The sequence below is a fragment of the Drosophila mojavensis genome, unplaced genomic scaffold (assembly GCF_018153725.1).
Source record: "Drosophila mojavensis isolate 15081-1352.22 unplaced genomic scaffold, ASM1815372v1 contig_136, whole genome shotgun sequence".
NCBI classification, from domain to species: domain Eukaryota; kingdom Metazoa; phylum Arthropoda; class Insecta; order Diptera; family Drosophilidae; genus Drosophila; species Drosophila mojavensis.
In genome coordinates, this window is record NW_025318667.1 from 28,603,133 (window position 1) to 28,711,427 (window position 108,295).

A 108,295-nucleotide genomic window follows, 5' to 3' on the forward strand; every position below is an offset into this window, starting at 1 on the left:
TTTAAATGCATTTTGGTATTCATTCCCCAAGTGAAGCAAAGGTTGCAGCCGTTTATATCTAGCTTCGAAATCCAATAATTAAATTGATTTCCTTTATACATAACTTAAAAAATTGTATGTCACCTTTGGTAGTTGCATATGAGAGATATCCTGTCATTTTCAAAGTTTTTCTTTGTGTTTTATTTTTGAAATATAAGTATAACATATTTTTGTATTCAAACATTTGCATTAGGAGGCTGCATGAGTGTGAAAAAAGCGTATCCGTATTAACTATGTGCATATTTAGACGTGTAGCGCCGAGGCCAAATCGAAAATTGTATGGTTGAATAAGTGCGCTCGTATATAACCCAGAGGCACAATATTCTATTGCTTCGCTGTGTGCAAAGAAAAAACTTTAAGTACAAAACGAAGGGCAATGTAATTGTGTATGTGCAGACCAGGCGGCCGATCAACGGCAAATTTCCCGTTATAACGAACAAACGAAATGCAATTTAATTTTGTTATACAATATACATATGTACATGTATGTACACGGGTCGGCATAATTATTTGGACGAACAATTTTTTTTTTTTTCAATTTTAATCATGACTTTTTAACAGCTTTATTCAGAATATGATTTTATTTTCTTATTTTACATATTCCTAATGTATACTTAAAAATAAGAAAAGCAATTCTATTTCATAGAAACACAAAAAGTAAGAATTATTTACAGAATTCAGTATACGGCATAAGTATTTTGTCCAGACTGTAATATTGAAAATAACATAGTTTTTTCTTAAGAAATGTAGAAGATTCATTTAATATATATATATATATAATATATAATATAATATATATATATAATATATATATATATAATATATTTCCTCCTTTGCAGGAGTCGTCGTAGTATTGAATCCACTCAGCTTTGCAGTATTTTTGGAGATATCCCTTCTCAAAGGGAAGTGAGCTCAGAAACCATGTCGTGTCCGACATGGTCCCTATGCATACATATATGTATATATGTGTCTGCATATATGTATATAATCAGTATGGTGAAATCCAGAATTATAATTTACATTGTTTTAATGAACACTAACAACACACAAATATTTACAATTGTATACCTGTCCATCATTTATACATTCATATAATTTTCTATAGGATATTTGTCTCAAAAAACTTTTGGCAAACCCCGAGTATGTATCTGCAATCAAAAATTCCAAATGATCTGGGAAACTTTTGTTGCAGGAGTGGTTTCTTGCCAATTGAATAGAATGGCAAACACACTTAATTAATATCAAGGAAGGTACACACTTTTTTCATTCAGTTTACACGATCTTTTTGGCCCCTGTCATGACGCTTGTGTTGTCGGTGCCAATTCCTATCATATTGGAAATATTGAGATTGAAATTATGCAGCTTACGCTTTATCGCTTCTGCGATAGTGATCACGTCTCCGGGAATTAGACTTTATGCTGTAGTAATTAATTGAGACACCTAAAGATTTATAATATAAATACTGCTCTCACAATGTATATAACTTTATATATTTACCAAGTAATTTTGTTACACTTATATCCGTGGATTCATCCAGCATTAGGCTAAATTTCATTAAAGTGAAGTGCCAAACCGTTGTTAATAATTTGAATGCATATACATACATACATAGTTCCCTTTAACTTTATGTTGACTGCGGCTTTGCAGTCGTTAAATTGTTTCACACACATACATATGTATGTATTTATTGGAGCAATGGCCGAGTGCTCGGCAATATATGTATAGGCATAATGCGGCTTCCTGCTCCTCACTTCTGTGATTTTTTTAATAAACTTGATTTTATTTTTTTGAGCAATTCCTCCAATTGTTGACAAGTGCTTTTTTGTTGTTGCATGTTGTCGAATATCATAGAGTTTGGCCGTAACTGTGCATTTGCAAAAGCTCAGCCGGTTCTTTTACCAGCCACTCCTTGAACTCGTCCCATTCGGTCCAGGCGTCCCGAAAACTTTGTTTATAACTGGTTTATGGCATTTTTGCTAATTCACAATGTCACAATTTCACAACTTTGAGCGCGATCGACGGAACAAATTGCTAAAGTGTGACCAAAATTTGTCAACAAAAATATACCACAATACCAAATACGAATCATGGTATTTTAGTATTAATTTATGGTATTTAGCATGGTATATAATGGCACTAACCAGAGAACACATAGACTAGACATGTAGAACAAACTTTTTCAACACCGAAAAAATGCGCTGAGGAAACTACACAACTTCGTATTTGCTCGGCTCTGTCTCTTGAGGCTCAAGCAGTGAAAATATTGTGTTCTCTGGTTAGTGATAATGGTAAATACCATGTGAAACAAAAAGGTCCACCAAAAAGCTTAGTTTTGTTCGATTTGATTGTATAGATAACCAAATAATATAAAATGGCAAAAATAACAAAATCAAAATATAAATAGGCTAGACTTATGGCTATAGGCATTTCCCTGCCAAATAGGCTAGATCTAGCCATAAATAGGCTAAAATGGAAACCTGCACTGATCTTGGCGGGAGATTTTTTTATTCGTCGAGCCTCAAGCTTTCGAAATATGAGCTTTCGTAGTCTTATTCTTATTCTCGTCCTTTACGTACTTCTTCTGTTCTTGTCAGCGAGCGTGGCTGAAAATATAAAACGACGCGTGAATAAATGAAATCATAATTTGCAAAGAAACTAAACTAAACTATTAATTGTAATTATTTCAACTCGGGTTAAGCACGGGTTATTACACTATGCTATGAGTGAGGCCATGCAGCTCTCTATTTTTTTATTCAAGCTGGAGCAGAAAATACGAATATCGATACTTAGCGAAAATTGAAGAATTATAAGCTTGTACTGCATATCCTAGACAAGAATATACACTTTAACTGTCACGTCTTTGGCTTTAATAGGATGCGCTCAGATGGACGGATGAGGCTAGATCGACTTGGCTTGTTTCTCTTTCTGCCTCCTTTTGTATGTTACATACATACGTTTCAGCCAAGTCAATACACCCTGAAATCCCATTTAGTGTAGGTTCAGTGTGACAGAAGTACAGAGTTGCATCTGAGAATAAATGTTGTGGCTTTTGATTCAATTAAAGTTTGTCGAGTTATTTTTTCCATTTCTGTGCGAGCATATTAATAAGTTTCATTAAAATGAATGCTTGGACAATTGAAGGGGCAAACAAGTAAAACAAGAGTTATTCAAATTTCATACAAATATATTTCAATGCATGAATTAGAAATAAGAACAAGTAAGAAGACTCTAGTCGAGACTTCTCGACTAGGAGATACCCTGAACCCTCTAATCTGATATTCTAATCACTCTGCATATCTTTTCGGCATACATACATGCACACGAACGTATTAGAACGCGATCTGCTAACTGCGCATTAAGCAGCGACTGCGCTTGGGCTGCGCTGCAGTGTGGGCAACATTATAAGAATTTATTTGTTGAATAATTTAATTTCTAGACGTACAATCTTAATGAAATTTTCAGAACAAAATCATAATGTTCAAATGTGTGTACCTTCCAAAGCACAAGCCTCTAGTACTTAAAATACGCATTTTACAAAGGTGAGGGGGTCGATATAAGGGTGGGGGGTAAATTACAACAGAAACCGAAATTATACAAAATACATATAAGTCTACATTTAAAATTTGGAAGCTCTAGCTCTAAAGGTGTAGGAGATAAAATTAAATAACTAGCTTTCGATAATGTTTTTAATCGATAATAAAATATCGGAAGTAGTTATCGATATATAGAGAAAAACTCGATATGCGCGGACCTAGGAAAAAAAATTCAAGTCTCTAGCTCTTATATCTTCTGAGATCGACGCGTTCAAACATACGGACAGACGGACGGACGGACAGAAGGACAGAGCTAAATTGAGTCAGCTCGTCGCCCTGATCAAGAATATATATACTTTATGGGGTCTGCCACGTCTCCTTCTGCCTGTTACATACATTTAACAAAACTATTATACTCTGATTTTCCATTGAAAATGGGTTCAGGGTATAAAAACATTTTGGGAAGGGGAGTTGAATAAAGCGCACTCTTGATAAACAACATTTAAAGTGGAGTTGCGTTTAATAAGAAGCAGGCTCGCTGGATGATTAGTTTGTTAGTTAAACATTAGTAGGAAAAGGAAACGAGCAACCGTGGCAAATATTTGTGTAAAGTGTGGAGTAAAAGAGCGAAACTCGCATTAATGCGAGCTTTTATTTGTTTTCGTTCTTGTCGCACTGCCTTTGGATAATTTTAAAGGCAAGCGTGACTTCTCAGGCTGCCTGATATGTTTCTTTCGATTTTTTCTCGCTTCTTGCTACGGCAGCAGCACCGTCTGTGCTCCTTGCCTGGCCCTAATGTGAGCGGCAGACGGCGTCATCTGGTGCCTTATGATTTAATAAAGTTGCAAGTGTGCACAACCGCCGCCACGTGGGACACACACACACACACACACACACACACACACATATATATATGTGTATGTATATATATACTACTTGGCAGCAGGAGGCGCCGTTCACATTATCAACGACACCAGCTAGTAGCTCCGCCGTGCTGGCCTTTTTCCCGGCTGCTTTTCAGCCAGCCATATTATCTGGCTGCGGCGCATGTCGTCGCAGAAAGCTGTCTATGCTCTGACGATGTCGTCATCGTCGGCGGGATATATTAAATTGTGTTAAAACACTTGCGCTTTACATGTCCCCAGCTCTCCAATTCTGCATGTCTGCATGTCTGCCTGTCTGCCTGTCTCGATGTCCCGATGTCCCGATGTCGCCCCATGTGCCCGTCTCGACTGTCGTCATTTTCCGCCTCCATATCGAGAGCGCATCTCTGGCTGGCTCTGTGCAATGACGCGTGCTTTGCCAAGAAACTGACTTTCATCAGCAGCTCCAATGCATTTCCATTCGCTCTCTTGTATTTCTTGTATCTCTATATCTTGCGTTTAATTTCCGTCAAATTAAAACATATGTCACACCTTTCTGAGCATCGCCAGCCTATCGCACTTAACTTATTGTCGAGCAGCAACGACTATAGCAACTAGAAGAGACATCGTTATTTCATTTCTCGGGGGAGACATATTTTCGACCACGGTTTTAGTTGCCAAATAGCTGCGCCAGCCTCACTCTCTCTTTTTTCCACTTTTTTTATTTTTTTTGTAACGGTAGACAACTGTAAATAAATGCATTAATCCATTTCGGTCCACGGCTTGTGGCTCCCGCCGGAGCAGCAGTAGCAGGAGACGGCGCAGCAGCCAGAGTGTGGACTTCGGAGCGCGCTACACCTCGCTTCATAATTAAAAGCTGCACTCCGAAATTTTTCAATAACAGCTATAAATCAGGCATATGGATGCCAAGGGAGGTGGCTACACATAAATAACTTCACATACACACACACGAGCACACACACACACACGAGCGCACACACACACATACACATACTCATGCACTTGTACAAGCACGAACACACAAGCTAATAGCAATAGCTTTCACATAACAGACTCAGGTTTGGCACGTATCGCGGGGCCAGTGGCTCCATCGATGGCCCAGCGAAGCGTGAAACGCTCCAATTGGCTCCTCATTAGTTACGCCACTGATATTTTGAGCATTAAAAGTTGTTTTAGATTAACTCTGGCACAACAAGTGCAAGTCCTCCACATACATACACATATATCTATATATACATATAGACATTTATTCTGCTCTTGTTTTGATGGGCTACAAAAGAGTAGCAAAAATAGGGTATATCAGGAAGATGACACTGGTAGAAGTGTTGTATAGGCAATATACTCTATACTTTTAAAGGATAAGTTGCAGACTCTTTCAGCGATTGAGTCAATCAGAGCTAAAAAGTTAAAGACAGAAACAGGATATATCAAGAGAATGCAAGATTTGAAGATGAGACTAGTAGAGCTGTTGCTTAGGCAATATAGTCTATACCCATTAATATGTAAGTGAGTAACTTTATAGGTATTAACTAAATATTAAATATGAACTAACTTAGTGGATCAATCACAGCTTAAAGTTAAGCTAAAGTCAACATAAATGACATATGTAATTTATAAAAAAAAAAACAATTTTAATAATAATAAACAATAATCTGAACTAGAAATAGGAAACTGAAAATTGGGTAGCAAATAAAATTCTGATATAAATATTGAAAGTGAAAGTCAAAGAAAAGCAAGGCTGAATGATGCTACTTCAAATGGATAATTGATCTCTTACTCGCTAATGAACTGATAGGAAATGTGGCTGAAAGAAGTATTATAGATCAGCTGTATACTACATACATGGGGTATATACATATCTCGTAAGAGTCCAAGGCAGGCATGACTGCAGTGTAAACACTTGTGATCAGTGAACAAACGTGGATTGATCATGATCATGTTGATCCCCACAATAAAAAGAAATATTTCAAAAGCCTATCAAAAGAATAGCAAGTGCCCAAAGCCCATATACTCGTATCAGTTCATCTACGAGTTAACTGTGATAGAAGTGTGTCATTTAAGACATTCGATCGCATTTTAGCCTTTTCTCTCTTCACTCTCATTGCTATTGCTCTCGGCCACATTATTGATTTCTATCAGATTGCCAAATGACATGGAGGTAAATGGAAAAGTTTCGGTTGAATTTGTATGGCCTTTCGAGTGGAGAGTGCTGCACGAGAATTAAATAGTTTGCCACGTCCTGGTGCGCACGGTTTGTGTTTTACATTTTCATTGTTGGCGAGGACTGCGAAGCGTTGGCTTCTTTTGCATACAAACTTTTTGGAGAGCCACGCACACTTGCACACGTTAGAATATGCAATAGCATTTATGAGCTCGTGTGTCAATGTTTTTGTTCATGATTCCTTGACTGTCTATCCAGGCGAGAGTGCCTCGGGCTGTGGCACCTGTCGCACAAAAAACACGCCATGAAAATACTTTGTATGTGCACATATCGATTCGGTGTCTCTTTGTATTTTAAACAATTTCGCTGAATTCACGAACTGCAACAATTTAAGTGTTCAGCTGGATCACTGGATCGCCATCTCTGGCTGCTATGGCTACCTGGCTATGGCAAGGCCAAGAGTTTAAGATACTTACTTAAGCTACATACATATGTACTAGCGGTAACAAAAATAGTAGTAGTAATACTGTCGGAAGGAAAAATTCAGTGATAAACTCCATATATCAAAAACATTTTGAAACTAATATTAAGATTAACATATAATGTTATTAATTTAGATATATTGAGTTACCTGGTCTCTATATTTTGTATCCAACATAGAGTATTACTATAAAATCACATATTTTAAGTATGCAGTTAGCTATAAAGTGAAATAGAACTAGTTTCATTTGAATCGGTGTCTAATAAGTTTCTGCTTTTGATGAAGAGAATTTGAAAATCATGTCAAATGAGGTGAGAATTGAAGTGTTTAAAGATAAACATATAAGATACATCCCATTATATTTTGTGATAAAGTTTTGACCATAAATGAGTGCTATCAAGGAGGTCGCGGTATTAATATGATTTCACAAGAAGCACTGACGTTGTTCTACCTACCCATTATGGCGTGGGAAGAAGCACGATTATAGGGGAAAGTGCAGATGGACTTCAGATCTAGCTTTAGTCTGGTCTCGTCTTGTTGTTCATAATTGCGTTTTGCTTTTTTCTGCCGTCGATGTACTTAGATATCAACTGTTAGCTTTGCCAGTGTCAACAGTTTTGCGGCTCGCCGCACTTCAAATATGCCACAAGCCGCAGCAAAGGTGGCAGCTGCAGTGGCATAGACGGCGGCGTCGGCGTTGGCGGCGTTGGTGGCGTTGGCGGCAGCAGCATGTCAATAGAGAGGCAATACATAATGACACGAGCATATTCCATCCACACATATGACCCGTGTGTGCAGAAGGCCTAATTGTGTTTGTCCGAATAGCCGTGTGGATGTGTCTTAATTTTTAACCAACCTCTGGGCCGCACAGCCTGCCAGCCCAGTTCGCTCGGCTAGTTTCCAGTGGCGCAGCCTGTGTCTTTGGTTGCCGAAATGAACTTAATGAGTCACACATGCAGAGTGGGGCCTGTAGTGGGAGTAGCAGCTGCGGCAACTTTAGCTGCAGCTGCAGCTGGAGCTGGAGCTGGAGCTGGAGCTCAACCTAGAGCTGGTGCAAAAGCAAACACATTTTTCGGCCTTTCTGCCTTACCAGCAGCCAGCCAAGCCAGACAGTTGAATTCTCGTATTTTTTCAAGCATACTCAATTTGTACACATATCTGAGAGTACACACTCTCACACATACACTTAAACATACACACACACAGACACATGCATTAATATTTATGCATATTTGCAAACTGAAAATGTACAACTATATTTCTGGCAACAATTATTCTACAAAAGAGAGACAGAAAGAGAGAGAGAGAGAGAGAGAGAAAGAGTGAGAAAGAGCTGCCTCAACACCATTTGTATGTTGATAGTTTCCACTAGTTTTCAACTTAAAATAATAAAATTTAAACACAACGATCATTCCATAATTTATATTGTAATCTAAAAATAAAATATTTTTGTCCACTACGGCTGGTATTTATGTACATAAATATTTATATGCATATACATATATATATATAGTATATGTATATGCGTGTTAATATCCTAAGCCCATTAGAAACTTGGGGTATAAGAGTTTAATCCATGGGTATGTGACAGTCAGAAGGAAGCATAACAAATCTCTTATATACATATATGTATATACACTATATATATTTTACATCAGGGAGAGCTAGGTGAATAACCGCTGTTTATTTGTCAACCCGATTATCCGCCTAATCGTTCCTATAAATGCTACAAAATATTGATTAGTCTATACTATACTTGCACGTATATTCTTCTCTGCGATATTCATCACTGCGATAACTCAGTTCTTTTTAGTAAAACATATACTGTATATTGTATTGTATATTGTATATTCAATTCTTCAAAAAATGTAAAACTAAATCTTTTCATTTCGCTAAGTTATCAGAGCATAGAATGGTTAGGAGATCAGCCTTGCGCTACGGGCTCGGTATCTCAGGGTCACACAGGGTATCTCCAAGTCGGACATTTCCATCGACTACCGCCTTACGTGTTTAATTGAAAAATTGTAAAACTATTGCAGGCAGTGTAAGCTATAAATGTTACAGCTAACTAAATAGATATTCCATTTGCATTTAAATATTTACACATCCATTTAAATTGTTAATTATTTAAACGCTGCGGGACTTGCCTAAGGGAGATAATATGTATTTAATTGGTGATTACAAAACTAGATGACAATATTTAATTTGGCCGTCATTTAAAGGCTTCTCGAGTTATTTTTTTAGGTCAGGTCTGGTCAGATCTAACATATTCTGAGTAACTGATTTTGTGATTAGTTGCTTGACTAGATTGCTGAGGGATTGTCTGGGATTGAATAGAGACATATTATTTCAGTGATGGCACGGATTTAGAGGTAACTTTGAACATTTAATGTTAGCTTCGAGCTGGGCTATTAAACCTGTCAATAATCGATGAGAGATCTCATCACGAGATGGCAGAGCCGTTCAATTTCTCCTTCACATTTCAGAAATTTTGTCATATTGTTTATTTAATATCATATATGTATGTATATGATATATGACGCATAGCTATCGGTAATAGCTTTGATGCTGAAGACTTGGCCTCTTAAATTAGATAATAGTATTCGTTGACATTCTCGTCTTATAAGGCATTCATAGTTGCCCAATGAGTATGTCTATGGGCTATTCGGGAAATGGTATATGTGGTATAACAGAGACACTTTTATTTAAGGCGTACTTGAGGCTTTGAATATGGCCTCCTTAGGCTGCTCTAAATATATAGTGGTAGTAGTATATTTACGCCAATGGGGGCAATATCAAATCGGCTACAGCAGTATCTACCACAGAAATTTAAAGTGCGATACCTGACTGAAAAATATATCAAATTGAAAGAAATAACAAATATCTTTAAATTTTGTATGGATGGAGATTGATCAAAAATCGTTCAACTGTTATGCGCTCTGCATTGGTCGACTGCAACATTCATAAATATTTCTTTTCTTACTTACAGCGCATTCAAGGAATAACGGTACACACGAGTACCTGTAATTCCAGTTCACACGGACGCTCTCCGGCCCAACTGCTGCACAAAGGCCAAATTCTGTTTTCACGCCGTGAATGAGTAAGCTCAACGCTGCGAAGGATATATAGCCTACAGGACGATAAGGATAGCCCCTATTTTCTGTGTTTTTTCTTCTTTTTTTCTGTGGGGAGAGAGGTGTGGGGGGGGGGTTGGTTTAGCTTGTTGTGTCTGGGCAAGTGAGGGTCCGAGAGAACTTTATGGCTTGCTGAATGAATGTGAAAGCTGCACTGCTGCCGCTGGCACGAAGTAATCAAAAAAGTTTCGCTTATATATTGCAGCAGTCATAATTATCAGCTGCGAGGCATCTTCGAAGCCCTAATAGTGTTAGCGAGGAGGAGGCAGAGGCATGTGAAGTGCACTCGGCGACAAGTCAAATAGTGAAACATGAGAGGAGCAGGAGACAAGCAGCTGTACGGGCGGACCTTAAGCAGATGCTTGTTATCGCATTTGATGCGGATAATCATTGTTGTTGCACTCGGTTATGTGTCACTTGGATCAAAACAAAGCCAAACAATACCCAACTCGAACAACTCCTGCCAATCGAACAACACTTGTCAAGCATTAGCTAATATCCTTGAGCAAACACGGAGCCACGGAGCCAAGCAAACAACAACAGTGAACTCGAGCCGCTCTGCTGGGATTAGCCAGCCTGCGATTAGGACTGGCCAAGGTTACGCTCCAGCAATGGCCTCAATGACCTCACTCGCCCTCTTGGTAGTCGATCGAAAAACAACATTGGGCAAATCATAAAATACTCGAAATGAAAGCAATCGCCCAGCGCCGCACAGGCGATTTAATTTTGCATATTTCACATGCGGATAACAGCAACAGCCAGCTACAAATGTGTGCAATTCAGATAACATTCCAAATAGCTGAAAACAATGTGCAATATGCAATTACTCCGACTCCTGCCCGCTGGCCATGCGCACAGTCTCGTGCAATTCATTTTTAAGCTGGGTTAATTATTTGTAATTGTAACCTCGTTTCGGCTACGTAAACAACCGAAATCGGGCAGCACGCCGAGGCTCAGATACTCTAGCGAAAAACACTGCAGGTGGAAGGAATAATGGGGGTGGCCTCTCTATGATAATGAGGGGGCAAATACAGTTTAGATAATCTGGCGCAATATTTGTTTACATGTGAGGAGAAGAACAACTTGATAGGGATTAGCTGATATATAGGTAGGGTGTTGAGCGGGTCGAGTGCGTTGCCCTGATGCGTGCCGCCAAAAAGTTCAGTGGGCTGCATAATTTAACTGGCAATTCATATACATGCAAATATATCGAAGTCAAAAGTCAATTGCCATTGGCAGTGCATTAAATTTCAGCAATTAGATATTAAAATCGATATTTGTATAAATTTATAATCGAAATCAGCTTAGGCAGTCGGCAATGTTCTGTACATCCGACACCTGACGGTGGTGCAATGCACTCTCTCCCTCACGGCCACGCCCACGCCCACGCCGACACCCACGCCTCAGCCCCTAGTTTGCCTCTTGAAAGCTTGTCACGCTTTTCAGCTGCGCAGCGATTTCGATTTGATTGTAATTCCAATTTTAATTGAGAGAGCTCGGCATCAAATTAATTAAAATAACTCACCGGCTTGTATTAAATCAGCAAAACCATCGACATTCTATGCACCTGTTGTTTGTGCAACTCTTGGCGCATACTCGATTCGTTCCATTTAATGCTACCACAAAAAGATATGCTAACAATTTAATTAAAATTGCGTTGGACAAACAGCAGCGCAAACACTCATACGCTGCCTAACAAACACGCCCACAACTAGCGATATGCCATATGCAATATGCCCTATGCCGTGCCACTTGGCCATAAAAACTCCCCTATTCAATCACGTCTTGGGATAGCGTCAATACAAAAAAAAAAAAAAAAAAAAAAAATTGCGCGATTTTCAAATGAGCGTTTTCTGGCTATTAGGTAAATCATCCAGTTCGTACAGTTGGAAAGGGCTGAATAGGGTATATGTATTATTTTGAGGCATATGTCACAGGCTGGAAAAACATAAGACGGTCAAATGAACTGACTTTAGCTGGAAACTTTAACATGAATATTTCTGTTAATAAAAAATACAAATAAGATGGAATCCGATTACAAACTCTCTACAGAAGTTTTAACACGATCTTTGAGATTTCGAGCACAAATTATAGCGAGCTAATTAGATATTTTCCAATTGGAGCAGTGTCCTAATTCAGTTTATTTCTTCCACTGCATTCTTTCGCCGATAAATAAATAATCAAATAAATAAATACAAGGATCCGCGACTGTATGTAACACACATAAATTGTATATATATAATATCACGTATATTCCAATCATTGAATATTTGAATTAATTTGCTAAGCGAGATAAGCCATGAAGTTTATACATATTGGCATATATGGAAATCTCCTCATGCTCCACTCCTGATAAACCTTTAATAAGACAATTAGTATATTGATGTAATCTCTTTTATGTGCCCGCAACGTTTTGTTTCGAGTAATTTAAGTGGCTTTACTAACCAAAAGAGCGGCCTTTTACAGCTAACAGAGTATTCTTATCTCTCTGTAAAGATGACTATTTAGGAGAGCATACAGATTACTTGATGTCAATGACTTTACACATTTATTATTATTATTACATTTAAAATCAGAGCAAAAGAAACGATTCTTCTTGCTTTCACTGGCATTTGTTTTCCGAGCTGCATCGATGCCGGTGCGAATTGGGCACCGCGTGGCGTGCTTCCAGCGTGTTTGTGCGTGTGTGAGTAGAGCTGCATGGGCGACTGGAAGGTAAACAGAAAATGTAAACAAAACGTGCGCCACGTTTGGCCGGCTTCCGTGCGAAACTCACCACGAGTTGAAGAGCATTGGGAGCGAGGTGGAAGTTCGGCGGCTCAGCTTCGGCGGCTTTGGCTGCTTTGGCTGCGTGAAGAGCACAAAACTGTTGCATAGAAACAGGCGCCGATGGCAACTTTCCGAAGCCGGAAGCATAGCCAATGGTCGCAATAATTGGCACACAGCCAACGGGAGCTAGTCATGGACCACGGCGACGGGCCGAGCGAGGCACAAGCACTCGTTCGCCTGACAGCAGGACTCGCGAGCAGGCACGAAGCGCACGCAGCACACGAGCCGCACGATTAGCGAGGACTCGGCCCCGAGTCGCCTCCGTGGCCAAATCAAGCAACAGTTTTGCTCGAAACGTCAACACAGGCGGTCGCCATGGCCCAGCGCGCTCCTCTTCCGTCGCGGCAAACTTTACGTCGCGTGTGAATTTCTACGTGAGTTTCGCTGCGGCTCCTGTTGCAAGTGAAGTGTGTGTGCAGTTCGCGCTCTGACGTTGCCGGCAACAAAATAGAATAGAAAAGGAGTTCCTTTTTTTTCCAGTGATTTATAATTGCAACTGAAAAGGCAAATGAAACTGCATAGACATCACCGAAATTAAGACGCTCAGCAGATGACGAGAGGCTCGACTCGACCAAAATATAGGCTTAGTTCAGCTGATGATATTCGGTATGTGAAACGAAGACATGGGGCCAAGCGAAATGTGTCTCGGAATTAGCGAAAAATCAAAAGCTAATTTATACTAATTTGCATTCATTACACAGACATACACACACACACACATACACATGAGTGCTTCAATGGCAGCTGGCATTGTTATGGCAAGGAGGAGCCTTAACAAGTTAGAAAAAAGCACAGGACAAAAGGCAAACTGAGAAATATTTGACTAATCGCTGGCCGCTCGAATGAGGCAGGCGGAAGTGCAATGCAAAGCAATTCAGATTCAAATGAATGAAAATTGAATGAAATTAAAACATTTTCATTTCGAACAGAAACATATTGCGAGTGAATTGATTTTCAAGTGTTTACCAAATGGAACTAGGCCAATTTCCCATTCACTAAAATTTGATGGAAAACATTTTCTGAGAATGAAAAACAAAATAAGTTCTGGCTTGAGGGGAAACCAGCTCAGAGCTGTTACAAATCAGGAGTTAACCTAGATTTGAACGTTCTCCATAACGAGCCGATCCTTAAAGGACACTTTTGAGTAAGCCTCGATTTTAGCCTATTTTATGAGGCGGGCAAACTTGATTAGGTACATTTTTATTTTTTTATTTTTAAGGAAATCAAGTTGAGTGAGAAATGTGATTTTCCAGCTGCAGCAAAATAAACCTACGATTTACCAAGCTCAATTTAATAAGAAATTTAATTTAATTGAAGGAATTCTTTCATACAACTGAGGTGAAGATGACTTACACAGTGTAGGCGAAAGAAGTTAAATTTTATAACGAAATGCAAATCAAATCATAAAGAAAATGTACGAATTTTTAAAATGAAATATAATTAAATTTGAAATCTAAAATAAATTAAATTAAAATATATTGAAACTAATATATTTTGATCTGTCATATTTAGTTTTTGTTTTATATCATATAATTTGATGAATCGCATGAAATTTAAAATGAAATGAGAATTAATTAAATGAATATTAAATTATTTGCATATTATATAAATAGTTTGTATTTGATACAAAGTTAAGTTAAATTATATTAAATTATAAATCTATTATTTTGATCTGTTATATTTTAGTTTTAATCTAATTTTATTATTTTATTTGATTTACAAGAGCTTCATGTTTAATTTAATCAAATGAAAATAAAAAATTAGAAGCATATTTAAATATTACTTTTAATGTAATTTATTTTATTGTATTTTATTTTTTTCTTAAGAGTTGTTTTCTTTAAAAATATTTTAATTAATTTAATATCAATAAAAATTAAATAGTGTGATCTTTCATATTTAGTTTTTCATTGAATTTTATTTCATTTTCATTTACCTTCTACACTGACGCAGCGAAGCAAATATATTAAAATTATTACCATAAAAACTAGAACTCAAATAAAATCCCGAATAATTGCTCTAATGTGAGTTGAAGTCAAAAGAATTTCATTTTGAGCTGTGATGACTGAGATATATGTATGTATGTACTTATATATGTCGTATCGGTGTGATATTATGACGTTCTACCAGCTAGTGATTGTCTGTTGCAGAAACATTCAGCTCGCACTATGTGAGTGAGTTAGCATTCTAGTGACAATTAAAGCATGTATTCTCACTACCACAGAAACAACTAAATCTGTTGCTAAACGTTGTTCCGGGTGTTAAGTTGAATGAGAGCATAGGGTTGCAGTGATTTCAATAATCAAGAAAATTAAACCAAAAATAAGGAGATAAAATGTCAGAAAAGTATCAAGACTGTTGGATGAGACATCGGGAGCTCGATATTGTGCATAGCTATAGAGGAGGCCACGAATAATATTAACGATACGACATATCTTGTAGCGCCGAAGAACGAAGCTCTTTACTTAAGTATAGTGAAAAAGAGGTTTTCGTATGTCCTAATAGTCGATCGGTTTGTAGGAATTTTCCTAAATTCCTTAATTGGCGGTGCCAATGCCAAAATCCTTGAACAATTGATCGATGCGCCGCTTTAAATTTACTATTTATTTTACTGCAGAATCGATATCTTATTTACATTTGAAATTTAAAGTGGAATGTGATATATGAATACCATTTAGTGACACCAACGGCCTTTGCTGCAAAGTCATCAAATGCATCCAACTTATACGGACAAGTTGAACGCGGTTAGATATGTGGGTTTAATTTTGCTTGATCACCGATCAATCAATCAATCAATTCAGTTCATAAATGTTTTGTTGATAGATATAAATATTGTTTGCTTAATTGCTAAACCTTCGTAATTTATTGTATTAGTGCAATGATATCAACTTTGAATGTGGAGTACGTGTCTAGCTTGTACATTTGGCAGTTTTCTTTTTTTAGTATTTGATGTTAGCTACAATTGAGGCATTTGTATGTTAGTAAAATATTTAGTGTTATGTGGCGTATATATCTTTATACTATGAAACCACTTTGTTTGATTTAAAGTTCTGAATCCAAGGAAAAGGGTAGAGGATAACATACATATGTATCTATATACATATATACATATTCCCAATACAACACAGGCTATGAGCTGAAAGGACATTGCACGTGAAACTGTTTTCTAATTTTTTTCTGTTTTTGCCCAGAGCTAGGAGAGGGAAGGAAAAGTAAAACAAAACTGACATTTCGCTCGGCAGACTCTTGGCGCTGGCTATTTATCGAAATGTGTTTAGCCGAGCGTTGAGTAAACAGAACTAGCAAAGCTTTACATTTGTTTTTTCTAAAATGGAACGTATATATGTACATATATATGTGTGTGTCTGGTTGTGTGTGCATTTTATGTAATCTCCAGTTTAGGCGAACATCGAGAAAGTGCGCCTCGCCGCACCGAGAACAATTTTCAATTTTATAACTTATTGTGGCAATGGGTAGAGCGCAATTTGGAAATGTAGCGACGGCTGCCGCACGAACACCGTGCTCCGCTCTCTCTTATATTATTTGTAGTCCCCGGCTTGCGTGTTCTTGACGCAACATTTGCGGTTGTTTATGTTTTTGAGGTCTCATATCGTGGTAAGCCAATTGTTATGCCCATTTTGTTTTATTGCACACATGCACCCGCACACGCACACACACACATCCAGCCCGGACGAGATATCGGGGCCGTGTTTGTTAGTTGCGGCGACATTTTGCGTTTGGGTCACCTTCGTTATGGCCATCGCTTACAGGTGTTAATATTTCAATTAGTAGTCGTTTATGTAGCGAAAAAACCCTCATGTAATGCTTCACGCAACTGTTACTCGCAGCCAAGGCATAATGGCTATGCGTGAATGTGAGTGTGAGTGTGAGTGTTCGAGTGTTGGAGTGTTCAGCACTCACTCAATGCGCGCTGGCTCGCAGGGTGGCTGGTGTGTGGCAAATACTAAATGATTCTTCCGGCGGGTAAATAAATAATTTTAATTGTTGCCTTGAACGAACAAATTATATTTAAAAGCTGAAAAAAAAGAAGAACTAAATAAAATAAAATACAAGCAAGAAATCTCTTGTCGGGGGTAACCGACTAGGAGATATCCTGAGCCCCGACTGATCTGCGTTTTTAAGTATACTCAACAAAATTAGATTTTCAAACGACATTTTTGTCAAATATAAATAAGTAATGAAATGAAATAAAATAAATGAGGTAAAAACACAAATGAACAAAATGAAAAATCACCGCACCTCTACTCGAACCAAAGTCTATGTGCTCACTAAAACCCCAAACCTCTATTAACGACATTCCTTCATATTAAAACTACTTACCTGGCGCAGAGGTTAGCCGTGATCACGAAGACGGTTCCTCCGGAGTGAGGCTTGGTCATTGCATATTCGGGTGAGTTGACCTCTGCGATTATTCCTAATGTAAATAACTCGTGCGTGTAATTTTTGTTGAACAAAAATATATATACATGCATACATATATTGCATTGTAAATATTATGTACATATATACATATTTACTTGCCTCAGTTTGGTATCGAGCCCGGGACTATCTCTGTGCCGCGCTTCGCTTTTACTAATTGAGCTACTCCACTCCAATAATACATTAGCTGAGAGTTCTAGCACACTTCAATCTCAATTGTAATTCTCAGAATACGCTCTCGAATGTATGAGGGCACATATTTGAAAAGCATAGCTCTTTGGGCTGCTGTCGCTTGCATTTGTCGATTGCCAACACATTTTGTTTCATAAATTGTGATTGACTTAAGAGAAATTAATGGTGTCGGTATCCAAAAAATATCAATATTTTGGGAAATATGTACCTAGCCCAAGGTTTCGGTACACTATGAGATATATAAATTTGTAACTGATCTTCGAAATAGATATCGTATTTTATATCAACTTGAAAGTACAACAAGAAATCGTGCTTCCAGTGCTTTTAGGAGCTGAAATCGACGTGTTCACATTTACGGACAGACAAAAGGATGGTGTTAAATCGACTTAGCTGCGATAACGCGCAGTCTATATACACATTACATTGGATCTGCCACGCCTCCTTCTGCCTGTTACATACGTTTTAAGACAAACATTATTACCATTTTATATTTCCTATTTTCATGGGTTCAGGGTATATGAAAAACAAAAGCAAAAGAGAATAAAACTCTATTGATTGATTAATAATACTTTAATTTTAGTTTGTTGAATTTGGTATATAAGTTACTAAATAGGAAAAACAATCAGAGAGAATTTTGGTAAATTTTCAAGCCTATGACTTGACAGAGTCACAGTCATAAGATACAGTTCTTGAAGAAATCCCATAGCGCATCACCTGAAAGTATTTATTTATTATAGAGTAGAGTTCGTAAGTCGTAAGTGTTGAAAAATAAATATATACATATATTAATATACATCGCGCTAAAACTAAATTTAAATTATTAAAAAGTGATTAAAAAAATAATAAATTAACTTGGGGAGCAATCTCTGTGCCAATTGTTTTTACATTCCAACTCAATCGAACAATGTTATAAAAGTTGAAGTACAAAAAGACATTTGTGCTTATGCATTGATGCAGTTCCGCTCAACTGAATTGGATTGTTTATCCAGCTTCTATTTTTGTTTCCCTGCTCGATTCTGTTGCAAAAAGTAGATGTTCTTTGTTTGCATTGTGCCTTCGTTTGTTTATTCGTAAGATGGTACATAACAGAATGAGAATTTCGGTTTAATAATGATATTTTATGGAACCCTCCTGGATGAATTTGAGAACATAAACTCAGGGCTGAGATCGATAATTTTAGAGAACTCAACTATTTGGGGCTTTAAAATCTGTGCTTGAATCTTCAAATGTTGCCAATAGAAGGAGGGTAAGAATTAAAATTAATTTATGCCACATTTAAATATTTAGCAAATTAATATGGAAAACAAAAAATTGTTATTTATTCTTAATACATATTTTGCTGAAATATATAATGGAAGTCTGGTTGTCTTACATAGAACATTTTATGTTTTCTTTGGAGGAGGCTTTATTTAGTTATATAATTCCATCATTTTCGGAGCTCTGCTTCTTCGCTTTCTACTTACAAATTACGCTCTCCTTCTTCTTCTTTAGCTTAAGCAATTCACGATCGACAAGCCATTGATATGGCTAAGTATCGATATATGTATATCTATTGATAGTTGACCATAGTGCTTTTCTCTCTAATCTCTTATTGGGCTACTACATCTTCTTAGACGTATGGTATACGTAAAAGAGAAATTGACTTGCAAGAAAATTAGCATGAACATGCGTCCAAGAATGCGTCACATTCCTGAATTGTTTAGAAATTACTACCTTAAAACGAAGCTTTTATCCATTGTGAGCTGCATTAAATATTTTGTCATTTGCACAGACATCTATGTATAATAGATTTACTCATAAAGCTAGTTCAGCTTAGCCAGCGTGGATTAAATATAATTTGCAAAATTTTGTTTGGCATTATCTGAATACTATGCATTTTACATTTGCAACATAAATAAAATATTTTGTACTAATAAATTGATCATAGTAAATACATTTTATTTCTATGCTGAGTCGAGAATTTCTATTTACAAATATAGCCCAGCCCGAATTAATATATATATATATATATATATATATATATATATATATATATATATATATATATATATATATTGTGTGTGTGTTATCTGAAAAGCTAACTCTTCTATGTAAAATTATTCTTGCCCTATCTGAAATATTCGATTTCGCGGAATCATCAACGTAAAGCACAACAGCTCGCCTTTGGATTTAATTTAACAATGCATTTTTTTTTATTTGCTTAGCTGCACAGAGGACAAATGACGGAGAGAGAGGGTGAAAAAGAGGAGAGAGAAAGCATAAACAGAGAAAGCGAAAGAGGCAGAGGGAAGGCATACAGAGAGAAAGAGAGAGAGAGAGAAATAAAGAGGAAGATAGAGAGCATACAAAGAAAGAGGAGGTATAGAGAAAGGGACAGCGAGCGAGGGAGAAAGAAAGAGAGAGATAACGATATTTCGACTCTTACAAATTCACTTCAATTTCTTATTATTAAACAATACTTTTAAGTAATTTAATTATAAATAATTGAGGTGTATTTTTGGTATTGATCAAATCAACTGAAAATACTTGAGATTTCGATCAATAGAGTGTGAACAATCGTGTTTCTGCGTGACTATAATCACATAATATAATACAATTAAAATAAGCTGCTCATTTCATATGAATATACATTAACTTGAATTATATATTCATCATTTATATACATGTGTATATGTATGCATACATAAAACTTCCTGTGAAGGTGTCTACTTAATTGCAGTTCACATTTCGTTCACACAATTATACATTTTTGTTGTTGTTGCGGTATTTCAATGATTAATATTGTTTCGCTTGATTGCGAGAACGCTATAACGCTATAAAGTGGCCTAAAGTGTTGTCAGTGTCAGTGAGCGGATGGATGTACAACGGGTATTTCAACTTGATTGTTAGGTCCTGGCTTTGCCTCATGCCTCCTGCCCGGTGCTTGCTGCAGTGAAAGGCAAAACAATCAAGAAAGCCCAATTGGCCGTCGTTTTCATAATTTGTTTTAAATAAATATTGTTTGTTTGCAGCTGTACGTTGGCAAACTAAATGACATTTATTGTCAGTTTTTGGATCAGGACGATGCGGATGCAGCTACAGCTGCAAAAATCTGTCTCTGGCCAAATGTCTTTCCATATTTTTCATGCACAATTTCAGGAAGGGGTTCGCAGCGGCCAATGGAAATGGAAGTTCGTCTCCATCCTTTGCCTCAGTCACGGTCTCGCTTCTCGTTTCAGACATACACCCGTATATACGTACATACATATATACACAAACACATATATATGTATGTGTATGTATTTATATATACATATTTGTATATGCATTTTACTTGTGTGCATTTATTTATTTACGTGGCCATAGCCAGCCGATGGGCCAGGTCCAGTTGGTTACAGCTCGTCGTCAGGGAAAAGAAGAATATTGCAATGGCTGACAAAATTTATTTCGTTCCCGTTAGCGGTTTTTTCTTTTTGGTCGGCTTTTTCTCTTTTTCGTTATTTTTTCACTTTTTTTTTTTTTTTTTTTTTTTGCATATGTCAGCCCTGCCATGCATATTAAAATGTTAAAAAACACACATTTACTTTTGCATATTCATTATTAAATACTTTTTGGATACAATATATACATATATAGATCTATATATATAAATAATATGAGCAGATATAAATAAAATTAATTCTTTTGCAGCTGCTTAAATCATCAGTTTCTGCTTAACTGGTCGATTCAGCAATTATCTATTGTTTGTCGTCTATTGTATGCTCTATAAGTATCGAGCAGAAAAACGTATTCAAAAAAGTTCATATCGGATGAATACTGTACACGGTGCAGCAGTTGTTGCATCTGTACGAACTTCTTAAATATTCAAGAAAACTGTAGACAGCTTCTTTCCGTTAGTTTATTGTATAAATACTCATTCAAAAGCGCATGTGTATTATTAAGAAGAAGAGTCTCTCGGAATGATATCTATCTATCGATAACGAATGCCATTATTAACAAGTAAGAAGACTCTAGTCGAGACTGCTCGACTAGGAGATACCCTGAACCCTCCAATCTGATATTCTAATCACTGTGCACTTCTTTTCGGCACTCATACGTACACACGCACGTATTAGAACGCGCTCTGCTAACTGTGCAATAAGCAGCGACTGCGCTTGGGCTGCGCTGCAGTGTGAGCAACATTATAAGAATTTATTTGTTGAATAATTTAAATGAAACTTTCAGAACATAATCATAATGTTCAAATGCATGTATATTCCAAAGCACAAGTCTCTAGTATTTGAAATACGCATTTTACAAAGGTGAGGGTGAGGAGGTGGATATAAGGGTGGGGGGTAAATTACAACAAAAATCGAAATTATATTAAATACATATAAGTCTATATTTAAAATTTGGAAGCTCTAGCTCTAAAGGTGTAAGAGACATAATTAAATAACTAGCTTTCGATAAGGTTTTTGATCGATAATAAAATATCGGGAGTAGTTATTGATATTTAGAGGAAAACTTGATCTGCGCGTGATATACACGGACCTTAGAATTTCAAAAATTTCAAGTCTCTAGCTCTTATATTTTCTGAGATCGACGCGTTCATACATACGGACGGACAGACAGACGGACAGGGCCAAATCGACTCAGCTCGTCGCCCTGATCAAGAATATATATACTTTGTGGGGTCTGCCACGCCTCCTCCTGCCTGTTACATACTTTTAACAAAACCATTATACCCTGATTTCCCATTTTCAATGGGTTCAGGGTATAAAGTGTCATTCCGGACGTTCTATATTGAAAGTAAATTGGATCATAAAAGGCATTTGTGTGAATTGTGAATAGTCAGAGTGGACACAGAGTCTACTCTCCTTATGCCCTCTCCATTAATATCTCAACTCAATAGAATTAGATAACTTTGGTAATGCAAACCAAGGGCAATCCAGAGAGAAGAAGCCATAGAGTATTATTAGTATTGTAAAAGAAAATATAAATATTCTGGAAAATTCATATAATGCAATAAAGTATACTTGATTGTCCCTTGTAGCTCAGTACTTACTCATTAAATGTATATATATTTGATTCTTGAAATGTACCACAAGCATCCTGCAAGTACATGGCTCAATAGTTTGACTATCAATAATTTGCACATGTTTTTTCCGATTTCTTCTCCATCTATGTCAATGCTGTAAAGGTTCAGTTGCAAAAATTATAAATAAATATTCAACTATATTGGCTAGCAAAAAACTTTTTGAGAGTATAAAAAAGGGGAGCAATAATAATGCGAATTGCATAGAGTAAAACTAGGTATATTATATATGTACATATATTTAACATACTTAAATTTCTGCTGCAAAGAAAACAGAAGTACTCCCTACTAGGGGAAAAGTTAGGACGTTAAGAGCATTGTACAATATTTGTGTCCAAGCAAGAGCGTTAAAATTTTTTATAATTATCTCTCGATAAGACATTAACCTCATTTAACTGCTACAATATTTAATATGATTTGCCTTTCAATTGTGAGCCATTTTACATCGGTTAAGAATATAAAGAAATCTCAGCAAACTAATCGCACAGCACTTAGATTCATATCTAACTAACAAATGTTGATTTGGAGAGTCAGCTAAGTTGGAGCTACTTGGTCTATAGAATAGGAAGTCAGGGGGGATAGAAAGCGGAGTAGAAGATGACAGCTGTACCATGTCTATAAAGTTCTCGAAAACGTTGCTACTTTTGCCGCATTTTAACAAATACTTTCTGCAAGAACATTTAAAGTTCTATTTTGCTATGCAAATGAAGCGAGAGAAGTGGCAAGTGACAAAGTAAGTAAACTCATTGTCAAGCGGAAAAGTTTTCGCCTAAATATTGGACGCATAGCAAAGTTTGATCAAGATATCCCGAGAAAATGAAAATATATTGTTTCAGAAATCTGAATTATTTATTCGACTCTGTATGCTCGGGCCGTAGTCTAATTTGTTGACTGCTGGATGCAGCATGGAAGCGGACGGATGGAGCATTAATATGCATGGGTTACTCAAACGTAGAAGACGAGTGTTTGCTGGGCTGTGTGTGGCACATCTTGCTGGATTTTCGTGCAGCTCGGCCATTGCAGTTTTGTGGTCTCGTTATTTGGGCGAACATAAAGTTAACACATTGTGCTCAGAATGGATGAAAAAGCCATTGCGACAATTTGTAAACTAAAGATGAATAAAACATGAAGTGAAAAACACTTTGGCGCTGATAAAAAGGCCGCGCAGCAACAAACTGTCAGCGAAGACATGTGTCCGCGCGTGTGTCCTTTAACAACTGCACAGTTACATAAACAGGATAATAAGGCACTTAACATGCACTCTTCGCCATCACCGTTGCCGTTGCCGTTGCCGTTGCCGTTGCTACCGATGCCCCACTGCTCCATCTGACGGCCAACACAATGGGACGAGGCCAGCAAAATACAAAAATACAAAGCTGCAAATGCCGTTGTTGGTTGTTGACTGTTGGCTCGTGGGTGTAGTGGGTGCGGCGGGTGGTGGGGGACGGCGGGCAGGCAGGACATGATGAGGACGGTGACGTAACAAGGACGACGGCCACAGGAAAACAAAGCTGCGTAAAGTCGCCGCCACTTATGTCAGGCCAAATCAAGCGTTACTCTTGACATCAGCCCGCCGTTCAGAGTTCACAACTCCGTGCAAAGTCGGAGTAGTCGGAGTAGACGGAGCAGTCTGAGGAGTCGGAGGAGTAGTCGCAGTAGTAGTCGTTCGGTTCCAAGGTGCGGTCGGCCTGCGGCCTCCAGGCATCCGCCATACGCTTAGACATTTGCCTCAAATTATGCTTTACGCCCTGCCATAAGCGTAATTGAAAATTTAAAGGCTTTCTTCTCTTAAGCCTACAAAAGCTGCCATCAACAGTTGCTCCTGAGCCCCGGAATATTTCGATTTTTTATATGATAGCGTTTGGTGTATTAACAGCGATATATATTTAGGCCCAGCATAGAGGCACTGAACTCATTTTAGCATCTGGAATGCAAATTGTTGAGACATCATTAAACTTGGATCATATAAAACTAGTTAGGGTAATAAAGTTTCTAAATAGGGTATTTGTTAGATGATATAGTGATACGTAAAGACGGGCTTAAGTTAAGCCTCGTTACAACTTAGAGTTGTTGAGGGCTCAGGGCTATGCAGCGACTCACATGCACAAGGATACAAGGAGACTGATTATAGTGGAAGTTACACAAAGCCTTCTAGATACTGTTGAGCTAATTCATAACTTGTTGTATCCTGAACGCATTGAAAATTGGAATTTAGGGCATATTAGCTATATGAAAATGTATGTAACACGTAGAAGGCGGATTGGAAGACCACATCAAGTATATATATTCTTGATCAAGATGACTAGCCGAGTCCTTTTTGTCCGGAAAAATGGTCTGTCTGACCGTTAATCTTTCTGTCTTTTTGTCCGTCCTTATGTCGGTCCCTCTGTCAATCCTTCTATTCTTCCGTGCATCTGCTTATCCGACTTACTATCCTTCCATCTAATCGCCTACCGTCCGTCTGTCTGTCCATTTATCTTTTGTCTGTCCTTCTATTTGTCCGTCCATCTTTCTGCCCATCTGCCTATCCTTTTCCGTCCGTCCGCCAAAGCCGTAGAGTGATTGAAATATCATCTCCTCTCAGCATTCAGGATATTTCCTAGTCCTCAAATTCGATTATTGGCTGAAATCTTAAATTTAAGTAAATAACTACAGTAAATCGATTAATGAATTCGATTTGGCTACCAATTGGTAAATTAAATTCACTCCTTCGACTGCTGTGGCTGACAAGGGCCTTCGCCTGGGGCGCCGAAGTTAGATTTTTATATTCATGGCTTCTGTATGGGTGCAAATGGTTCTCTGCGTGTGTGGGTATTAACATCAAAGCTGCGTGCTTATATTTAAAATGTTGCACCCACACAGACAAACTAAAAATTAATTTATAAACACAAAGCGAGTTAGGTGGAAGACAGTTGTAGCCAGAGGGACGCTATACATACCGGCAAGCTTATGCTGCTCATACATATACAATAGTAAATTAGCTCTCTTAATTTAGCTTTTCTTGTACGTGTACTTGCTCATGATTTAATCGTGCTCACTTTTTTGCTACTGTGGAAGACAAAATACTATCTCATAGCCATAAACACGCCAAGTCGCCATCCGTTCGGGTCCAGCTTTAGCGCTGGGAATTGCAGCCAAGCTAATTACAATAAGTTAGAGTGCGCTTTTTGGGAGTACACGACTGGCAGTTGCCCTGTACAAAATACAAAATTCACAATTCCCTGTTTATAGCTTCCTCGATTTGAAAGCTAAGTCAGGAGTAGCAAAGTTGCTTGCTTCTATGATATGCCGTATACCTTTGCCCACACTCAATATACCCTCTCTGTGTGTGCTCAGTGTCTACGTGGTGTAAAAAGTAAAAGCATAACTCATTTTGCTTGCTTTTAGCGTTTTCTTACCCACCCGAAGTGGATAGAGACCAGCTCCTGCTCCCAGTGGGAGGACTTGCAGGATTGTAAAAATGCTTGTGGCTGACCACCATGGCGAATGCAATCGAATGAAGGTCATCATTGCATAGGTGGACGATCTCATACTGTCGCGAGGTCTTCTACTCGTTCAGCGTGTAAATCGACTAAATGAGTTTAGCTTCATGTTAATTCTGATTTGAGTTATACAGTGGAGGTCACTTGAGTTGACCTCTGTGACATTTCAACTTTGGATTTTGACTAATTAGCTTTTGCATTCTATGTTATGTCTTTATAGTACTTCGAGCCCAGTTGCGCCGGAATTTTGTTAATCATTAAGTTCATGGGTCGCATTGTAGCTGTTTCTGCCCCGAAGTCTTAGAGAACGAGCCGGTTAAAGTCACAATATTCGTCGCATACCACAAGCTAATGAAAGATGGAGCTGCTGCAGTTGCTGTGCTACACATTCCTGCTGCTACTGTCGAGGATGCTGGGTGAGTACATCTGGAGCCGAGAACACGTCTCCCCTTTTCAGAGCTGAATAATTCGTTGAGCGCTGGAATTGGACAAGCTCGGGGTCAGTGCCAGCCGTGTAAACGATATGCAAAGTGGAAATTATGAGCACCAGCTGACGAGCGCCTGCATAACTAGGCAATAACAAAAAGAGGTCATGTTCCAAGCCACGTTCTCTACAGCAAATTGTTGCTGTTGCTCGACTACACCAGCGTCATAGATTTGGCACGCTCTGAGCTGAAAATGTTGCAAGCATTCTCTGCAAATAACATTGTAAACAAATAAAGGAGCTTGGCGCAAAGACCAGACTGGGTGCTCTACTCCATCCCTCTCTCAATTGTGTATCATCAAATTGAGTTTATATAGGGAAAACTTACTTTCGAGAGAAAACACAAAAAGGGAATAGATAATAAGTATATAGTATATATTGAACTATGTAGAGGTGGAGACTTAGTGCCAAGGGCAGATTGATATAGGAAATAAATACATGCAAAATAAGAGAGATAGAGAGAGAGAGAGAGAAAGAAAGAGACTGAGAGAGATCACCAGATAAGGGTATGTTTTAGTGTGAGAAAGCTTGAGATAAATGAGGAAATGATGTGTGAGAGAGAGAAAGAGAACGAGAGTAAATATGAGTTACCACATAAATGTAAGATAAATGTACGTGGGTCTGAAAAATGCATGCATGCCGACTAGTAAGAAGAAGAAGAAAAGTAAAAGAAAGGACGGAAGTGAGAGAATATGATGATGTCAGATATGAAGAGTAACAATGGAGACAGATAGCAAAAGTGAAAGAAACGGAGGAATACTTGAAATTTAGAACTGGAAAAAAACTTTGAAATATAACGAGTGAGGGACAGAGGGAGAAAAAGAAACAGAAAGAAAGAGAGAGAAAGGAAGGGAGAGAAATAGGGAGACAAAGAGACATAGAAAGATTAGTTGTTAAAGAGATCGAAGTATATACATAAGTAGGTAGGTAACAAATGGGTAATAAAAGTAAATGCAAGAGAGAGGAGGAGATTTAGAGCATAAAGAGAACGCGAGATGAAGTCATGTAGCCTCAAATGAACTCGAGCTCAATTCAAGTTACATTTCAAAACTTTGCATTTAACTTAAGTAAACATTCTTTTCTAGATCAATGAAATAGTTCAGGAACAAAGTCAGCCAAAGACATGAATAAGTATAAATAATGGATGGGAATTGAAAGTTGTCTGCTAGATCCAAAAATAGAAGTAGAAGTTACGGCTGGAAGACAAATGGCCCAGTACCGCTGTGCCATGACCTTAGCCATTAGGCATTCGTTAGTGGGAGGCTAGGAGCTAGCGCAACAGTACCAGCAACCGCGACACCATCGACCAAATAACATCTCAAGGGCTGCCTCGCACCGCCCCCCGTATCGGTTGCCCAGTGCAGCCCGCACTCCAGCCCTACGAACGCCATGTAAGAGTTCAGTGTCGCACTTTGTGGGCGAGAGCAATATACATTTTAAACAGTTGGTCACTCGAGCGACGACTGTAACGTGTGGGAGATATAAATATGTTATTTGTGGTGTGCCCAACAGGAGTGGGCATGGTATAAGAAAGACCCATATATATATATATATATATATATATCCTGTGGCCAACTTTAATTAGATCTTTAAGTCTTTAAATTGAAATACAAATTATATATACATATATATTTATTTTGAAATACCTTTAACAAAAGCGGTCTTACTTCTGTAATTTTTATTTCAATTCGAAGAGGAAAGTAAATGCAATAAATTCACGTTAAAATTGCGCAATAGTCGGCGTCTGGGATCCGATTTGACGTCGCAAAAGCATTTCGGAATAAAACAGGTAACATCGCCTGAGTTAGCTCGGCACGCTAAATGCCCGCCTAACTCTTAGTTTTCGTACTAGTGCAAGGCTTGACAGCAAAAGAGAGAGAGAGAGAGAGAGAGATAGAGGAAGAGAGAGAAAGAGAGAGCGAGCGCATTATAAAGAAAATCGCCAGACGTAGACGACGCGTCGACGGCGTGCCAAACCCTCTAGTCTGGCCGATAAGCACGCCACGCTCTTGTTTGTGCCCCATTTTAAGTGCGCCTCCCGATTAAACAAAACATAAATTTTACAGACGATAAATCAGCTGAGAGCGTTGAGAGCTGAACAACAGCAGGTGCAACCTCCAAACTCCAAGCTCACATCTCCAACATCTCCATCTGCATCCCCATCCCCATCCCCATCCACATCCTCATCCACATCTATATGCATCCAGCTAGAAGCAGCGCATCCACGCAACTGGCAAACAATACTAAAACCAATGTCAACAAGATGGAATGCTTTTTTGTTGTCGTCGCGCCAAATATTTAATACCCTTGGGCATGTACAACTTAATTTAATTTAATTTTTTTTTATTTACATATAAGCAATGCATATCATAAAGAGTGTTTGCATAAAGAAAACTTAACGTATAATCCATTAATTGCTCGAGCTGCACATACAATATATTTTTTATAGATTAAGCGCAATTTTATGGAATCTATAAAGTTAGAATAATTAAGTTTAAATTGTTAACATTAACATAAATCTTTGATTCTACTTATTTAATACGAGTGAAGGAAAGTTAGAGGCGGGCATAGATAGAAGCTGTGGAGCTTGAAAGATCTGTTAGAATTAAGGGTAACTCACTTACACACTTGCTTACTTGTTCGGATGAATATAAACTTTGACTCATTTATAAATAGAAAACATCAAAAATAAATAAACAACATTAACTTTTCAGTTTAGGCTGTATATATTTTGACAGTCTTTGCAACTTATTTTCTGAAGTCAGCCATATACATATATTGCTCCCTCTATTCTATTCAACAATATTTGAAGTTAATTAGATTTCCCAATTTCCGATGTTGAAATTTGTCAGCTTTTGTCTGTTGTTAATGCTAGCCAGATTTATATGCGAGATAGCCTATCTGTGCTGTGTTTATCGGAGTTGATTGATTTATGTACTAGCAATGTGACGTTGTCATTGATGAAAAATGTTTCTAATGTATAGTGTAGTAAAAACGGTTCCGGGCTTAGATCAACCCAAATCCAGGATGGTTAACTTCCGTAGATCAAGAGCAGCTATTCGACCCAAAGAGCAAGCAAATGAAGCGAGATCATAGGCAAAGCGAGAGTGAGATTGGCTCACATCTCAAGCTTCGAGTGCTGTTATTTTGAGGGAGAAGCGCTTAGAAACTAAATTACAATTTCACTTTGACTTAACAGATTTCAATTTGTAATCGCCATTGTTTTCAAATTCCATTTTTCTATTATTCACTCGAATAAAAATCCCTCTCTTATTATTCTTAATAATAGTTGACTCAAATTTTTGTTGACTAAAATTAATTAATTGATTATTTTGATTTTTTTTGTGGATGAATGACGTTAAAGCTTGCATGATCTAAAATTCAACTCCGGAATCTTAGGGAGGCTTCTTGGCAATCTTTTATAATATTATATATATTTTTCCAAGTTTCAGAGTCTTCCAATACTTAACATATATTTATATACTTTATTTTATACTTTCATTTTTAATTTTTCAATATACATATATATTTTTAATTTAATTTGTTTTAAATTATCATTTTACTGTAAATCAAATGTGTCGCCCATTATTCTGCACTCTCGCTGATTTGAGCCTCGGCTAGCGCACTTTGATCGGATGCAAATCGAAATGGCGAAACTCGTGAAGAGACATATAATGAGAATAACTGCTCAACATTTAACATTTGCAAATTGTGAAGTCGCAGCAAAAAGCTGCAGAGCTCGAATCGCTGTCCAGTGCAATACGGCGGAGTCGCTGCTCCCGCCGTAGTTGGGCGCGTCTGCATATCTAAGTCCGCGGCGTTCCATTTGGATGGTGGCTGCATTTTTATGCTTCGCTTGTTTTCAAACTGATTTTACTCTGTTTTTTCTGTCCTCTCATTCTGTCGCAACCTTCGGTTACTTGACTTTTGTGTCATTGTTGCCAAAAGTCTGCGTTATTGTTCCATCTGCTCGTGCCATTCCCGTTTTTGTCGCTTACCCTACCGGTCATCATCATTATTGGCATTTTGCCATTAATTTGCGACCGAGAATTCACAAAAAAATATGTAAAACTACAGCCGAAAAGTTCTCGACTGTCGTATACCCTACAAATGTATGAAACGAGAAAAGAGTTAAGGGAAGTCACCGAGTACTTAGCTTACTTGAATGATATGCAAATAATAATAATAATATTAATAATAATAATAATAATGATAATAATTTGCTGCTAAGATATTTGCCTTATCCTGTTATTTGCATTAGCTAATAATCATTATACCACTTTAAAAATTAGTTACTGCGTATCACTATACTTATGCCTTATATTAAACGGCATGTCCTGAAATCAGATTTATTTTCAAACAATTTCGAGTGTAAGTGAAATGCTAAGTATACTACATATGCCCTCGTCGTGTAACCCATTCAAATGCTCATGAATTCGGATTGGTACCGGATTTTTATTTATTTCTATATGTAGCTATATATGTATATGTGAGTTACATCCATATATATGGACATTTTTATATTGATTAAACCATTATTATATCTTATATCATATGTAATGAGCTGCTCGTTCAATGAACCAATTATTATAATTATATCCCAATATACCACATATGTTTATATGTATCCAATGTATATAAATGTCTACTAAAGTTTGTTTTCAACTCGAAACTACCTCTGCAATTTATTTGCTTTCATTGAATTCGCTTTTCATAATCAGGTAACATGGAAATATCAAATATAAAAGGAAATGATTCAAACGCAATTGCGTATTTTTTCCTTCTATGATAATGAAGTGTGGCAGAGACTTCATTTGCTTATGACACTGAGCCATAATCCAATTTCAATTCGACTTTATTTTTGCATTATTTGAAACATTTAAAATTTCAATTGTTGCATTTCTCATTTGCGAATAAAAAATGCATCAGAGATAACTGAACAGACTTTTTATGCGGCCCGGAACCGTATTCATAGAACAATATTTTGGCATTTCTATATGTGACTACATATACACACACATATATACATACATATATATAGTGATAGGCTATATACAAACAAGTAAGAGGACTCTAGTCGAGACTGCTCGACTAGGAGATACCCTAAACCCTCTAATCTGATATTCACTCTGCACTTCTTTTCGGCACACATACATACACACGCACGTATTAGAACGCGCTCTGCTAACTGCGCAGTAAGCAGCGACTGCGCTTGGGCTGCGCTGTAGTGTGGGCAACATTATAAGAATTTCTTTGTTGAATAATTTAATTTCTAGACGTACAATCTTAATGAAACTTTCAGAACATAATCATAATGTTCAAATGCATGTATATTCCAAAGCACAAGTCTCTAGTACTTGAAATACGTCTTTTACAAAGGTGAGGGTGAGGGGGTGGATATAAGGGTGGGGGGAAAATTACAACAAAAATCGAAATTATATAAAATATATATAAGTCTACATTTAAAATTTGGAAGCTCTAGCTCTAAAGGTGTAGGAGATATAATTAAATAACTAGCATTCGATAAGGTTTTTGATCGATAATAAAATATCGGGAGTAGTTATCGATATTTAAAGAAAAACTTGATATGCGCGTGATATACACGGACCTAGGAAAAAAAATTTCAAGTCTCTAGCTCTTATATCTTCTGAAATCGACGCGTTCATACATACGGACGGACGGACGGACGGACGGACGGACGGACGGACGGACGGACGGACGGACGGACAGACAGACGGACAGGGCCAAATCGACTTAGCTCGTCGCCCTGATCAAGAATATATATACTTTGTGGGGTCTGCCACGCCTCCTTCTGCCTGTTACATACTTTTAACAAAACCATTATACCCTGATTTCCCATTTTCAATGGGTTCAGGGTATAAAAAATAAACTTTGCAATTTGTATATTAAAAGAGATTGTCCTGACTGATTGACAATATAAGCTGCTTTTCGGTTGGGGTTGCTGAAATATTTGAATCGTTATTTGAATGTGATAAATATGCCAGAGGCTGACATAATATTTGGATAATATAAAATAAAAAAAAGTAAAGAAATAAAATAATATATATATATATATATATATATATATATATATATATATATATATATATATATATATATAGTTTTTGCTTAGAAATTAATAGTTACATAACTAGAATCTCAACTGATGCGAAGGGGATGCATTGCCATGAATAGTTAGAAGATATACAGCTTTGATTTATAGATATAGTTATATGTGCTGCCACGCCTACTAGCCGATGATCAACTGCGATTGACCATGCCAGGAAAATAGATTCATTTAGCTCTTTCCAGAACCCGTAATTGGTATCAGAGTTAGCTTAGAGCTTTCGTTATTTTCCAAACTTTTGTTTTCGATTAGGCTCAGAGTATTTGGCAGTCGGTTGCACCTGTCATAAAACTTTCTTAATTCTTGTTCTTTTTTGTTCATTTTTGTTGTTTCTGGGCTCGCGGAGAACAATGATAATTAGCAGCTCAAATAATCAAGTGCAGCTTTCATTTTCACAATGCTATCAGCGAAAAATTGAAAACAAAGAGGAGTACGGACAAAGTCTCGCTGGGGTGTCCCAGTCGCAGCCCCCACTCCTGCTCCTGCTCCTGCTTCTGGTCCTGCGCTTGCCTTGTGTTTTGTGGACTATTCTTTTGGCGCTGGCTCTCGTTGTGGTTACAAATATTTGGCCGGGTGTTCGAGGCTAAAATTTTATTGAATGGTAACGCCGATTGGCAGTTCAGTTCAATTTTAATCTGTCTTAATTGTCGGCTTCGAGCTGAAAACAATGGCTGAAAGGCCGGTCAACCGGCCGCTGAATGCCATGAAAAGAACAGAACTAGGAACAATTAACAATGCGTGGCACACAATTAAATACCCTTTTTCGATGGATACAAAAAATAAATATATATATATATATATATATATATTTTATTTTTTTTATAATGGTTTTGTGAAAAAGTATGTAACGGGCAGAAGGAAGCGTGGTAGACTCAAAGTATATATATTCTTGATCAGCGCGACGAGCTGAGTCGATATAGCCCTGTCCGTCTGTATGAGTGCGTCGATCTCAGAAGTTATAAGAGCTAGAAAGCTGAAATTAGCAGCAGAGCGCGTTGTTATACGTGCGCCTGGATGCATGTGTATGTATGTGTACATAAATGAAATGCAGAATGATTAGAACATCAGCATAGAGGGTTCAGGGTATCTCCTTGTCGAGCAGTCTCGACTGGAGCCTTCTTACTTGTTTTTTTTTTTTTTTTTTTTTTTGTTTTTTAAGTAAACAACTAAATTGTTTTCAATTCATCTAATCTAGTTTCCGGAACACACTTCAATTGAAGCCAAATTAGATACTGGAAGGTAAATTTTTGAGTTTAGAGAAGAACTCAGGGCAGCTATGAATATTTTTTGTCACCATTAGCTGAATCTAGATCCTTATGATTATTGTTAGTCAATCAATAATGATTGAGACTATTAAATTATAATATAAAGGAGTGACTAGAAGTAATCGATTACCTTTGCTTATCTTATAACAATTCAGTTCTCGGATACCGTTCAGCCACTTGTATATAGCTATGAAGAGTTACACAGTATCTCTTTGTCTTAAGTAGTCTGATGCTTAAGTATTTAGCATTACAGAGTATCTTTTAGTCGATCGATTCAAAGTGGATACCTGATACAGTAGAATCAGGCTTTAACGATTCGGCTTATACCGCCCGTATGGTTATTGCGACGGGAATTCTAGTCCCCAGACAAACTTATATGAGTAAACTCATATGGTTATAGCGTCTTCCGGTCTTCCCTTGAGCGCCATCATAGCCAGATTCAAGTGATAAAGCGTTACAGAGTATCTCTTAGTCTGTCAAGTTAAAGTGGATAACTAATGCTTACCTTAAGGTTTTCGTAGAAGTGAGTAGTCTTACAGAGCCTTATAAGATCGTGTTGAGTTCAATCATAGAATTTGACCGCCATTCATCGACATGAGCGCGTGTCACGTAGTCAGCTACAGCCCAGTTTTTACATTCCCTAATTCGTTGTTGTACTAAGTATAATTTCAAATTTGTTACTTGAGTCAAAATCAAAGTTAGGGGTCATCGTCATGTGCGCATTATTTCCGGATCATTTGTGGCAGACCATGAACAACGACAACAAAAGCAACAACAACAACAACAACAGCAACAGCAAGAGCGAAATAAAAGCAAAAAGTGCCTTTAAAGCGTGGCTGAATTTTACGCTTAATTTAGCAGTGGCAACATTATGCATACGCAACCAATTCAGAATCGATTGCGATGCCTATATCACTGTCAATGCGTACGCTTCAAATATCAACAGCAGCACCAACATCTGGCCAGCATTATGTGGCCCTTGCCTAAAAGAGGGCAATGCTTTTTTTTTTTTCTTTTTTTATCTGACAATACAGCACTAAGCACTTCAGGCACACCCAACAACAACAACAACAACAATAACACGAATATAAATAATCATAACAAAATGTGAACGTCAAAAGGTGAGGCAGCCCCTAAAATGGCTCAAGAAGCCATTGAGGTTGAAAGAACTGGGAGGCACAGTGGGACAAACAGCAGAGAGTGCAGACAAAATAGACGGACAAATAAGCGGCTGTTCCTATATACCAGTATATCGCTTGATCTAAATTATATATCTTCAGTCAAAAATATATTTAAATTTTTTAAATTGCCTACTCAATCGAAGGGCAAGTGGAATTGAGTTCGCGATCTAACCACTGTGCTGGCAAGATCCTAAGATCCAGAGCGATGCGTGCTGCTAAAATGTTATGGCCATGAGCTCCAGCATCCATTTGCTTGCATCGCTGAATGTGCCGCACAGGTGATGGCAAATTGATGCTGTTATTGTCAGGCGCCTCCGTTTGCGCCTCACGGCGTGTAGGTGTCCTGCTTTGTTTCTGACATTGCTACTGCTGCTGCTATTGTTGTTCTTGTTGTTGCTGTTGCTGTTGTTGTTGTGGCTTTGGTGCCAAAAAGCCAAGCCCTGTCAAATGTCATCGCTTGACTTCTGCCACCTAAAAGCCCCATGTCCACCCCCAACCGCCGAGTTCTCACGTCCTCTCATGTCAGACGGCCATAATCATTGCCGTTCATACATAATGGACTCATTGATATTCGCAGAAAGCAACAAAGGCAGTTACAAAACAACAAAGGCCAAGTGGCTCTGACTTTTACATCGGCTGCCGTTCTCACAGTCGACAGTCCGCAGCCCGCAGCCCGCAGCCCACAGCCCGCAGCCCACAGCTCGCAGCTCCCAGCTGACCCACAGCCTAAACTGGCCCGTTTGTTGGCCTTGTCGTAACGGTAATTGCCAACAAAACGAGTGATTAACCTGACAATACACGCCAGTTCATACACACACACACACACACATATATATGTATATACACACATGTTAGTTGCAAGCTGTGACTGTAACTTGAACTTTAGTTCTGACTGTGATTGTCACTGCGACTGTCACTGTCCCTGTCACTGTGACTGGGACTGCGACTGCGACTGCAAGTGCGAATGAGACTGCAAGTGCCACAACGCCCACATTCCATTCCTGCTGCGACCTTGCCCTGTGGCCGACATGGCGTATACTCGACGCTTGTCACTCCGCATACGGGTTGACATTCCTGCAGCTAATGTTTAGCATGGCTAAACTACTTGCCCCGTGATCCCCACAGGCAGAGAGCGTTTGCCATTAGTGTTACACAGAGCCGGCAATGACAAAACTGCAACTGTAAAGTTGGCCCCACGTGAAAAAGTCAACCGAAAACTAAAATAACGAGAGATTTTTGGTCATCTGTCGTGATAGCTAATACATATTTAAATGTTTGTTAGAAAAGCAGATCAATATTATATAAGCTTAGTTAATTAATTTATTGTTTGATAACTTATATTTGGACTATAGTGCAGGATAAACACAGCCTAGATTAAATGTAGCTGAGGAATGAATCAGATAATATTTAATTTAGAACAAATTTTTGAAGGTGTATTTGGTTGTGAAATTATAAAGATTAATAATTTGATTTTAGCTCTAAAATATGTACACATCGCCCGTCGCTCTTATTATTAAGTCGTAACGTAGTAGATGTACTGGAAAGTGTATCTAGAATGACAATTTAAAGCTTATTTAGTAAAGCATTTCATTTACATTGAAAAGATGTTTGTGCAAATCAATATAAATTGATTTATAATTTAATGCATATTGTAAATACTTTAGCAACAATTGAGATTGCGTTCTGTTTGCTTGCAGTGTAATTTCCTATTTTAAATAGTTGCCAAGGTCTCTTTGCATAATTTATATGATTCAAAAACTGCGATGGGCTCTGCTCTTGCTCTAAAAGGTGGGAAAGGAAATGAAGGTAGTATTTTTGATCTGTCCTTGCGGATGGCAGCTGTGGTCTGTTTGATAGGCGAGCTGTGAGTGGGTGGACTTATACATGTATGGCGTATTGCCTATCAAATTTGATTTACTATTGCGGTATTAATAGCGGAGTCTAACTTTTCAGTAGTATTAGTGTGAGCGTAAGAGATTCTTGTTGTTGCTGTAAAATATTATCTGAGTTAGTTTGCTACGATACACGATTCTTATTTTTGGGTTCTATCCGTGAGAGACAGAGAGAAAGGGAAAGATAATTGTTTTCTGCTGCGCTTATTGATTGACCAAGAGAAGGCGACTAGAAATTCGTATTCTGGAAAAGAACACTGTGAATTCTAAAATCCAAACGAATGTTGTACATAATATATGTATGTTTTGCCTTATTTAATATGAAAAAGCTAGTTCTAGTTCCAGTTCTGATTCAAAATAACTTAATATGACAGACTATAAACTTATTGGCGCTGCCTCAAAAACAAAAAACAAAAAACAAAAAAAAACAAGTAAGAAGGCTCCAGTCGAGACTGCTCGACGAGTATGCATGCCAAATTTCAGCTCTCTAGCTCTTGTATCTTCTGAGATCCTTTTGCTCATACGGACGGACGCACGGACGGACGGACGGACAGGGCTATACCGACTCAGCTCGTCGTCCTGATCAAGAATATATATACTTTATGGGGTCTGCGATGATTCCTTTTGCCTGTTACATACTTTTCACAAAACCATTATACCCTGATTTCCCATTTTCAATGGGTTCAGGGTATAAAAAGGTTAGTTGCCGTCTAAAGAGATGAACCGCCTCTCTATAGACTCATTGTCATTGACAATCATTTAAAATAGATTTGAGTTGGTTTTGGCTTCAGCTTCGAATTGTATAGCCAACCGCACAATTTGATGTGTTTATATATAGATTTTTCATAAAAAAGGTTTCTGCATATTGTGACATTTCGTGTTTGGATGTTGATTAGTTAAACTCGATCTTCCCAATTACGTTTAGTCCACACCCTAAACGGAGTAGAGTTCTCATACTGTTCAGTTGGGACATAAGCCCATGTATATGGGATATTTAAAAGCTCGGGCAGAAAAAAAAGCAGAATTTCTCAAAGACAAACGCAATTTGCACATAAGCTCTTTTCATACGCTTTTCGAAGCACTGTAGAAAAATCTGCATATTGTGCCGCTTAGAGCCGCCTTTACATATATTTTCATTTGATTTAGTTTGCTCTTGTTGCTGACACTAGAATCTGCCTGGGAAAACTTGCCAATGATTTAATTTGATTGGCGGCGCCAGATATTTGTGTTTCCGTATTGTCAATTTGCAACGAATTGATTTACATATGCAAATACGGCAACACCTTAAATTGTTGTAGCAAAAACAAAATCAAAATCCAAAAAAAAAATAGACAGAACAAAATCAGTTGATTGTGAAATGAAATGTTAAAATGAATTTCAAATTTGTCACCTAACGGAATTTATAGCCAGCAAGCAGCAAAATATCTGCTGCACACAAATTTATGTAAACGCAAAAACAATAATATTTAAATGAATGCATCTATCAGAATATGTTTACAACTGGTCGAGTGCTTAGCCGGATCCCATAACGAGCTGTTTACTCCTTGGGAGTTGTTTACACCGGTATTTTGGGGACTTTGAGTCCCATAAGGGAAATTAAGCCTGCCGGAAAATGGGAATTGGAGAACTATGAAGGGATAGCTGCTTAACTCTACTACGCTCTACAAGAATACAATTTCATAGCGAAATAGTCATAATGATAAGAAAGACAGGAACTGAAAGTATCCCATAATACGAAACAGAGGTACTTTAGGTAGTCGATTTGGGAAGGAAGAAAACTGGACTAGTAATACTCTCAACTCTACTTGAAATAATTAAGCCATTCGACTTTAGATGGTCCTCTACGTACTGCCATGAACTACCTCAATACGGTTTCAGTTGCAATAAGAATAGATGTCATACAAGGAAGTGTTATCTGGTCAATAGTTGACACTTTAAGTAATTGAATTCGGAAGGAATATGTAGGCGTGTCTAAAAACAATTTAGGAATAGAACTAGGTGATGGATCAACTCTTTACAAACTATTTTAAGCGTTCAGTTACAAAACTGTTGAATGATTTTGAAGCCGTTGGCAAATATATATTTCAATCACTAGACTTACATGTTCATATAGAGAACACACTTAAGAAAAACATAAGAAGCTTTTGCAGCTACTCCACTCAATGATTTAGCTGTGATGGGTATGCGTATAAGTCGGATGGATGAACAGAGAACTGGATAAGCTCAAGAAAATACAATATATACTTTTAGCGCGTTGGCGTGCTGTTTCGTTTTAGTTGTATAAATTTGCTAGATAGAGTCTACTAAATACCTCATAATTAATACCACTGGAAATCATTTGACTGTAATGTAGCCGATTATGAAAACTAATTATGTATTTTCCTTGTCTGCCACGAACTCCTCTTAAATTAGGTAAATCAACTATTCCGAGATTCAGTTGAAACGTTCAGCACATCAAGGGGTCCGTGCGTAACCAGAAATAAAGCAGGAAGTTTCCACGTGTCAGGATTGTCCTTTACCCAGTCCAGGGCTGTTCTCAGTCCGCCCTCTCGGTTTCATCTGCATTTTGTCGGGAGCACGTGCAACAATTTGTGCATTGGGCTATTCCTTTGAACTTGCATAACTTTTGCGGCTTTTTAACGGCCCGGCTCGGCTCGCCTCGGCAGTAGCTTTATCTAAACTTTGCAATGCAGTTAGGAGCTAAATTAAAATTGCAAGTTTTGACTCTACAGCCCTACGATGCTGCAGTTGCTGCAGTTGTTGTGGAGCTGCCGGGTTGCCGAGTTGCTTTGCGTGCGACCCGAAAAGCCGGCTCCAGTTTCCATCTTGGCTTCTGCCTTTTGATTTTGCTAATAAAATTGTCAAGTACGTTTTGTCAAAATGCCAAAAATGTTGTTTGAGAAAACGTTCAACTTCTGGTACGAGCTAACCGAGCTGAGCGACCGACGCGGCGTTCGTGTTTTTATACCCTGCCCGATTAAGCCTCGGCAGGAAACGGGCAGCTGAAGTCAACAGTTAAGTTCACTTGTTCGGAACAAACACTCATTCAGTTTTTCGATATATCGAAACGTTGATCGGAATGTTGAACACAATGTATTCTATATATGAATTGATTTTTAAATAGTGCGAAAAAGTTCAGCCTTCTCGGTTTATTCATGGCATAGACATTCGAGAGTACTACCTTATGAATGAGCTCTAATAACTCTGCAAGCAATCCAGTTTGCAGGGTATCTCCTAGTCGGTCAATTGGGGTCTAGAGACCTTCTTCTAGTTGCTCTTATGTTTGTTTGACTGAGGTAAGTTTTGCATGCAAAACATGTGTAAAATTGGAGAAACGCTATCAACTGGCCAAAAGCGTTCGATTTTATTTCTTATTATGCCTTAAGGAAGAGCAGAACGTGCCTTCGTTTGCTCTGGCTAAACTAGCCAGCTGCCCAGCTGGACAACAGGCAAGCCGGTCAACGGGTCAGCTGGGCAGCTGGGAAGCTGGGGGCCTGGATAGTTATGCTTCGTTGCTCAAATTAAATAACACAAGGACCGTTGGTCTTTGCGTTCACGAGAGCGAGAGAGACATCTGAGAAAGTGCTGGAGCGGCAAGTGATATACCTGGAAATGACTAAAGCTATTTATGTTGGCTATATAAGAGCCGATTAGAGCGAGGCTCGTATAGTTAGAGGCTAGTAAATTTCTTTGCTATTAGCAAGAGACCTGGAGTATACCTAGACTGCTGGCATCTCTTGCCGGCATAGAAGAGTACAAATTGTTCAGTTAGGGCACTTGGAGCACTAGAGATTGTTTTACATTCCCCTTGGCTTGAAAGCCTTGTCACATTGCACTTTTGCCGCTGCAGCCGTTAAGTGTTCCCATTTGGATGCCTGGCCTGTTCTAGGGCGTACTTAACTTTGGACTGAACGAATGCAGAGCTGCAGGAGCACGCTCAATGCGCATTTTAAATAGCCAGAGCATGGGAGCTTCAGGTATCGGGATAGGCGGCCAGGTCCTTCAAAAATTTCAAAAGGCACACCGAAAAGAAGAGCGAGTGAAAGTGCAGTATCAGAGAAGGCAACAATGTGCAGCATGCTTAAAGTTTGTGCCCCATTTCCACTTAGACTAATTAACTCCGCCGTCACTTGACTCTGTTATCCATGTCGTGGACGCCCAGGAGCTGCAGTTGGGCCGAGCAGCTGAGTGCAGCAAAGCCGTTAGTGGATTGTTGCAGTGGTTCTTGGCTGTTGTTGTTGTGGCCATACGGTCATCCGGTCATCCGGTCACTCGCCGACAGAAGCAAGACCGCAGACAGTCGAGCAGCATCATTAAAACTCTTTGCTGACTTGTGGAGAACGAGCTCTGGAGCGGGAATGCGAACGGGAGCGGGACGGAGTATGGAAACAGCCACGAAGTGGGCGAGTGGGTGGGGGGCACTATAAAGCAATATCATCCCCGAAATATTCTCGCTTAACTTTTCACTGATTGCACCGCTGGTCACTTGGCATCCACAGCAACAGCCCGAACAATCAACAAGAAGTTGCTGCAGCATTTCAGAGTGATGCGAAATTAACTAGTTGCGAATGCAGCTATGCAGCCAGCTAAAGAGCGAGCTAGCCAACGTCCATTACTTGTCAAGCCGCACTAAAACATGCAGCATTTGCTGTCGTTGCTGCTGCTGCTGCTGCTGCTGTTTAGGGCCTTTTCTTTGTTAGGGGAAGTGGGGTGATCTTAAGATGCCTTCATTAATAGCTTGACTGGACTGCGGACTTTTATACGAATGATTGTGAATATACACATACATATATGTATATGTATGTACTACTATTAGGCCATCTGTTTTCCATCTAGCTTCCAAGTCTTCGGCTAAGCTTTAGCTAAAACAGAGTCTCTTGACGGGCAACGCCGGGTGTTTTGTTTGGCATTACAAACTTTTCTGCCAGTTGGCATACAAAAAATCCAATACTGAAATTTAGTGGATCTAGCTCAGTATGCACAATAGTGTTGGAAAACCAGTTGCTACATGCAAACAGTTCTGTTACATACGCATGCAAAGTTTTCAATTACGCAGTTTTTTAATATGATGGGTACATGGCATATGCCTTGCATATAAAGAGCAGAAAACAAAAAATAGTTGAGAAGGAGCACACCCATTCTCTCTCTCATTCTCTGCCTCTGTCTCTGTCTCTCTTCTCGCACACATGCTCACATAAAGATTATACATTCCGTTAAAGTTGCTTGAATTCGCACCAACTTCGCCAGAGTCCAGCCCGGTCCGGAGAGTGTTTGCATTGTTGCTGGCACATTTTTAGCCATTTTCCAAATGCACTTAAAGCGCAAATGGAAATCGAAAAGCAAAAAATGGCGACAGGCCGCATAAAATGTTAGTACTGTGTACGTAATTGAAATGGCATTTACCATTAGTCAGCCGGGGGCTGGGTCTTGGCCTGGCCGCGGGCATGGGGTTGACTGGAGGAGCCGAGGGCTGCAGGGGCTGGGGGTGGTCCCGGGGCTCCGCACATGAACTGCGCGCTGAACTGAATAGCTTGCTGAGTAGGATGTGATGGCTGCTAAACAAAGGCGTGGCCCAGGCATCCAACCATACGAAACAGAAACTCAATAAAAATCAAAGAGCAAGGTGTGGCAATGTCGCGGGGCAGCCAGTCAGTGGCAATGGCTGCTGGTCACTTGGCAAAGCGTAGCAATGGAAGTTGAAACCAAGCCAGTGCCCCAGCGAAAGGGAGAGCAAGGGAGAGCGCGAGCGAGGGAGACGGAGAGGGAGAGAGAGACATGATGGACAGAGGGCAAATAATAGGCGACCAAACTACATGATTGAAAGCTTTCACTTGTTTGGGTTTTTAAGGCATGGCACACTCGGCTTTTGTGTACTTTAGACCACGAGCTCCACTCGCACCACCCCCCCAGCCAATTTGCATACAGCTTTGGCCAACTTTCCCCCGGCGCGATTGAGGCGAAAGGCGCGTAATGAAAACTAATAAACTAAGCAAATGAATTGCAGGCGATAGTAAAACTCGTCCAAATGGAGTGAAACCCTAGTAGCTCAACAATTAAATGGCTCCGCTGAGCTGCTATCCACGCGATGTTTTATCTACGAGTCCGACAACACTGGAGCGTCTTTCCTTTGGAAAACGCTAGTCTATCAGGGCGTATACTTAATGAGGCATATCGAAATCTATCTATCATTATCAAGCTTAATCCTGTCAAGTAAATTTGCGTATAACTCTAGTCATTTGTTTCAAGTCCTACAAAGATATTATATTTTGAGTATTCTCCTATAATTTTAATTTACCTAAAAATCCATCTATCTACATATTTAGATCAGCCTTTTAATGTAGTAAACTATAATTCCATGCAATCATATCAAGCTTTAATTCAAGAAATTTATTTTCAATATTTTGAGCATCCTTCAAAGAAGGAAATGTTGGGGGAGTTTAGTTCCTCATGTCGGAAAAGTATTTTAAAATCTGTCTATCCATATATTTAGCTCCATCTTTTAAAGTAGACTCTCTCCGTAATGAATATGCTACAATTCATATCAAGTTTTTATTTCAAATTGATCTACACGTCTACATAGATCAAACACTCTAAATAGACTCTTGCTTATAATGAATATGATTCCATCCAATCGTAACAACAATTTTTTGAGTATCCGCAATCTATTTATAAATATAAGCCAAGAAATATCTGGGGACTTTAATTATGCATGACGGAAATATATATCGAAATCTATCAACCTTTTCAAACAGACAAGCGCTTGTGATGTGTATGATTCTATTTACTCATTTCAAAATCTATCCAGAGTATTATTTTGATGTCAACTGTTTTGTAGAATAAATTCATTCAGTGGGATCATTCATAGTCTTGGCCGTATTCAACTCAAGCAACACAACTCGATATAGAAATTTATGCGTAGTGTATACACAAGTTGGACCTGACCCAATCGAGCTGAAATTAGAAATAGCTAGGATATTTAGGAATCCATTGCCTACGGCGGCCTCTATCCACCATCCGACAGGCAAAGGCGCAAATGGTCAGCTCTGGCAGAGCACAATAACGAAGGCTAACAAAATGCATAAAATATTGCTGGAGGAGGAGGGACTCGAATTGTCGTCTGCCCCTTTGAATGGCTGCCAGGACAACCGAGAATCCACTTTTCACTTCAAAGCCCGCCATTTGGGTTGGGCTGGCAGTTCGTGCTGGTCCGGGGCTTGTCCGGCTGAGCCAACTTGTTGTGGCCGTCGCGCCTTTTACTATTGATTACAAATAATACTTATCATTATCATTTGTTGCCGCTGACGACGCGACTTGACAACTTTTTGTCTACATTTTGTCTGCGCTGGATGCGCCGCTCTGCTGGCTTTCAGCTGCGAGCAGTCTTCAGCGAAAAGCTAATAAACTGCGTTATTTGCCGTTAATTGTTTCTGGCCTATTATTGTTATTGGGCTGGCGTCCTACGCGTCCCAGCCGTCCCGATCGCTGTCCACTGCCTTCCGCCGGCTGCCGGCTGCCGGCTGCTAATAGCTTTCAATTTCAATGCCGCGCTTCCATTTCATTCCGAGAAGCACAGGAACACTTGTTAACAACGCCGGAAATTAATGGTGACACTTTATTGGCGCTCAATTGTCTTTGCCTCCGTTGCCACCTTTTATTGTGCCCTGTTTGCATTTAATGAGTGGAAGGCTATAATAATCGTGCCAGGAGATCTAAGCGGTTTCAAAAGCGAACTCTTCAAATGAAATATTTATGCCTGACGCACGCCTACAAATTTGAGCACGCGTAGAACGAGCTATAAATAGGGTATCTATGTGGAATAAGGGAATATCAAAAATCAATGCTTAGGCAGAAACGAGCTGCTAAGTTTACTCTTAAGGCTGGCAAAGGACAAGTTGCCCTAGCTAAAAGATATATTTTGGAGTAAGACTTGGAGCAGTTGAGTAAGTCATTAGCTCTATGCCTATCCCGATGTTTAATTTTCTTAAATTTCTACTTAAACTTGTACGGGTGAGACGGCCTTATGCCAGGATATATTTACTTGGAGTAAGTTTTGAAGAAGAAGTCTTAAGTTTCTACGATAATATCTTGTAATGAGGAGAATCTGCAATCTAATCAAATACATATATACTTAGTATTACTAATACATTATCACTTAATATTATGGTATTAATATCTAGATCTGTTTTCATGTTGCAGTAATATCAGTGATATAGAAGCAGAGCGATGAGTGTCATCCGATGAAGAGAATACAACTAGAAATTGTCATCCAATAAGTCAAAAATCTAAGCTGCAGTTTTACTGTACTTCGCTAGTACAGCGAAGTGCGATCCTGTTATGTTAAATAGTTGCCAATTGGGAATATTCTTCATACAAATTAATCTACTTTTTCCCTTAAAACATCTCATCTTTATTGTCATGGACTATGCTCTTAACGGGAATCAGGGTATAACGGTTTTGTGAAAGTCTCCGTAACAGACTGAAGGAGTTGTGACAGACTACATAAAGTGGATGAGTCGATATTGATATGTCCGTGTGTCCGTTCGTATGAACGCCAAAATTTCGTAAGCCACAAAAGCTAGAGAAGTGAAATATTTATATTTATACTCGTGTACACCATATGCAGCAGATGTATATCATATTATTTTCGTTAAATCATCCCATTTCATTATTATCGATAATAATCTACTGAATATATTTCGAAGGCTGTTTTACTAGATATTTATGATTTGCTTCAAAGACCCATGGCATAAATTAAAATCATATGTAATTTTGAAATTTAGAATACCACGCCCCTGCACCCCATATTAGAAAAAAATTGTTTGCCATTTTCAATGGGTTGAGATTATAGCAACGTAGATCAATTACTAAAGATTTTTGCAATGGAAAATTCATAGATTTGGATACTAGGGTGCTCGGTAGTCCCTCCAGAAGGGAATTTATTTATCAATTTATGTGTGTAGTTGCATGCGTGTGTATGTGTGCATGTGCTTTAGTAAGCGTGCATAAAGGAATCGTAGAATGATTGGAATATCAGCTCTTTGCACGATTCAGGGGATCTCCCACTCCAGCAGCCTCCATTAAACCATTCTCAACTGGTCTCAAATTTATTGCGAAGGACAGCATAATATTCTGTTTTTCTCCCAGAAATCATATTAAATTATAATGTGAAGTAACCGAATTGACGCGATTCCTTGCTTTATAGCCACACTGTTAAAGAGTCATCAGTGCTAAATGTTTTGAAACTAACGGTTCTAGGAAACTAGCTGTCTACTATCTCCACATAGCTGCACCCAGGGCGTGGTCCATAATTGATGTTGAAATATTAAACAGAAAAAACTAAATACCGCTAGGTGCACAAGTGCTGGCCAATACCCATCGAATGGCGCACAACCAAATTCAAAAACTTTTGCCGTGCAATGTGAAGGAAATAAAAGAGCAGATGTTGGAGCTGGCAACAGCCACACATACAGAAGCGCACAATAATGCAAACAAAACAAAACGCAAAAACGGCATCCATTTAATACGAAAAGAAAACACACACACACACATATATATATATATCCCATTTAAAGGTGCCGGAAGGTGGGCTGGTGGGGTAGAAATGCAGGCCAGGGATGGAAACCGGAAGCAGGATGAAAAATTAAATGTCGAACTGGAATTGAAAATGGAAAAAGCGCGCGCTGCATTTGCACAATAACATTAAGCCAAAATTAAACACGAAGCATTTGGCAAAATACGCGCCAAAGACGCCAACTGGGGGCACCACCAAGCCACCCACCCAGTCAGCCAGAAGCCAGTCGAACATATTTCGATGCAAGGAGCAACAATTTGTCGGTGAGGTCAAGAGCCCAAACACTTGGCGTTGCAATGACGCGAACATTTTCAAATCCATTAATATCCATCATTACCCATGACTTTGCAACAATGTTTCGTATACCCTGTATCTGAAACGGCGACAACAGGCATGCCAGCCTGCTTGAAAGTCCAGACTATGGCTAGTCTACCAACCAGGTGCACTCTCTTCTTCATTCGATTCACACTTGAGCCAAGCTCAGCTGAGCCAGCTAACTAACTATTCCATATATACATACATATGTATATGCATGTTTGATGTAGTTTTTACTTAGGGCTCTTCGACTAAATTTGACTGGCCTTACCTCTGCTACCTGCTACAGGGTATATGTCAGCTGAACAGCTCGGACAGCTCTTGTCATCATTTTATTACTGTTGAAAGCCCGACAGCTTTTAAACTCTTGCCTTTTCGTGACTTGAAACGAGGTTTGCAACTCGACTGCAGTGAATTTGGTTTTTATTATTTCGCACCAAATGTTACAATTTTTAATATGAAATATTTTGAGGGAAACTTAATCGACCTCATAACTTATCCCGATAACAACTCGTTCTATGCATAACTGGAAAGTCGAAGACTTGCCAAGCATTCATGACAAGACAATCAAGGCTGAGTTATACTGCGAGGCAGAGGGAAAGGGTCGGACCGAAAGGAGTTGAGCTGGGGTGAGATCTTTTGGTATAGGTATATCTCTTTGATGAGAGAAATATATGCATATCCTGAGAGATTGTTAAAGTATAAAATAAGTCATCTCTCATACGCGTTGTCTAAGAGCATTAGAGACAAAAAGGGACAGATCTAGTCATAGATGTTTTGGTATAGGAACATATATCACTTTGATCGATATCCTAAGAGAGTATAAAAGAAGAAATCATCTGTGATACTAAAAAATATATATTTAAGAGGAGAATAATCAGTATTTAGTAGTAGATATATTCATACATACATATATACATACATATATACATATATACATATATACATATATACATATATACATATATACATATATACATATATACATATATACATATATACATGTATACATGTATACATATATACATATACAGCCAATGGCATAGCTGATATGCCCCTGGGCGGGCTATTCAATTACAATGCACTTTGCGAAATGTGGGGTTACAAAATGAGCAGTACTTTTTAATGACTCAACATTTCGTCATTTTTTCGTGAATCCTGACACGGGTCTGAGCGAAGAACGTAGAGCGCTGCTTTTGCCCGCTGGCCCGCTGGCTCTCAAATAACAAAGTGCTTTGGGCCTTCTGCAGCAGGTGGCGCGCACCGAAGCCAGGGCTGTCGATGTATGTTAAAGCCAACAAGTGACGGAAGTGAAATTACAGCGCATAGAAATTAAAACTCAAGTAAGCAAAAATCATTTCAAGAGTTTTCTGTGTTTTCTTCGTCTTCTTCTTCTTTTATTTATTCGGCTGCGACCCTACCAGGGCGACGAAATTCGTGCCAGGCTTAAGCTAAGCAAAGAGTGGGCTTTCAGTCACACTGCGAAGCCGTTGTCAACAAAAAATAAGCAGCAGAGAAGAGAAGAAGGAAAGAAGAAATCAAGAACAAGAAAAACTGCTTTGACACGTAAACCACTAAATACTCTACCGAGCTAATAAATACAGATATGTGGCAAGTTCTATAGCTAAGGTTCGTGAGACTGGGACTTAGCCATTTGATAATATTAGCTAAGACATTATTACAGATAGAAAACTCTATATACCTAAATCATCTTATATACACAATGAGTTTTGATCTATTACACTTCATCAATTATTTTGCTGATATTCCAAATTGAATGGCTTGCGTTCAGCTTTTAATATTAGCAATATAGAAATAACAAAATTGAATAGATTCTATTTTGAGTATCTGTATATACAATATGAGCTGACCGAGTTTCAATTGATTCCTGATGAAATCAGTTAAGCTCTGACCTACAATATTTGGGCTTTTATTGAATCTGTTATTCCTTATTGTTCCTGCCTTAAACTACTTGTTTGGCTTGCAATTAACTTCGTAGTCATAATGAATTTACTCGTATTCATATCAAAATGCCTTCAGCTACTCTACTTTGTATGGAATAATGGATTAAGATATTGCGGCATTTATTGAATGCGATAGTCACATTCAATATGTCTTTTGTCTTGAAATTAGCTTCATGTTGAATGATGAGAGTCATACGCAAACGAGTGCTCCAGTCGTAAGTGCCCAGTTAGGCGATACGCTATACCGCGCTGGTATTTCAGATTTCTTTGATATAAACACTGAAACGCATACACGCACACACGCACTTACTCACACGCACACATGCACACACGCACTTAGCTGCTCACTTTATGCATTGGCAGTGCTTCCTTTCCCTTTTCCCTGTTGAAGTGTCATGAGTGTGTGTGAGTGCGTGTCTGTGTGGATGTGTGTGTGAGTGAGTGTGGGTGGGTGTCAAGGGAAAAATGCGTATAAATGTTGCGAGAAGGTAACTGCAAGGCTAGACAAATCTGACTTATTAAGTTAACTGATGTGCTGGATGCGAGGTGCCAAAGGGAAACTCAAGAGAATGAGAGAAAGTCAAGCAGGGTATACCTGAGTCGCGACAGTCTGACTATTAGGTTAACTCATATGCTGCATGCGACAAGCTTCTGGCTGCCTTTAGGGACCCAGAAAAGAGGCAGGGTATTAAGGAGTCGTGCACCTCGGGGTGAGGTACAGTGACTTAAACGTTTCGAGCTGGCTGTAGGACAGGCAGGGTATTATTAGGTTGCACATTTTGCCCGTGCAGTCTGACTTATTATGTTTGACTTATTATGTTCATCAGCGCTGGATGCGAGGAACTGAGAAGGTGAGCTCACTTTAATAAGTGGAAGACAAAGAGGGTGTATTTGAGTCTTCGCATTTTGACTTAAGCTCTTGTGGCTGACTGTAGGTGTCAAGCAGATAGCCAGGGTATCCGTCTGTTGGGCGTTTTGACTAAGGCAGAGTATTTTAAGCCTTGCAGCTGGCTGCAGGTGCTGGGTCGTAGGCTGAGTCGTGCATTTTGCCCTTGGGATCTCTGACTTAAGGTAATATGGCTGCCTGTAGTAAGAAGACAGCCAGGGTATCTGCGGTTCGTGCATGTTAGCTGATGGGCTACAGCAAGTGTATGCATCGGAACCTTTTAAGAGTATAAATTGTGTTTGGATTACGTGTGGTTCATTTGAGTGCGACTCGGGCGGGGCCAACAACATAACTGCCAATAAAACCAATTGATATTTTATTATTGTTTTGTTTTTGTTTTTGCTTTCGTTACAGTCCTGCAAGCCGTCAGCTGGGAGGAATGGTGGACCTACGATGGCATCTCAGGTAAGTGATTGCCTCAGCCGAAATCAGAATTCAGCTCGCAGAGCTTTAAAGTCCTGGAGTAGAGCAGGAAGCGGCTAATCCAATTTAGCGTCGGCAGTTGGATATGAAAACATATTGATGCACATTGGGAAGAGCAAATATGTTGGCCTGGGTGTACTCTGGGCCGCGGCAAATCCATTCAGCTGGCTCCTACATATTAAAGCAAACACTCGACTTAAGCCCTTTTTACTACTTGAGTGGGTACATAGTGTGCAATTGCGAGTCGCGCGCTTTTTGCGTTTTTCACTCTGGCCCTGACTGCGGCTCGTATAACATTTTAGCCACCCACCCACTCACGGAGACGTATGTAAAGTTGCCGTATATTCGTCCTCATCTTATGTATCTGGCATTCGCAACAATGTTTGCGCAAAATAACGTAGCATACTTTTTGGCATTAAGACACGCTGGCACCTGTCACAGCGACTGCTCTCGTGTTGCCAGTGGTTGTTGTTGCTGTTGTTGTTGTGAAACGATTTCACCAGTGAGCAGAACTGCACACGTGAGTTGTTGGGTCTGGCTGTGGGGCAGAGAGAGAGAGAGAGAGAGAGCGGCTGCGGGGGCTTCGGAAATGGAGACGATTTGCAGCTGTCTAATGGAAGGCAGACGAAATACGCCAACAGAATCTGGCCATAAATAACTTTACTTGTTTCTCGGTCCATTGTTTGACTCCGTATCTTGATAGAAGAGCACTGCAATCGCCCCAGCTTAGCTCCGCCCTGCAGTCGGATGCCTGAACGCCTGCCTGCCTGAGGCACTTGCCTCAAGGTTAAGAAAAAATTTCAATGTGTCTCAAGTCAACCGGGCAATGTGAATGCGCCCTGAGAGATTACAGCTAGACGCCAGCGCCGTCTGTCAGTCCGGTCAAAGCAGAAGAAGAAAGCGCCGGCCAGATAAGCGTAGCTGCAGCTGCCCGCTCCACCTGTCTGCCAGCTGAACTGCCCAGTCCTCAGCTGCTCTTAATCTCATTAATGACAACAGCGACGCCATTTACACAAGACAAATGCATAAAGAACTGCGAGTGCTTCGAATATGGTTTGGAATCAACAGACCCAAGCGTGGCGCGAGGGGCGAGGGGCGAGGGGGTGAGGAGAGCGAATAGTTGTGCTGCAGGCGTCAAATGCTTCCGGCCTGGGCATTCTCGCCGATCGATACTCTGCACCGAAAAACGAAAGCTAGAATGCTAGTGCGAGTGCATCTATACCAAGCCTCAGTGGCCCAACAATTACCTCTAAAAAATTATTTATATTTCACATTTATATTAAGAATCTTATATACTTCAGATTCAGTCTAAATGTAAGAGAAGGGTGACTGCAAGAGTTCTACAATGCCAGCAGCTCTTAAGCTAAATATGCTTATATATGCCCATTAAAAGGTTTCAAAAGTAGTTAAACTATTTCTATTTCTTAACTCAAGATGATATACAGAAATTGATTGATGCAGACGATCTTATAGTATGCAATCTGCATCAATAGTTTTCTGTATATCATCTTGATCGTTTTTTGTATACCCAATGAATTCCGTTATCCAGTCTTTAGGTTAACAGATTAGTAGTTACGCTAGGCCTGCTACAAGACGAGAAAATACATCTTAAAAGAGGAGAATTAAAGAATAGAATAGAAGAGAAAAGACATGTCTGCATATAAAAGAAGATAACTTCTAGTTTTCTAGAAAAGTATTATTAAATGTACTTTTCCATAGTGAATCAAAACGTAAAATTTGTAATCATTGAGTGTTCCCTTGGAGCAGCCATGGACCAGGTGTGAGTCATGGTTGAGGAGCTCTCGATACGGTGAAAGTGTTGCAAGTACATGTGTAGTAAAATAGGCACAGCTCGTGCAACGCCAACGCCAACGGCAACAGCTACGGCTGAGTCTACGGCTACAGCTACAGCTACAGCTACGGATACGGCTACGGCTACGGCTACGGCTACGGCAACGGCAACGACAACGGAACGATGTCCCCGATGCTGTAACACGTGTTGTCAACAAATTGCAGCCAAATCCGTGCGAACTTTGTGTTTCTTTGGCATGAATAAATTTGCATAAGCATTGCATACATACGTAAGTGCTGTTGTTGCAAGTTAGAAAAGACGGCGCCACTGTGCCTTGCGGGCCATCGCGCCGGCATTTCCTGCTGCTGCTGCTGCTGCTGCTGCCGTGGCTGAAACGGGCAGGGCTGGAGGCTGCTGCAGATTTGGCTGGCTGGCGTGCTTAAAGCGCAATTAATGCTCCGAAAAATTCGCTTGATTTCACGGCGCTTGCTGGCTGCTAGCTGCTGGCTGCGGGCTGTGGGCTGTGGGAGAAGGGAAAAGAGAGAAGGGCAAAGACGCTTTAACAGTATTTGTACTTGCAACAGGCCAAATAAAAGCAAGTGGCAAAGAGTAGCATAGCTCAAGACGGCCAGACGCCGCTAATGTTGTTAATGGCGGCTGAAATCGTTCGGCAATTGCCTCATTGACTCGGCATAGCCCCAATTTAATGGACTTCAGCTGCAGCCGTAGCCGCCGCGCGTCCGGGCCCGCTTAGCAGCTAATGGGGCGCCGTTGAGGTCAACAATTTCTAAAATACGTGTACGTGGCGTATCTATGATTAAGAACGGCGCCAGCTGATATAAGCGGCGGAACGTGTTGATTCCATCATGCATTCGATGCCAGAGCCAAGCAGCCAAACAGCAGTCCGACCCACATGCTGCATGTGTGCAGGCTCAGGCATGCAGTTATGTTGCCTCTTGTCTGTTGTCCCTTGTCCGTTGTCTGTGTTCTGTTGTCTGTTGTTTGTTGCCTCTCGTCGCTGCATCAAAGCGTTTCCATGCAACGTGAAAGCATGATGAGATTTTGCATAGCAAAGTTAGCGAACATTTTCTCGTTTTATTAGCGGCACAAGTGGCAGTGACAGCTGAGGAGCTCGACTGGGTGATATCTGTGAGTCCACACCATCCATTGACAAACACACAAATGCCAGCTAAATGTGGAGAATATCCCCTTCATATGTACATCGGACATATATGTATATATTAACTGGAAATTTTTTTTAGACTCATTCACGAAAGTGAAATGATTAGACTCATTCACGAAAGTGAAATGAGTATATTGGTTTTGTGCAATGTCCGTCTTGCTGTCCGTCCGTCTGTCCGTCTGTCCGTCTGTCCGTATGAACGCAATCTATTTCGGCGCTATTGAAGCTAGAGACTTGAAATTTGGAACACATACTCGTGTATATCTCCGATTTATAAAGTGTTAAAATTTTCCCGATCCGCCCACTAGGGGCGTGGCAAATCGGAAAATGCATTTTCCGATATACCAGAAATCATGTTTGTTGAAGAGCTAGAAAGCTGAAATTTGGTACATAGGTCCGCGCCGACCACCCAAGATCACAAGCTATGGCGGATATATCTCCGCCCATTAGGGGCGTGGCAAATCGGACAAAACTGTATCTCCTAAAGTTAAAAACCTAGAATGCTGAAATTTTGCACGTAAGCTGATGTTTTAGTTCTATGAAGATGGGTGAAAAAATTATATATCTACGCCCACTAGGGGCGTGGCAAATCGGACCTGAAGATATAGTGATTTTTCGAATTCTGTTATATTTTAGGCACTATTGATGCTAGAGATCTGAAATTTGGTATATATACGCGGGTTGATTCCCCAAGTCCAACGAGCTATGGTAGATATATGTCCGCCCATAGGGGGCGTGGCAAACCGCAAAAGTTTATATCTCCTACAGTTTACGAGCTAGAAGCTTCAAATTTGGATAGTTAAGTTACTGGTAGCCTCCTCTATCGATGCCCCAAAAATAATTTTTAAGCCTCTTTAGGGGCGTGGCATATCGAAAAATACCCTGTAATTTTCACATTTTTTGAGCGTAAGAATTCAAATTTTGCATTTAGGTAACCGGTTGCTCGTTCTAAGAACTGGCTAAAATTGAGGAGTCGACGGCCACTAGGGGCGTGGCAATCGGCATTTACAGTGCCCGTATTGCGACATTTATATACGTCAGCCATCTATTTATGCATTTGTACATATAAATAAGCTTAATAGATATTCATAATACAAAAAGAAACATTTTTATGAATTTATAAAAAATTTAAAAGAAGCTAAAATAACAAAAATTTGCAATTTACAAAAAAGTGTTTTCCGCGGGATTTGAACTCGCACCCAACCCAAACAGCATGTTTGTCAAAATAGCTAAAATAATGGTCGTCGGCGCTTCAGCCTACAGCACCACCGCGTTGTTTCGATCAACAGTAGTTAAAACGAAATCACATTATTGTTATGACGCCACATAGCAAAGAAAAGCCAGAGTGGTGGCTGGAAATTCAAAAACAATGCAGACAAATCAATCGCAACGAGATTCTTAGAATATGCTAGAGTACGCATTTATCTGTGCATACATACACACATACAAATGAGCGCGTGTATAAGGCTGGAATGCTTGATGCTATGCGTGCAGACTTACATATATACATATGTATATATTTGCGTATATGTATTTGAGGGCTATTTAAGAAGAAACAAATTTAAACTTATAAAATTATTCGACTAAGAAAATGAAAAGTATTAAGTGCCATTCAGTCAAGCTCGCACCTTCCCAATAAAATATCTATTTTATAAAAAACGAAATATGTATGAAAAAAAAAATAATAATAATAACATAGCAGAGGTTCGAACCTCCCCTACTCTAACATTACTTGCGTCGCCCTTAGCACCCGCGCCACTGCTTTGCTCGAACAATTAGTTGCTAAAATAGAATAGCTTAATAAGAGAGCGTCATCAGACAAAACTACAGTAACGGCTAGAAAGTCCAGAAATCAATCGAAATTCTAAGAAGACGGTGAGTGTGTGCACATGTATCTGCTTCTAGCTTGAAGCCGGTATCCAATATATGGATATAAATACATATATATTATTAAAAGTCTAAATTTTATAAATTATATACAATAGCAATAGCTATCGATGATTTTCCAATTTTAATGGGATCATGCCCTGTTTTTTGTTGCGCACTAGACTTGAAAATTGCACTATATACTCTGGTTGACAGCGTTTGGGCTGTGAATGAGTCTTCTGCAATCGGTATCGCCCGACTGCAACGTTCTTACTTGTTTAAAGATGATGTTGTAATGTAAAACTCACAAATTTTTATGAGGTCTTTTACAAGTTTTACTTTATTCACTTTCCTTGTCATCGGGTATTATTTGTTTAGCTTGTCTAAATAGGAGTACTCATCAGACTATTTTTCCAGTTTCTGTATTGTTGTTCATCTCATCTGCTCTGGTTACAGGTCCTGCATTTTGGGGTCTTATCAATCCGGAATGGTCGCTCTGCAACAAGGGACGTCGCCAGTCTCCGGTGAACCTGGAACCACAACGTTTGTTATTTGATCCGAATCTGCGCTTGATGCATATAGACAAGCACAGGGTAAGCAAACACCACAAGCACAGTGTCATTTTGAAATCGTGCTTGACTAACTCATACCCAGTATTATGCAGAAGCTCACTCCAGCTGAATTGCATTCTCAAATCTGTTTATTTTTAAGCCCATCTCTATATTTGTATATGTACATATATTCCCACACATCGATTGGTTCTCCTTCTACAGATAAGTGGAATTATAAGCAACACCGGACACAGCGTAATATTTACGGCCGGCAATGATACAGTCGCCAACTATGATGGCATGCAGACGCCAGTGAATATATCTGGCGGTCCACTCTCGTACCGCTATCGCTTCCATGAGATACACATACACTACGGGCTCAACGATCAATTTGGCTCCGAGCACAGCGTCGACGGCTATACGTTCCCTGCAGAGGTAAGTTGAAGTCTGAAATTGAAGAGTGACGGACCCACGAATTAGTACCCTCAAAAAAAAAAAAAAAACAAGTAAGAAGGCTCCAGTCGAGACTGCTCGACTAGGAGATACCCTGAACCCTCTAAGCTGATATTCTAATCATTCTGCACTTCTTTTATGCACATGCATCCACACGCACGCATAAGCCCGTGCTCTGCTAACTGCCCAGTAAGCAGCGACTGCGCTTGGGCTGCGCTGCAGTGTGGGCAATATTATGAGAATTTCTTTGTTGAATAATTTCTTTTGTAGACATACGATATATAAATCATAAAACTTTTAGAACGTAATCATATGGTGAATATGTGTGTACATTCCAAAGCACAAGTCTCTAGTACTTGAAATGCGTTTTTTACAAATTGGGGGAAAAGGGGGCGTGGTATCCAAAATCTGTAAATGACAAAATCTTTGTATCGATTAACTTTATATACAACGCAAATTTGAAGACTCCAGGTCTAAAAGTGTTCAAATTAGGCTAAAAAAACAAAATAAATTTTTCGATTATTCTAGATAAAAAAGTTATCGGACGATTTATCGAAAAAATAAAGCAAACTCGTACTGTGTATGGTACACACGAGTATGCATACCAAATTTCAGCTCTCTAGATCTTTTAACTTCTGAGATCGACGCACTCATACGGACGGACGGACGGACGGACGGACGGACGGACGGACGGACAGACGGACAGGGCTATATCGACTCAGCTCATCGCGCTGATCAAGAATATATATACTTTGTGGGGTCTGCCACGCCTCCTTCTGCCCGTTACATACTTTTTCACAAAACCATTATACCCTGATTTCCCATTTTCAATGGGTTCAGGGTATAAAAAACTATTGTAAAAGTGCTAGAAGGGAAAGTTAGGCGGAACTCTGAAAAACAGCTTTTAGCTTTTTGTATGTTGTTTGCACAGTGTCAAAGGTAATTGCATATTTGTGCTATCGATAATTAATAGACCGATTATTATATATGATAAAGATTAGATTAGATTTAAAACTTCAAGTCTCCAGCTTTTGCAGTTTACGATTTCTAGGCAACGACGAACGGCGAACGAACAGAATATATGTATATTCAATACTTAGCTCGTCTGCCTGACCAAGAGAATATGTATAAGTTAACACAATCGACCAGCAAAACATAAATGTTCAGATTGATCACGCGCCGTCAGCATGAATGTAGCCGTTCCCAGCGGATATTGCACAACAGCAGCAGTGGCTCCAACGCGCAACAATGTTGTTGCCCGAAGTAATGCGATGCCTCGCGTAAATATGCAATGTCAGCATAATCAGGGTTTAGGGCTAGCTTTGGATATAAGAATTTATGTCACTGTACTTTAGTTGATTTTTGATAATAAAGAACGTCGGTCGTCGCCACGGGATTATTGAAGTCTACTCATTTTGTGCAACACCGCACACTAACATCTAACAACTACAGCAAAAAGCTTAATTGGCGCCCAACCGAAACGAACCCAAAAACCAAAAAAAAAAAAAAAACGAAATTAAAACTTCGATTAAAACAAGCATTCAGTGAGATAAATACCCCACAAGTGCAAAAAAAAACAGCAAGACAACTAAAACGCATAACCAAAACGAAAAAAGAAAAAAAGAAAGCAGCATTAGACGAAGCAGTACGCAGCGAAGACACCCACCACGAAGCGGCTCATCAGCGAAGAAACACACAACATACAGTCTACTAACATAATATAAGAACATGTGAGTAGAGTGTTCATTGCAAAAAAAGAAATTAAGGAGTAAAAACAAATAAAAATACAATTTCAACCTTTAAATATTAATTATTAATAACAAAAAACGCAGCACGCAAAATTCCCTGTCTTTACTTGCCCTATGAGTGATAGTGAAATACAAGATTTAATAACAAATTTTCGAAAAATTTACAACACAGAAAATTTAAAAATGGCTTTGAATTCAGATCAATTAAAAGCTATAGTAGAAGGCGCAGTCGCAAGCGCTTTAGCTGCTCAAAAAGATAGCTTTGATAGAAAATTAAACGAAATTGAACAACGTATAAATTCAGTACAGGTTAGCGCACCCGAGGTAGAAACTTTCAAGGAGGCAGAAATCAAAATAGGTGTTATTTGCAACGAAACCCTTGACATCATGAAGTCCCTCCCGGACTTTGAAGGAAAAAGCGAAACTTATGTATCTTGGAGAAAGGCTGCGCATATCGCATACAAGGTATATGAGAAATACGATGGTAGCTCAAAGCATTATCAAGCTTTGGGAATATTAAGAAACAAAATTAAGAACGCTGCTGATATGGTACTCTCTTCTTTCGACACTCCTCTAAATTTTAAGGCCATTATAAATCGGTTAGATTTCACGTACTCCGACAAACGACCGATATACTTAATTGAACAGGAGATGTCAACACTCCGCCAAGGAAATTTGACACTACTGCAGTACTACGACGAGGTAGAAAAGAAACTGACTTTACTTATAAATAAGACAATCATGACCTACGACACCACCGTTGCCTCTTCGCTAAATGAGAAATATAGAGCAGACGCCCTGCGAGTATTCATCTCAGGAACCAGGAAGGCCTTAAGTGATGTCCTATTCTCAGCTAGACCAATTGATCTTCCCTCTGCATTGGCATTGGCTCAAGAAGTTGAGTCAAATCATGAACGTTATATGTTCGCCACAAATTTCGCCCGCAGTATAGAAGAAAAAGCGCAGAAGATCGAACAAAGACAGCAAGTCAGAGACAAGACTCTAGCTCAAGACCCAAAACACAACCAACCAGGAAAAAGCCCACACTACAAAAGACCAGAATTCTCACCACGACAAGAACAGGTAGAACCAATGGACGTTGACTCATCTTCTCGCTTCAGACAGGCTACGCAACACCAACAAAACGCGACCTTCTCGAAACAGACTCAGTGGCCAAATCAACAACGACGCACTCAATACGAAAACTACAATAACCAGGGACAGGCAAACAAACGACCAAACAGCGGTAGCGCACGGTTCACAGGACCGAAACAGCAAAGAGTTAACCACCTAGGAACAGAAGATACAGAATACGAGCAGGACAATAGCGAATACCAAGCGATCGCAGAAACCGAGACAGAAGACGTTGACAATGAATTGGACGAATACGACCAGGTCAATTTTTTAGGAATAAATCCCTGCTCCCGTTCATAGAGAGAACGATAGCAGGGAAAACCATAAAGTTGCTAATAGATACCGGAGCCTCAAAGAATTACGTGAGACCATTAAAAGAACTAAAAAATATTACGCCGGTAGAAAAACCCTTTCGATTAAAATCAATCCATGGCCACAACGTAGTTGACAAGAAATGCATAATGCACCTTTTTAATACCAAGACAACATTTTTCTTATTACCAAACCTCACGACATTCGATGGTATAATCGGACTTGACCTACTAAACCAAACCAACGTTTTATTAGACTTCAAAAATAAGAAACTAACAACAAACTATGGTTCTGAGACCATTAACTTTCTAAAATGCCCAGCCGTAAATTTCACAAGTGTCAAAGAAATAGAAGCCCCTCAGGCTATAACAACGGAATTTCAAACAATGCTCAAAGCCCGAGCAGGAGTATTTGCGGAACCAAATGAAGCGCTTCCGTATAATACAAATGTCATTGCAACTATTAGAACAGAGGACGAGAATCCCATTTATTCAAAATTATATCCATACCCAATGGGCGTATCAGAATTCGTAAACACAGAAACTCAAGATCTGTTAGAAAACGGTATAATACGTCCGTCCCAGTCACCATACAATAACCCCGTGTGGGTTGTAGATAAAAAAAGGTACCGACGAGCAGGGAAGAAAAAAGAAACGTTTAGTTATAGACTTCAGAAAACTAAACAAAAAGACAATAGATGACAAATACCCCATTCCCAATATAGCCTCCATTTTATCCAACTTAGGCACAGCAAAGTACTTTACAACACTAGATTTAAAATCCGGATTCCACCAGATTTTACTTGCCGAAAAAAGATAGAGAAAAAACAGCCTTTTCTGTAGGAAGCGGAAAGTATGAGTTCTGCAGGCTCCCTTTTGGCTTGAAAAATGCACCTAGTATTTTTCAGAGAGCCATTGACGATGTGCTCAGAGAGCAAATTGGAAAATCTTGTTATGTTTACGTAGACGACGTAATCATTTTTTCTGAAAATATGGAAAGCCATGTCAAGCATATCGCCTGGGTCCTAGATAAACTATACGAGGCCAACATGAGAGTTTCACCAGAAAAGTCGCACTTTTTCAAAGAAAGTGTAGAATACCTAGGTTTCGTAGTCTCAAGTAATGGTATAAAGACATGTCCAAGTAAAGTTGAAGCGATTCGTAACTATGAAGTACCAACAACTTTGTTTAACGTCAGATCATTCCTTGGGTTGGCAAGCTACTATAGGTGTTTCATCAAGGACTTCGCGTCTATAGCAAAACCTATAAGCGACATCTTAAAAGGCCAAAATGGCAAAGTGAGCGCCGGACAATCCAAAAAAATTCCAGTAAAATTTGACGAGAGTCAACATGCGGCATTCGAGAAGCTAAAAGAGGTTCTTGCATCCGAAAATGTAATGTTGCTCTACCCTGACTACAAGAAGCCGTTTGATTTAACAACGGACGCTTCATCCTCTGGTCTTGGGGCAGTTCTGTCACAAGGTGGAAAACCAATCACCATGATATCAAGAACATTAAAGGATAGAGAGCTTATCTTTGCAACAAATGAGAGGGAACTACTTGCAATAGTTTGGGCTTTAAAAAACCTCCGAAATTATCTATATGGGGTAAAAAATTTAAATATCTTTACGGACCATCAGCCTCTGACGTTTGCAGTATCCGACCGAAACCCGAACGCAAAAATCAGGCGTTGGAAAGCTTTTATAGATGAATATAACGCAAACATCTATTACAAGCCAGGGAAGGAGAACTACGTTGCGGACGCACTGTCACGGCATAATATTCATGCCCTAGAGGACGATGTACAGTCAGACAGAGCCACAATTCACAGCGAAATATCGCTCACATACACCATAGACACAACAGACAAACCAATCAACTGTTTCCAAAACCAAATTATAATAGAAGAAAATAATATAGCCTCTGATCGTACAGTTATCCTATTTGGTAAGAAAATCCGACATACAATTCATTTCTCAAACAGAGACTCGTTAATCAAAAGAGTTTGCGATGTAGTCAAAAAAGATGTCGTAAATGCAATCCATTGCGAGTTACCAATATTAGCATTCATACAACATAAACTAATAGAAACTTTTCCAACAACAACATTTCGATATACAAAGTACATAGTAAATGACATTTTTGATAAAAACGAACAGAAAGAAATAATTGCAACAGAACACAATCGGGCTCACAGAGCAGCCCAAGAAAATGTGAAGCAGATTTTACAAGACTATTTTTTTCCGAAAATGACAAAATTAACGAACGAAGTTGTTTCAAATTGTAAAATTTGTAAAACAGCTAAGTACAATCGTCACCCACAAAAACAAATACTTGGAGAAACACCCATACCTTCCTATGTGGGCGAAATACTACACATAGACATATACTCAACCAATAAAAAATACTTCCTTACGTGCATAGATAAATTTTCAAAATTTGCAATTGTTCAACCCATCGCTTCAAGGACAATAATTGACATACAATCAGCAATTTTACAACTTGTAAATTTTTACCGGCATACCAAGACGATCTATTGCGATAACGAGCCCTCCATAAAGTCCGAAACAATAAAATCTCTGCTAAACAATCAATATAACATTCAAATCGTAAATGCCCCACCACTCCATAGTACATCAAACGGACAAGTCGAGAGATTCCATAGCACCCTCGGTGACATTGCAAGATGCCTAACAGCTCAAAGGAAAATTACTGACACTGTTGAAACGATACTTCAAGCAACTATCGAATATAACAATACAATTCACTCAGTAACGGACAAACGACCAATCGATATAATCCACTCATCCTCCCCAGAACTCGAAATAGAGATAGGAAATAAAATTCAAAAGGCACAACAACTCCTAACAAATAGAGTAAACGAAACAAGACACAATAGACAATTCCAAATAGGCGACACAGTTTTGGAAAAAACAAACAGACGCTTAGGGAACAAACTGACACCACTATACAACGAAGGCAAAATTGACGCAGACTTGGGGACAACAGTCTTAATAAAAGGGAGGGTGGTCCACAAGGACAATCTAAGATAGGCAAAACATTAAATTCCCTTTTTTATCTTTTTAGGATTTGGACTATACTTCTTTTTGCTACAACGATAACAGCGAAATTGACTGACTATACTAACATGGACTACATACCGATCTTGGACGGATACGTAACCATTTGGACGGATTTCCAATACTTGAAGCACTCAACCAACCTTACCCTATACTCAGAAATAGTAAAAAATACGAAAGAATTAGCAAACCATTTCCCCCGATCACATATGAGAATGTTATTAGACGCAGACATACAACATATAGAAACATTAATAGCTACAGTAAATGTCCACCATAGACATGCTAGGAGTATCAATATGCTAGGCACCGTTCTAAAGGTCGTAGCTGGCACGCCAGACCATGATGATTTCGAGAAACTAAAATTTACACAGAATGAACTTGTAGAGTCAGAAAATAGGCAGATAACCATAAACACAAAAATGCAGGAACAAATTAATAAGCTAACTGACACCGTAAACCTCCTAGTAAAAAACACAAAAGTAAAACAAGTAGACACAGAGCATTTATATGAAACGCTGCTAACAAGAAATAGAATAATTATCTCAGAGTTAAAAACCTTAATACTATCAGTAACACTTGCAAAGGTTGGAATTGTAAACCCCTCCATTTTGGATTCCACTGATTTAAAAAACATTGTTAATGAACACTCTATAAATATCACTATTACTGACTTAATGGAAGTATCTCAAATTAAAGTTTTGTTAAGCGAAAATTTTCTACATTTCATTATAAGATATCCTAAGCCTAGCATAGTATGTAAAAAATTAACCGTATACCCTGTCCAACACAACGGCATCATAATAAATTTCGCCGAAGACTACAATTTAGCTGACTGTGGAAATCATGTAATATCAATAGGAAATTGTAGTACAGCCCTCACAATAACGTTCTGCAAGAAGTCACCCTACACAACATGCGCTCAACAGCTACACTCAGGTGACACCGCACATTGTTCAACTCGGCCCAGCCACCTCGAACCTCTAACCATAGTCGACGATGGAGTAATCATCATCAACGACGGAGCAGCTACAGTCAACGAGCAGATGGTAAAAGGGACGTTCCTCCTTACCTTTGACGACAAGATAAAGGTAAACAACACCGTATACCAAAACCAAAAAAACTACGTGAGGAAATCCCCGGGACCAGCGGTATCTGCGCTCTTAAATATAACAGACCACCAAGAGATACCAAGCCTGCCATACCTGCAGAAGATAAGCATAAAAAATCTGCGGGATATTGCTCAACTAGAGGAAGGGCTAGTAAGAAGGCCAGTAGTATCTGGGCTAACCGTGGCCATCCTTTTACTCTCCTGCTACGCTTCGATGAAACTCTATCAAAGACATCAGAGGAACAAACGTCAACGTGATCTTCAAACATTAATTAACAGTTTCAAGAAAGCCGAGGACGTCATTCATCTAAGTGGGGGAGGAGTTAACACAATCGACCAGCAAAACATAAATGTTCAGATTGATCACGCGCCGTCAGCATGAATGTAGCCGTTCCCAGCGGATATTGCACAACAGCAGCAGTGGCTCCAACGCGCAACAATGTTGTTGCCCGAAGTAATGCGATGCCTCGCGTAAATATGCAATGTCAGCATAATCAGGGTTTAGGGCTAGCTTTGGATATAAGAATTTATGTCACTGTACTTTAGTTGATTTTTGATAATAAAGAACGTCGGTCGTCGCCACGGGATTATTGAAGTCTACTCATTTTGTGCAACACCGCACACTAACATCTAACAACTACAGCAAAAAAGCTTAATTTATATATACTTTATACTACTATTACAATAATTTCACGAAACCATTACATGCGGATCTCCTATTTTCAATGGGTTCAGGGTATAAAGAGAAATGAAAAGAAATAGAGATATAAATAAAAAGTAAATGTTTCGCTGGAATTTGGCGTGTTAAAACGGTGCATAAAAAGTTTACATTTATTCGCATTAATCTTTCATTAAAATGAATAAAAACTTTGCAGTATTTTAACTTATTTACATTTTACATTATAATTAAATTCATTAAAACATGATTCAGTTTAATATAGAAAAGTTTCGCTGATGTAAACTAAGGGATTATCGTTACAACTTATTTGCGGGCTTACCACACACACATACATACATACGCATACGTACAATATAATATATGCATGTACATACATGAAAATCAATGGACTTACGGAAATGATTCCGACTGGCGCAACTCTCTCTCTCTCTCTCTCTCTCTCTCTCTCGCTGTCTGTCGCACTCTATCCACTTCTTCTGTTTCACTTGTCGTTGCTTGTTAATCGTCTACTTAAATATTTACGCCGATAAACGAGCGGCTTATTTGATCAAGGTTAAAGTCAACATTTGAAGTTCACTGCCAAATTGTTTTTTTTTTGTTTTTGTTTATTTGCGTTGTTTATAAATAGGATATATGGAAGGGAGGCGGATGTTCTTTTGACGATTTTGTGTTCAGACTTAGTATTTGGCTGACGGCACTACAGACCAAGGCGTCGGGCATAACAATATAAGTTAACTACTTAACTATATCTTTTTTGTATTTATAGAAATATTTATTACAAAAATAAAAATTACTTTCAATTTACACTAAGCTCATAATGGCAGCAGAACAGACTATCTTGTCTCTAAATGTTGTATGAGAGATTTCATTTGAGCTTAAAAATTATTTCACTCAGCTTGAACCGTTTAGCACAGACCATGTATTATTGAGAATTAAGCGTTTTTTCTGAAGGTTATTAAAAGTAAAGCACATTGCTAATAACAGGGTATGATGTAGTCAAGCCCAGGCCAGCTCTACTTGTATAATTCTGCTTGAGCAGAAAGAACAACAATTTAATTACAGAACTACAATTTAATTTTAGCCAAAAATATTAAAATTAAATATTGCGCCATATAATTCAGAATTCTAGCATAGAGGAGCTGATCCGCCATCGAATTTCTCAATTAACCGCTAGAACAAAATATAAATTATTTGGTGAATCAATAATCCCGCCCCCAGTTGGCGTGAATATATTTTTCTGATTTAGATTCTAAGTGGTAGATTTAGGTTTCAATAGAAGAGGTCCATAGAATTATATCGTATTGAAAGGGTTCATTCCTGGAATATAAAGCAATTTGTTAGCTTCCACATTTACAAGAACTTCTGTGCGAATACGATTTTATTTTATAAAGGCTTTATCGAATCACATTTGGAGAGCGAATACAGGAGGGTGAGCATTGGGGGAGCGATTCACATGGGTTATACTCCAACTTCAAATGCTTCTCTTCGCGATAATGCTTGTTTAATAAATCTGTACGATGATGTACATAATTTCAATGAATTCATTTTCCTATGGCTATACCATACAAAGAATCATTTAAAAAATTTTTTTGCCTTAAGACGGTGGAAAAAAGATATATTGATTTATTATATTGATTGACTTTAAAATATATATATATATGTAGTACTTATTCTCCGAAATCGCATACTTCATATGCTAATGGCACTTATGTATATACATATTATAGACTTTAAATTAGAAAAAAAATTTATTTTTTTATTTTTTAAAATTCATAGTCGAATGCATTGAACCTCTATAATACGTTTTATATTGGATCGATCGTTGCTATAAGATCGATCGCTTTGCCAGAAAATAGCTTCAATGATTCCTATAGAGAAATCAACACAAATAAATCTTTGTTTCGATTAAAAGCATAGTTAAGCCATTCATTTACCTTTGGCGTGCTCTTCCACCCAATTTTAGTTCCCAGCCTTGGCCCTAAAATATGGCGCACTTCGATCTTCGACTCGAGACGTGGAGCAAGCTTTTCTGTCACACAAATTTCAGAAATGGCCTCACTTTCTTTGTGGTCTTTCTCTTGGTCTGGCAGCCTGATTTATTGACTGTATCACTGGCTACATACATATGTGAACTTTTCAGTCAATGTACTCGTGTGGCCTTGCCTTGAGGCTGACGCTTCTTCTTCTTCTGGTGTGGCTGCTGCTTGTTTGGCAAATATGTTTTCGGCTCCGTTTTCCATTTAGATGTCATCTAGTCCAGAGGCACACAATCTGGTCGGGTTGGTCTGTTGTTTCGCTCAGTTGAATTGCCGACAGTTTATTAAAAATATGTAAATCCACCACTGCAGTGGGGCGGGCCGATGGCGGAGAGGGCAGTGCAAACAGAGTGAGAAAGGTTAAAGATTAAAACGTACTGCCACTTGAGACGCGTTCGTGGCGTGCTAATTTGTCGAGCCATTTGCAGATTCAGTCGGGCTATGTGCTCAGGCAGCTGGAACTGATTGTCCTTTCAGCCGCTCCGCTGTTGCCCTGGCCCACTCGCTGCCCTGGCCACACCACACTCAGCTCGCCCGGCGCTATGTTAAATGATCATTATTGATTTTACTGCCCAGTCCATAACAGATAATGGGTGAGCCAACTGAGCCAAGGAATTCACTAGCGGCATGTCAACAAATGGCAGCAAATTTCTCTCAGTCATTGTCTGCCGGCTCCATGCTTCTGCTTCTGCTTCTGCTTCTTCCTCATCTTCTTCTTGTTCTTGTTCTTGTTCTTGTTCTTTTCTGTTTTCGTTATACGTACGTGGCCCATTGGCCCCTTGGCCTGGTCCACTCCTTGTGGCCATAATGTGCAGCTGTTGCCAATTTGTAAGCTGCTGCTGCATATGCAGCGTATACGTCTAATTAGTAAATGCCAATGGTGATTAACTCATATTACCATGCCGCATACTAGAGCAGATTGGCGACCAAATGACTCAAATTGTTGTGAATGGTCAGATAAATCAGGCGCCGTAATGCAAGGCGCCCCATTGCGTCCCATAGTCCGCCTTAACAATATAGCATCTTGATTTCGAGTTCTTCACGGCGCGAGAAGTTTCTTTCTTGAAATACTACAGTATGTGGTAAAAGTCACCTCCTATGTAAAAGCAAAACAACAGCAATTGTAAGCAAAAAGAAATCATGCTTACAATAGAAATATAAACCCTCCAAGCTGATATTCGAATCACTCTGGACTTCTTTTATGCACACATACATACATATGCACTTATAAGCACGCGCTCTGCTGACTGCGCAGTTAGCAGCGACTGCGCTTGGGCTGCGCTGCAATGTGGGCAATATTATACGAATTTATTTGTTGAATAATTTCTTTTCTAGACGTACATCTTAATGAAACTTTCAGAGCGTAATCACATAGTGAAAATGTGTCCAAAGCACAAGTCTCTAGTACTTGAAATGCGTTTTTTACAAATGGTGGAGAAAGGGGCGTGGTATCCAAAATCTGTACATCACAAAATTTTGTATCCATTAACTTTATATACAACTTTATATACAACGAAGTCTCCAGGTCTAAAAGTGTTCAAATTAGGCTGAAAAAACAATGTCGATTTTTCGATTATTCTCGATAAAAAAGTTATCGGATGAGTTATCGAAAAAATATGATAAACTTGTACTGCCTATGGTATACACGAGTATGCATGCCAAATTTCAGCTCTCTAGCTCTTATATCTTCTGAGATCCTTTTGCTTATACGGACGGTCGGACAGACGGACAGCGCTATATCGACTCAGCTCGTCGTCCTGATCAAGAATATATATACTTTATGGGGTCTGCGATGATTCCTTCTGCCTGTTACATACTTTTCACAAAACCATTATACCCTGATTTCCCATTTTCAATGGGTTCAGGGTATAAAAAAAAATTATTTAGTAAGAATATTACAGAGTACAGGGAATAGGGTGTATCCGACCGCAGACAACTCCAGAGACTTGCTGTATCTGTGTTGATATAGTTTGAGCTGCAGAAATAATATATAGCAGAAACAAAAACTATATAATCTCATATGCAATTAATAGCAAAATTTCAAAGGGTGTTGCTCCAAAGTGAAGTAAGAAATATAGTTCTAATCGATAATATTAAGACGGCAATTGTTATTCACACTGAGTGAAATTCAATAAGCATTAAAATTCCAGCATAAGCTTCTCAATTTCTGTGCCTTAAATATATCTTAGCTTATCAGCTTTGTAATAAGCAAGTCGCAGAAGGGTTTTATTTTAATTAATTCATAATTGGCAATTCGATTTATTTTGCTTAAAATCAAGGGGAAATCGAACCAGGGATTGAAGCAAAGAAGTCTTTGATTTCAGTTAGTTAGGCGTCCTAAAAATGGGGGAGATCAGAACGGGGGCGTAATCAGGGTCAATATCTGTGTGTATACATATATACATATACGTATGTATATATATATATATATATATACATATAGATATATCTTATTTTATTTTGTTTATTTTTGGAGCATTGTTGGTTTTGTTGCTTGTTTGATTTGGTTTATTTTTGCCGGTGGTTGTGGTAATTTAGCACTTGTCTTGTGGCTGAAATTTAATCGTTTGACACACCCGACCTACTATGGCCCCTTTGACCCAGCTGTATGTATCCACCCTTGCTGCCAAATGAACTTCGGCACACGTTTCAATCCCCTTTCAGCGGTCTATGGTGTCTGCGGTCTCCATCCATCTGCAGGTTCATCCGTTTGCAACGTGGCACTGTGGCAACGTGGCAGCATGGCAGTGTGGCAGTGTGGCAACGTGGCAACATGGCAACGTGGCAGCGTTGGCAGCCCAAAACGACCGACGTGACCTACGGTTTAACCATTAATTTACGCGCTAACCATGAGGTACTTAACTATACAAATGTATCCGTATCTCTGCCCCTCATTTCCAAATATTTACTGGTAATGAGCTGCTGCTGTGAAATTTGGATTGATTTTTGCTCCTTTTTCTTTTTTTTTTTGGTTTTTGAGCAAATTAAGAGTGTTATTTGATTTGAAATTTGCGTGTGCTTTAATTAGGTGAGAGCCGGCATTAAGTTCCGCCAGACTCGACTATCAATAGAGCAAGCGGACTTCACTCCGTTCCAGCTGGTTACTTTAATTAGCATAGAAAAAAGCGTGTGGTCAGAGCCATTAAAAATGCCTGCTGCTGCACACTGCACACTGTCAGATATCCGTGCTCATCTTTTCGTGTGAGCGCTTTTTAAAACTCCAGCAAAACGGGACATTTGCTTTACTGCTCTGCACTTGTGGCTCCTGCAGCGCATAATTAGCAACAACTGCTGGCCAAATGTACATCTGCGTACCAACTCACACAGACACACACTGACACACACATGCAGACGGCAGGCAGGCATACACTTGAAAGGATCTGTGTGCTATAGTCAATGGGCTAAGTCCTCGCTCTAGCTCCAATGCTGCTGCTGCTGCTGCTGACTAACCACGTCGGCCTGTGTGCGTTGTGAAGCTAATTTGCTTCATTTGTCTGGAAAAGTGACTGACAAACCTGCAACATGCACACCCATAGGCACATATGCCAACAATAGATTCATGGCTGCTCAGCAAAGTGTTGACACGAGGCCGTGCTTTCAGGCCCCGCCCCTTACAGCCGCTACCAACCGGCTAAGAATCTAAGCAAACTACGGTGGACCTGCTGCTCCCGCAACAAATCCGAAAGTTTCATCCAAAGCTAACACAGTGGAGGTCAAATGTTGAACTGAGCCATATAAAAGCCAGGCATTGGCATCATATACATATATCATATATCATATATCATATATCATATATCATATATCATATATCATATATCATATATCATATATCATATATCATATATCATATATCATATATCATATATCATATATCATATATCATATATCATATATCATATATCATATATCATATATCATATATCATATATCATATATCATATATCATATATCATATATCATATATCATATATCATATATCATATATCATATATCATATATCATATATCATATATCATATATCATATATCATATATCATATATCATATATCATATATCATATATCATATATCATATATCATATATCATATATCATATATCATATATCATATATCATATATCATATATCATATATCATATATCATATATCATATATCATATATCATATATCATATATCATATATCATATATCATATATCATATATCATATATCATATATCATATATCATATATCATATATCATATATCATATATCATATATCATATCATATATCATATATCATATATCATATATCATATATCATATATCATATATCATATATCATATATCATATATCATATATCATATATCATATATCATATATCATATATCATATATCATATATCATATATCATATATCATATATCATATATCATATATCATATATCATATATCATATATCATATATCATATATCATATATCATATATCATATATCATATATCATATATCATATATCATATATCATATATCATATATCATATATCATATATCATATATTATATATTATATATCATATATCATATATCATATATCATGAAAGCGTTATCTAGCTTAGAATAGGTACACTAATGTCAAAGATTTCAGTTCTTCAGTGAAACTCAAAAGCTTTCAATACAAAAGTGCATATTATATCGTTTGCCAACCACTGTTATTGTTGGAGTAAAGTGAGGCCATTTGTAGCTGAGGCATTGTTGGGTCGCTGGGCCTGTTGGCCAGGGCTTTGGCTTGAGCTACGACCTGGCTCGGACTATACAGAGTCGACAAGCCTGCAATCCATGCAGTAAAAACATGTGTAATTGATCTGATTAAGTTGCCTTTTCTCTACCCTGTCTGCGTGTCCGATTGTTTGTCGATTTGTTGTTTTGTGTGTGTGTGTGTCAGTGTATATGCACGTACATATGTGTGTGTGTGTTTATGTTGTCCAGGCAGCATGCCGAGAGCTTGCTTTGTATATTGCCTTCTCTTTGAGCAAACAGACAAACAAATTGGGCTTAGACTGAGTGGGGAGAAGCATAGAGAGAGAGAATGAGAGAGGGGTGGAGAGCAGGGGAGGGGACTAGGCCTTGTGGCTGTTGCCTGCTGGCACTCGGCTTCTGTCCGGCTATTTGCTAGTATATGCTGTATTTTGTTGTTGCTGCTGCTGCCGCACGCTTTGCTGTTTAATGAAACGGAAGTATAACATTTTACTTTGCGGTAAATATAGCAGAGCATTTCTATACCCTGCAACACACATGCGAATCAAATTTTTGTTGTTTTTTTTTTTTTTTTCGACAATTCATAATTGTCAATTGAAATGCGTTTTAGTGTCACTTTGTGTATATTTATTAATTTTAAATAATCATAAATTATGTATATTCGAGAGAGAGAGAGAGAGAGAGAGAGAGAGAGAGACGGCATAGTAAATAGACAAAGGTAAAATGCCCAAATTAAAAGGTTTTTGATGGAGAGACAATATTCTAGATCGACTTAGAGAACATCTACGGCTCTTTTACATGTATTTTAGATAGATTGCTCTTTCCCATTGCCGATTAAGAAGAAAACAAAAGGAAGCTTATTAGCTCTTTTCTCTTAACCATTGGCATTGGCCAATCGAACAGTCGCTTGTCTCTTGTTTAACCGCGCTTAAATGTATTGTCTAATCGGGCCAACAGGTGCTCAAGCGCTTTTCAGTATAACCGTTTCAATGCGACATTTGATGCCATATTGCTTAGAGCTTTAAGAGCACGGGGAACAGCCGAGGACGTGTTGCTCTGAGTAGCCTTTATGTGATTGGGATAAGTAATTCGTTTGAGAACGCACTGCTGGCAGCACTGCACAGCTCGAGCAGTCTGTGCCATTAACTCACACAATTTGTGTTGCAATTTACTCGTCAAAATTTCATTTGCATTTACGGTTTGTGCCTCGGCTCCTTTATTTGCATGTGCTTCTTTGTGGCAGCCAGCTCAACACTCAACAACTTTAGAAATTTTAATTTAATTTAATTTCTGTTTGCCTTACTGGGCACACATTAAAATTGCAGCATGTAGTTTTCATATTTAAATGAATATTTATACACTTGCCGAAAAGTATTGCAAACTTTGCACGAGCTGGGCGAAGCCGACAAAAAAAAAATAAAAAATTTTGTTAAACTGAAAATATTTCTTAGAGGAATACTCTATGACATATATGTGTTTTATGTTTTATCTATACTAAAAGGAAATTCTGTATTTCTTCTACAAACTGGTGTTTTCATATTAATTTATATTTCATGTTCATTCTTAAGACTTCAGCAGACTTGTCTTGTCCAATAACTGGTTTCGTGCTATTAAACTGTAAATGAAATACATGCGAATTTGGAATTTATTCATTTTTCAATACAATCCAATGCAGTGCTGCGAGCTCTTTGAAATCAACTTAATCCGTTGTGATTCATCAATTGAGCTTAAGACACATTTGCTTTGGCACATATCACAGTTTAGTCACAGTTTGACAGCTTCTCATATAACATTAATTAAATGCATAATATTTGACTTTTCATATAACTTCGCCTTCCTCCCCGCTCCCTACTCCCCACTCTCAACGCTCAACGTTTTTCGTCCTAGAGCCTTGAACTGAAAATTTCATAAGGATTCGACTTTAAGAATTCATTTCCCATAGAGGGGGCTGCTCCAACCACTGGAACCGCTGTGTAAAGTGCGCAACTGTTGTTGACCCACACAAGCACACAGCTTCTCGCGTGATTCGCTATGGCTCTGCGAGTGCGTGTGTGCGTGTGCGTGAGTGTGAGTGTATGTATTTGCCTGGTAAGCATATGTGTGTGTGTGTATGTGTATGAAGGAAAGTTTGAGTGTTTGTTACGGCGGCCGGGCTGTGTGCTCAGAGTATCTTCTAGATGAGCATTAGCAACTTAGAGTACCTTATTTGTTTTCATACTCGTTAGCCAAATGAAAGGAGTATATTGGCTTTATAGCTCTTGAAGCTAGAGACTTCAAATTTTGAATGCGTATTGATTGTATAACAAAATTGAATGATATATGATTTGGTAAGGAAGTAAATTTAGTGTTATACTCATTGCTTATTACTCATTAGCATTACTAGAGATAATTTTCAGATTTATTTACCTATTTATTTAGAGGCTAAAGATAATATCAAATTAAAACTGACCTATAGAGTAAAGCATTGGCTACTGGCGCCTTCAGCTTGTGATTTTTAAATTAATTGAGCTGAATTTCAACACAGTAAAGCAAAACAGGGTACAGCACATAACAACAGTGCTTTACATTAAATATCAAATTGTATTTTATATTAATTAGGTGGCTGTTGGGCCATGAACGGGCATCACACAATCGGTTATCCCCCACGCTGCACCTTACTTTGTTTTTTATTTATTTATTTATTTATTTTTTTTGTGTTATTTTGTTGTGTTATTATGCTCAGGCGTGTTTACAATTAAATACTGTCGCAAAAGTTCAACATCAATGACAATCTTGAAAAAAAAAAAAATATATATATATATATGTATATCCACCCTCCGCTTCACTAGAAATTATTAAATGCAATACAAATATTCATTAATTTTTCTCATGCTTGAATTTCATTATTCTGTTTGCAAAAAGATATCTACTTTGTGAGGAGAGCCTGACTTTAATATACCTCATAGTTCACAAATGCAGAAAGACACATTAAACATCCGCCAATTAGAATTTCACAATATGACTTCACCTCCATACGTACATATATCCAAAATGAAGCTGTTAAGTAATTTTGTTAATTTGGATCTCCGATAAGTGTGTGTGTGTGTACACATAGTCAGATCTGCTAAGGCCATGGAGCAGGACGCAACAAAGTAGATTGTGGGCAAAAGCCACTACAGCAAAGGCCAGACATTCACTTGAATTTGACTGCTCTACACGCACCTGGCCTTAAGCATTTCCGCACAGAACAAACTGTTGAAAAGAAAAAAAAGTAACGTAGCGTTAAGTAAGAGAGGCCATGGTCGGAATAGTCGAACTCTAGCGAATTGATGCCTTCTGAGTGCAATGCCCATGAGATGAATTAGAGGGCAAATTCAATTTAACAAAGCATTTCAGAGCAGAGCCAGCTATTAAGAGCGAGTGCAGCAGCCTACGGAAAGCACATTCCATTAGGAGGTACGCGAATGGGCCGCCTGCAGAGTGAATGTAGCTGGATAGGATCTGCCCAGCCCAGATTGTGCTGCCTCATGTATCATTGGCGAAATTTACAAGCATTTTGCAAACGAAAACAAACCAGCACAGACATAAAGATTTGGGAGCCTTTTAAAATTTTAAATGGGCCAGACTCGTGAGAGTGCGGCAAGTTCTTTCACAATTAGGCCGTGATCAATGGACTGGTGTGGAATCTAGTTATAAGGCAATGAATGTACAGCTAAGTCCAGTCGGATGGGCAAGACAAGTTGATGTAAAATCGATTAGGTGTAGAGCTGGAGTAGTAGTCCGGGAGAGTCAAATAAAACTCAGCTTGCATTATGTAAGGTTCTCTTGGAAATATCAGAGCGTATTTTATTGTTGCATCACAAATATGCAAACTTAAAGCAAATTGGAATTTAACATCTGAAACAATATGGTGAAAACTAGCTCAAAGTTCTTGGAGAGCGGAGAGATTGTTCCAGTTTTGAGTTATACAAGAATGTATTCCTTTGAATCTTAAAGCTGTGACGAGAGTAAGCCTGAGATAAAGAGTTGCCCATAAAATTATTCAGGGCTTTGACTTTTATTGGTTATCATACCGGCGCATCAATCTAATCTATTCTTATGAACCTTTAAGCCATAGTAACCTGAAGCTAATGTTTCTTATTAAATGCATGTATCAGGTATCCATATGACATCATATCAAATTTGTCTGACAAACAAGTATATGAATGTGAACATGAAATAGAATACTTAATCCTTATACGACAGTCATACCCAAATATCTACGAATATCCGCATACACAGCGTAAGCCGTATTAAGCCCTTTTCTGCTCGCCATTGCAGATACAAATATTCGGTTACAACTCCCAGCTCTACGCAAATTTCTCAGACGCACTGAACCGGGCCCAGGGCATCGTCGGCGTCTCCATTCTACTGCAGGTGAGTCTTGACAACTGAACTGGCTGTTGCCTGAAGCAGAGCTGCGTATTAACTGACTGTCCGCTAGCTGGGCGACCTCTCCAATCCCGAGCTGCGCATGCTGACCGACCAGCTGGAGCGCATTCGTTACGGTGGCGATGAGGTCTTTGTGAAGCGGCTCTCCATACGCGGACTGCTGCCCGACACGGACCACTACATGACGTACGATGGCTCGACAACGGCTCCAGCCTGCCACGAGACCGTCACCTGGGTTGTGCTGAACAAGCCAATCTACATAACGAAACAACAGGTAAGGCATGGAGAGTGCAAACAAGCAATAAAACAATAGAATCCGCCTGAAATATTCTTTCAAAAGGCTTTTGAAGCGGTCTTATAATATTATGAAATACTTACAATATCGTACATATATTGTCTACTGGAATTACTTACTATGTGTGTAGTTGATCACAGTCCGCAATCGATGCCAGCTCTCTTGAAAGTTTGTGGTTGACGGAACCAAAGACCAAAGGAAAACACAATTTTTGTTTATATTAGCGATAAAATGATTATCATTTTATTTGGTGCAAGTAGATTTGTTGATGATGGGTTGCCAGATCCGGATCCGTCGAACTATAGAAAAAGGGTACATACATATTTCTTGTAAATAGAAAATTTTGTTGCAATAGAGTAGTACATTTAGATATGTACATATTTAGACTTAATTATTCCTTCTCGACTCCAGCTACAAGATTGATGAATACAACAATAGCAACATGCAGGTTGACCCATTGAGGAAGGTGAATTCCATCATTGGAATAGTTGTTTTACGCCTGTTGCCTGCGCTTCCTTTAGGATTAATCCCTTAAATATATTCACTCTCAGAGTTCTCTTGATCGCTTTCAAATGAGTTTAGGTTATTTTAAACGATCTATATAGGTTTGGCAGGTGTAAACAAATTTATTATCAGATGCCGAGTCTTTTGGGTTCTATATTCAGATTATATGAACCCTACATATTTATAGAGCTACCCCAACAATTTTATGCATTGACACCAAATGAAAGCTGCTGTCGTCTGACTTTACCTCTGTCACTTGGCACAGTTGGGTTTTAAGGTCTCTCCGGTATTCCGAGCACATTCTTTGCTGCAATTATAAAATATTTGGAGTTATTTGTTGCTTGTCCAGCTAAACTTATTACGCACTTGCTGCTCTGTTTCATTCCGACGTCAGCAGGAAATTATTTATTTGCATTAGCAATTGTTTCTTTATGGCTCCCCTGGCTGGCAATTAGAGAGATTCATAATATCATAATTGCTAAATTTGCTGATGTCGTCTGGCATTGTTCCGGCTAAGTTTTAAATAAAGTTGCCACTCGAGCCAGGCCAACAACAGCAACAACAACAACAAACAGCCTGTAACTGCAAGTGATGGCCACTTTTTGCGCCTCGCCTGCGTACCTGCGAGCAAACAAAAAAGGAGACAGCATACAAAATGTAATGCAAATGTTTATTAAGTGCCGCGCCGTAATAAAGACGCCAACATGCATGGACATCAGGCCGGCGCTGGAATGCAGCCAGGAGCCGGCGTCGTCGTACGTGTAAATACAGTAAACGGCAAAAGGGCAAAGGCGAAGGCGATGAGGCTGCCCATGGCAAGAGGTGAGAGCAGGAGCGGCAGTTGGGGGTCGCTTGCACATGGCTGCATACAGAAGCGGCCCGGGCTAGAGCAGAAGTCGTAGACGGACTAGGCAGCCGCCGCCACCGCCGTCGCCGAGTCAGACTCATAAAAACTTCAACAAGCGAAATGGCACCCGAGAGACTATGGCTACAACTTGTGGCAGCCCCGGAGCACTCAGACGACAGCAGCAACAACACCCTGCAATAACAGCACGAGGTCCATTCGTGCAATGGGCCACGGTCTTCGGTCCACGGTCCGCCGTCAAGTACGACGATGTAATTTAGTGATGTATGCCAATAAAGCCCGCCTTATGCACGGAGCTGCACCTTGCTAACAAAATATAATTTACCAAATTAGAGTGCCACTGGAGAGTGTGAAGAGAGGGCAGACAGATGCCGACAAAGCAAGTTGTGATAAAAAGGGGTGGAAGGGGGGTGTGGGGGAGAGAGAGAGAGAGAAAGAGAGAGAGCGAGAGAGAGAGAGAGGGGAGCTCTAATCATTCTCTGAATTTGACAGATTGGTAAACTATCAATAGTCGACTATTGAATGCCCTGTTATAAGTAGTTAAAGCCAGAAGGTGAATAAATCTTTATATATCTAGACTTCTTTATTCATTGCTAGGCAAATCACAATTCAAAATATGGTCTTGGATATGGAACTTTGCATTTCATAAGTATTCCATTTCTGTAGGCTCCATATTAGAGCAGTCACGATCCAAAAATATTTCATTTGGCTTAAGCAGTAATTCAGTTCAGCATTGGCTGCAATACTTCCCTATCAGCCATCAACTGTTATCAGCTCCCCAACGGCTATCCAGTGCGAGGCAGATTATTGTTCATGTGCGACAACATTTTGCTCTTCCTCTCTCTCTCTCTCTCTGCCTCCCTGCCTTTTCGCTGTCATCCAACAATTTAAAGTTATGTGAAAATGTTGTACTCTCGGGCCAAGTTTTTGCTCAGCTCGTGGCACAAAGTAACGAAACGACTCGATTGCAGTTCTTTGATCCGCACTTTTAGGACAGCACGTCGTAAAATAGAATATTGTCTTATGCCAGCATGGCTAAGCAAGGCTGACTCTGGCATTTTGCAAAATGTTTTCATTCGAGTCTCATTCATTTTGTATCTGTTGCATTTTTCCTCCAGTTGCACGCACTGCGCCGCCTGATGCAGGGCAGTCCCGACCATCCCAAGGCTCCGCTGGGCAACAACTATCGTCCGCCGCAGCCGCTGCTGCATCGACCCATTCGCACGAACATTGACTTCAAGACGGCGAAGACAAAGGCCGCTTGCCCCACCATGTACCGCGAGGTCTATTATAAAGGTAAGCGCATATTACTACACTAAATGCATACATATATGAATATATATTAACTAATAAATAATATACAAACTAAATATATATATATATAGTCATAAATATATATACCATATAGTTTTATATTTTATTCATTATATTACTGCGTTTATTCGAGGCTGGCAACAAATTGTGTTTGAACAGCAAATTTGTTTATTTTGCCTTAATTATTTTATTGCATTAATAATCAAGATTTCTTGGAATACATAAAACTGTTGCAAAATAATGCTCGTTCACGATGCCAAAAGACCGTATTGGGTTTGTATAATGATCATCCGTTTCTTTGTATAAAACGTAAATCATTTCGACACTATTGAAGAGTTTCTAGATTTCTGGTACTCCACTCTATCAACTATCAAGTTTTATTTTAACTTTTGGATTCACTGGGGGAGTGGCAAATCGGGTATTACAACATAAATGACGACATATGGGGCCATAAAAGCTAGACGTTTGTTATTTTGATTAACTATTCTATTGGGACTGTGAGAAAGCTGAAAATAAATTGTTTCTGAATCTTGGACCAGCACAATCAAGCTTTGCGGTTGAATTAATGAAAGTCCCATAAATGATATATTTATTAAATGATATGTAACTAAGGCAAGGCAGATCGGAATATATTAATATTGCATAGATGGCGCTGTTTATGCGCCGTGAACGAGTATTATGCAGTCGGTTATGTCCGATTAAGCTAATTCTTGCAAATAAGTTAAGCAGAGATTGCATTAAACGTACACAAATTCCAAATAAGACCATTCGATTGACCTATTTGTGTTTCTTCTCATTTCATTCCTTTTTCTTGTTGTTCTTCTTCTTCCATTTGCTCTTGTTTCTTCCTTTGTACATGCAGCTACTAGTTGGAAACAAAACTAAAAGTCAATGCCATAGCGCTCAGTTCTAAGCGTGAGACGTTAGAAGCGCGTGGCTTGCAAAAGGAGCTTCCACTAAACATATATATACATATACGTATATATATATTTAAAGTTAAATAATAAAAGAGCGATAGACAGCGAACGAGAGGCAGAGTGGGCAGAGAGTGCGAAAAGAAATGGAGTATCGACGGCGCATTACGAAAAGGCAATTAAATACATACAAACACACACACACTCACATATATACACGAATATAGTACATATAGAGACATATACATATGAAGAGAACCCTCTTAAATATATTATACATAAATAAGCATAAATAAGCATTTAAGGTGAATTTTTTTTTTAATGAGCCCTATAAAGACGCCTGTTAAATGTTTTTTTTTTTTTTTTTGTAATTTTTTTTGTGTAACTTATAAGTAAGATAAAGTCATAAATGGACATTAATCATAAATATATATGAATATATATATACATATATGTATGTAATAATAAATATATTGTATAATGAGTTAAGAGACGCCCTGAGAGTGTCACAGCAACAATAATATCAAACGAATAGTAAAAATGAAACTTTAGTCGTAATTGAATATCTATAGCTACTTATAATCAGAAAGTATCGAAGAATAATAATTAACGACAACCGAACAGATGTCAGCTAGTGAATGTTACTAATGTAGTAGAGGCATTATGCAAGACCCACCCGTGCTATATACTGTATTTATAAATACTATATACAAAATCGTAGATATATACTATATATATAAATACATATATATATATATATATATATATACATATATCGAGAACACACTTACATATATACGTACTTATAACAATTTGTATAGATTGTATGGATCAAATATTGATAACTCCTGATCCCGCCTCCCACATATACTGAAGAGCCAATCGAGCTGTGCGTATAATGGTAACGGGCTTTCTCTTCCCCCTACCTCTCCCCCCTCCCCTTAACAAACTGTACACGCTTAATAAATATATATATATTTTTTTCGAATTCTTTTCTCTTTTGCCGCCCGCCCAATTATTTTAATGGATAGCAAAATATGACATGTTCCTTTCAATATCTGTTCAACATAGTTATATAACAAACATATATCTGTCAATATAAAAATCTTACCAAGTTCAAAATAAATCAAATATGCTTATTATTTGTTGCAAAATCAAACGTCTATTTCATATAGTGCACAGCACTTTAATCAGTGCACGAAATGCTGCAGAGAATGGAATTAACTCAACACGCGTAGAAATTGCGACTAGAATATACCTCGCAGCTTCGGCTTCAAGAGTTGATCAAAGTGCTGGACAGTCAAGCTTTACTTCTTTGCTTCTTGATAATAATTTATTGTTATACAATAATACAATAATATAAAATATAGTACTATATAAGATAATACACATAATATAATAATAATTATCAATCATCAACAAGTTGGGTTTGTTGACTTCTGTCTATGGAATATCATTTGTACCAAATGGAGCGAATGTATTTAAGTGTCTGATTGCATTTAAGTGAGAAGAACTCATAAGCTCAAGCTAACTGAGAGTATCACATCTGTGTCTACCAGTGGATCTATTCTGCACTGCGATAAGTGAGTAGTAGAGAGCTACTATATGGAACCTCGAAGATCTGTGACTATTATTAAAAATTCCCATATAATAGTTTGCGTCTATTGTTATTTTCCCATGGCGTGTAGTTTGAGGATAGTGCACAACTATTTTTCGTATGTCCCTTTACTCGATTTAGGATCCCGTAGTTCGGAAATGCTCTATGACAGTCCAGTTGACAGCAGCTTTTCTCTGAGTTGAGCACGCTCGATTGATGCAGTAAGAATTCCTACTCCAACGTCGATTTGAAGTCTGTTGTGCTATACGCATAAATGTATATAAAATGCAAATACGAGGTAAGCTAGTTAGCAGAAAACATCTCTGCATGCAATCACTCTGTTCCATTTAACAAAATTGTAAAATTCAATCATCATAGGCAATTCTAGCAGAACAAAAAAAAAAAAAAAAAAAAAAAAAAAAAAACCATGCAGAGTGCTGCCCACAGGGTAGCTGCATGCACGGCATTCTCGGCCGGTTGAAGCACATTTAATGCAATACAATCGAATTGCCAACAGTTGCTAGCAAATGCCGCAGATGCGTGCAGTCTGGATTTAAAATATTCTGACCGCAGCAGCAGCAGCAGCTTTAACTCATCCTCTGGCTTATCATTGAACTGATACCCAGCGTGTCTGCGCTGCTGCCGTCTGTTCTTTTGCATCCTGACGCCCCGCTTATCGAACATAAAATGCAACATGAAACCACAAAATCTGTTGTGGTTATTTTAAATCACGTTTAAATAGCATACTCGAAATAGAGATGACCGCGTCGTGCCACTGCCCCAAGACACGACACGACGATAAAACATAATTTGCTGCAAATATTTGGAGTCTGTTTGGCTACCCGCTGAGCATTGGAATCGTGTAAAGATTGGACAGAAATTTTTGACATTGAAGAAGCTTCTGAAGTAGCAGCTTTCTATAGAACCCATTATATATGTATTCTTATCTTCAGTTTCGATTGAGGCAAGGCTGTCATTAAGAACATACCGATTGGAAACGTATTTTGAAAAACGTTTTCGACAACCTTTTCTCACTAATTTCGTTTCATTTTACTGACATTAGAAGGGATTAATTTAAAGGGTTTGGCACTTGAAGAGAAAACAAAGATCTCAACATGAAGTTCGACCACGCAACAAAGTAAACCATAGTCCATTGATTACAATGTTTACCAAATGGATTAGAATATTCAAAGAAGTCGAACAGCAGTATCTAAATCTGTTGGCGATATTTCTATCGCGTGTTTAGTCGTGCTTTTGCGTGTCACGAACACGAGCATATCGTTCTACTCTGCCATGAATAATAAACTTTTATGGCCAAAAGGGAAATTATTGTATATAAGCGTCGCCTGGGATATGATATGAAAAATAGCCCCGAAACCAAAACAAGTTTTTTTTTTTTTTTTTTGTTGTTGCTGTTGTTGTTGAAGGAGTAGAAGTGTGTGTGTGTGCGCCACCATATCACATAATAATTTGTATAAATATTTGCATTAATTTCACAAGCTACAATGTGCACACAGGTTCACAAAGCGAAACGAGAGCATATTGGCTCTGCGCAGTGTCCGTTCGGCTGCCCGTATAAAAACGAATAAACAATTAAATTAAAGTAAGAAACGAGTGAAAAGATGAAATATTCGTTTAGTTGTGAATCACACTCACTTTTAAACGAGGTATATCAAACGAATAGAGGCAATTCACTTTCCATTTACCTCAACCAGGCCACAATTTACCTATGCAGAGATTGGTTTCAAGCCGTTCAATCTCCTTGCCCCGTATCTATCTGCAATTACAAGGTATTCCACAGTCTGCTACAGCCTCATTTTTGTTTTTGGTTTTGTCACTGTTTCATATTTCTCATATTTGCTACGGTTCGCCAAAGCTTTTTAGTGAACATAGCAAATTTTCAGTGCAGCTAGGGATTTGCCAATTATGACTTAAATTAATACATATTTAAAACTTATTTCTGCGCCCAATATGCATTAACATATAAATACATTTTGGCCATAATGCCCTCAATCTGTGTGTGTGTATGTGTGTGTGTATGGCCTTCTGTGTGCTGGTCTATAAGCGAATATTTTAAAAATTCATTGCAAAATTAAGATAAACACATATATTTTCGATTCTGCACTGAACTTTTAAAGGAGGGGGAGTGGTCGGCCCGTAACAAATCTATAGAACATTTCTGACAATATTAAGTAAGATAATATATTTAGCTAAAAAGATATTTAGTGCTGCTATTCCAAACACTACTATTCTTTGTCTCTCAAGAGATCTTCATGGCTTCACTCACAGCATGCGTCAAATTGATTGAGCTCGAATTGAATTGAATTGAATTGAATTGAGTGTGAGGCATAAAGTGAGTGCATGTTGTGTCCTATAGCATTCTGGGAAATGCATGAGAATAAATAAAGCGGAAAACGGAATAACAAAGTGACAAAGCCAAAGTTCCTCGAATTACTCAAGTTTGAAGGGTTGTAAGCACACGTAGGAACTGGACATGTGCGTTGCAAACACACATGCACAATCACACGCACACATAAACAGGCGCTCTGCTGACTGCGCTAGAACAGCGCTTATGGGTCTTATAATTGAAACTTAATTGTTAAATAACTTCTTTTCTAGATGAAATTTCTAGGTAAAATGGGGTTTGATCTGGTGTGTGTAAATTTGTCAAAGCACAGATCTCTAGTTTGTTAAATACGTATATACATATGTGTGTGTGTGCTTTTTTTAATGGGCAGGAAATCCCATTAATATGTACTAAACATATATATGTATTCATTCCATATTATAATGATGATTATATTCCGATATTTAACACGTCCAGCTATTCTGGTATTCAAGCTACTCTATTATTGAGATTTCGATTTTCATCAATAGTATGGAAATCGGATAAGTTGTTGATGATATGGATTAAAATGTATTTTCTGTATATGTTAATAAATCAATAAAATCACTTCCCTAGAATTTGTATGTCACGAGATCACTTCATATCGGAGAAGGGTGGAGAGATGGGCAGATGGACATATAGACTAACGTACAGCCAAACATAGCTATAGCGATATGGACTATATATAGAGTTTGCCACACCTTTTCCTACTGACTTCACACACTTTTGACAGAACCAATATACCCTGAACTGTCATCTATGACTACAGGATATAATAATTGCATTCCCTGTATTCCACTTAAATAATTTGACAGCTGGGCAAAGTCGGAGTTACTTAAGTGATAATTGAGTAGCATTTTGGGCAACAATCTGTACACAGGTCAGGCAAGTCTAATTGGGCTTATTAACTGAGAGCACACTTGCTAACTTAACACTTAACTAACTAACTGTTAACCTGTCCCCATGAACTATATCTACAGACAAAGCTTGCTGACGGCCAGCTGCCAAGAATGGTTTTTGTGTCAAGCAGCTGCAGCTTAGCTCCAAGTTGATTTTAAGCTGTCTCACACCTCACTCTCTATTTCAGATTCTCTCTCTTTCTTTTTTGCAGTCTCTTTCGGCTCATGTACACAATGCAAACACTAATTAAAAGCTATCAATTGATTTAAGTAGAGCACATTTTGTGTAGTTCATAAATTGTATGGCTTAAATGTCAAACTGCCGTTGGTCGGTTTATGGGCCTGACACGCCCAATGCGAACGATGTCGTGGTCAGCATGTAAATCATATTACAATAAAATGCAAAGCACAGCAGCAACAGCAACAGCAACAGCAACAGCAACACCAACACCAACAGCAGCAGCATCATTAATTTTTAATGACAATTTTGCGACAATAAATCACTTAACTAATACAAATGCGCGTTGGGGGCCGAAGGGCTGCGAGTGGGTCAAGTTTATGGATTTGAATGTAAAAACATTGCCACGCATGAAATTAGTAAACTTGAACAATGCGCTTGGTGTATGCGCCTATGTGTATGTGTGTGCGTGTGTGGGTGTGAGTGTGTGGGTGTGTGGGGTGTGGGTGTGGGTGTGGGTGTGGGTGTGTGCTGCATAAACAAATAAACAGATTGACTCGCCTGGCATTGAGTGATGGCATCTATATGTATTGCATACGAGTCCTTCAAACGCTGTTGCCTGCCGCTTGCAGGTTGCACGTTGCACGTTGCACGTTGCCGGTTGCTGGTTGCTGGTTGCCGGTTCCTCTCTGGCTGGTGGCTGGTTGCTGGTTGCAGTTGTGCGCGTGCATGTATGAATTTAATTAATCTTGCTACCGTCAGTTGCACACAATTGCAATTAACTTGCAACACTCGCATAATTACTGGCGACCTCATGTTTTGCTACTTATCAGCATCAACATTGACCAGCGACGGCAGCAAAAAGGACAACATGCGACAAGCTCCCCACAGACAGCATGCAGAATGAGTCACGATGTGTGTGTGTGTGTGTGGGTGTGTGTGCGTGTGTGTGAGTTGCGGCTGGTTCATTGGTCATTTGGTTGCTACTCTGTCGGTGTTAGTGGTTGATGGTCGTCCTCGTCAACGTTGTTGTCATTGCAGTTTCTCGTGTTGTTGTTGTTGCTGTTGCTGTTGCTGCTATTGTTGTTGTTGCTGCTGTTGTTGCACATTGGCAAACGACTGATTGCAAATGTTGATGCTGTTGGAGCTGGAAATGGACAGCAGCACAGGTTGATATGCTCGCCGTTGTCGTAAACTGTACCACAACAAACAGGCGAGCGCACTCTAAGCGCAGCTGACCGACTAGAGAATGCCCTGTACGAGCTCTGGCCAGCAAGCAACTGAATTGATCACTTGAACGCCTAAATTATTGATCTGAAATCTAGCAAAGTATTCAGCTTGACATGCAGATCTCTCATGCCACATCAGACAATGTATATAAGACAGTCGAATACCCAGACAGATTGACCTTAGCGAATAAAATATACTGCCAATTCTTTCGTTCATACCATACATTCCATTCAGAGAGAATTAAGATCGATATCTTTGTATACAATAATGCTGCCAACCTTAGCTGTTATACACAACTGTCATACATAACTGCCATACTGCAATACTGTCATACAAATCATACAACTATATCATTCAAATCTGTCCTACAATGTCTATCATGCTTTTGAATACCCCGAAAGAGAGATCTCAAAAGTATCGAAATATTCATATTTATATATTATGCCGTCAAGCAAGTTTGTCATGCCACATAATGCAATATCTATCAGACAGTTGAATGCGCATGCATAGCAGTAGAGAGACCTGTCGACACACTCTGCGATCGTTCTACTACAGATCATTCTGAGAGTGACCCGAGACACGAACAGATTGCTGCCCCTTCCATATAATGAAGTTAACCCACTTTGGAGTGCACTAACAAGTCGCAGCTCGAAACGGAGTTTCCATTAGGTAACCTAATGATCGGTTTTTCGATTCGCATGCTGGCAGCATTAGCCGTATGCAGCATGCCGTATGCTGTATGCCGTACGCGTCGCCCGGAGGGTATCGCCTGGTTGCTCAATCAGGTTAGCAGCTGCAGCGACGTCGCGTTGCTGAACGCAAAGCTGCGCCTTGTGGTTGCACCACCTGCACCGCAGTCGGCGCAGCGCGTTTCGCCGGCTGTCGCTGCTCTCTGCAAATTATTATTTTGTAACGCGATTCGGCTGCGGCCGTGTTTGAATTTCACACTTGCCCGCCAATTCAGCGGCAGTCATTATCAGTCCGCGTGCATCTGACACGCGACAGACAGGCGCAGGTGTCAGGCAGCCGCAGTCGCAGTCGCAGTCGCCGGTGCAGTCGTCGTTGCAGTCGTCGTTGCAGTCAGGTGTCAAATTGTTGTATTTGCACTTGATTGTCAAATCAAATATTTGTTGCAAATAGCGCACGGCCGGCTGACCCTGGAGGCGAGCCAAATAATCCGGCGTGCGGCTCTCGCGCGTGGACTCCGCATTAACAGTGGCTCATTTAGCGCTCGTTTGGTGGGCGAGTGCATTTAAGTCCATAAATAATGCTCGCAGCGCATCGTTGATGGGGAATTTGTCAGCAGGGAAAACGCTTTAATTGTTAAATAAAACCCATAAATATTACTCTACCAGACATGCACATATATTATATTTTTAAAATATGTTGCCCGCCCATGGAGCAGACAGCGCACTTTGTACAGGAGCTGAAATTATGTATATTTATATGTATATGTATCTGAACAATTGAATTCACTTATGTACACATTTTATTATCTGATTGACAGCAATAAGCCAATTGTCTCAATTGTTTTTTATTTTAATTATTTTTGAAGAAATTTTATTTATATTTTTATTTATGTTCATTTATGTTTATTTTATTTTTATTCTAAATTTATTTTCATTTTGTTTTTATTTTATTTTCATTTTATTTTCATTTTTTTTTATTTATTTGTATTATTTTATTATTTTGTAATTAAATTTGCTCTTTAAATATTATTATTTTCGTTATTTTTGTATTATTTTTGATGCATCATTGAGGAGGCATTATAATACAAATAAATGATAAAACTTGCATATTCTTGAGTCTGAAATAAATTCGTTCAGTGTACATAACACTCTACGAAACAGCGTGTCGATACTGTTCTTTAATAAGCAGTTCAGTGCCAGCAGAGCGTCTTTTCTATAAGGCGGGTGCAACTATTATGGAAAAGAGTAATTGATTGACCACCACACATCTTACGAATTAATTGCTTATGAATTCTATGCTTAAATAAATATTAACATATTTTTTTAATAATTCATTATTTTGGTTGTTTTACAATGGCATTACAGCATACAAATTCTAAAAAAACAAGTAAGAAGACTCTAGTCGAGACTGCTCGACTAGGAGATACCCTGAACCCTCTAATCTGATATTCTAATCAGTCTGCACTTCTTTTCGACACACATACATACACACACACGTATTAGAATGTGCTCTGCTAAATGCGCTTGGGCTGCGCTGTAGTGTAGGTAACATTATAAGAATTTATTTGTTGAATAATTTAATTTCTATACGTACAATCTTAATGAAAGTTTCAGGGCGTAATTAAATGGTGAAAATGTATGTCCATTCCAAAACACAAGTCTCTAGTACCTTTTACAAAGGTGAGGGTGAGGGGGTGGATATAGGGGTGGGGGGTAAATTACAACAAAAATCGAAATTATATAAAATACATATAAATCTACATTTAAAATTTGGAAGCTCTAGCTCTAAAGGTGTAGGAGATATAATTAAATAACTAGCTTTCGATAAGGTTTTTGATCGATAATAAAATATCGGGAGTAGTTATCGATATATAAAGAAAAACTTGATATGCGCGTGATATACACGGACCTAGGAAAAAAAATTTCAAGTCTCTAGCTCTTATATCTTCTGAAATCGACGCGTTCATACATACGGACGGACGGACGGACGGACGGACGGACGGACGGACGGACGGACGGACGGACGGACAGACAGACGGACAGGGCCAAATCGACTCAGCTCGTCGCCCTGATCAAGAATATATATACTTTGTGGGGTCTGCCACGCCTCCTTCTGCCTGTTACATACTTTTAACAAAACCATTATACCCTGATTTCCCATTTTCAATGGGTTCAGGGTATAAAAACAAGTAAGAACGTTGCAGTCGGGCGTTACCGACTGCGGAATACTCATTCACAACCCATCAACAATTTAGTAGTTTAGTTTCGCTCTAATACTGTAGAATATACAGGTTTTTCCGATTTTGACCTTATTTTTGGTGTACAAAATATAGCAGAATATAAAAAATCACTATATCTTCAGGACCGATTTGCCACACCCCTAATGGGCGTAGACTTATAATTGTCCGTAGACTTTATAGTATCATAACATTAGCGGACGTGCAAAATTTCAGCATTCTAGGTTTACAACTTTAGGAGATACAGTTTTATCCGATTTGCCACGCCCCCAGTGGGCGGAGATATATACGCCATAGCTCGTGATCTTTGGTGGTCGACGCGGGCCCACATATCTAATTTCAGCTTTCTAGCTCTTTAACTAACATGATTTCTGGTATATCGGAAAATGCATTTTCCGATTTGTCACGCCCCTAGTGGGCGGATCGGGAAAATTTTAACACTTTATAAATCGGAGAAATACACGAGTATGTGTTCCAAATTTCAAGTCTCTAGCTTCAATAGCGCCGAAATAGATTGCGTTCATACGGACAGACGGACGGACAGCAAGACGGACATTGCACAAAGCCAATACCAAAACCAAACCAAACTGATTCACTTTCGTGAATGAGTATAACAAGTAAGAAGGGTCTAGTCGAGACTGCTCGAATAGGAGATACCCTGAACCCTCCAAGCTGATATTCTAATCATCCTGCACTTCTTCTATGCACACATACATACACATGCATCCAGATGCACGTATAATAACGCGCTTTGCTGTATTATTATACGAATTTATTTGTTGAAAATTTTCTTAATTAAACTTTTAGAACGTTATCATAATGTTCAAATGTATGTACATTCCAAAGCTCACAAGTCTCTAGTACTTGAAATGCGTTTTTACAAATTGGAGGTGAAGGAGGCGTGGTATCCAAAATCTGTAAATTACAAAATCTTTGTATCCATTAACTTTATATACAACACAAATTTGAAGTCGTCAGGTCTACAAATGTTCAAATTAGGCTGAAAAAAGCCGATTTTTCGATTATTCTCGATAAAAAAGTTATCGGATGAGTTATCGAAAAAATATGATAAACTTGTACTGCCTATGGTATATACGAGTTCAGGGTATAAAAATATATCATTTGATTCATGATTAATCGATTACTTTTCGTCGATTGATTGAACTGGTTAACCGCGTCACTTAAATTAAGCATATGATTTAACAATCGATTACAACATTGCACTTGCATATGTTGATTATATGAGTAAATGTGCTTAAATAAATATTGGAAAGCAAAATTGAATATTTCCAAGGTAATATCAGCAGCACTTCAGTCACTTTTGTCTGCATTTAATTTCACACTTGCCAGATTTGTAATTGAAGTATAAAACGTAATATATTCAAAATTACAAAACAATTATACTTGTATAAAATCCACATGAAATACAAAATTTAAATATAGAAATTCGCATAATAAACAATAGTGTAAATAGCATAATACACAAATTATTTTTAATGGCATCGAACGACAGCGGTAAGTGTGAATTGTGATGTAGTAAAAATTGTCATAAATACCTGTTTATTACCTGAAAACAAATCGAGTTTGTGGCAATGTAAATAAATATCATATTTCTATTACCTTCTATGTATTTAGGTGTAATTTTAATTTTGGCTAATAATTTAGTATACATTTTTTTTTACCATCATAGTAACATTATATGTATTATATGTGTTATAACATAAATATATGTGTTATAACATAAAAAGAAGGACTATTGTATGTATGAAGAATATAAATTCAGCAACTACTTAATACATCAAAATTTCAACAAGCATAATAGATGAAATAGACTTTTTTAAGGAATAAATGTTTCTGATTTTTCCTCACTCTGAGGAGAAGTTCGTAGATTGTTCAAGAATATTTAACTCTGGCATATGTTGGTTCTATATACAAGTGAGTCTCTGTTCAATCAAAATTAAGTTCCGCTGGCTCATTATTGGCGCGCCTCTTATTTGTTGTTGAGAATTTATTTAAATGCCAGATGCAAAAATCAAACTTTCACACACAACTTAATTAATGGCACAAGCTGAGGAGAGTGTGTGTATGTGTGTATGCATGGGGGTGAGGTAGAGAGGAATGTAAATAAAAGAGAGATCCAGGGACAAGGTAGGCATGGGAAATACTACTTAATTTACTCAATCTGCTTATTAATTGACTTTCCTCTAAAGCGATTGCAAACAGACAGCAAGACAGACAGACGGACAGACAGACGGATAGACGGGCAGGCAGGCGAGTGGGGCAAGCGGCCTTACTTACAGCCTCGTCCTGGCATCCACTCGAGTGGAAATTAAGTTATGTGGGAGCCCATCCATGCGGAAGTGTGTCGTGGGAGCCAGCTGGAAGAGTGCTAAGTGTCGTCTAGAGGTAGGCACTCTCAAGTGCCCACCGAGACCAGCCCATCGAGTGAGTGCTGGAGAAATATTGTTGCCTTTTCAGCTCTACTACTTACTCAATCACGGTCGATTGAGTCACATATGTAAGGCTAACGCTCGTTACGTTATCCGAGAACTGCTCTCATATAAAATTTGAAGAAAGCCGCTCAGCAAACAAACAATTTCTATACTGATTAATTGGCAGGGTCTTGCTGGGGATGCTTTCATTGCTTAGAAAATATAATAAAAATGCGTTTACTATAGCTTTATGAATAAATTATTTCTTAGAGTTGGTTTTCTATATATATATTTCTATATCAGAATGCAGACTGATTTCAACCGCTTTCTTTTTGATATACTTATAATTCACTGCATTTTGAATATCTGAGAATGAGAATGGGAATGAAAATGAGAATAAGAATGAGAAGTAGAATGAGAGTGAGAAAGAGAATCATAATCAGCATGAGAATGATAAGAAAATAGAAATAGAATAGAATAAAAATGAAAATATGAATGAGAATGCAATATCAGAAACAGGGAAATAAATCAGTCAGACCATAATATCTACTCGGCTGCGTATACAGATCAATAAGATCGTATATTAAGAACAAGTTTTCTCTTATACATTTCTAAATACAGAAAAAATTAGCAAAGTTTTTCACTTGACTTGGAAGTGATCTTCTTAAATTCCATCCATTTTGAAACTTTGTGAGGTGCTCAGCGTAACGTGCCGACAATTCACGTCATATCGCATTTATGCCAGACAAATAATACTCAGGCAACAAACAAACAGACAAGAGAGAGAGAGAGAGAGAGAGAGAGAGAGAAAGAGAGAGAGAGAGAGAGAGAAGATGATAATATAATAAGATGATAAAATGGATTTCCGAGTGCGCCAACAGGCCAAATAAGCATTATGTTTCTGCTGTTTCGCTCGCCTTAAAGCGATAAAAATCTATTTCATTTCCCATTTGAATTTGCTGGCGTATGTAGCTAGTCTTTCTGAGTGTGTGTGTGTTTTTCGCTCTCTCTCTCTGTCTGTAGCGCCGGCTGGACGCATCTTATCACCCGGGCGCAACACACACATAAAAAGCCGGCTGCTTTAACGAAATAAATGCCGGATATCCTGCTGCCTCCTGACAGCATCCAGGAGGGCATTCAGGCGGCCACAAAACGCGACGTTATTAATAGGCGCAGGACAACACGGCCGAGGATAACAGGCACGGTAACAACATTTTTGAAGCAAAGGTCTTATGCCAGGTCATTGGGTTAGGTCACAGGGGAGCCAGGAGCGAGCCAGCAGCCAGCAGGGGGCCTTAACAGATTTGCGGACTTTTGGCATTTAGCGTAGCTTGGCTGGCTTTTTTCGGGTGGGCAGTGCACTGGCCAATATGTTGTTATTCAACTTGCTTATTGATTTCGAAACTATATTTTAATTTGTCGCCGCAACAGATGCTGCGCTTTCAATCAAAATGCACAATCAGCGGCTCGAGACTCGGTTGATTCAAATGCGATTGGTTCGCTGCTGGCTATGCCGTTTGCGACTCATCGTTGCCGCAAAAAATTACTTTTTGCCGCACAGCAATCGGATTACAAACGATACGCAAAAAACTCGCTGGTCAAAAGCGCATGGCCAAAAAGAATTCGCGACGGCACAGACAAAGCTGTCTGCCAAAATCAAATCGCACGGCGGAACCAACGTCCGTCCGCTGACCGAAACTTGAATGAACTCTTCATAAATTATATTCCGAAATTCATTTTAGCTCCACTCCGCGTGAAACTACAAAAAGCACTCTCTTCCGCGAACTTGAGAACTGTAGCTTAAAGTCTGGTCGGACATTTCCATGATTAAGCCATATATTCCAAGTATATGACGTGGCATTGATTCTATTTCGCTGATATGTGGAAAGCTCTTAAGTCGAAAATTTCATTTTAAAAATTGGCGCACATGAGTCAATTATTTGCGATAAGACTTGTACTTTAGGTAAACTCATCCATGGTGTACGCGGAATCGATCGCTTGGATTCATAATATTCCAGAGGGACAAACTTCATCGGGTAGTGCATGGACACGTACTTTACACTAACGAACTTACAGTTTGTTTTTTATTGTCAGCATGAAATTATGATACTGTTTACGTGGGTATAATGAGACGGGTCTGAGCGAGAGAGAAAGAGATGGAGGAAAGTGAGAGAGAGAGAGAGAGAGAGAGAGAGAGAGAGACACAATTACAAAGGAGAAAAATAATTGCTTTCAGATAGCAGATGGAACGCTGAAACTTTAGACAAGACATTGCATTAGTGTTGTCTAGGTGTTTTTGGCAATTCCCTTTGGGGTCTGACTGGGGCGAGCCAAAATAGGACTACGGATTGGGGCACGACGCTGGCGGTCACACGGAAGCCGGATGTTAACGGCAGCAGTTGCAGGATGCCGGCCAGGCAGCGGCACAAAAGAGGAAATTAAAATATGCAGACACAAAACCGCGTTTAGAATTTTGGCGCGATTTTTGGTTACGGCTTTGCATAAATTTCCGAGTGCAAAGGAGCCAACAATATCCCCAGCCTACCCAGTTGCCTAGCACAGCATCACAGTCTGGCTATGTATCATCAAAATATGCAAATCTCGGTCATGTGAACTCATTCGCCCCGATCCGTGTCCCATGCTCCATGCTCCATGCTCCATGCCCCATGGCCCATGCTCCATGGCCCATGGCCCATGCTCATGTGTACGGGTCAGCGCTGTGGCTCATGCTATGAAATTAGCAGCAGTAAATAACGCTGTCAGTCGGTGGTGCTGGCAATGGTGGGGGTGGGTGCAGGGAGTCGCGCAGCGGGTCCAAAAGTTCTTGCCGCCGGTCACTGGCCGTTAGAATTTATACTTATGCTGCGGCCCCAGCTCCCACAACAACGCCCCAGCTCCAGCCCCGCCAACACCCAGGGGCAGCAGACAGCAGTCAGCAGCCAACAGCCAGCAGCCAGCAGCCAACAGCCGGCAGATCGCTGCGGTGCATGTGGCAAAACGATTTATGCAATTGCAGATAGAAATCGATTGAACTCCAGTTGCCATCGCCATCGACGTCGCCGTCGCCGTCGCCGCATCCGATGAGTGTTTGGATTGAATGTAAACTGCACTTATGACAATGAAGGAGGGATACTAAATGCCGTTAGACCCTTTGCAACGTGAACGGGAACAACAAAAGATAATCAAAGTCCATTATACACTGACACTTACACACGTTCGCTGCCAAATCCTATTGGAATATTCAACTAATAAAGCGAAATACCCTTTATAGATCAGAGTCCATCGTTCACGGAGGGACTGACTACTACTTTGTTGTATTCGTAGGAATCTCAGAAGTTGAAAGATACAACCTTTTTGATTTGCCATACTTGATATAGTAATGATACTACTACTTACACTCATATCTAATACGACTATCTCCACTGTTGGAATTATTATTATTTCAACTATTTTTCAATTTTTCATACTATACTCTAGATAGCACTTTGCGCACTACTTTTATTATTACTCCTTACCACTACTGCTCTTATTTCTAATAATTTTTTCCCTAGTAGATTTTCCATTACTTTTAATGCTAATTGCAGTTGTTGCAACTACTATCTTTTATTATTAGTATTTCTACTCAGCTTTATTAAAGTTACTACTACTACTACTTTTTCTACGGTTACTTCAACTAATACAACTACCACTTCTATTAATACTTTTACTATTTCTACTACTACTCCAACTAATACTACTATTACTCATTCTACTTCTTCTTCAACTAGTATTATGTCGCTACTACTTCAACTCATACTACTACTATATCTACTACCACTTATCTTACTAATGTAACTTTTTCTACGGTAACTTCAATTATCACATTTAATCTTACTACTACTTTTATTGTATTGTAAAAAAAAAAAAAAAAAAAAAAAAAAAAAAAACAAACAAACAAATTAAAGTACAATGTTTGAAAAGTATTTTTTGGCCTATATCAATACACCCTTAATAATAGAATTAATACAAAATTGAATGTATTCTCTAAACGTATTTTTTCAGCTCTTTAACTTGGCAAATAATTTGTAGAATGCCAACTAATATATCATTTACTCGCTGAACTATAAAAACTTCTATTGCATTCATCATTCGAATGCAGTGTTAAATTTCTATCTCATTCCATATGTAAGCAGCTCCTCCAGCTGGTTTCTGTTTCACCTTTGTGCTGGCAAGGTACAAAAGTCTTTTGGCCCGTGCCTTTCATTTTCCATTCCCAGTTGTTTATTTTAAGTACTTTACCTGAACGCTCTTTTCACTCCCTCTTTCGCAGCGCACTCGGGGAAGAATTGTGGCTACAGCCATTTCTATTTCATTTTATGATTTATGGCGCTAAAATATTAGTTTTGGTTTTTTCATATAGACACCCCCTTTGCGGCGCTTTCTCGCCATCGTTTTCCCTCGGCCACAGCGTCTACCTCCCCGTCTTCCTCTTCCTCTTTCGTTTTTTTATTTTATTTTCCCACCCGGCAGGCCAGTGGGCCATGATACGGATTGCGTGGCAAACTATGAAAGGGAACCTGGCTGCTGCTGCTGCTGCTGCTGCTGCTGGTGCAGCTTCGACAGGTGCTGGCACGGCCACGTCTTAGTTGCATAGCTCATGTGTCTGGAGAGCGTTTATAATAATCATGGAGGAGAGCAAAGCTAAAATGGCTGTGCCTAGGCACTATGCTTGGCATCGACTCCCCATCTCTAGTCCCAGCTCCAGCTCCAGCTCCTGCTCCAGCTCCTGCTCCAGCTCCAGCTCCAGCTCCAGCTGGTGTATAGATTGTCTCGCAATTGATGCACAAATCGTGTGCGCTGTGGTAATAAATTGTCACGCACAGCTATTTGCAGGTATGGCAAATTGGCTTTTATGCAGTTGCAAATGCGAGCCAATGCCAGCGCACCCGGCAAGCCGGAGAGACGCCTGACTCGTTGGCTCAAGTGTCTGGCATAAAATTTGATTACAGTCTTCCTCTCAAGGACTCTGAGCCCGCCGCCAAAAGTCGCTATTTCCTATCCATAGTCAAAATACCTAACGAATTGTCGCATAAACAGCTTACGCTAACGCAGCGATGGGCGTGGCAGTTGCTGTTGCATGTTAATTGCCATTGTCGCCTTAGCACATTTTTTATGCTCCTTTTCCGACGTACCATTAAAAGAGAAGGGAGAGGAAGGAAAGTCAAGTGAATGTATCAGAGCTGACGCTCAGATACCCTAGCTCAATGCCAATGCGATGACTCTCAATAGCAGAGTATGTTTAAGAGAAGACCAAGTACTCTATGGGTGGTTCCCCAATTATCCCACCCAATTCACTCGGGGACTCATAAGGCGTTACACATCAACTGTGGAAGTGGTTATACCCTACGGTAGTCTTCGAAATAATGGTAATGTGCGAGTGAAAAAAGTTGACACGCAAGTGTCAGGGTGGCAAAGGTCACGAGAGAGAGAAAGAGTGAGAGTGAGAGAGAGGGAGTGGGAGTGGGTCGACTGCAGCCCAGCCACACCTCGGTAAACAATAACAACTCACATATGACAGAGTCAATGAGCAGGCAAAGTAAAACAAAACCAAACAAAAGTAATCGTCGTCGTCACCTTTGTTGCGCCACGTTCCTGCCTGCTCCACAGCCCCAAAGGCCGCTCGCCCCGACCCAAAAACAAAAAGCGCCTTAAGCCAGTGCCGGAGCGCCATCCTCACCTCCATTCCCAAATATTTGGTGCGTGCGTGTTAATCGCTTGCTGTGTTTATTTGCCAAAGGCATCAGCCGAGGCGATCAACTTTGTCGCGTAAGTCGCGCCCGAGTCTCATCAACTCCACGGATAATCGATGTATGTGTGTGGGTGTGGGTGTGGGTGTGGGAGTGCGTGCGACAATTAGAGGCGAAAACGTCACAGTCGAGTTCCCATCGAGGGCTAAGAATTCGCCTGAGTTGCACTTAAAAATGGCATGGCTATAAGTCAAACGGTGTTCGAAATAACAGAGATGAAGCGAGAGCCAAAAGCGAAGCTGTGGAACATATTTTTAAGGCCAAAGCGAAGTGTTGCTATCAATTGGGAATGTCTTAAGATAGACCTTAATAAAAGGATTAGTGAACTTTTTTATACCCTGAACCCATTTTCAATGGGAAATCAGGGTATAATGGTTTTGTTGAAATGTATGTAACAGGCAGAAGGAGGCGTGGCAGACCCCACAAAGTATATATATTCTTGATCAGGGCGACGAGCTGAGTTGATTTGGCCCTGTCCGTCTGTCTGTCCGTCTGTCCGTCTGTCCGTCTGTCCGTCTGTCCGTCTGTCCGTCCGTCCGTCTGTCCGTCTGTCCGTCTGTCCGTATGTATGAACGCGTCGATTTCAGAAGATATAAGAGCTAGAGACTTCAAATTTTTTTAAAATGTTCGTAATTACAGCGCGCATATCAAGTTTATCATTAAAAATTGATAACTCATCCCGATCTTTTTTTATCGATAAAAACCCTTATCGAAAACCAGCTATAAAATTATATCTTCTACACCTTTATTGCTAGAGTCTCCAAATTTTTAATGTATGCTTATATGCCATTTATACAATTTCGGTTTTTGTTAAAATTTACCCCCCACCCTTAAATTCACCCCCTCACCCTCACTTTTGTAAAAAGCGTATTTCAAATACTAGAGACTTGTGCTTTGGCAATTACATGCATATTCATGTTATAATCATAATCTAAAAGTTTCATGAAGATCGTACGTCCATAAAAAAAGTTATTAAACAAGTTAAGTTCTCATAGTAAGCACACACTGCAGCCCATGCGTGTTTATGCTTGTGTGTGTATATGTATGTAATTGTTTGTGTATGTGTGTGTTTGTGTGTGTGTTTGTGTGTATGTATGTGTGTGTATGTATGCCTGTGTGTGCGTGCGTGCGTTCGTGTGTGTGTGTGTGTGTGTGCGTGTTTCTTGTGTAAGCTGAAAGACGCGAAAAATTATTGAAATAGCTATTACTCCACGGGTTCAGGGGATCTCGTAGTCGAGTAGTCTCGAATAGAGCTTTCTTACTTGTTTTTTTAAATGCAGAAAATACTGCGATGTGTTCCCTTGACTCCTACAGCTTCTTTAAATGACACTAATGTCATATTTATAGTCTACTCTCCATAATTGTATTCATTCGCAATCTTTCATCGATTCGATATTGGGAGCTGCTCAATTCACAGCTTGTTTTACTCAGTTCTCATTCTCTCACAATTTATGGGAATTCCTGCTTTGCGGCTGTTTAAATTTCCTGCCTTTGATTACAATTGCTCGATTGACAAACGGAGCTATCGCGATGCAGCAAGCAAAAAGCAGAAAAATATAGAGCATTGCTGCCGGGCGTTACCGACTGCAGGATACTCTTTCACTACCCAAGCTCAGGTATCCGTGGAAAACGCAATATATTCAGATCCAATTTGCCACTCCTCATTGGGCGTAGATATGTCTAACGGCGAGAAGTCGGCTTATTTAACCAACCAACCAATGATTGACAAATAGAAGAGAATTCTGTGTCCTAATTTCAACAACTGGAAGTCGTTGCTTTGATGTAATTCTAAGTTGTGAGACGCCAAAATAATTTTTCACGAGCAACTGCTGAAATATGCAACCAAACAGCACAGATTTTGTCAAGGTTTTCTTACAGAAACTCACCTGTTTCAGAATTACGCAGAACTTATGACATGACAATGGCGAATAGGCAGCGTATTCCCACGGACTCTTCTGTATCTGTATTATATCCACCTGCCATTATTTAGCTATCATTTACAATTCACTCTATTGTGCCCTCTATTTATCTATTTATTAACATCATAATTTTCTGAAAATGTATGTAACAGGTTGTAGTAGTATATTCTTAATCAGGGCAACGAGCTAAGTCGATATGGTCATATCCCCCTGTATCAATCATCAATCTCTCCCTCCTTCCGTCTGCGCGTCCATGCGTCCATATGAGCGCCTAGATCTCCCAAGTCACGAAAGCTATAGAACTGAAGCTCTACATGTATCCTCGTATACATACGAGCTTATCAACTTTCTTCGATAACTAATTCTATTTATTTGTTATCGATTATAATCGATACTTTTACTTCGTTGTTTAAGTTTAATAGAAATATTCTTATAGTTAGACTTAGATTTATTGTGTAGAGTCATGTATTGCATTTATTTATTCAAGGAATGAGTGCTCATTATATAGCCGATATTGCGATCGCGCAGTAGCAGAGCGCGTGCTATGCGCATGGATATGTATGCAGGGTTCTGGGTACCTCCTAGTCGAGCAGTCTCAACTAGATCACTCTTATTAGTGCTTCTTGTGCTCCTAGAGATAAGACCTAAGTTGCCAAATCAAGCACAAGCAATAGATATGCTTGGATATTAGTTTACAGATGCGATTTGAAATAAGTTTAAATACAATACAGTTGTCTAGAATTTGGAAGTATTTCAATGAAGTAACTGACGAATATTAGGAGTTTATGAAAAGCAGCAAAATGTTAGCCAATGATGCAATAGTAGTCAAGCTAAATTTTATGCCAATAAATGTAGCATCCACAATCAGCTGCTAATTGGTTCCTAATTGAGTCTAGATGACTTTCTAGACTTTCTTGCTCCAAGAGTAACTGTCCGTTGACTGATTAGAGATTGGTAATTCGTTCAATATCATCTTGACTAGAGCGCAGAGAAGCATATGGAAGCACATATCTTTAAACATATATGACGGATTAGAGAATCAAATTATGTTTTCTGAATCATTATTTATGGGACATGCACACACACTCAAAGATAACTAACCTAACTAGTTAGTTGGTATCCCACATACTGAGAGCGAGCCCGTTTAATGAGCTCTGCCTCACTTCTGATTTTCGTTTCTGCCTCATTTTGGTCTGAATTTTAGACGACGTATAAAAAGGAAAATGCGAAAAAGAAATGTGGGAGAAGTAGAGGGGGAGGGGGGAAATACAACATTCGTTACACACGTACTCCACTGTTTATTTGGGGTATTTATTTCCCGTCGTTCGCCTCGTCGACGCGTCGTCGTTTTACTTTAACTGCCTATACAATTGCCGTTTGACGTGTGCCAAAGACACCCGTACGAGCGACTTTTAACGCCGCAATATGGCTCCCGAATGGGGCTGGCGCAGGGAGTGGGTGGCCAGGGCGACGTCTATTTAAATAGAAAAGAAATCAATTTTGGGATTCGCGTTTTATGCACAGCGCAAACAAAAAAGTACGCGCATGATGTGCGTTATCCCCCTCATTTATAAGACCGGGACGGGAGCATGGGAACAATGGCATAAAGCACCGCTCCGCTCCCCTCTGCACGGCTCGGCTCGGATCGACTCAGCTGGGCTCCACGCTGATGCATTCACATTAGGCACTGTACGGCGCAAAGCACATTGTTGACAATTGAAATGCGATGTGTGCGTCCATGTTTTTTTTTTATTTATTTTTTTTATTTTCATTCGGTTCAAGGGCGCGACAGAAAGGAATCTCAGTTCAACTCGAGATAAATAACAGCAAATATAGTTATAGTGATTGAATATGAATATGAATGTGAATAAGAATATGAACATGCATGCAAATGTGAATGTGAGTCTGTATGTGAATCTGTATGTGCATTTGAATGCGAATCTGAATGTAAGACTGAATATGAATCTGAATGTGAATGAAAATGTGAATCTGAATCTGAATGTGAATCTGAATAAGAATGTGAATGTGAATAACAATGTGAATGTGAATGTGAGTGTGAATGTGTATCTGAATGTGAGTCCAAATTTGAATTTGAATGAATATGAATGTGAGTCACAATGTGAGCCCTAATGTAAATGTGAATATGAATATGAATCTGAAGGTAATAAGGATGTTATTGTGAATCTGAATATGAATATGAATCTGAATATGAATCTCAAAATGAATCTGATTGAGAATCTGAATATGAATATGAATCTCAATGTGAATCTAAATGTGAATCCGTATGAGATTTTAATGTGAATGGGAGCCGTTCGATTAAAGCTGAAGCTGATAGTATATGAAGTATATCAAGAAGTGAAATGAGTTCTTGTGTCTTTAAAGTTGAGTAGTTGGAGATACACTGGTTGGACAGTTCAAAACTATATAAATATCATAAAGTAGACGACGCCTCCTTTTCGCCTTTACACACATTACTTCTATTCGTCTGCTTTTTTCAAGGAGTTTAACCTTAGCCATCCCAATAAAAGCTTTTAGTATTTATATCGATGATTACCCAATAAGAAGATATAGATCAATCTAATATGAAAACGCTATAAAATTTAATAATGGTCAATTGGACTTACTATCTGTACAATCTGTACAATTTCTGATTGAGATACCTCTCAGCTCTCGATCCGTCTTAGTCCCATCTTAGCCCCTTTCAGCTAAGCCACTGTCTACTCAAGAGTAACCGCGAGCCTTTGGCGTGCGTGAGGGGGGCCATGTGTGTGTGCGATTACTGGAGTGCACGTGTGAGCGTGTGTTAACAAAAATAATCGCATTTCCGATTTGCGATTTGTGATTAGCGTGCGATAAAATTTTTCCAGCTCTTTTTCGATTAAACGATTTAGACGGCCCCGTCTTGATGCTCCCTTGATGGCGCTATTCTGCACACACACACACGCATGCACGTTCATACGTACTCGATGAAGTTGTGAATTACCGTGCGCTTTTGGCTTTGTGAACTGAAGCATAAATATAACATGTTTATGCGCCAGGCATGGTTAGCCCCCAGCACGCGTGTGCCCTGTCGACTCGGCGAGGCAGCGCAGACAAAGAGAAGGAGTAGGAGAAAGAAGGAAAGGAGAGCAGAATCGTCGGGCGTGCACTGCTCGAAAAGGCGAGTGCCGAGCCAGCGAGTGTCTGTCGATGAGGAATCACTTATGCGTGATAAGGCTAATTTAGCTGTAATTTGAATGAATTTCGCGCCGATTTAACGCACAGCAGCCTCAATTTCGCTCAGTGCATAGTCTCTTGAGCGGGTCATTCGAATTCGAATGAAATACTGAGCTCATTCAGTGATTAGTGAACTGTGCAGACACACTATGAATGCAGCTCTCTGCTCAGTTATGCAATCACTCATGAACAATCTGTTGTGTTCACATTGTACTGAGCTATTCTGTTGCTCAAAGCCCAAAAAGGTAGCGCAATTTCAATTAAACCTTTGACACGCTCTCATAGCGCCAGTGGCAAAAGTCACTGTCATGTATTTCGTGTCTGCTTCATGAGAAAGTTAATTAAGAGGACTGTGTAATTGCAATGCAAAGCAATGGCAAAGTGCAAAGTCAGCCGAGACTATTTGAGACTACATTGAAGCTGTATCTTGGCTGACAGCAGGAGGTATTTGGCGACACAAAATAGTTTATTATTTAGTGGAGCAAGTGTGAATAGCTTTATTAAGTACTCAACAGTCACCTCGCTAATTGACCAAAATGAATTATTCTATTTACAGATGTGTTCACAAAAATATCTGTAAAATTATTGCTTGTTCATTATTATAGATTCAGTATATACAATAGCAATAAAACTACAATATACAATAGAGTATAACTTTATAATATGAAATATTCCGAATATATCAAAAACAATCTAAAGCGATCTACGATGCACTTGAACTGATTGTCCATTTTTTATTTAATTGATAATTCTTATGATAATTTATGTCTAATGTTGTAGCTTACGTTGTGGGCTCCATTTCGTAAGTTTTGACTATTGAACATTTTCCCTACGGCCGAAAAGAATTTTTAACTATAATGTTTGGTCAATTCATTATATACATAGGTTAACAGGTTTATATGATGTTTCAGGAGCAAATCTCCAGCTACATGAGCGTTCAGCACATATGATTAAAGATTATTTCTGATAAGATAATAAAACACAAGCATATTGTGGAATTACAAAATTCTGTTTAATAATTCCGCTTAAAGAAATTGCAAAATATTTTAACTCTTCAAATTTACTTACTTGATATTGTAATAATAATAACAGAAATCATATTAACTTTCATATATACATTGTTCCCAAAGGTATACAAACTATATTAAGTTCGTGAACTGTTTTGTTGTCGTTCCGTCCGTTTGTTTGTATGATTTTATCCTTTTCGCCCCCAACGAAACTAGAAACTTGAAATTTTGAACATATGCTCTTGTATATCTATGTCCGATAAAGTTCCCGATACGTCTACTAGCGGCAAGGCAAATCGGAAAATGCATTTGCGGATGTCCAAAGTTCGATTAGTTGAGGTGCTAGAGAGCTGCAATTTGGAATGCAAGAATGTTGATATTTGTTAATTATAAATAAATATAGAGATCAAACAAAAATATATGCCCACGCCCGCTGGGGGCGTTCCAAATGGGATCTGAACACATAGTGCTTTTTCAAATTATGCCTGTCCTGAGCAATATTCGATATTGAAATTTAAAATGATTGCTGAAGTAGTATTTATAGTGATCAAAAATGATCACATATCAAGGTCAAGATCATAAAGATATTGCGGCTATTGGAGCACGCTACGAAGGACTATACATAAAATATATTAGAGCTAGAAGTTTTCAAATTGAATAGTTGACTTTTTGAAGGTCATCAATGATCCAAAAATAATTTGTATTCACTTTTGGGATGCAAATTGAGTCTTTGCAGCAGAAGCATCCAAATTTGTCTTAGAAAATGACAAAAATTATATAATTGATAAAACTATACAACTAAAAATCCATTTGCGTGCTCCACCTAAATTTTGCCATTTTGCTTGAGTTCCAGGTATAAGCATAAAGCGGGAGCAAGGCTTTATTCAATTGCGCCCCATTGCAGTTATGTCAATCGTTTTCCAATTTACTATATATGTATGTATAAGTATGTATTGTATCTAAATTTGTATATATGTAGCACTACTATTTCTGTGGACAGCCTATTTTGAATATATATTTCTATGAAATTGGCAGAAACAAATGGATTCTGAATCGAAAGTAACGGTAGTTTACGTAATTCTCTTCATTGCATTCTATTCCACATACAAATTTTGGGTTTTTTTTTTTTTTTTTTTTATACAACGGAAAAAGTGCGTTGCATTTGGAATGCAGCACTACGATTTGCATGAGCACAACTGAATTCAAACACACCTATGTATATTTATGTACATAATGGTGTATATACATATGTATGTATGTATGTACCTGGCGCGCTCTGCTCGATTGCATTTGTGGTGTGCTGGTGGGAAAAAATGAAAAAGCGATTTCTTTTCGGGAGCAGCGCAGCGCAAGACTGCAACTGGGACAGCGGCAGAGGTTGAGGCTGAGGTTGGAGCTGGGGCTCGGGCATCAGTTACTAATTCCAGCCCCGCCGCCTCGGCAACATAATTCTTGTCGCAGCCACCTGCCGGGCTGCTGGCAGAGAAACGGCTTGAAATTTCAATTAAAAACTGTAAACTTTTGCCGGCGCTGCTGCGGAGGGGCAGTGGCGTTATTTTTGAAAAGTTATTCATAACATTGAATCAATGGTAAAAAGGCAAAGTCCAAGTCCGATGCGAAAGAGCATTGTGCATGGAAATTCAACAACGGCCACAGGGCATTTTATCAGCACTCGCCACCGTTGACTTGTATTAGGCTTGGCAGCAGGTGGAGGTGGAGGTGGCGGTGGCGGTGGGTAGGTGGGCAGCGTTTGGTCCACTGACAGCGATGAGCAGAATTGCTGCTGACGGAACCCGAAGCCAAACAGGCGCCAACATTATCGCCAGCCAACATTATTCATTATCGTTTGCTCCGCCAGGCGGATGGCGGGCGGCGGGCGGCAACGCATTGCAAGTTGGTGACATTGCAACAGATACTTGTGCGAGCTCCGGGTGCTGCAGCAGCAGCTGCTTCAAGTTATGCAATGCCTCTTCCTGGCCGCAGCGGGCATTCAGGCTCTACAATGGACCCCCGGCCATCCACCCGCCGCCCGCCGCCCGCTGCCCGGGGCCGGCCACCTTTGCCCGCAGCCCAGGGCCTGCCTTTGGGCCACATAAAAGTCGGGCTCCAGACAAAGTTTTGCACTGTCAAATAAAAACGAAACAGCCAACAGGAAAAGCAATACCAACGACGTCGCCGTCGACTGCCGGCGCACAAAAACTTCCGTTTCATCTTGTCCGCGCCGTGTCGACCCGAGCTGGTCATCGGAATGGAAGGCACTGCTACCGCTATCAGGGCAACTAAACGGGCATAAGAATTATCGATATCGATACATGGAGATGTGAAAGAATTGCAAACTCCACAGATGAGCTATCAAAGCGAACCATTAACAGTTGGGTAAGCAAGAAGTGCGTATACTCAAATCAGAAGCAAAACTATGAATGGTATAAAAGGATATACTCGATAGCAGATATTCGATACCACACTCGGTATCGATATATGTTCATTTGAAAGAAAATCTGATACAAGCTTTTCTGCTTTATTCCAAGTGAAGTGGCTATCATAGCTAGAAGTTATCGCTAAAGCAAAATTTTATGGTAAATTTTTTTAAACTCTTTCTATTTGCGCTCTTAAGTTTCGTTGCTCGCACAGTCGCAACTGTGATTGTGATTGCTACTCGCATTGTTGTTGTTGTGACAATGCAACTGCCGCATTTATGTCTCAAGTCCTGCAGGCGAACATGTCACACACCCACACACACACACACTCCCATTGACCAGCACGTCGCCGCCTTGAAACCTGCATCCTCCGTATCCTCCTGTAACCCGCTTAGGGCTCACGCAGACAGTTGCTTTCGGTTGGCATCAGATTTTCATGGCTCGCACAGTTTGAGCTTTGCATATATTTTGCATTTATGCAAAGACGCTGGGCTCCGTCGCGTCTGTGTGCTCAGTCAGCTCCCCTTGAGTTGCTGCTCCTCGGCCCCCCCGCAATACAGCATACAAAAAACGAAATGGAGCGCAGCTTGTAGCCCAAATAAAAGGCAAAGCAGCTGCTACGCCCACTGCAAAAGTTTAAACTTTTGTGTTCTATGCGGTTTTTCTGTGACATTTTTGTAGATTTAGCTTTGGGCCTGTTGAACGAGTCGACCAAACTGTAGAGACCTACCCATCCGCCCACATCCCAGCCACGCCCAGCATCATCATCCAGTTGGCTCTGTCTGCTCGGCAGTCAGCTTTATGAAATTTTCGGCTAGCAATCGCCTTTATTTATTTATTTTATTTATTTTTTTTTTTGTGCTGTATTTATATTTATTTCTTGAGGTCGCTGCTTGCCGAGCATTTGTGGTTAATGAATACTTCTTGAGGGCTAAACGAAAACTTACATTTTTAACAGTTTGCGCCATTTGCAAAGCCGTAGATCTTACAGCAATTGAAATAAGTTTGATGGCCGACCATAATGACTTGACTTGTAATAAATGAAACGCTTTGAGGATAAATAATAAGTAAGCGTGCTTAAGTCGGGTCTGCTCGACTAGAAGATACCTAGAATCCTTAGGTTCTTTTATGAATGCATAGCAATACGAGATCACAGCGTTCACATAGACAGGCAGATGGACGGTGAATGGAGAGAAAGACAGACGGACAAATAGACAGACGGATGGGGTGGACGGATAGAAGGACATACAGCGATAAAGACAAACAGGCGGATGGTCGGACAGATATAAGGACGGGGAGATAGATAGATGGACTGGCAGACGGACGGGCGGGCGGGCGAACGAGTAGAGAGACGGAGGGATATATGCGCATACGGCTATAAGGATAGATAAGGCCGTTATAAGGACGGACAAACGGACGAATGGACGAATGGACGGAGGGACGAATGGACGGACATCCTGGTAACACTGAAAATTAACAAATTGCAATCGCTGTCGATCAAATTCTGTAATTTATTGACTTCGCTGTGCCAAAGAAAGCAAAACTATATCATCAACTAGTTATATAGCTCTATAGAAGGAATTTGTTATAAATCAAACTTATGTATGCATGTATATGTATATATATCTTTTCCAATCTAGCTCATATACTATATGCCATTTTTATCAGCAATATCTTATCAACGATTGACTCGCATACACATAATGTATAAGGGAGCCTTCTCTATATTGGCAATAACAATTACGTTTCTCTAGTTGCGCCGCATAACGGCAAATGTTTATATTATTCCGGCGAACTGCTGCGGGCCGCTCTGTACAGCTCTGCCGTCAAATAACAACTACTTGGCGAGTTTTCAGGCTACGAGCAAACAGCCGTACTGACCGAATGATTACAAATCGCTGTCCAAATTGAATACTCGGCTTTTATACCCTGTTCCAGGCGTCTGCAATAGGCTATGACAAGTGAAGGTTTAGGTAGGACGATTACAAGGGATTACGGATGTTAAGTTCTCTTCTTGTTTCCCTTTACCAATGCCAATCAAGACATCTCTTCGGCAAATAAATCCAATGTACTATTATTGTATTTGTGAGTTTCCAGAACTTCCTTACACCACCCTCTTATACTTTCCTTGCAAAGAAACTTTGTAATTTAAACGTAAGATAAATGTAGTAATACTAATTTAATATGTTTCTCTGTGTGAAAATGTCTCTTGAATCAGTGCTTGAAATGCTGTTTATTCATCATGGTTGAGATTTATGCCTATTTAGCTGAGCTGATCGACAGTGCGATATTAGACTTTTGTTGAAGTTTCAATTTGATTTCTTGATGCAGTAGTGTTGAGAAAGTCTGATATCGTGTTAATCGATTGATTTAGTATTGTAGTGCAATTAAAGGATGCACTGTCACTAAGAAAGAGACAACAATAGCTGCTGCTGAACGTGGTCCCGGGTGTTGCTGGGTGAGAGCGAGACGGCTAGTTAAGTCGTTCGCAGCAGGGTCGCTGTGCTTTCGATGAACAAGAATATGCGACCATTATTAAAGGTTTGGACAGTAGAGGAGAAATCACACTTGGTCAAAGACTATTGAACAAGAAAGAGCTTTGTGAAAAGAATTAAGCGACACCGGGAATTCGTTGGTACGCGCAGATGGAAAACATGAACGAGAAACCAACGCCTCGACATATACATATATATAAGAAATTCTATCAACTAGGAATATTCTCCTAAGAAATAAACATACATTTTTAACTCAAAATAACTGAACTATGTTGCTTTCTTCAGTCTCTAAACTCGATGGTTTAAGTTAGTTGTAATGGCCCCCCGCATTTTACTCAAAGTTACAATCTTGAGTATTATAGAGTTAAGAGACGTAAGTGAGACAACCGTCAGAACCATATTCTTGTTTTAACCCTTGTAATACAAATATATATT

At 39.1% G+C, this 108,295-nt stretch overlaps 1 protein-coding gene and 1 non-coding gene across 3 annotated transcripts; both read left to right on the top strand.

The window, feature by feature from the left end:
• Positions 1–13,340: 13,340 nt before the first annotated feature.
• Positions 13,341–80,520, top strand: LOC6584905 (carbonic anhydrase-related protein 10). 2 transcript variants are annotated; one of them, XM_015161651.3, is made up of 9 exons: positions 13,341–13,667; positions 26,446–26,641; positions 50,325–50,375; positions 55,691–55,827; positions 56,008–56,220; positions 75,370–75,465; positions 75,533–75,754; positions 78,263–78,440; positions 79,321–80,520. In XM_015161651.3, the coding sequence occupies exons 2-9, from the start codon at positions 26,584–26,586 to the stop codon at positions 79,341–79,343; spliced, it is 978 nt and encodes a 325-aa protein (XP_015017137.1). In that variant the 5' UTR covers positions 13,341–13,667; positions 26,446–26,583; the 3' UTR covers positions 79,344–80,520. The 2 variants fall into 2 exon arrangements, with proteins under 2 accessions (XP_015017137.1, XP_002010545.1); XM_002010509.4 differs by lacking the exon at positions 13,341–13,667 and adding an exon at positions 17,238–17,469.
• Positions 17,392–17,562, top strand: LOC116804532. The gene has a single exon (XR_004364528.1). It is a non-coding gene; the product is annotated as a U1 spliceosomal RNA (small nuclear RNA).
• Positions 80,521–108,295: the final 27,775 nt, after the last annotated feature.

Bases quoted from the DNA above. Each gene is read 5' to 3' on its own strand.
- LOC6584905 (XM_015161651.3), top strand. From the start codon at position 26,584: ATGGAGCTGCTGCAGTTGCTGTGCTACACATTCCTGCTGCTACTGTCG. The intron at 26,642-50,324 runs GTGAGTACATCT...CTTTCGTTACAG, and splicing joins GCTACTGTCGAGGATGCTGG to TCCTGCAAGCCGTCAGCTGG. The intron at 75,466-75,532 runs GTGAGTCTTGAC...ACTGTCCGCTAG, and splicing joins GCGTCTCCATTCTACTGCAG to CTGGGCGACCTCTCCAATCC.